Source organism: Rana temporaria, chromosome 12 (genome assembly GCF_905171775.1).
Source record: "Rana temporaria chromosome 12, aRanTem1.1, whole genome shotgun sequence".
In the NCBI taxonomy this organism is placed as follows: domain Eukaryota; kingdom Metazoa; phylum Chordata; class Amphibia; order Anura; family Ranidae; genus Rana; species Rana temporaria.
In genome coordinates, this window is record NC_053500.1 from 109,016,342 (window position 1) to 109,160,520 (window position 144,179).

The window sequence follows — 144,179 nt, forward strand, 5'->3', positions numbered from 1 at the left end:
GTAGACAGCCATGCAGGGAAAGGCACCCAGCAAGACACCACATCTGCATGTGTAGGAGCGCTGTCTCCTATGGCAACAGTCTTAGAACAGTTCCTAACACAAATTGTAACAAACTCCTTTACTTTTATACAATCACTTCTTGTAGAGTCTAAGCCCGCTGAGCTCCCAGTCTCTCTCACTAGACTTGCTGATTCACTGCCAGTGAATTCTCCATTCCAATTCTCCTAACCTTGGTACTTTAGTATCTTTCTCAAGCTTCGCTTTCCTGCTGGGTCCCTGGCTTGGCACTCCAGATACTCCTCAAGCGTCACCCCACTGACTGGGTCCCTGGCTTGGCACTCCAGATACTCCTCAAGCGTCACCCCACTGACTGGGTCCCTGGCTTGGCACTCCAGATACTCCTCAAGCGTCACCCCACTGATTAGGTCCCTGGCTTGGCACTCCAGATACTCCTCAAGCGTCACCCCACTGATTAGGTCCCTGGCTTGGCACTCCAGATACTCCTCAAGCGTCACCCTACTGACTGGGTCCCTGGCTTGGCACCTGCTAAAGTTTCCCGATTCATAACCGTCCCCGAATGGGGAGAATACTGCTCTGGTACTCAGGGCTGGTGCAGGGATTTTTGACACCCTAGGCGAAAACCTAATTTTGCTGCCCCCATTGGCTCCACCCCCTTTACCCTACCCATGTGACAGGAGGCAGCATCGGCTTCCTCTAGCGCTGGTTTCAGTTCTGCGATGCGCCTCTAATTGCACTACCGGTCGGACGGAGCAGCTGCCTGGGACTGAGTTGATTACATGCTGCAGCATGCAGAGGCGCAGGGAAACCAGTGTCCGGGCGCCCCTAGAAAGCAGTACGCCCTAGGCCAGTGATGGCGAACCTTGGCACTCCAGATGTTTTGGAACTACATTTCCCATCAAGCTCATGCACTCTGCAGGGTAGATGAGCATCATGGGAAATGTAGTTCCAAAACATCTGGGGTGCTAAGATTCGCCATCACTGCCCTAGGCGGCTGCCTAGTGGTAGCACCTGCCCTGTATATGATAAGTCCATGGTGCCCGCTGGCTGATTGGCTCCCACTGTGAGCAATCAAAGTGAAAACGAGTGGCTAGCAGCGCGCCCCCAACCAGGAAGTGCTACCAGGTACATGATCCAGTGCAGGAGAAGTGCCTTGCTGCTGTATATGATCATTTATATCCAATGCCAATTGACTGAGGACTTAATAAGCAGCCTGCCAGTGAACTAAATAAAAAAAGAACATAACTGTTTTCTAATAAAAAATAAAGAGGGAGTGGCCTGCTGAGCACCAGCCGCCTGCATGCCCACGATCTGGAAGTGCTACTAGGTACATGATCCAGCGCAGGAGAGCCACCTTGCTGATATATATATATATATATATATATATATATATATATATATATATATATATATATATATATATATGTGTGTGTGTGATAAGTCTGCAGTGGCCGCTGATCTACTGCCTGGGACTGGGTTAGTTACATGCTGCAGCCGCGGAGGGAAATCAGTGTCTGGGCGCCCCTAGACAGCAGTGCGCCCTAGGAGGCTGCCTAGTGGTAGCACCTGCCCTGCCGGTACTTACTTCAGCTACTCACTATGGTCCCTGGTAACAAGGTGGTTGGTCTCTTAGTGGCAGCAGCTTCCCCTTTACCTCCGAACACAGCAGGTTCTCCGGCCGGCAATCCCAACCCTGCCCTCTTACTTCTGGATAGGCTCTCAGACAGCCTAGCAGCCAGATGTGCCCGGGATAGGCCCAAACTCCAGCCCTGAAGCCCCGGGCAGTGCAACAGCCATCCAGGTGGCACAGAACCCAGATCACCTGACCTCACCCAAATATATAGGTTCTTCAGCAGGCCAAGGGATCCAAGAAAACCCCTGCCCATTGGCTGAGATACCCCATCTATTCCTAATTTGTCCTTGAAATGCCCTTGTCTTATCTAATGTCACCAGATGGCCAAGGCAATGATACCTGACAGGTACATTTAGGAGCAGCCATGCCTAAACATCAGGGTGCCACACTATTTAACTTTATTTGAAGAGTAACAGAGACAAGAGCAGCATTGCAATGTGAAGGAGTCAACCTAGCCTAGAGTTCCAGCTCCATCCATCCACAGACCACACCCCTAAGCAAGAATAAGGATGACAGCCCAGGATCATGCAGCTTCAAAAACACATCAGAGGTAGCATGACCCGTGCTGACAGCATCCACTGTCACCCAGTATTCATGTTTACACCTCGGCTCTGACGTCACTCCTGCTTAGTCACTTTGACGTCGCCCTTCACATTTCACTAGCTCCTCCCACTGGCTCGGTGCCCAGGTCATCACGTGATCCGGTCTTGGAATGCGGCGAGCAGCTGACAGAAGGGAGGCGTGGTGTACTGCTCATTGACGTCACGCCCCGGGCCGCTTGGCGCATGCGCAGCGCGGAGTCGTCGGCGGCGGCCGGTTACAGTGGGGGGAATTGGAGTCCGGGGAAGCGGACGGGGGAGACGGAGGAGAAGCTCAAGGTGAGAGGAATGCTGAGTGTGACCGTGTCCTCCGTCTGTGACCTGAGCTGTGTGTGTGTGTGAGGGGGTTATATAATGGAGGCTGTATATGGGGTGTATTGTGTACAGTGCCAGAGGGCTGTGCTTACACTGTGTACACACATAGGACTTCTGAGGGTTCTGTTCTGCCAGTCCTGGGATATTGGATTGTAAGCTCTTCTGAATAGGGACCTCTTAACCCTATTGTTATGTAACTGTACTGTCTCCCATTTATATAAATCCTGTATAATATAATTTACTGCTGGGTTTGGTGACCTGGCTTCTCTTTGCTATAGTTAGGCACTAAAGCTTGATCCAGCGGCGGCTGGTGCTCAGCTCCCCTACCCCCCCCCCCCCCACGCGGGAGACGGCCGTGATAGCGGCAATTGCCTCCCCCCCTCCCACGCGGGAGACGGCCGTGATAGCGGCAATTGCCTCCCCCCCTCCCACGTGGGAGACGGCCGTGATAGCGGCAATTGCCTCCCCCCCCCCCCCGCGGGAGACGGCCGTGATAGCGGCAATTGCCTCCCCCCCCCCCCCACGCGGGAGACGGACGTGATGGCGGCAATTGCCTCCCTCCCACGCGGGAGACGGACGTGATGGCGGCAATTGCCTCCCCCCCCCCACGCGGGAGACGGAGGTGATGGCGGCAATTGCCTCCCCCCCCCCCACGCGGGAGACGGAGGTGATGGCGGCAATTGCCTCCCCCCCCCCCCCCCGCGGGAGACGGAGGTGATGGCGGCAATTGCCTCCCCCCCCCCCCCCACGCGGGAGACGGAGGTGATGGCGGCAATTGCCTCCCCCCCCCCACGCGGGAGACGGAGGTGATGGCGGCAATTGCCTCCCCCCCCCCCCACGCGGGAGACGGAGGTGATGGCGGCAATTGCCTCCCCCCCCCCCCCCACGCGGGAGACGGAGGTGATGGCGGCAATTGCCTCCCCCCCCCCCACGCGGGAGACGGAGGTGATGGCGGCAATTGCCTCCCCCCCCCCCACGCGGGAGACGGAGGTGATGGCGGCAATTGCCTCCCCCCCCCCCCCCATGCGGGAGACGGAGGTGATGGCGGCAATTGCCTCCCCCCCCCCCCACGCGGGAGACGGAGGTGATGGCGGCAATTGCCTCCCCCCCCCCCCCCACGCGGGAGACGGACGTGATAGCGGCAATCGCCTCCCCCCCACGCGGGAGACGGAGGTGATGGCGGCAATTGCCTCCCCCCCCCCCACGCGGGAGACGGAGGTGATGGCGGCAATTGCCTCCCCCCCCCACGCGGGAGACGGAGGTGATGGCGGCAGTTGCCCCCCCCCCCCACGCGGGAGACGGAGGTGATGGCGGCAATTGCCTCCCCCCCCCCCCCACGCGGGAGACGGAGGTGATGGCGGCAATTGCCTCCCCCCCCCCCACGCGGGAGACGGAGGTGATGGCGGCAATTGCCTCCCCCCCCCCCCACGCGGGAGACGGAGGTGATGGCGGCAATTGCCTCCCCCCCCCCCCCACGCGGGAGACGGAGGTGATGGCGGCAATTGCCTCCCCCCCCCCACGCGGGAGACGGAGGTGATGGCGGCAATTGCCTCCCCCCCCCCCCCCACGCGGGAGACGGAGGTGATGGCGGCAATTGCCTCCCCCCCCCCCCCCCCACGCGGGAGACGGAGGTGATGGCGGCAATTGCCCCCCCCCCCCCCCACACGGGAGACGGAGGTGATGGCGGCAATTGCCTCCCCCCCACGCGGGAGACTGAGGTGATGGCGGCAATTGCCCCCCCCCCCCCCACGCGGGAGACGGAGGTGAGGGCGGCAATTGCCTCCCCCCCCCCCCCACGCGGGAGACGGAGGTGATGGCGGCAATTGCCTCCCCCCCCCCCCCCCACGCGGGAGACGGAGGTGATGGCGGCAATTGCCCCCCCCCCCCCCACACGGGAGACGGAGGTGATGGCGGCAATTGCCTCCCCCCCACGCGGGAGACTGAGGTGATGGCGGCAATTGCCTCCCCCCCCACGCGGGAGACGGACGTGATGGCGGCATGGTAGAGACGCCGGCACAGCCGAGGGAGGACATGGGAAGAACACGGCTGCAGTGCATACACCGCTGGATCACGGGACAGGTACTCTTCTTGTATTTGCTGACTTTTAATAAACAAATAACTAGAACGCCGCTTTAAAGTGTTACTAAACCAACAACAGTGAAATCAGTGTGTATATGCCGTAAAGCGTGCTTGTTATACTCACTGTGGAACCTAAGGGGTTAATACTCTGCATTGTGTAAAAAGGCTGTTTGATTTTGTATGCACAGATCTCCTTATCTTGCATTGCCCCCAAAACATGCCTGGATAAGATTTCTTTTTGTTTTTTTGGGGGGGTGGGGGGAAAGTGTATGTTGTTAGCACTGGGCCAATCAGCACTGTCCAGACAGAGTGTCAGGGGTCCTGCATTCTGATAGGTCAGCCGGTACAGTATGAAAAATCCTCCTACAAGCTTTAACCTGGCACTGATAGAAGGTACAAGACTGTTATATACTGCTGATGAGAAAAGGCATTTAGCAGTTTATATTTACTAAAATGATTGAATTTCTGTGTAGTGCGGGGGACCAGATATAGTGAATGCAGGGTCCTGGGTTTACTAAACTGTTAAGGCAGCACACTTATTTTGAATGGGTCGCCAAATTCCCAGAATGGCTAAGGGCCAGTCACACTGGGTGTATTGGCACTGTGCTGAACAGCCTTGCCCAATGCCATCCCTACTCAAAAATCCTTGTTCCCGCCACTGTTTCACAATGGTGTGCGCTGAAATACAGTGCAGCGTGCACTACTTTTTTTAGGGGTGCAAGGGATCAAAAAACTCACGGTTCGGGTGGTTCCTCAGATCAGAGTCACGGATCGGATCGCCACCATATATAGTCCCCACTATAATGTTCACATCTCCCCCCCCCCCCTTGTAATATATCCACATCTCCCCCCCTCCCTGTAATATATCCACATCTCCCCCCCCTGTAATATATCCACATCCCCCTCCCTGTAATATATCCACATCCCCCTCCCTGTAATATATCCACATCCCCCCCCTGTAATCTATCCACATCCCCCCCCTGTAATCTATCCACATCTCCCCCTCCCTGTAATCTATCCACATCCCCCCCCTGTAATCTATCCACATCCCCCCCCTGTAATATATCCACATCCCCCCCTGTAATCTATCCACATCCCCCCCCTGTAATCTATCCACATCTCCCCCCCCTGTAATCTATCCACATCTCCCCCCCCCCTGTAATCTATCCACATCCCCCCCCCCCCTGTAATCTATCCACATCCCCCCCCCCCTGTAATCTATCCACATCCCCCCCCCCTGTAATCTATCCACATCCCCCCCCCTGTAATCTATCCACATCCCCCCCCTGTAATCTATCCACATCCCCCCCCCTGTAATCTATCCACATCTCCCCCCCTGTAATATATCCACATATCCCCCCCCTCTCCTGTAATATATCCACATCTCCCCCCCTCCCCTGTAATATATCCCCCCCTCCCCTGTAATATATCCCCCCCTCCCCTGTAATATATCCACATCTCCCCCCCCCTGTAATATATCTCCCCCCCTGTAATATATCTCCCCCCCTGTAATATATCTCCCCCCCTGTAATATATCTCCCCCCCTGTAATATATCTCCCCCCCCTGTAATATATCTCCCCCCCCTGTAATATATCTCCCCCTCCCCTGTAATATATCTCCCCCCCCCCCTGTAATATATCTCCCCCCCCTGTAATATATCTCCCCCCCCCCTGTAATATATCTCCCCCTCCCCTGTAATATATCTCCCCCTCCCCTGTAATATATCTCCCCCTCCCCTGTAATATATCTCCCCCTCCCCTGTAATATATCTCCCCCTCCCCTGTAATATATCTCCCCCTCCCCTGTAATATATCTCCCCCTCCCCTGTAATATATCTCCCCCTCCCCTGTAATATATCTCCCCCTCCCCTGTAATATATCTCCCCCTCCCCTGTAATATATCTCCCCCTCCCCCCACTGTAATATATCTCCCCCTCCCCCCACTGTAATATATCTCCCCCTCCCCCCACTGTAATATATCTCCCCCTCCCCCCACTGTAATATATCTCCCCCTCCCCCCACTGTAATATATCTCCCCCTCCCCCCACTGTAATATATCTCCCCCTCCCCCCACTGTAATATATCTCCCCCTCCCCCCACTGTAATATATCTCCCCCTCCCCCCACTGTAATATATCTCCCCCTCCCCCCACTGTAATATATCTCCCCCTCCCCCCACTGTAATATATCTCCCCCTCCCCCCACTGTAATATATCTCCCCCTCCCCCCACTGTAATATATCTCCCCCTCCCCCCACTGTAATATATCTCCCCCTCCCCCCACTGTAATATATCTCCCCCTCCCCCCACTGTAATATATCTCCCCCTCCCCCCACTGTAATATATCTCCCCCTCCCCCCACTGTAATATATCTCCCCCTCCCCCCACTGTAATATATCTCCCCCTCCCCCCACTGTAATATATCTCCCCCTCCCCCCACTGTAATATATCTCCCCCTCCCCCCACTGTAATATATCTCCCCCTCCCCCCACTGTAATATATCTCCCCCTCCCCCCCACTGTAATATATCTCCCCCTCCCCCCACTGTAATATATCTCCCCCTCCCCCCACTGTAATATATCTCCCCCTCCCCCCACTGTAATATATCTCCCCCTCCCCCCACTGTAATATATCTCCCCCTCCCCCCACTGTAATATATCTCCCCCTCCCCCCACTGTAATATATCCACATCCCCCCCCCATTGTAATATATCCACATCGCCCCCCCCCCACTGTAATGATATTACGGTGGAGGAGATGTGGACCAACCCCCCCCCCCCCCCCCCCCCCCCCCCACACACACACACACACACACACACACACACACACACACACACACACACACACACACACACACACACACACACACACACACACACACACACACACACACACACACACACACACACACACACACACACACACACACACACACACTACTGTATATACGATTGTCTGCTTGCCTAGTCTTACCTAGGCCGCCGCTGGGTGTACCAAGATGGCCGCCGCTCCGGAGCTAGACTGAAGCTGTGGCCTTTTCTTATAGTGGAGCAATGGAGCTCAATTCACGGATCAGGGGGTGTGCCGATCCGAACATCGTGACCCGTTCGGATCACGGATCAATGACGATCCGTTGCACTACTCCTTTTTTTTTCGCAGACCAATGCATCACATCACGTTGCGCTGTGGCCAAAAGCACTTTGCGAATTGTCACTTGGTGACATTTCAAAAAAATGTAAACAATGCAATGTGTCGTCTGCAGTGCCCCCGCTGTCATCGCATTCTAACACAGCCGCAGGTGTGAACTGGCCCCGATACCGTACCCGGCCCTTTTTTAGGAGCGTGACTTTAGTGATTAGTGGTGTGCTGGTTTGCTGCAGTGCAATGTCAATGTCAATGGCAGCACTGCACCCCCCCCCTTGTGTTCCCCTTGCCTGACCCCCACCCATAATGAGTAATCAGCTAAACTATTGGGTGGTGTTTTCTAATTGGCCAGTTGTTGGGACTCGTTCACACCAGGAGGAGGTGCGGGAAACCCTTGTTCTGTGTGCGTTTCCTGCATAAGGGCTTAAAGTGCACTCCAAATGAAGGAAAACACCCCCCCTCTAAAGAGCGCACACACATAGAAAGTTTTATAAGAAAACAAAGTTCTGTTTCTCCTCCCGGGCGTTACATAGCTATTCACCTTCATTCACCTTCCACTGACTCTCAGGAAAAGCTCAGATAACAAGTTATTCTGGTTTAGGGAATCCATTGATTTGAATATTATCCGGCATGGCCTCTTTAGAACTTATAATTGTAAATGTGTTATATTTAGAAATCCAAACAGCCCCATCATTAGAAATAATAATTATTTAACCAATTGTGGAGACTGTGAGTACTATACACCCCCCCCCCGGCACGCACTGTACACATGCCAGCAATAGTACACTATACTATAATGTATTACTGCTGGGATCTGACGTCTTCCTCTATAGATGGCGTTATTCTGCATTGCGTTGTATATAATGTACTATTGCTGGGATTTGTAGTCCTCTATAGCTGGTGGTATTCTCCATTGCGCTGTATAATGATTATACTGCGCAATGCAGATTACCACTGACCAGTTATAGAGGAACTACAAATCCCAGCAATAGTAAATTATATACAATGCAATGCAGAATACCAGCAGTTAGAGGACTACAAATCCCAGCAATACATTATATAAAACGCAATGCGTTTTACCACTGACCAGTTATAGAGGAACTACAAATCCCAGCAATAATACATTATACAGCGCAATGGAGAATAGCAGCAGCTATAGAGGAACAAATAATCCCAGCAATACATTATATAAAACGCAATGCAGAATACCAGCAGTTGGAGGACTACAAATCCCAGCAGTGCAGTGTGCCCCTTTTTTTTTTTTTTCAAACAGGAAACTTTAAAACAGGTCGGTCCCCCTTACCTGTTTCTGAACAATCTGTGCACCTGGCGGCTCCCATCCCGAGTCCCTCAACAGGTCGCCGTCGTCTCCAGAATGACGCCGCAGGCTGCACTGCCTCCTGGTGCTGGTCCGGTCCATCTGTTGCTCTGCCTCCTGCAGCCCTCGCTCCTTCACATCATGCGGCTGAGTGTGCGACCAGGGGCGGGGCCACTTACGTCACTCACCGACGTAGGCGCCACCACGTAGCCAAGGACACACACACTGAGACTGAGTGACAGTCAGAGTGACTGCACAGGTCAGCGCCGCTGCGGGTACCAGGGGAGACAGGACTCGTCCTTCAGATGCCGCCGGCAGCCCAGACACACACTCTACTATCTTGATGATCTGGCGGGTGACTGGTCAATTTTCCGCCCTGTTCCCTGGCGCCATAAGGCAAGTTCCCTTGTTGCCTTGCGCTAGCACCGGCCCTGCTTATGGAGTATGCCCAGTCCGTCTGCCCTGCTACCCCCACATTTGCCCGGAAATTCCTGACTTTCAAAATGATCGCTGGGAGTTGCTGTGTAAATAAATCACCTGTAATAGCTGACGCTGTAAAAAAATAACACTTTCTGACGCAACATTTTATAAACACTGTGCCAGAAGAGATATAAAGTCAATCGGGAGACCAGCCAATGGGGTCTTAGGACCCGCTTCCTCATTGGGTGGGAGGGAAAACTGCAAGACATTAGGGCAATGCTGTATCCTGGCCTAGGCCAACAAGGCCCAGGCCAGCACTTTGCAGGGGGGCAGCACGGACAGTGTCCCCACCGGCTTGCGCTACACTGTTAGACAAATTAGTTTAGTGCCCCCATAAATCGGCCGCACTACTTTCAGTATGTGGGCAGTTGGCATTCTGCAACTGTGGGGGGGGGGGGGGGGGTCGCTTCAATTTTTTTTACCATCCCTGTCCCATTGCAGAGATTTCCCTTCACTTCATGTCCCATAGCCAAACAGGAAGTGAGAGGAAATCTATGCAAAATAAGGGAATCCATTGCCTCCCCCCCCCAGACCATCAGAACTAGTGTCTCCACTTGAAAATTTCAGGGTGGGTCTTAAACCGCAAGGGGTGTGGCCTTGACAGGAAGGGGTGTGTCATATTCAAATTAGGGGGTGCACGAGTTTAGTCAGGCCTAGGGCAGCACAAAAACGAAATACACCCCTGCGCCATTTTTAACGCTATAGCGCCTGCAATACGCTCCAGTGTGAAAGGGGTCTAAGACTTGGTTCACGCTGCAGCGACGCGGGAACCCTGCAAATCCACTGCGAGTTCCCGCATTGCATGTCTCCCGGCGGCAGTTCACACTGCCCTCTGCGAACTGCTGGAAGTGTCATTTAAAAGTGAATGGCCTCCCCAAATCTGTTTGCATATCGAAAAGCGATCTGCGAATTCGGACAGGAATCGGATTCTACCTATGCGATCAGATTCTGTTGCGGACCAAAAAAAGGGTTCTGTGCGAATTTGGTCCGAATTCGATGCAAATTCAGCCATTCAATCTATATACCTGAAATTGCATCGCACACATTGCATGTGATTTGCGCTGCGAATTACATCCGACCTCGGACAACTCTGCAGTGTGAACTGGCACTTAGAGGGGTAAATCTTCCGGAGGTCAAGTGAGTAAGCACTATTTAGAGGAATGATAGAGATGCAAAGTAACATTATTTATAAATCATATACAGTGCAACAATCAGGGTATATAACATTGTTACATTTGTATCTATTCTCTTTTATTCTTGGATGAGCTTGCATATGATAAAGCAGCCCCACAAAAAAAATATATAATTCCCATTGAACCCCATTATTAACCCTTAGTTTACCCTGTAGGCCCTAATGACTTCTGTCATCTACAACAGCTCCCCCTTACCATGTGTGTATTTTAGCTGTCTGCTTAGGCCCCATGCACACGAGAAGCAAATGCAAACACATGTAAACTCAAGTTTTCAAAGGCAAAAACTGGCGTTTAAAACGCCCGTTTTTGCCGTGAATTTCACGGCGTTTTGCCGCGTTTATCTGCGTTTTACCGCGTTTGCGCCTATCAGCATTTATAACAAAGACATTGTAGACCCTCCCAAAGCTTTGAAACGCAAAAACTTTTGCGTCTGGACCCAAAATTTTGCTTCTGAAAAACGAGCCTAAACCCAACTGCTTTAAAACGCAAAAAAAAACGTTTTGCATGGACACAAAGGATAACATTTAAATATGTTCAGGGGCAGTTGAAAAAAATGCCCAAATGCCTCTGAACTCGAGTTTACCAGCGTCTCGTGTGCATGGGGCCTTAGAGTTTAACTTTTAACCATTTCATCTCTCATCCCTGTACCAGAGCAATTTTTGCATTTCTACTATGGGCCTGAAAGGGTGAACAGTGTTTTTATGTAACACGGCATTTGTTTGATACACGTCACTCATTCAGGGTTTACATCTACTTTTCCAACCTCAAATCCTCGGGTAAATAATATCTCTTCACATGCATTCAAGATGATCTGTACCTATTACTCATAACACACACGTAAGTAATCGCTCGTGTACACGCACATGTATGGACATAAATCCTTGTCTCCTGTTAAGGGAAATACATCCAAAAACTCACATACAGCATATTGTTTAATCCATTTCCATGGGCAGAATCATGTTGCAGATGTGGCTCCCAGGTGCTGCAAATACAGGCGTATTTTATGATGTATGGCTATAGGCTGTACAGTATGCCCAGGTGCAAGAGCCCGAATACTACTAAAAGTTCTTCATCCTTCTCTGGCGTTCGCACTATCATGTCTTCCACAAAGGAGCCCGACAAGCAATGTTTGCTCATGTGACAAATTTGTGGATACAGCTGCCACCATTGATTTTTACAGAGGGATTTACGAGGTTAAATGTATGTCATTGTGATGTTGACTTCAAACAGACTGACTTTGAAGATGAAGTAAACCCTCTCGTCCAAAAAAATTAAAAAAGACAACCTGCAAGACAAAGGCATAATGAGCTAGTATGCTAGTAGCTCATTATGAATTACTTACCTGAGATCGAAGCCTCCGCAGCAGCACTTGTTCGCCTCCTCCGACGCCGCCATCATCCCTGGAGTGACTTCCGGGTATCGCTGCTCCGGCGCGGTGACTGGCCGGAGCAGCGATGACGTCACTCCCGCGCGGGAGCCGCCACTAACGGCGTTATGCCATTAGTAACGGCATGCTCAGTGCGCCTGCGCCCGTAGACATCGGTTTCCGCAATTTTTTGCAAATATCTCTTAAACCTTTTAGGTTTGGGAGATATTTCTTGCACCTACAGGTAAGCCTTAAAGGAGTTGTAAAGGAAAACATTTTTTTTCTATGAAATGACTGTTTACAGGGTATAGAGCAGGGGTACCCAACCTTTTCAGGAGCGAGGGCCACTTAAGAGACTTGGTAACTGGTCGTGGGCCACAATGAGCAGAGCAGGTGGAAGAGCGGATGACGGGTCCATGTCCACTCCGCATATGCAGAGTGGACATGGACACGACCCACTCTACTCTATGGACCCTCTGATCTGCTCAGATGGAAGGGGACGGATCCCCCCTTCTGTTTTTTTCTTTTTTATTGAATTTTGATTTTTGATTGAATTGGAGGTAGGTGGGTATATGGCCACAAGTCCATTTACATCTGTGGCCCCAAAGAGGTGACCAGGGGGTCTGATTGGGTTGGACTGATCATGTCCAAGAGGCCTAAGGCTGCTTTCACGCTGATGCACTGCAGTTTACCCACACCAAGGGTGCAGCGCAGTGCGCCTGCGGATTTTCTGTGGGTTAGCTGCACTTTGCCATAGACTTCTATTATATCCTGCAGGTATAGTGCATTTTCTGAAGTGCACCAAACAGAAGTCTATGGCAAAGTGCAGTTAACCCGCAGGTGTTCTGCAGTGCAACTACAGATCAGTATGAAAGCAGTCCAGTAACCACTGCAGAACAAATATGCCCATCTATACACTTTAAGTTTAGTAATAAACGCTACCTTTAATTACAGTCTTCAATTCAGGTATCGCCAGCTATTGCTGTACCCAGGCAGAATGCATTTGATATCACTCCACAAATGATAGGAGTTGGCGCTTTACAGGAAGTATCGGCTTATGCGGTACTGCTCTGCAGCCGCTTACTTCCCAACACAGATGCTCTGGGATGGTGGCTCGACATCCCACAATCTGGGCTTGCCAACCTGCGATCCCAGAGCAGGAGGCCGCGGGCCACATCAGAGGGCTACGCGGGCCACATGTGGCCCCCAGGCCACTGGTTGGGCACCCCTGGTATAGAGACATAATAGTTAACTGATTCCTTTTAAAAATTATTAAAAATAGATAAAAATCAATAATATAATGTACCTACAGTTTCAGTTTCGTTTTTGCATGCTGTTTCCTGCTTCTGTGATGAACAGAGACAAAGAGCCAATACAGGGCAGTGATGGTTTGGAAAATGAAACTGATTGGTTTTGAGGGGTTTTAGACGCACAGTAATTACACCTCCTTGATTAGTGCCACAGAGAGAAGGCTCCCATGACTTTTTTCATCAGGAAACAGACTGTTCAGAACAGAGGATTACAGCAACATCAGAGCAAAAACGAACAATGAGGACATGAAACCAGGACTGCAGTAAGGTAAAGGAAGCTATTTAGCTAAAAAAAAAATCCTTTAGTGACACTTTAATCTAGGCTTACCTGTAGGTTAAAGTGGTTGTAAATGGTTTACAACCTCTTTAAGGAAGGCTATACATTACATTTTCATTCATTTAGCAGGTTAAATGGAAAAAAAATATGTGCAGATTTTACTCATTTACATATTCAAGGTGGATGGGGGAATTCCTCCATCTTCACCCGGTCTTCCAGGTTTGTGGGCTCCAGCTCTGATCGCCCCCCATCACAGAGCACTGAAGGTACTGCACGGGTATGCCGTCCCTCCAGAGCGCAGGCACTGGTGATGTCACTGACTGAATCCTGTGTGAATATCTCCTAAATTGTGCAGGTTTAGGAGATATTCACTATACCTATAGGTAAGCTTATTTTGTAGGCTTGCCTGTAGGTACTAGTTAAAAAGTAGACTTCCACTTTTTAAGTTTTTGTTTTTGTTAAAGCGGCTGTTTTTTTTTTTATGGTTCTCTTCTGCTTTTTTGAGTTACAGCAATAAAATTAGACCAGCGTCTAGAAATGTTTCTATTGTAAAAAAAATGGGAAGTTTTGAGTAAGCGGCAAGTCTGTGGTTACTTATGTTGTTACTGAAAGCTGTTTCTGTTTCGGTAAGTTTGTATCAGCATTTTGAAAAGGTGAGCGTCAGGCGTCAGATGGGCGATTCTGCTGCTAGAGACAAATAGCCAGCAATAGGATCAGCAGGAAGCTACTTCTATATCCCTATAAAATCGCTCCTTCTGTAGCCAGATGCAGTGGGAGGCCGCTCTGCCGCTGGCGAGAATCTGGCTAAGATCCCATACACACTATTCGATTCTTTGCAGATTTACCAAAACCATGTAGTGCAGGGGCTGCCTGATTGCATACACATTGAAACTCTTAAAGGGGTTGTAAACCCTCATGTTTTTTCACCTTCATGCATCCTATGCATGAAGGCTAAAAAACTTCTGGCAGTCACCAGCCCCTTCCCCACCCCCCCCCCCCCCCCGTTTTACTTACCTGAGCCATGGAATGCACTCAGCGGTGACGCGATGTCCCTCTCTCCACGGTGTCCCGGCTCTTGATTGGATAGAGCGATAGCAGCGCAGACACTGGCTCCCACTGCTGTCAATCAAATCCAATGACGTGGGTGCCAGGGCGAGGCAAACATTCAATGGCTGACTTGGGAGCGCGCCTGCAAAAAAAAAAAAAACGCTTCTCCTAGGGCAGTGATGGCGAACCTTGGCACCCCAGATGTTTTGGAACTATCTTTCCCATGATGCTCAACTATACTGCAGAGTGAGCATCGTGGGAAATGTAGTTCCAAAACATCTGGGGTGCCAAGGTTCGCCATCACTGTCCTAGGGTGTTATCTGAAGTGGGGAGGAGCCCCGAGAGCCGCAGAGGGACCCCAGAAGTCGCGGATCGGGGCTAACTCTGCAAAACAAGCAGCACATTGGAGGTAAGTATGACATGTTTGTGTCCCCTTAAATTGGTGCTTGGCATAGGGGGTGTCCCCTTAAATTGGTGCTTGGCATAGGGGGTGTCCCCTTAAATTGGTGCTTGGCATAGGGGGTGTCCCCTTAAATTGGTGCTCGGCATAGGGGGTGTCCCCTTAAATTGGTGCTTGGCATAGGGGGGTCCCCTTAAATTGGTGCTTGGCATAGGGGGTGTCCCCTTAAATTGGTGCTTGGCATAGGGGGTGTCCCCTTAAATTGGTGCTCGGCATTGGGGTGTCCCCTTAAATTGGTGCTCGGCATAGGGGGTATCCCCTTAAATTGGTGCTCGGCATAGGGGTGGCTCCTTAAATTGGTGCTCGGCATTGGGGTGGCCCCTTAAATTGGTGCTCGGCATAGGGGTGGCCCCTTAAATTGGTGCTCGGCATAGGGGGTGTCCTCTTAAATTGGTGCTCGGCATAGGGGTGGCCCCTTAAATTGGTGCTTGGCATAGGGGGTGTCCCCTTAAATTGGTGCTTGGCATAGGGGGTGTCCCCTTAAATTGGTGCTTGGCATAGGGGGTGTCCCCTTAAATTGGTGCTTGGCATAGGGGGTGTCCCCTTAAATTGGTGCTTGGCATAGGGGGTGTCCCCTTAAATTGGTGCTTGGCATAGGGGGTGTCCCCTTAAATTGGTGCTCGGCATAGGGGGTGTCCCCTTAAATTGGTGCTTGGCATGGGGGGTGTCCCCTTAAATTGGTGCTTGGCATGGGGGGTGTCCCCTTAAATTGGTGCTTGGCATGGGGGGTGTCCCCTTAAATTGGTGCTCGGCATAGGGGGTGTCCCCTTAAATTGGTGCTCGGCATAGGGGTGGCTCCTTAAATTGGTGCTCTGCATTGGGGTGGCCCCTTAAATTGGTGCTCGGCATAGGGGTGGCCCCTTAAATTGGTGCTCGGCATAGGGGTGGCCCCTTAAATTGGTGCTCGGCATAGGGGTGGCCCCTTAAATTGGTGCTCGGCATAGGGGTGGCCCCTTAAATTGGTGCTCGGCATAGGGGTGGCCCCTTAAATTGGTGCTCGGCATAGGGGTGGCCCCTTAAATTGGTGCTCGGCATAGGGGTGGTCCCTTAAATTGGTGCTTGGCATAGGGGGTGGTCCCTTAAATTGGTGCTTGGCATAGGGGGTGTCCCCTTAAATTGGTGCTTGGCATAGGGGGTGTCCCCTTAAATTGGTGCTCGGCATAGGGGGTGTCCCCTTAAATTGGTGCTTGGCATGGGGGGTGTCCCCTTAAATTGGTGCTCGGCATAGGGGGTGTCCCCTTAAATTGGTGCTTGGCATGGGGGGTGTCCCCTTAAATTGGTGCTTGGCATGGGGGGTGTCCCCTTAAATTGGTGCTTGGCATAGGGGGTGTCCCCTTAAATTGGTGCTCGGCATAGGGGGTGTCCCCTTAAATTGGTGCTCGGCATAGGGGTGGCTCCTTAAATTGGTGCTCGGCATAGGGGCGGCCCCTTAAATTGGTGCTCGGCATAGGGGCGGCCCCTTAAATTGGTGCTCGGCATAGGGGCGGCCCCTTAAATTGGTGCTCGGCATAGGGGCGGCCCCTTAAATTGGTGCTCGGCATAGGGGCGGCCCCTTAAATTGGTGCTCGGCATAGGGAGCAGCCCCTTAAATTGGTGCTCGCATAGGGGGCGGCCCCATAAATTGGTGCTCGGCATAGGGAGCAGCCCCTTAAATTGGTGCTCGGCATAGGGAGCAGCCCCTTAAATTGGTGCTCGCATAGGGGGCGGCCCCTCAGTTTGGACCCCGACGTGGAGGGCTGTCTCCTTACATAGTGGGTCAGAGTAGGCTGAAACCAAATCTGCTAGTGCAGAGTTTGGCAGTGGAAAGGGTAAGGGCTTACTGTCTTCTTTTACAGGGGAGTTTTGTTGAGTAGGTTTTGTATAAGGAACTGGATCACTTTAACACTTTTACATTGGTAATGTGCAGGCAGGGAGCTAATGCCCTAAAATATTTAGTTTGTTCTCCCCTCCTCTCTGTGACATAAGTTACACAGAGCCAAACAGGAGAAGTTTACATAATGGCCACTGGCTCAAATCTGCTGTTACATGGCGCAGCAGCTTTGTTTTTCTATGTTTGTGAAGTCACTCTATGAAAATATTACTTTAGGTTCTTGGTCTGTACATGACACAATCACTTTTCTTTTTCTGTAGAGTTTCCGTTAAAATGTGCAATCCTGTTTCCTTCCTATTGCACAGAAATAAAGGGAATTGTAACAATGAAACCTCATATTGGGGCCAACTGGTCACTCATGGGAGAGTTGGGTGTGCAGTGTGATTCTGCTGGTCTTTGGAAGATGGCTTATATAGTCGTCATCTACAGGGTGTCCCAAAAGTTTGCATCCAATGACAAGATAGTATTTGAATTCTTAATTTTTTTGTAAAAACGTTTCTCAAATTGACCTTTGCAACACCTTTGTGTATATGCTAAATACAAGAATGATGAACGTTTCTTAAAGTGGTTGTAAAGCCTTACATATACCCAGTAAAGGGACTATCCTCAGGTGATGCACAGAAATGAAACCAATCCTCCTACATAAGTTGTATCTGCAGTCTTCTCTACATCCGTTCAAGTGCTGAATTTATAAGCCTGTCTGAGGGTTCAGAAAAAGGGGGCGGAGAGCTGAAGTTAGACTCTGCAAAGTTCAGTGAGGTGAGCTGATTGGAAGGTAAAGGCAAGTTCAGATAGATTACTGACTTCAGAAAAGTGACTTGGACTTTAAGACTCGGTTAGTAAACAAGAGCAAGCGTACAAGCAATGAAGTGAGAACTCCTGACCTGCAAGATTGTTCCTGAGAAGTGACAAATGATTGATGCCATTGGATCACTTTGACAGCTACCTAACCATAGCCTGCATAATGCCTCAGCATAGGTGTATGAATAACCACTACAGTATATTAGAGCTGCACAATTGTTAAAAAATCGTGATCTCGATTCAACCCCCCTGACGATCTTTCATATAACAAGTGGAGAGACTTTATCTGCTCAGCTGTCAAAAGAAAAAGTCCTCTGCCAAGTTTAGATCCAAGGGATAAACTTCTGTGTGTAAACAAAAAGTCCAGGCAGTCTACCAAGTTTTTTTTAACATGAAACATTGTATCTAACTTCCTTCTTAGAGCAAACTTCTGTGTGTAAATGAAGGAAGTTTACTCCCATTTCTGACACTTGTTTCTTAAGTTAAAAATCAATATTTTTTGCTAGAAATTTACTTGGAACCCCCAAACATTATATATATATATATATATATATATATATATATATATATATATATATATCTATATATATATATATATATATATCTAGCAGAGACCCCAGGGAATAAGATGGCAATTGCCGCAATATTTTATGTCGCGCTGTATTTGCCTAGTGGTCTTTCAAATGCAATTTTTTGGGAAAACTTCAATAACTAATAATAATTAAAAAAAAAACAGTAAAGTTAGCCCAATTATTTTTTTTGGTTTTAATGTGAAAGATGTTACGCCACAAGAATCGTGCTCTATCTTCTAAGCAAAAAAATTGTGATTCTCATTTTAGCCAGAATCATGCAGCTCTACCGTATATACTCGAGTATAAGCCGAGGCCATAATTTTACCACAAAAAAATGGGAAAACGTATTGACTCGATTATAAGCCTAGGGTGAAAATGCAGCAGCTACTGTAAGCGGAAAAGAGGGTCAACAATGCCCATTTGCAGCTTCACTGTGTCCATTCTCACTGTGCCCATTGTAGCCTTACTGTGCCTATTCGCACTGTGCCCATTGTAGCCTCACTGTGCCTATTATCACTGTGCCCATTCTCACTATGCCCATTGCAACCTCAGTGTACCTGTATTCTTGACAGGCTGCGGTATCCATTTTTCAAAAGTCGCGGCTTCCTCCTGGTCCCATTCGTTCCGTGATACCTGTCGGGTCACGAGCGTCCATTTTTCAGAAGTCGCGGCTTCCTCCTGGTCCGTGATAGGCGTTTGACAAGGTGTTCGGCTACTGCCTATCGCTGAGATCCTCTCATCCTCGGACTCGGTTTCCCAGCAGACACTGTGTTCAGTGTTCCGCCAATCACGGACCTTCTTTCATCCTCGGACAAGAGGACGTCCATGATGGAAGGAACACTGAACACAGTGCTGGGAAAGTCCGAGGATGAAAGGACCTCCGTGATAGGCGGTAGTGGAACACGGTGTCAAACGCCTATCACGGACCAGGGGGAAGCCACGTCTTTTGAAAAATGGACGCTCGTGACCCGACAGGTACACTGACTCGAGTATAAGCTGAGGGGGCTATTTTCAGCCCTAAAAAAAGGGTTGAAAATCTCGGCTTATACTCGTGTGTATATATGATAACTTTTTTTTTTTTTTTGCGGGGGGTTTGGATGGTAGAACCCCTGGGAGTTTTTACTGCTATCCCAAGCGCCGTTAGAGATATCTATCTTCACTACTTCTGCTGACGTTTTACCAGACAGTGATGTTTATATACTATGCATTATTATTATTCATATTTCGTCTAAATATACTCTAGAAACACATATACCGCGATGTCATTAAAAGTCTCCACTACAGTTCTCAGATCAGCAGATGACCTTGATCAAGAGCATCCAAGTTGGCTGATCAGAACTCCCCCCAGCACTGCCACTCATCCTATTCCACCCACCTCCCCACCAAGGAGTAAGAGAAGAAATAAAAATAGAGAATACATGGAAGGGAGAGGAAAAGAGGGGGAGGAACAAAGAAAAAGGAAGAGAAAGAACAAGAAAAATGGCTAGAGAGGGATGGGGGAAGAAAAAAAAAATTAAGATGAGAGACATAAAAGTGAAAGAAAGAAGATCAAAGGGAAAGAGTTCTACATCCCAATATGTACCATAAGGGACTTTAATACTGTACGAGTGGAAGGGACTCAGGGAGCGCTAAATGTCCGTAGGTTAGGGGCGCAAATTACTTGTCTTGCCTTAGGTGCTGACAACCTACGCTACGAAAATAATTTTACTGTTGGGGGTCCCCACAACTTGGGAAATTTTATCAAGGGGTCACGGCACAAGAAGGTTGAGAACCACTGCTTTAGGGAAAGTATGCCGTTTCTGGCTTTCTGTAGGAACATCAACATGTGTCTGCATCACCTAGTAACCCTGGTTCGGTTTGGCACTTTGTTACTGCTCACTAAGTAGTATGTGGAATTTTGGCTGCTTCTCAGGCATTCCTCTTTAGTAGAATATTATTTCCAGCAGGTCTGTGTGTGTAATGGGGGTGGGAAAGAGCAGCTGTGTGTATAATCTGGGTGGGACGAATGTAAGTAGTTAGACTGCAGTATATAAGATCTAGACATGCCCCTACCTGATTGCTTGTATATGAAAGTGTAGCTTGTGTGAACTCTGTATTCCAAACAAACGTTTATAAGATTGAACCTTGTTATTCTTGCCGTTGTGACTTTACTAATCCTTTCCCTAATCTGCCTTCTCTGTAGATGTGTTACATTGAACCTTGTATTTCAAGAGCACTGCCAATTGCCTCTATATAGCCCAGGACTCAACTTTATTTTTTCCAATTTAGGTAAAGTATATTGTACAAAATTAAATCTTTTGAGACATGACTTCACTGGGTCGCTAAAATGTATAGTGTATACCAGGGGTGCCCAACCTTTTGAAGAGCAAGGGCCACTTAAGTGACTTGGTAACCGGTCGCGGGGCACAATGTGCGGAGTGGGTGGATGGCATGTCCATGTCTGCTCTGCGTATGCAGAGCCGGACAAGGACACAGCCCACAATATTTTATGCGCATCGTATTGGAGGTAGGACACAAGTCGGTTTATGTCTGCCACTACTTAGAGGTGAATGGTGGGTCCAATTGTTCGGACTGACACTGAAAGCTGCCTAAGGCTGCTTTCACGCTGATGCGCTGTGGTTTTCCCGCATCACGGGTGCAATGCAGTGTACCTTTTGGCTTTCCTGCATTTTTGCAATAGACTTCTATTATATTCTGCAGGTTTAGTGCACTTTTAGAAAGCTCACCAAACCAAACTCACCAAACAAGGTAATAACAGAAGTCGATCGCTCAGTGCAGGTAACCTGCTCTGCACCTGCAGATCAGTTTGAAAGCAGCCCAGTAACCAATGCAGAACAGATGCCCAAATATACACTGTGATTTTAGTAATAAACTGACCTTTACTAACAGTATTCTATTCTATTTAATCCTAGAGCAGGAGGTCGCTGGCCACATCAGAGGGCTCCGCGGGCCACATGTGGCTCTTGGGCCACTGGTTGGGCACCCCTGGTGTATACAGAAGGTGGTGGTTAGTCTATAGACCGGGTTGTAAATGGTTGTTGCTGTCATCTGCTTTTGCCGGGTACTGCATCATGTACAATTGAGACACTCCTACAACAGCCTTTCTAACCTGGAGGAGCCCTTGAAATAACTTTTCGGTCTTTGGGGACCCCTGCTAATAATTACTATATCTGTGGCTCACAGTACATTAGCATGGTGTTCACTTCATTGATGTTCAGTAGAAAGAATTACCCTTAACGTGGGTGTTCACCTGAATTTTTTTATTTTTTTTTAAAAGCCAGCAGCTACACATACTGCAGCTGCTGACTTAAAAAAAACGGACACTTACCTGTACAGGTCACCCGCGACGTTGGCAGCCGAGGGCGAGCAGCCATCCACGGTGAGGGAATTAGGAGGTGAAGCACTGCGGCTTCACTGCCTGGTTCCCTATTGCGCATGCGCGAGTCGCGATGCGCCGTCCTCACTGGTCCCCGCTGTGTTCTGGGAGCCGTGTGTTTCCCAGAACACAAAGGGGGGGTGGGCTGACGCCAAGGGGCGGGACTCCCGCAGAGTCTATCCCTGTAAGTGGTGCAAATACCTGTATTATACAGGTATCTGCTCCCCCCTGAAAGGTGCCAAATGTGACACCGGAGGGTTCCGAAAAGCGGAGGTTCACTTTTGGGTGAACCTCCACTTTAATGATAGTTAAAAGGTCACTGGTGTCAGTGGGAACTTATCTGAGAGACAGCAATTGCTCAAGGAACCCCTTACAACCTTTGGAGGAACCCCCGGGGTTGCATTGAATGCTGGTTGATAAAGGATGCTGTAGAATAATTATAAAATTTCTGTTTGACAATTTTGGGATGTGTAACTTATTTCTCCTCAGTAAGCTTGCCCCCGTGTTCTGGCTGGGGGTTAGTCTGCCAGAACAGCTTACTGAGGAGAAACAGGAAGTGAGAAATTCAGACAAAGATAAAAAAACATTTAGAAGGGAAATCGAAGGAAAAGGTACGTTAACCAACAATGCACTAGCTTAAAGGAACCTACTTAGAAAATAAAAAACAAACCTTTACAACCCCTTATCTTGGTGGTTGTTGTAATGGGGAGGTATTGGAACATCTGTCAGGTTTTTATTGCTGTCTCTGTCCCCGTTAGAGAGATTCATCCTCTCTATTCGTCCTGTTTACTGATATTTATTATTATTTATCACAGGCACTTATATAGTGCTGTCAATTTACACAGCGCTTTACATATATATATTGCACATTCACATCATTCTCTGTCCTCAAGAAGCTTACAATCTAAGGTTCCTAACTCCCATTTAGCCCAGGTTCACACTGCTGCTGGATTGAACTTGCACGATTTTATACCCGTATGTCAGTCCAACTTCAGGAGGGGGTTTCAAAAACATCTGCACAGGAACCCGCAGGACAATTTGGATTGTCCACAGAACAGGAATAGAGATGAAATCTTCCAATTGAGACATTGATTCCGGTGAATCCCTCACGTTGGAGGAATTTCCTCTAACTTCCTGTTTTGGCTCTGGGAGAAGAAATGAGGGTAAATCTCCCCAGTGGGACACTGCAAAAAAGAAACAGACTATATCTATAATGAAATACATTTTTTATTTTTTTTTGCCTTTTTAGTTTTTCGTTAAAGGTTCCGCTCCAGACAAAAGAACTTGTGTAAGAATCCAGCAGCCTGCAAGTGGCCGCTTTAGTGCATGTGATCCACTCCTACCTAAATTGTCAGTAAAACAGAGCACAGTAACCAGTTCTTACTTACAGTAGGAGAGAGACTAGCTAAAATGTAGTACAGGGTTGCCTTTATTTGTTCTGTGACCAATCCCTCCAGGTTATTGTATGGTCAGTATAGCTTTCATGGTTTCCTGGTTCGTGGTTTTCCCTCGCCACCATGCTGGGAGCGGATAGAACTTCAAATTTTGACAGATTTTTGGCAGTTACACAACAATCATGCTTTGCTTTTATAAAAGGGAAGGTTCGTTTTTCTAATATTACATTGTGTTGATAATGCACCATCAGTTTAGTAATAAGAAGTGCTTAAAGCGGATGTCCGCCTAAAACAAAAAATTAAAAGTCAGCAGCTGCAAATACTGCAGCTGCTGACCTTTAACAGGACACTTACCTGTCCAGGGCGCCGGAAAAGTCCTCACCTGAAACCGACTCGTCCCCTCTGCACCAGGTGGAGGTTCGGGAATTGCTAGTAAGGAATCAGGAAGTGAAGCCTTGGGGCGTCACATCCTGGTTCCCTACTGCACATGTGCAAAGTCATGCTGCGCGTTCTGAGTGGTCCCTGCTGTCTTCTGTGACATGTGTGTCTCCCAGAAGACAGAAGGGGGGGCGGACATGGCGTAGATCGCCCGGAAGTGGAAGAAAATACCTGTATTAGACAGGTATCTGCTCCCCCCTGAAAGGTGCCAAATGTGACACCCGAGGGTGGTAGGAATCCGGACAACGGAAGTTCAATTTTTGGGTGGAACTCCGCTTTAATAATGTGTGTTTTTTTAATAACCTTAGTATTGCATTGGACACAGTGGGTATAAAAAGGTCTACACACCCCTGTTAGAATGTCAGGTTTCTGTGATGTAGAAAAATGAGATGAAGATGAATAATTTCAGGACTTTTTCCACCTTTTTAATGTGACCTACACTCGGGTCCATAAATATTGGGACATCGACACAATTCTGATCTTTTTGGCTCTATACATTCTATGCTTTAACTGCAGACTTTCAGCTTTAATTTGAGGGTATTTACATCCAAATCGGGTAAACGGTGTAGGAATTACAACAGTTTGTATATGTGCCTCATCTCATCTGTCCATAGGATGATGTTCCAGAACTGTGAAGGCCTTTTTAGATGTTGTTTGGCAAACTCTAATCTGGCCTTCCTGTTTCTGATCCTCACCAATGGTTTACATCTTGTGGTGAACCCTCTGTATTCACTCTGGTGAAGTCTTCTCTTGATTGTTGACTTTGACACACATACCTACCTCCTGGAGAGTGTTCTGGATCTGGCCAACTGTTGTGAAGCGTGTTTTCTTCACCAGGGGGAGAATTATTCAGTCATCCACCCCATTTTTTTTCCCGTGGTCTTTTGGGTCTTTTGGTGTTGCTGAGCTCACCGGTGCATTCTTTCTTTTTAAGGATGTTCCAAACAGTTGATTTGGCCACACCTAATGTTTTTGCTATCTCTCTGATGGGTTTGTTTTGTTTTTTCAGCATAATGATGGCTTGCTTCACTGATAGTGACAGCTCTTTGGATCTCATTGAGAGTTGACAGCAACAGATTCCAAATGCAAATAGCACACTTGAAATTAACTCTTGACCTTTTATCTGCTACTTGTAAATGGGATAATGAGGGAATAACACACCTGGCCATGGAACAACTGAGCAGCCAATTGTCCCATTACTTTTGGTCTCTTTAAAAGTGGGAGGCACATATACAAACTGTTGTAATTCCTACACCGTTCACCTGATTGGATGTAAATGCCCTCAAATTAAAGCTGAAAGTCTGCAGTTAAAGAACATGTTGTTAGTTTTATTTTAAATCCATTGTGGTGGTGTATAGAGCCCAAAAGACTAGAATTGTGTCCATGTCCCAATATTTACAGCCCTGACTGTATAAACTGTACAAATCAATTGAACAACAAACTGAAATCTTTTAGGTGGAGGGAATTAAAAATAAAATATGGTTCCATAAGTGTGCACACCCTTAAACTAATACTTGGTTGAAGCACCTTTTGATTTTATTACAGCACTTAGTCTTTTTGGGTATGAGTCTATCAGCATGGCAGATCCTGACTTGACAATATTTGCCCACTCTTCTTTGCAAAAACCCTCCAAATCTGTCAGATTGCGAGGACATCTCATGTGCGCAGCCCTCTTCAGATCACCCCACAGATTTTCAATCAGATTCAGGTCTGGGCTCTGGTTGGGCCATTCCAAAACTGTAATCTTCTTCTTGTGAATCCATTCCTTTGATTTGGATGTATGCTTTGGGTCATTGTCATGCTGAAAGATGAAATTCCTCTTTATGTTCAGCTTTCTAGCCGAAGTCTGAAGGTTTTGTGCCAATATTGTCTGGTATTTTAAACTGTTCCCTTTACCTTAAAAGGCCCCTGTTCCAGCTGAAGGAAAAAAGGCCCCAAAGTATGATGCTGCCACCACCATGCTTCACTGTGGGTATGGTGTTGTTTTGGTGATGGACAATGTTGTTTTTGCGCCAAACATATCTTTTGGAATTATGGCCAAAAAGTTCAACCTTGGTTTCATCAGACCACAACATGCTTCCCCACATGCTTTTGGGAGACTTCAAAATTTAGCCAGGCTTGGTGTTTTTCTTTTGTAAGAAAAGGCTTCCGTCTTGCCATTCTACCTCTTAGCCCAGACAGATAAGGAATACAGGAGATGGTCACATGTACCACACAGCCAGTACTTACTTGCCAGATATTCCTGCAGCTCCTTTAATGGTGCTATAGGCCTCTTGGCAGCTTCCCTGACCAGTTTTCTTCTCATCTTTTCATACATATTGGGGCAACGTCCAGGTCTTGATAATGTCACCATTGTGCCATATTTTCTTCACTGTGTTCCATGGTATAGCTAATGCCTTGGGAATTATTTTGTACCCTCCACCTGACTGAACCCTTTTAACAATGAGATCCATCTGATACTTTTGGAAGCTGTCTGCGGAACATGGCTTTTGCTGTAGGATGCAACTAAGAAAATGTCAGGAAAGACCTACTAGAACAGCTGAACGTTATTTGGGGTTAATCAGAGGCACTTTAAATCAGGGTTTGACAAATTTGCTTAGAATCTAGGAGCCAGCTAAATAAGCTAAGAGACAGAAATGCGCCCCGTATCGCCGAGGTCGCGCGCAGAAGCAAACGCATACTTGAGTAGCGACCGCATATGAAAGCGGTGTTAAAACCACACGTGAGGTATCACCACTATTGGTAGAGTGAGAGAAATAATTCTAGCCCTAGACCTCTGTAACTCAAAACATGCAACCTGTAGAATTTTTTAAACGTCGCCTATGGAGATTTTAAAGGGTAAAAGTTTGTCGCCATTCCATGAGCAGATGCAATTTTGAAGCGTGACATGTTGGGTATCAATTTACTTGGCGTAACATTATCTTTCACAATTTAAAAAAAAATGAGGCTAGCTTTACTGTTGCGTTTGTAAGACCGCTGCGCAAATACGGTGTGACAAAGTATTGCAACGACCGCCATTTTATTCTCTAGGGTGTTTGAATAAAAATATATATATATATATATATATATATATATATATACATATATATATATATATATTATAATGTTTGGGGGTTCTATATAGAGGGAAGGAGATGGCAGTGAAAACACAGGGGAAGCTCCATTAGCATTGCTGGTTGTCTTGTCTGTCATACCAATGGCCACCACAAGATGGCGCCAGATCACAGAAGAAAGCATAGGCCTGCAGAAAGCCGCTGCCTCAATTACTGGCCGGCGCGGCCCGAATCGATCACTCGGCGGAGGAGGTGGGGGGTGCACAGAGACACAGGATGGGGTATCCTGTGTCTTCGTGCGCCCCCACCTCCCCCGCTGTGCCGGCCGGTAATTGAGGCCGCGGCCTTCTGCAGGCCTATGCTTCCTTCCCCAGGCGCCAGGTTGCTGATTCTAGTCGCAATTGCGACCTGGCGCCCGGATTTCGACGAACCCTGCTTTAAAGGATGGAAGGTGTGTACTGACTTCTACTTAACATGAGTGAATGTAATTGCTTAATTCTGAACACAGCTACATCCCCAGTAATAAGAGGGTATGCACACTTATGCAACCATGTTATTTTTGTTTTTATTCCAGATTTCCGTTTTTTATTTCCAACTGAGTTGTACAGTTTATAGGTCACATTAAAGGTGGAAAAAGTTCTGAAATGATTTATCTTTGTCTATTTTTTTTACACCACAGAACCCTGACATTTTATATCCACTGTATATTCTTTTATTAGTATTGTGGTGCTTTTAGGCATTTCAGAATATGACATATACTTGCCTGGCTGTCAGTTGTGTACCCTCCTCTCCCTGACCACTCGCATGTTCTACTTGGACAACCTGAGAATCATTCTAAATAGTAAAGCACAGCTGTCATTCGCTTATTCCTGAGGCATCTGGTGGCTGATGCATGGTCAGCTATGAATCTACAATGTTTGTTCACAAGTAGCAATGTATCATTGGCTCTCTGTAAGGAAAAAAAAAATCCTGTAAGTGTAGCTGTCAAACGATGCCCTGCAGATTCATAGCTGGCCATTATGCATCAGCTGCGAGATGCCTCAGGAATGAATGAATGACAGCTGTGTTTTATTATTTGGAAAGATCCTTAGGTTGTCCAAGTAAAAAATGTGAATGTCTAGGGAAGAGGTGTACACAATTGACAGCCAGACACTTGCTCATCTTCCCTAGGTACATTCATGTCATAGTATAAAAAGGCGGCTCCATGCCTAAAACCCTGGAATACTAATAAAAACACATAATATCTAATGCAGTAAAATGTACTGCAGGTTATAAAAAGAAAAGCTCCATTAACTACTTACCACCCAGGCCAATTCTGACACTTCTCTCCTACATGTAAAAATCATAATTTGTTTTGCTCGAAAATTACTCAGAACCCTCAAACATTATAAATATATTTTTTAGCAGAGACCCTAGGAATACAATGACAGTTGTTGAATTTTTTTTTATGTCACATGGTATTTGCACAGCAATTTTTCAAAGGTGTGTGTGTTTTATTTTTAGGAGAAAAAAAAACCACTGTCGTGATTTAAAGCAAAAAAATATTTACCCCAATTATTTTGTATAATGTGAAAGATGAGGTTTTACGGCAAGTAAATGGACCCCCAACATGTCGTGCTTTAAAATGATCACTGCGATACCTCACCTGTGTGGTTTGAATGCCGTTTACATATGCTAGTGTGACCGTCGTATGTGTTTTACTTCCGCATGTGAGCAGGAGGGGACAGAGGCGAAAAAAAAAAAAAATATATATATATATATATATATATATATATATATATATATATATATATATATATATAAAAAAAAATTACACTCCCCCCCCCCCCCCCTTTTTTTTTATCGCTGTAATCAATGTGAACCTTCCTTGTAATAGGAATAGGGCATGACAAAAAAATCTATCTCGGGCTTCCCAGCAAAAAAAACAGCAGTGTTTACATCTGTCTGTGCCGAAAGTAATGTCATGACTTCACTTCCGGCCTTTGAGGGTCATAGAGATGGCCAACTCTATGGTAAACTGCCTCCAGGGGATTTAATCCCAGATTGCAGGGGCAGCCCCAGAGAAAAACACCAGATGGTGGCGGGAAGGGGGGATGTCCCCTCCTGTAGCCTGCAAAAACAATCAATCGGCTAAACAGCTGATGGATTTTACATTACAGGGAATCGGCTGCTGAAAAAAGATAGCTGCAGGCATCATCCAGATATTGCCACTTCAAATCCCTGACGTTAGGACGTCAACCCGGTTAGTGTGGTAGTGAATCGCCAAACAGTTGGGCCCCTGCATGATAATAGCATGATGTGCTAGTATGCATCGCATACTAGTACATTATTAACTGCTTGCGGACCAGCCGCCGCATTTATACGGCAGCAGGTCGGCTCAGCTGGGCGAGAGCACGTAGCTATACGTCACCTCGCCCAGCAGCCAATAGGGCCGCGCGCCCCCGACTCCCGTGCGCGTGCCCGGCAGGCGCGATCGCCGCCGGGCACACGCAATCACTCGTTACAGAGCGAGGATCGGGAGCTGTGTGTGTAAACACACAGCTCACGGTCCTGTCAGGGAGAGAAATGCTGATCTTCTGTTCATACAATGTATGAACGGAAGATCTGTCATTTCCCCATGTCGGTCCACCCCCCCCCTACAGTTAGAACACACCCAGGGAACATACTTGGCCCCTTCCCCGCCCCCTAGTGTTAACCCCTTCATTGCCAGTGGCATTTTTATAGTAATCCAATGCATTTTTATAGCACTGATCGATATAAAAATGCCAATGGTCCCAAAAATGTGTCTGAAGTGTCCGCCATAATGTCACAGTACCGAAAAAAAAATCGCTGATCGCCGCCATTACTAGTACAAAAAAAAATTAATAAAAATACCCCCTATTTGGTAAACGCTATAACTTTTGCGCAAACCAATCAAACGCTTATTGCAATTTTTTTTTTTTAACAAAAAATATGTAGAAGAATACGTATCGGCCTTAACTGAGGAATAACTTTTTTTTTTATATATTTTTGGGGGATATTTATTATAGCAAAAAGTAAAAAATATTCATTTTCTTTCAAAATTGTCGCTCTATTTTTGTTTATAGCGCAAAAACTAAAAACCGCAGAGGTGACTGATCCTTTAAAGCAGATTAAACAGTGCTTGTGTTGTGTAATCTGACCCTCTCTAAACTGTAAAAAACCTGGTTGAACCTGCCACTCCCTGTATTCCCCTCTGCGCTGACCTCGAAAATCAGGGCTGCTGAGCCCTGGCCTCCGTGGTCATCGTACGTCCCTTCATCATTCACAGCCCAGCTCTCCTCTCTCCCTCTACTCCCTGCCTGTCAGCCAGCTCCATGTCTGTTTTTCTGTCTCCCCATTCCCGTCGCTATTAGTACATTAAAAGTTCACAAAATGTCACTGCCAGAACCTCTAATATGTAGCACTCTGTATAAGTATTTTATAAAAACGAGCGTTGCAAATACAGTTTTAGCACGATCTTCAGACCAGTCACGTGACTCGCAGCCGGTCTCCAGGGATACTGCAGGAGGGACTGAGTGGCCATGTGATCTCCCTGGCTGACGTCAGAGGGAGATCTAGGGCCCTCCTGCAGAAGCCATATATCGGATGTGTACGGCGGCCGCGAGTCATGTGACCGGCCTGAAGATCGCCCTAAATAGGTATTTACAATGCTCATTTTTATAAAAGATTTAGTGTGCTATGCCAGGCTCTAATAGAGGGGCTGGCATTAATTTGCACATGTGGGTTAACAAACCCTTTAAATACAAACACCCTCCTCGCTTCCCCTGGTCCCTGCTGCACTTAGCTGCTGTAAATGCCATCTTCAGACACCCACACCAGCCAGTATAATGGACCACACAATTAAAAACGTCACCATGCAGCCCCGAAGGCTGGTTACAATGACCATCAATCAATTGGTAGCTTTGCCACATGACCATGCTGACCAATGATAACCTTGTCTTACTCCTGGGATGCCCTTCTGGGAAAAAGGCTTTGGCAGCCAATACATCAGTCATTTATTTTACCGTTCGACCAGAAGGTTGAATGAAATTTTTTTTTTTCATCCAATTCCGCCATCCACACTCTGTGTGGATGGGGGAATCCTCCTTCCTGACCCTTTGTATACTAAAGGCGGGGAGACTTCCCCACCATCAGAATACTCTGGTCAGTGTCGCTGGCTATAGCTGGCAACACTGATCGATTGGGAAAAACCTGACAGGGTGTTTGTACAGAAGTCGATCGACAGCTGCTTACCTTTTTATTTGCCTAAGTTTTGGTATATGAATGGAAATGTATAACAGATAAAGTAAATGTTCTCCCAGTTTTGCTGCAAAAGTGTAAATACAATTTAAACCCTCACACATGCACTCCACCCTTCCTGACGGTGCCTGCTTTTATTTCCTCCGCTCAGGGTTTATCACACCTACTTTGATGAAACAGACACATTCATAGCAGCAGCTTAGTGCTGTAGAGAATCAACACTGCTCATCAGACGTACGTTGTTTGGTGATCTGCATTAATGGGCCTAATCTTCCTACATGTTACATAGAGATCTAGTGAAAATGTCTCATAAGCCTTAGTGGCCCCCCATTTACAGTGATGTAGAGTCTCCCCCACAAATGTCATGGTTCATGAGCCTCTGACTCCCCTTCCATTGACAACTCGGAACAAAGCACTGAGGCAGCTATCAAATGGTTTCCTGTATATTTACAGAGAAACTTGAAGGGTCTGATTCTTGGCTTCTGAAGTTACTCATGTAGTTATGTTTTGACTAGTGACATTCGCTATTACTGGGGAGACACAGTACAAAAACACTTTAAGTACACCAACCTTTACAAATGACACATTATATTGATCAATAGGGCATATGTCACTATAACCAAATCAGTTTTTCGATTTGAAAGAACTAAAATGTCAGTTTTTATTTTTTTTGCTGCTTGTAACCCAGTTGGGGACATTTTCCCCATATTTTTTTCCTATTTCTGTGACACCGGTACAAGAAGGGAGGGTTGTGGTAGTCACCAGGAAAGGAACAATAAAAAACTGTTGGTTCTAACTAGGGTTGTCCCGATACCAAGCATTTCCCCGAGTACTTGTACTCGGGGAAAATGCTCCGATACCTGACTCTCCTTCCATGCTCCTGTGTCCCCCCCTCTGTGCCGCTGCCGTTCTGCTCTCCCCTTCCGTGCCGCTGCCGTCCTCTTTTCCCCCCCTCCGTGCCGCAGCTGTCCTCTTTTCCCCCCCTCCGTGCCGCAGCTGTGCTCTTTTCCCCCCCTCCATGCCGCAGCTGTCCTCTTTTCCCCCCCCTCCGTGCCGCAGCTATCCTCTTTTCCCCCCCCTTCAGTGCCGCAGCTGTCCTCTTTCCCCCCCCTCTGTGACGCTGCCGTCCTCTGTTCCCCCCTGTCGCTGCCGTCCTTTGTTCCCCCCGTCCGTGCCGCCGTCCTTTGTTCCCCCCCCTCCGTGCCACTGCCGTCCTTTGTTCCCCCCCTCCGTGCCGCTGCCGTCCTTTGTTCCCCCCCTCCGTGCCGCTGCCGTCCCTTGTTCCCCCCCTCCGTGCCGCTGCCGTCCTTTGTCCCCCCCTCCGTGCCGCTGCCGTCCTTTGTTTCCCCCCCCCCTCCGTGCCGCTGCCGTCCTTTGTTACCCCCCATCCATGCCGCTGCCGTCCTTTGTTCCCCCCCATCCATGCCGCTGCCGTCCTTTGTTCCCCCCCATCCATGCCACTGCCGTCCTTTGTTCCCCCCCCCTCCGTGCCGCTGCCGTCCTTTGTTCCCCCCCATCCATGCCGCTGCCGTCCTTTGTTCCCCCCCATCCATGCCGCTGCCGTCCTTTGTTCCCCCCCATCCATGCCACTGCCGTCCTTTGTTCCCCCCCCCTCCGTGCCGCTGCCGTCCTCTGTTTTTCTTCCCCCCTCCGTGATCTGTGTCCCCCCTTCATGATCTATGTCCCCCCTCCATGTCCTCCTCCGCCCCCTCTGTCAGGATGGAGAGCGGCGGTAGGAGCCGCTAATCCCAGCTCCTACCTTTTCTGTATGAACAGAGTCAGTGATCCATTCATTTCCAGTGCAGCTGGGGAATATGTGTCCCTAGTTCCTTTCTCTGTCTTAAAGGGGAGATGTCAGAGGTCTGTTAAGACCCCTGATATCTCACCAAAGCCCCCCAACAGGGCTAATTAAAAAAATAAAATGTAAATAATAATAGAAAAAAAAACACACTGACAATCCACTACACCCCCCCCCCCTAAAAAAGAATAAAAAAAAAATCACTGTAAAAAAAAAAAAGTTAAAAAAAAATTGTGTAAAAAAAGAAAAAAAAATACTGTCAAATGACATTAAAAAAAAGTATCGGTATTCGGTATCAGCGAGTACTTGAAAAAAAGTATCGGTACTTTTACTCGGTCTCAAAAAAGTGGTATCGGGACAACCCTAGTTCTAACCCCTCCCCTCTCCAAATGTGGTTTTCTTTGCATTGTTAATAGTTGCTCTGCGCTTCATTATGTCACTTAAGGTGCATTCACAATCCTCCCCTTGCAGGGATACCTGTGATAAACTGTAAGGCCCCTTTCACTCGGGGGCTATACCATCGGAATAGCTGCGGGATGCGGCCGCTAGTATTAACCACCGCTAGCGTCCGAAAAAGGGTTAATACCGCCCGCAAAGCGACTCTGCAGAGGCGCATCGCGGGTGGTATTGTTTTAAATGGGAAGGAGCGGTATACACAGCGCTCCTCTCACCGCTCCAAAGATGCTGCTTGCAGTAGATTTTTTTTTCTCTCCTGCCAGCGCATCGCCTCAGTTTCCCATGTGGAAGGAATAGGACAGTAACCTGTGAGAGAGACTATTGAGAGACCCTGGGCAGGGTTAACAGCCACAAGCGAATGTGATCTCTGTAACAAGAGATCCATGGAAGTCGGTAAGAAGATTTACAATAAGAGGTGGAGGAATTACATCTATAGCTCTTGGCACTTTCTTCTTGGGTGTTAATTCGTCTTGAAGTCACGGATACTCCACTTTAAATGGACTTTATTTAAGTTTGTTGGAATATTATTTATTATTCATTTAATGATATTTTTACACAGCACAAGTGATTTTGCCTACTAGTCACATTATTGGCACATTTTGGTGTTGCATATTGTATTAACACAGTGACACATCCGTTCACAGTCGATTGTTTTTACAATCTCTTTTTCACGTTTAAATATTATTGATTGGTCACTAATACGAGTTGTCGTAGTGCAGCGCAGCTTTAAATTTTTGTTAATTGTTGTCACTCGCATGTGATCTCTCATGCAGGAGTCACATGCAAGTGATCGGGCCTGGACGCAGGTAGTCAGTTTTCAGGGCAGACTCTCGTATATGATTGCTGCATGGGTGATTGCATGCAAGTGGTCCCGATTCATTGCAAGACCGCATCCTATTGCTTTCAATGATACTGCCTTTCGCAGCTGATTTCAGGAACTCCCCCTGCGGTTCTCACGTTGGAGGCATAGTGCATTTCCAGGTGTGAATGCTCGCTAAAAGTTCAGCTTGGGTAAAAAAAAAAAAAAATAGTCCATAGCTTTGTTGCTGCTGGATTTAAATTGAGTTGGTCTGAATGTATTTCAGGCCGGCCATTCACGGAGCAAATTTCTTTCCTGCAACAATGGGTTTCAGGAAAGAAATTTGCTTAATTTTCCACATCAGACGGTGTTGATGTGGGAATCCCTCCCGCTGGGCCATTGTCTTCTCCCGGCGGGGGAGGCCGTCCTCCCCATGAGAACACAGTGATTATTGCTAGCAATAATCACAGGTAAAACCTGGCGTGCTGATTGTACTCAAGTTGATCGATTAACTTGGTACATTCAGCCTGCCCATACAGTTCGAATCTGGGCCAGTTCAGTTCAGGAATTTGAACTGTGTGGCCTACCTAAGCCATGCAGAAGAAGTCTTGTATTTTTATCACTGTATACACGGCTTGGCCCAAACAAATGGTAGAGCTGGAATTACACTTTACATAACACCAGTCTCACTTCCAGGTGCATTTCGGGTGTTAGACATTGTTAGAGAGCTATTGTTTTCACTCAATAAGCCTCATCTTTACAGCATAAGCAAATATGGCTGTTCTATGTACAAATGTTTAATTACATTACCAACTTTACATAAAAAAACACAGGAATATTTACACACATTGTCCTTTTTTTCACATCTTAAAAAAGACATTCAAAAGACAATAGGTCCTGTTTAAACTTTCATTCCTTGTTCAGCAAAGACTATGGACTCACAGTACAGTCATGGTGTACATTGATGGAAAACACTTTATGGTTCTATGCAGATCTGTTTTTCTTCCTAAGCCTGCAGTATGACATAATGCATAGGCTTAAAGCGGTGGTTCACCCTAATGAAACATTTTTTTTTTTAATAGCATTAAATTAGGCATAGTAGCGCGAGCTACTTGATTTTTTTAGCCCGGTACTCACTGTGCAATCCTCTATAGAAGATTCCGACTCCCCGCGGGGAATGGGCGTTCCTATCAAGAGGGAGGATGATTGACGGCCGGCTATGGCACGTCGCGCTTCTCCGGAAATAGCCGAAATAGGACTTGGCGCTTCAAGGCGCCTGCGCATTGTCTGTGCGCAGGCGCCGTATAGCGCCGTGAAGAGCCGAGACCTGTTTCGGCTATCTTCGGGGAGCGTGACGTGCCATAGCCGGCCATCAATCATCCTCCCTCTTGATAGGAACGCCCATTCCCCGCGGGGAGTCGGAATCTTCTATAGAGGATTGCACAGTGAGTACGGGGATAAAAAAATCAATACAGGCATACTGTAGCTCGCGCTACTATGCCTAATGTAATGCTCAAATGTTGTTAGTGTGGGTGAACCACCGCTTTAAGCCGGGTACACACTACAGTTTTTTTTTTTTGTGTTGCACGAAAAGTGTCCGCTCTGTTCAGAGCCGCTGTACTAACCATGCAAGGTTAGTCCAGCGATCGCCTCACTGAGCTCTTGTGTTTTGACTGGATGACACCCCCGCTAGAACACTCCGATCAGCGCTCTCAGCCAATGGCAGCCGCTCAGCTGCTGGTTTTCCAGCATACATTTCATACAGATCGGCATACACACAGGCAGAATGTCAGCTGTTTTTTATTTTGAACCAGCAAATGTCTCCCAACATTCTGCCCCTGTGTACGGTGGGCTTTACTGTTCCCAACAGACATTTTAACATTTCCCCTTTATTCAGAACAAAATCTTAATATAATAAAAAAAGTTTTGGGCAGGATATATACTTCAAGGGACTGTAAAAAAAAAAAAAAAATATATATATATATATATATATATATATATATATATATATATATATTTTTTTTTTAAATAACAAACATGTCATACTTGCCTCCACTGTGCAGCTCGTTTTGCACTGTGGCCCCGAACCTGGTCTTCTGGGGTCCCTCTGCGGCTGTCTTGGCTCCTCCCCGCAGGAACTAACCACCTTCATGTGAGCGAGCTTGCATGGTGGTTAGTTTTTGTGGGTGCTCCCATGATACAGCCGGTGGCTACAGCCGCTCACTGTAACACTCGGCCCCACCCCCTGGTGCACCATGTCAATGGCTGCGCTGCTTTCAATCAACCAATAAATGAGCCGACAAGCCTGCCCGAGAAGCCAGCGCGTTCACGGCGCGGGACTTTTGAGGGGTCAGGTAAGTAAACGGGGGGGCAGGGGGGCCGCTAATCCGCAGATGTTTTTTCACCTTAATGCATAGAATGCATTAAGGTGAAAAAACATGTACCGTTACAACCCCTTTAAGCAGGGAAGTGTGGAGAGATTAAGTCAAATACAGAGCTCCCTAATTTAGAAATCTCTATATTTAATATGAAAATACTGTATGGAAGAATACACTTTAAAATGTGGAGGTTGCATAACAAGCCACTAAAGCTACATCATATATCAGTCTTTCTCAACCAGAGTTCCTCTAGAGGTTGTTAGGGTTTCCTTGTGCAATGAGCAACTTCTACCTCTCAGATGATATCAGTGCCCTTTTTAGATCTCTGTAAGGGTTTTATTCCTAATGAACATGAATGCCTAGTCTTTCATTTCTGTCTTTGTGACTGTTGCAGGTTTTTCTGACTTTCTGTCTGGTAAAACCGTTGTCACTGTGACGGTAAGTTAAGGGAAATCTGCCAACTGTCCACTGTCAGATAAAAGTGATCCAGCGGCACTTCCACACATCTCATTAAACAATCTGCACTGCATTAGATTCATTGGAGAAAAGGGGTCCAAAAGATCCCTGATGTCTCATTATAGATGAGAATGCATCCTCTTGGGTTTGATTCATATTGGCACACCTGGATTTTGTGTAAAAGCATGAGAAGGTATCTGGGAAGTGTTAACAATGTGTGTTTAGATGTTACTGCTTTAAACTGGGTGTAGATGTGTTTACATGTACTTAGAGATTCTAATCTTCCTGGGCGCAAAATATTCTCTAAGCGCCGCTAAACTGAACACACCCAAACGCAGTGTGTATGGTACATTTAAATATTTAGATTCAAATTATCCTGAACACCAATGACCCTGGGGACCCTATTTAGAAAGTAAAAAACGAACCTTTACAACCCCTTTAAGGGGAAATGTTCAATGGGGAGACTTGTTCCAGTGACAACTGTCTACAGAGATTTCCCCCACATTGGAATCATATCCTCTTCCTGTTGAGTCTACAGGATAGGAAGTATGGGCAAATCTAATGAGACAGAGATGGCAAACAACTGAAACTGACAGTGTTTTAAAATCTCTTAATGGGTTTGTAAGGCCTCTTTCACACGGAGCGGACCGTTTTTGTGTCCGCTCCGTGTGTGTCCGTCGGCTCAGCGGGGATCCCCGCTGAGCTGTCGGCGGACAGGGCGGTCCCCGCACACAGTGCAGAGACCGCCCTGTCTCTCCTCCGCTCTCCCCTATGGGGAATCGGATGAAGACGGACCGTCTGTCCGTCTTCATCCGATCCGTTCCGCCGGACGCAGATGGTTGCGGACGTTAGCGGATGCTCCATCCGCTAGCGGACGTTAGCGGATGCTCCATCCGCTAGCGGACGTTAGCGGATGCTCCATCCGCTAGCGGACGCAATCCCATAGGGATGCATTACAAGTCCGTAAACGGACGAACGGTCCGTCAATGTGAAAGGGGCCTAAAGGAATTTTTGAATGCAGTGCTGTTTTCATGTCCTCATTGTTCATTTTTGCTCTGATGTTGCTGTAATTCTTCTCTGATCTCCACACTTCCTGGTTGTCTGTTTCCTGATGACCACAGTACTGGGAGATTTCTCTCTGTGGTCACTAATCAAGGAGGTGTGATTACTGTGTGTCTAAAACCCCACAGCACCAATCCGTTTCGTTTTCCAAACCATCACTGCCCTGTATTGGCTCTGTTTCTCTGTACATCACAGAGGCAGGAAACAACATGCAAAAACGAAACTAGAAACTACAGGTACATTATATGATTGATTGATTTTTATCTATTTTTAATTGTTTTTAAAAGGAATCAGTTAACTATTATGTCTCTCTACCCTGTAAACAGTCATTTCAGCATAAACATTTTTATTTACAACTCCTTTAATCTATTCAAAACAGGAAAAAAGTTTTGGCATGCATTCAGATTCACTCAATATCCAACATATACTTATGTATTTTTATGATAATATGAATATATATTTTTGTGTGGATTCATCCCTGATTTTTTTTTTTTTTAGGTTTTGAAAGTGCCAAGTAACCAGTCACCATGGTGCAGAAATACCAGTCACCCGTCCGGGTGTATAAATACAGCTTTGAAATGATTATGGCTGTAAGTATTTGAAAAATGTTTGTTTCTTTTATGTCTTTTCTTTTATTAAAAGGGGTTGTCTACTGATCAGTACAGTACCCTGTAGAAGCTCTTGGCACTCACAAATATATTTGCCGTGCACTATAAAGGTTTTCAAGCTGACTCCCCTAATGATTAAAGTGTGTGTACACCCCAATAAACTTCAGAGCCAAGCATTGCAACCTCCTTTTAGATCTTGGAGTTTAACAGCACAAAAACTTGTTGTGTTATCTCACACACCGCAACAATAATTCTAAATTGTTGGATTGTAGAGGAATTATACATTTAGAAAGGATCATACTAAGAAGAGGGTGGCATCAAGGTCTTTGGCATTTAATTAATCTACACATGGTACAGTGCCATCACATTAAAGGAGGAGTATAGCCAATGCTCGTTTTGGCTGGGCTTCTCCTACAGATCACAGGAATGCAATTCGTTTTGCACTCCTGTGAACCGTTTTCAGCAGAGAGCAAGCCGAAGTCCACTCTCTGCTGACGTCACAGATTTCACTCCAGGCACCGTGTCATCCCAACAATGAAAGTCTGGATCCGCCAGGTGCCTGGATTGATGCAAGGGGTGTCAAATGTAATCGCAGATTCGACCGCGTGCGATTCGGCATTGATGCTGCTACAGCTAAAAATCGATTATTTGGGAATGATCTCATCTATCTGAGCGCCGCGCTATGCCCTGCTCCGCTACTCTAACCGGAGCTGAAAGAGCTGAGCCGTGAGCCCTGCCTTAGTCTCCACACTGAGCCGTGGGCGGTAGCCGCGCCCTCTTTTCCTCCCCAGCCAGTGTTCACAGGAGCCTGTGTGAGGGTGTGACGCGGCTGGTCAGGTGACCGAAGCTCCTGCAAAGCGGAAGTCGAGCCGCAAGAGGTTTCCTCGGCTCTCCCTGGCCAACTGCAGCGGTGTCGCGGTACAGCTTAAACTGCCCGCTGCTCTACACTCGCTCGTGTCAATGGGGACTGAAGCCACCGATGCCTCCACCTCCTCCCTGTTTACATCCAGTGAGGAGGAGGTTCCTGAGGGGGACACGCTGTTCTGAGGTCTGTACCATAAACTTTATGTAGATGGAAGTATGGGAGAGGGGTGCCTATGCTGATTGGGGTCTGCACCAAGTGAGATGGGAGGTGTCTATATGGCGGGGGGGGGTGTATAATGCGGGGGTCTGGACTAAGGGGGGTGTCTATACTTATGGGGGTTTGCACCAAGTGGGATAGGGAGTGTCTATACTGCAGTGGTCTGCACTAAATTGGGGGGGGTGTCTACACTGTGGTGGTCTTCACTAAAATGGGGGGTGTGTATACTGCGGGGGTGTGTATAATGCCGGGGCCTCTCCTGTATCATGTCCGTAGGCTCTGGCCCTCTCTTGTGTCATGTCTGCAGCCTCTGACCCTCTCCTGTATCATGTCTGCAGTCCTGTTGGGGGGTCAGGAGGTAAGAATTGTTCTAGGAGGGGAAATTTGAGGTGTGCTAGGAGTGGTGATTTGCCGGCAATTTGTGTTGAGAGAAGGGAAGAGGATTTGTGCAAGGAGTGATTAGGGGGTTTGTGCTAGAAAAGGGAATACCAGTACAGAACATTTTGCTGACACATAATGCTCATACATCTTGGGGGGGGGGGGGGGGGTTCACCAGTCATCGCATGCTTTTTGATGGACAATTTTACTGCAACTTAAAGGTCTCCTGCCCCGTCAGACAGGGCTGTTTGGTGTGGCAGAGCTGTGTTAGTCTCAGAACTGGATGGAGAAATACAAATCCTTTTTGCAGGAATAATGGCTCCTATTTACAGTATATGATTCAAGCTTTATATTTAGCTTTTTGCTTGGATTTTAGCTTTAATGCTTTTTGTATTGTTTTGAATACCAGGTGAAATTTCCCATAATTCAATGCTTATGTGATGAACTTTGCTAGCTGTGAATGTTCCTAGATTCTAGCTGCTCTTTTCACATGGAAATGTGATTGTTAAAGGACTATGCCTAAGCGTGTCTATTAATATAAACTCTTGTGTGGGCATGCCTAATTCCTACTGTTCTTTTCTGCGATGAGGATTTTCGTAACTCCTATAGCCGAGTTATTTCCGTCCTCGCTGAAAATATTAGAGGCCTTTAGGGTCTTCGCGCTTTGATGTCATATAAATCCTTGATGCAGCCAGGAAAGTAGATTTACAAAGATTTTCAGTTGGTTTTCAGGCTGCAAAGCTTTTTTCTGTAATGATTTGCCATGTAATCTCTTCAGCTGTGGCGATGCATATTTCGTTTATGTTCAGTTTTTGGATGTCTGAGTAGTTTTTTAGCCTTATTTATGGAAAGTGATGTAGTTTTTCTGGATGTTCAAGTACATTATCGTTTAATTCTCACGTTTTCTATGACCTACAAATTTATGTAGCTAAAAAAAAATGTCTCGCCATCCAGGGTAGATATGATTTAAAATAAAGTCGATTTAAATCACTAGTAAAAAGGAATGATTTAAATCAACTCCTCTGACCCGCTGTTGATTCACCTACAGTCCCGTTCACTTTAATGGGATGGCTGGTGATGTGGCAGTGACAAAACAAGGTGAGGGACATGGCAACAGCAGGTGAGTGGATGTCCGCTAACGGGCGCTGCCATGATGGATCTGAAATGACAGGTGCTCTTTAAATCTAAGGACTCATTCTTGCTTGTAGTTAGAATCTTTAATATTTGCAAACAAAATTAAGGTTTCCTATTTAGAATAATAAGCTGTCAGGTTAGGAAAACAGTGATATCCGAACCGATTTAATCATACAGTTTGTAGTGTACATAATAGGAATATTCCTGAACTTTGTTTTATCTCATGGTTACTGGGAAATTGTGTGAATGCATCAATACAGTGCATGTTATTCATTCGTTGTTTGTTTTTTGTTTTATATATATATATATATATATATATATATATATATATATATATATATATATAGAGAGAGAGAGAGAGAGAGAGAGAGAGAGAGAGAGAGAGAGAGAGAGAGAGAGAGAGAGAGAGAGAGAGAGAGAGAGAGAGAGAGAGAGAGAGAGAGAGAGAGAGAGAGAGAGAGAGAGAGAGAGAGAGAGAGAGAGAGAGAGAGAGAGAGAGAGAGAGAGAGAGAGAGATATAGAGAGAGAGATATAGAGAGAGAGATATAGAGAGAGAGATATAGAGAGAGAGATATAGAGAGAGAGAGAGATATAGAGAGAGAGAGAGATATAGAGAGAGAGAGAGATATAGAGAGAGAGATAGATAGAGAGAGAGAGATAGATAGAGAGAGAGAGATATATAGAGAGAGATATAGAGAGAGATATAGATATAGAGAGAGAGATAGATATAGAGAGAGAGAGAGATATAGAGAGAGAGATAGATATAGAGAGAGAGAGAGATATAGAGAGAGAGAGAGATATAGAGAGAGAGATATAGAGATAGATATAGAGAGAGAGATATAGAGATAGATATAGAGAGAGAGATATAGATATAGATATAGAGAGAGAGATATAGATATAGATATAGAGAGAGAGATATAGATATAGATATAGAGAGAGAGATATAGATATAGATATAGAGAGAGAGATATAGATATAGATATAGAGAGAGAGATATAGATATAGATATAGAGAGAGAGATATAGATATAGATATAGAGAGAGAGAGAGATATAGATATAGATATAGAGAGAGAGATATAGATATAGAGAGAGAGAGATATAGATATAGATATAGAGAGAGATATAGATATAGATATAGAGAGAGAGATATAGATATAGATATAGAGAGAGAGATATAGATATAGATATAGAGAGAGAGATATAGATATAGATATAGAGAGAGAGATATAGATATAGATATAGAGAGAGAGATATATAAAATCTCTATCTCTAATCTCTTTTCTAAAAAAAAAAAAAATCCCATACAAAAAAAAAATATACCCGTATATGCCGGTGTATATAAGACAACCCCCTTTTTTTCCCAGTGAAAACATAGGTTTTGGGCTATACTGGCAGTATAAGACTACCCCCCCCCCCCCCCCCTTCTGAGGCAACACCATTTAAAAATAACAAACCGAAACATTAAAAAACACAAAGCAAAAATGCCAGCTACTCATCCAACATGCTGTGATATGTCATACAGTAAATCAAACATTGATAAAACAGACCGAGATCTCTTGAATGCCACACCTCTGGAAATTAGAATTTTCACTAACCAAACCTATACCACTTTTAGGTTACATTCTATGGAAATTGTCCACCAAAATGCATTTAATAAATGTATTAAAATTCACTAGTAATACAACCACCCTCCTGTCCTATGTCCCAGATTCACCTGTTCCTCTTGGGTGCCTGGGACCTAAAAGGCAAACAGCAGGATGTATAGTAGTGGGAGGTGAAGTGTGGTGAGCGATGTATTCTTTTAATGAATACAAAGCCCTCTTGGATTGGCGGAGTCTCTCTCTCTTCTCTTCTCTTCTTTCTCTTCTCTCTCTCTCTCTTCTCTTCTTTCTCTTCTCTTCTCTTCTCTCTCTACTTTCTCTTCTCTTCTCTCTCTTCTCTTCTCTCTCTTCTCTCTCTCTTCTCTCTCTCTTCTCTCTCTCTTCTCTCTCTTCTCTCTCTTCTCTCTCTTCTCTCTCTTCTCTCTCTTCTCTCTCTCTCTTCTCCCTCTTCTCTCTCTCTCTCTCTCTCCCTCTCTCTCTCTCTCTCTCTCTCTCTCTCTCTCTCTCTCTCTCTCTCCCTCCCTCCTTCTCTCCTCTCTCTCTCTCCTCTCTCTCTTCTCTCCCTCCTTCTCTCCTCTCTCTCTTCTCTCTCTCTCTCTCTCTCTCTCCCCCCCCCCTCTCTCTCTCTCTCTCTCTCTCTCTCTCCCCCCCCCTCTCTCTCTCTCTCTCCCCCCTCTCTCTCTCCCCCTCTCTCTCTCTCTCTCTCTCTCTCTCTCTCCCCTCTCCCCCCTCTCTCTCTCTCTCTCCCCCTCTCTCTCTCCCTCCCCCTCTCTCTCTCCCTCCCCCTCTCTCTCTCCCTCCCCCTCTCTCTCTCCCTCCCCCTCTCTCTCTCCCTCCCCCTCTCTCTCTCCCTCCCCCTCTCTCTCTCCCTCCCTCTCTCCCTCTCCCCCTCTCCCCCCTCTCTCCCCCCCCTCTCTCTCCCCCCCCCTCTCTCTCCCCCCCTCTCTCTCTCCCCCCTCTCTCTCCCTCTCTCTTCTCTCCCTCTCCCCCCCTTGAGGGTTTGATGGGGAAATCTTGTATAACTTATATGGTGTATAGTAGCTCCTGTGTGCTACTTTTTAAATGGTATTTATCTCAGTGATACTAGTATCTTAAATGGGAACCTCCATATCTCCCCCCAGTTCTCTTCTACTATATTTGTGACATCTCTTGTCCAACATTCGCATAATTTGCTTATGTCTGACAATGTAGTCCTTAACCAGTTCTTTACCGAGCCATAGTCAAATGACGTCGGCAGGAACCTTCTCTCTCTCTCCGGGTGGACGTCATATGACGTCCTGGGCTTCCCGGCTGTCTAGGGGGCGTGCGCACTTGGGACCCGGTGCGCTTGCCCGTCGTCCGCCGGGCACCCACGATTGCCCGTGATTACAGTAGGACCGTGGATCTGTGTGTGTAAACACACAGATTCATGTCTTGTCAGAGGAGAGGAGACTGATGTGTGTTCCCAGTACAGAGGAGCACACATCGGTCTCCTCCCCTTGTGAGTCCCCGCCCCCTTCAGTTGGAACACACTTTAGGAAACATATTTAACCCCTAGATCACCCCCTAGTGTTAACCCCTTCCCTGCCAGTCATCGGTGCAGTTTTATAGCACTAATCGCTGTATAAATGTGAATAGTCCCAAAAAAACGTGTCACAATAAAAATCGAAGATCGCTGACGTTACTAGTAAAAAAAAAAAAAAAAAAATGCCATAAAACTATCCCCTATTTTGTAGACGCTATAACTTTTGCTCAAACCAATCAATATACTCTTATTGCGATTTTTTTTTTTTTTACCAAAAATGTAGAAGAATACGTATCGGTATAAACAGAGAAATTTTTTTTTGGGATATTATAACAAAAAGTAAAAAAATATTGTGTTTTCTAAATTTTCTGTCTTTTTTTTTTTTGTTTAAAGCGCAAAAAATAAAAACCGCAGAGTTGATCAAATACCACAAAAAGAAAGCTCTATTTGTGGGAAAAAAATTATAAAAATATAATTTGGGTACAGTGTTGTATGACCGCGCAATTTTCATTCAAAATGCGTCAGCGCTGAAAGCTGAAAATTGGTCTGGGCAGGAAGGGGGTTTAAGTGCCCAGTAAAGAAGTGGTAATGCAATGCCGTATCACAAAAAATGGCTTGGTCAGGAAGGGGCTAAAACCTTCCGGAGCTGAAGTGGTTAATCTCAGCCCGGCCATTCAAGCAGCTGGAAAGAGGAAACCCGGAGGCAAGACCAGGTGAAGATAGAAGTGCCCAGGATCAGCGCAGCGCTGAAGGGCTTTGTTTTGACGGGCAAGTACCATAATGCGATAACATCCACTGCATGCTGGCGCATTGTGGCATAAACCTCCTGGGGGCCCCATTAAAAAAAAAAAATATGTGTGTGTGTGTGTGTGTGTGTGTGTGTGTGTGTATATATATGTATATATATATATATATATATATATATATATATATATATATATATATATATATATATATATATATATATATATATATATATATATATATATATATATATATATATATATATATATATATATATATAGACTATGGTTGGAAAAATAACCAGCAACAGAAATAAGTTCTACAGAAAGATGAGTAGCCCAGCCTGGGCCACATTTTGCATTCGAATTAGCAGCAGTTTCATTGTAAAGCAAGATCTTTGTTCCTGCTCTCAGGAAGCACACAAGTGTTTTCGGAACATGCTGTTCAGCACAGTCTTGCAAAGATAAAGCTGGCCTCCCACATTCCTCTTCCGGAACCACCCACAAGCGTTTCCAGGCTGCAAATACTTTCCCGTCACCACTGCACGCATTTGCATGCCATGTCCAATTAGAATCATTTAGGAATGCAGTTTTAAAGGAATTCCTACAGCTAGCACGCAAGATCATTTGTCACAACTGTACAGCTGGTCATGCTGCACACTGGTCTAGCAATGACAATTCATTCACAGTACTGTACATATTTCTTAAAGCTCCACTCCAGGCACACAAGTTCATCCATTTTCTTTACAGATATCCTGGAATATATTGTGGATAATAATATAATAATCCCATCTCAGGTAGTCCAAGATATCATTCTTCAGTCATCCTATTCCCCTAGTGGACATAGGATGATTTTACACATAAGAGGGTCCGGGGATGTCCCGGGTGAGTCTGTCACAATTATTATTATTATTATATATCCACTTGAGCCCCACGCTATTGACAAAAGACGTCAACAGCGTGGTTCTCAGGTGCCAAGTGGACGTCTTTGGACGTGTTCTGTAAACACAGAGCTCCACGTGCTGTTAGAGGAGAGGAGACCGATATGTGTCTCTTGTACATAGACACACAGCATCGGTCACCTCCCCCAGTCACCCCCCTCCCCCCACACAGTTAGAACACACCCAGGCTACACAGTTAACCCCTTCCCTGCCAGTCACATTTATACATGCATTTTTATAGCACCGATCGCTGTATAAATGTGAATGGTCCCAAATTTGTGTCGAAAGTGTCCGATACGTCCGTCGCAATATTGCAGTCCCAATAAAAATCGCAGATCGCCGCCATTACTAGTAAAAAAAAAATAATGAAAAAAAATCATAATTCTGTTCCCCATTTTGTAGGCGCTATAACTTTTGCACAAACCAGTTGCTTATTGCGATTTTTTTTTTTTTACAAAAATACGTCGAAAAATACGTATCGCCCTTAACTGAGAATTTTTTTTTTTTTTTTTTTTTAAATGGGAGATTTATTATAGCAACAAGTAAAAAAAATATCTATTTTTTTTAAATTGTCGCTCTTTTTTTGTTTATAGCGCAAAAAATAAAAACCGCAGAGGTGATCAAATACCACCAAAATAAAGCTCTATTTGTGGGGGAAAAAGGACGTCAATTTTGTTTGGGAGCCACGTCGCACGACCGCGCAAATGCCAGTTAAAGCGACGCAGTGCCGGAAGCTGAAATTTCGCATGGGAACAAAGGGGGTTTATGTGCCCAGTAAGCAAGTAGTTAAATATATTTTTTTCTGTCACATTGTAGAGTAATAGATTTCCTATCATCTGTGCCCAGTCTTGCCACAGAGTTAATCCAGCTCTGAGCAATCCTCTTTTCTTTTTTCAGTGAGATAAACAGACAAGCAGGAGAAAACTTTTGTCCGTCCTTCCCCCTTGCTGTGAGTGACAGGTTATTTACATATCTCATGCACTAGCTGGAGACAGGCATTATTTTTTAATTGCCATCCCCACTCCTTTTCTGAAGTCATGTGGTTACTTTTCTGGATTTTGACTGGATGTTAGTGATCATAGCAGAATTTAGTGTAAGGAATACACAGGAGAAAATGCATGTTGACAAGGGGAGTGTAGAGGTGGGCGGAGAGTCTACTGACATCACAACTCCACCCACCGAGCTCCAGACAACAGATCCACCCACAGAATCTGTAGTTTTTCCAGTTCTTATAACAGACAGAGGGGAGACATTTGACAGGTAAGGATACATGCAGGAGGCATCTATATCCTTACAGATCAGCACTATGGCAGTAGCTTAGAAAGGATGAAAGTGGGTTTACATCCACTTTAAAGCCCCCCCCCCATTTTTAGAGTGCTGGAATACTTTTTATCCAGCGAAGTCTGCTGTGGCTGCTGACATCACATTCAAGATGGTGCCAATCAGCAGTCTTAGGGCTGTAATGTCATCTCTGTGCCTCTCTATTCACTGCAGACAGATCATGACTGGCAGCAGGGTGCGGTATTTGGTTTCCTGTTATGACAGCACCCTGCCATAGTACTCCTCAAGAGCCCTCAGTCCTGATGGACGCAGTCGGCTGGCTATTTGAGTTATGCAAATATAAAAATTCCTCAACGGGTGGATGTCCATCTAGAGGGGGCGGGGGTATCCTAGGCAAGCTCTCTTTACATGCAAACTGCCCTAGAAAATGTGGGCCAAGACCAGTAGGGTTGGGGAGAGAATAGCTAGATGACGCTGGATGTCCTCCAGCCTGGAAATGAGGCAGGCTCTATCTGACTTGCTGCAGCCTCCAATGCATACTATGAGCAGGGCTCAAAATTTCAAGTCCTGAGCCACTAGCCAGGCCTCAAGAGTTACTCGCCACCAGTTGCCCCACCTAATTCATACACTGCCCTGCGCCTAATTGCACCCGTAAACACGCCCTCGTAGATTATCTCATGGAATGACAATGTTTTATGCAGAATCAAGTTACAAAATTTAATATTACCAAACAACAACTTTAACAAAATGGGACAGGGCACTGGGGGCAGACCAGAGGGACAGGGCACTAGAACTGGGTCTCTTCCCCATTCTCTTGCTGTCTCCTCTGCAACTCCCATCCATCCTCTCTCTCTCCCATTCATCTCATCATCAGGAGCCTGTGTGTGCGGCTCCACGCTTGCATGTCCCCACTTCCCCTTTTTATTCAGGCTGGCAGTGAGGAGAGAAGCTGCAGCACAGCGGGAGGGAGTACAATCCAGCGCTGAGATCCACACAACTGCACAGCCATTGACACCATAGCACAGCGCACACTGACGGCGCACAGCACACATTGAGACCAGTCTGCTCACAGTACTCAGGCTAAACTTACATAGAGCACAAGGAGAAGAAAACTGCACAAACTAGAAGGCTGCCGCTGTCATGTCAGGGCAACTTTCAGTGAGTGCTGCACCGGAGTGGTAATTTTTGCAATCCTCCACCTCACTCATTACTTTCTGCTCTCCAGCTACATTGGTCGGGGCCCGGGGGAGGGGGGCAGGCTCAGAGAGGTCATACTGTTGGGTCCCATGGCTTAATGAGAATTGTAAGGAGAGCACCTGTGTACTGCTCTGCCTGTGTGCGGCTCACCAGACTACTTTTCCCGAGCATGCACCTTTCCTCTTCGGCTGCCAATCTCATCGGGACTCTAAGTGTAGGCACAGATTGGAGGGAGATTGGTCATGCAGCCCTGTCATCACTCGCCCCCAGCTTAAATCCACTCGCCAAATGCTAGTAGGCGAGTGGAAATTTTGAGGGCTGCTATGAGACACTCAATGTGCAGTGAAATCGCAGTAAGCAATTTCCATACATGAGTAGCCTGTATAACTGTACAAGACAGAAGGTGAAGCTGGCTGGAATTTAGCGTAACTGGAATGGTAATGTATTAGAATCCGATGGTTTTTATTTTTATTACTGTCTGCGTTTCCGAAGATAAAAAAATTGAAAATTAGAGGAGTAATCGTAAACAACACCATTTACTGTGATGTGGTCCTCATTGCTTCTGTTTATGATTTTCAGTTTATACTGAACTTTCTTCCCCTGCCAAGGCGGCACAACTGCGTTCTTTAATGTGACCCCATTCAGTCAAGGAGAATAAGTGCCCAGAGTGACGTGCAGCATAGCCAAGTGAGCAGTGGAAGGGAGAAAATAAGCTGCATGGGTAATAGAGCTCCAAATAACAGCTTCTGAACGATACACCAGTCTGTACCGAGCATGATGCCAGGAGGGCCAGTGACAGCTCTGTGTGGATGGCAGAAAAAAACAGCACAGCTTTAGCCAACTCTTAATTTAGCTGGAATAAAAGTAATGAAATGCTTGCATTGCCTGTGCCAGTAGAGCACACTTCGTTTAATGTGGCTGCAGGCTTTCTATTGACACCAAAGGCTTTCTTTTGTGTCGGACTTTCTCTGGTGTGGTTATAGGGCATCGTCATATGAGAATTCAGGCCGCAATCTCTTCCCAGGGCCACATTTGTGTACAAAACCGCTCCTGGAAGGGATGATGGTTCAGGGCAAAACGAGCATTTTTTCGTATCTCGCATACCAGCACTGGAGTGGGCATTGCTACCTCCAGCATTGGTTTGGAGCCCACATAACTGTTTCCTTTAGGCCATCCTTTTCAAAATAGAAAAGACGATTTTTCTCAAAGTGGATGTACCGTATTCCCGGCGTATAAGACAACCCCCTAATTTTCCAGCTAAAAGGTTGGTTTTGGGATATACTCGCCTTATAAGTCTGCCCCCTTTCGACTCGCCTCACTGTGCCCATTGCCCACCTCACGGTGCCCACCTCACGGTGCCCACCTCACTGTGTCCACCTCACTGTGCCGATCTCCATATCTTATTCCTGTATGCAGAGTCAGACTGCGGGCGTCCATTGTTCAAAAGCCACGCCTCCTCCTGTTCTGTAATAGGCAGAACACTCAGTTTCCCAGCAGAGCCTGTGTTCAGTGTTGTGACGAGAGGACGTCCGTGATAGGCGGAACACTGAACACAGGCTCTGCTGGGAAACTGAGTGTTCTGCCTATCACGGAACAGGACGAGGAGGCGGCGCGACTTTTGAACAATGGACGCCCGTAGTCTGACTCTGCATACAGGTACCGGCGTATAAGACCACCCCCGATTTTTTGGGGGGATATATTTAAGTACCAAAGGTCATCTTATATGCCGGAAAATACGGAAAACCCTCCATCCACCCAGTGAAGTGAACAGCCTCAGATGATACACAGGGATGAACCAAATCTCCCTACATAAGTTTTACATCCATATCCGCTGTCTTCACATTTATATACCGTTTAGAAAGTTCAGATTGTGTTAGGAAATTTTCTGTTTAACACAGAGTGTGATGTCTGGGCATACAGCCAAGATGGCTAACATTGCTGATTGGAGGAATGACCCACACCCCCTCTCATCATAGGCAGAGACTCTCAGAGGTCTTTTGTAACAGGGCCAGCTCCCTGATAATCTAATTATAGCAACCTCCCTGGACAGAAAAGTCGGGCTGATTTTATCTGATGTGTCCAAGAATTTGTCAGGAGTTATTAGGATTTTAAAAGAGAAACGGGTCAAGAGAGAGCTGTGGGACATCTCTTTGAAGAGAGATAAAACACTGCAGATATATGTGCCCAGCTCAAATTTCATACATCCACTTTAAATAAGCCTTTGAAAATATTAAAGCTAAAGTGGATCTAGGTGTCCAATTGACGGATAGATGGGATACCCTTTACGCAGCCAACTTCCCCCCCTTGTTAGCCACAGTGAAAAATGACCTGGCCACTTGGACTAAGACGGCCTTTACCTGGCTGGGGAGGTTGGCTGTAGTGAAGATGAATATCCTACCGCGCATCCTGTTTTATATGCAGATGCTGCCCATGTCCCTTCCTAAGGTTTTTTTCACTCAGGTGTCCAGCCTGATTTCTAAATTTATTTGGAATGACCGGAAGCCGAGAATTGCGTTTCGGTTGCTTACACGCCCGAGGGAGGTGGGGGGCCTAGGTCTCCCTGATATTCAGAGATACCACAGGGCGATTACTCTACAGCGAATACTCAATTGGCGTTTTCACGCTGCCACCAAGGTTTGGGTTCCCATGGAAAAGTGCATGGCGGGTAGGAACCTCTCTTATGCCCCTTGGCTGTCCCGGGGGGATAGGGGATTGTCGGACGCGGTCTCCCCACTGACGATCCAGACTTTGAGGATCTGGGACCGGCTCAATGCTAGGTTGGCGTTGGCCCCTCCCGTGTCCTCTCTGGCCCCATTGGGCGGTTTCCTGTGGTTCCCACCGGGGGAGCAGGCGGGTTTCTTCGGGTCATGGGTGGACGACAGTAATGCTAGCTGTGGTACATTGTTACGAGACGGCAAGCTTCTGCCCCTGGAGACACTTAGGGGGCGGCATGGGTCCTTTCCCATGGACTTCTGGCGCTACAGACAGCTTCACCACTTTTTTGAGACCCACGGGGACTTGATCAGGGACACCTCTACACTCACAGCTTTTGAACGCCTCTTATTGAAGAGGAGCCGATTCCCCACATGATCTCTGAGCTTTACCGCCTGCTTAGCTTTGCGACCCCCGCGCGGAAGCCCGCTTTTGTTCGGACCTGGGAACGAGACTTGGACACGACTTTTACCCCCGGCCAGCTGACGCAACTATACCAATTCACCCGATCTAGCTCCATTGACTCCAAGACCCAAGAAACAAACTATAAATTGCTGTCGCGTTGGTACCGGGTGCCTGCGGACTTGGCTAGGATTTACCCTTCGGTGTCTGACAGGTGCTGGAGGGGCTGCGGCCATAGGGGTACGCTCTTACACATCTGGTGGGACTGCCCAGTGATAAGGCCTTTCTGGTTGGATGTACAGTCCCAGATTAAGGACATACTGGATCTGGACGTCCCTTTCTCCCCGACTCACTTTCTGTTGCACATTCCTCCCATGCCGGCGAGCCAGTATAAACGCAGTTTGCTGCCTCATCTTTTGAACGCAGCAAAACGGCTGCTTCCAATATATTGGAAGCGCCCACAGGTTCCCAGCAGGGAGGAGTGGGTTCACAAGGTTGATGAGATACGGGAGGCGGAGGACTGGATTGCCACATGTAGGAAAACCCGGGAGCGCTACTCTAGCACCTGGTCAGCCTGGACGACGTATTTCTTGGACTCGAGACTTGTCTCCTCCAGTTTGGATGTGGCATTGTTGGAGTTAGCAGACCCCTCCCTTAAGCAAAGACCTCGGGCCCCATAACCTGCAGCCCTGCCTTTGGTTGGGCTGCTTTGCACTTCTTGAGTGTCGTTTATTTTTTTAGTTGTCATCATTACGTGGAGGAGGTGGCTAGTGGCGCGGGGGAGGAGCTGGATTTCTGGTCTCAGGTACGTTCCTTCTAACTCTGCCTCCTCCCTGGGCCGCCGGGGAACCCCCCCTCTTGTATTATCTGGGTAGATGATTGTGTGCCACCTCTATATTCTAAGCCGAAAACTTATGGGTACAGTATAGGGGAGGTGGCCCTCGTCTTGGGACCGCTACCTGGTTCCCCAGTTGGTTAGTGATAATGGTAAAGCTACCAAGTCCTGGGGAGACTATGTGCCCCCCCTGTTTTTCCTTTTTTTTATTTTTTTTTCTGTTTGTTTCTTGTTTCTTTCTGCATTTCTGTTTTGTTGGTAAATATGAAAAACAGATGGCCTATTGTCTGCTGTGAGATGCTTATGACAACACATGTTGTGATGTAATATCATGCCGTCCACAAATAAAGATTTTACAAAAAAAAAAGCTAAAGTGGAACTCAAGGCTGAATCGACCCCTTTGCGATGGCAATACAGTTAAAGTCTAACACTGGCGACTAAAAATTATCCTTTGCAGTGGATCTGTGCCCACACTGCAAGGGTTAATTGCTCATTTTTGTCTGGGGGGGGGGGATAATGGATTAAAGGGGTTGTAAAAGCAGAATCTTTTTTTTCTTAATGCATTCTATGCATTAAGATACACCTCCTGTGTAGCAGTCTCCCCTGTACCCCCTAATTACTTATCTGAGCCCCACCTCTCTCCAGCAATGTCCACGATGCCTTAGCCGTTTGGTACTCTCCTCCTGATTGGCTGAGACACAGCAGTGGTGCCATTGGCTCCCGCAGCTGTCAGTCAGTAAGCCAATCAGAAGAGAGAGGGGGCAGGGCCGGGTCTGGGCTCCGTGTCTGTCTGGCTACAGGGAGCTGCGACTGGGCTTGGGTGCCCCTATAGCAAGCTGCTTGCTGTGGAGGCACTTGACAGGAAGGAGGGGCCAGGAGCAGTGAAGAGGGACTCAAGAAGAGGAGGATCCAGGCTGCTCTGTGCAAAACCACTACACAGAGCATGTTTTTTTTTTTTTTTTTTTAAACAAGATTTTTTTTTTTTAAAACAAGATTTTTACAATCACTTTAAATATAAGTAGCATCCATATTCTTGAATAGCGAGCCAATTATGTTTTCCTTAGAGATCTGTGCACCATACCAGCATGAAGACCAGTTACTGCTGCTCTCCTCTTGTGCAGGGTGACTGGTCTTGTATCGCCCACTTGCTGCCAGTAGTGGGATGACTTGTTGGGTCCCTCCCACAGCCCTGCTGTCTATAAAGGGTGTGTACAGCGCAGGGATGATGTCCCGCTACTATATTATCATCGGGGTTTTTTCAAAGACATTTCACGCTCACAAATATCCTTAGGGTCCATTCAGGAATACATTTAAAAGAAGCAGCATGGGATTAATAAAAAAAATTTCACACATGCTCACCTCTATGCTGCAGCATCTTTCCCACGTCGGCTGTGGGACCAAGAACTGAGTGATCTCATGGCCGCTGATTGCTCAGTTCTCGGATGATAGTTCCTGCTCTCCACTCTGCCTCTCCAGCACTCACTGGAGCACTGGGTTGGGAAAGGGGGGAGGGAGCGGCTGGCTCCATCCAACTCTCAGCCATGTGCTGAAAGGTGGAGCAAGCTGTCAACTAGGCAGTGGGGTTGATCGGGATACTTCCAGAGCCTGGAGCGGCTCCAACCTGTCGGCTGATAACAAGCAATAGCACACATCCCAGCTGACTGTGGGTCATAGAAGGACAAAAGTAGTTGTACTCTTGTGACCTACAAGAGAAGTATGGCCAAAAAAGCTTTGGCTGTACTTCCTTTTAAAGTCGCACTGTCCAGTCAGCAGTTTTTTAATAGATGGCATATTATTGTAACACAATCACTTTGATTTTCTACTGGCCTTATTCTTTTGCCTTATGTGTCCTAAAATAAAGCAAACTTGTGGAATGCAGTTTCAAATCTCTATCAGCCAGTTGTTGGCAGATATATGCAATTCTTAAAGTGGATGTAAACCCCCTCTCATCCTTTCTAAACTACTGCCATAGTGCTGATCTATAAGGATATAGATGTATCCTTACCTGTCAAATGTCTCCCCTCTGTCTGTTATAAGAACTGAAAAACTGCAGATTCTGGGGGTGGATCTGTTGTCTGGAGCTCGGTGGGTGGAGTCGTGATGTCAGTAGACTCCCCGCCCTCCTCTGCACTCCCCTTGTCAACATGCATTTTCTCCTGTGTATTCCTTTCACTAAATTCTGCTATGATCACTAACATCCAGTCAAAATCCAGAAAAGTAACCACATGACTTCAGAAAAGGAGTGGGGGTGGGAATTAAAAAAATAATGCCTGTCTCCAGGCTAGTGCATGAGATATGTAAATAACCTGTCACTCACACCATGGGGGATGAACGAACAAAAGTTTTCTCCTGTTTGTCTATTTTATTTCACTGAAAAAAGAAGAGAGGATTACTCAGAGCTGGATTAACTCTTTGTGGCAAGACTAGGCACAGATGATAGGAAATCTTTTACTCTACATTGTGACAGCAAGGGAAAAAAATTTGGGTTTACATTCACTTTAACCACTTAAGGACAGCCTCCTGCACATATACATCGGCAGAATGGCACGGCTGGGCACAAGCACGTACCTGTACGTCCTTGTGCCCAGCCGTGGGTCGCGGGCGGGTTGCGCGACCGCGACCGAAGCTCCGCGGACCCGATCGCCGCTGGAGTCCCGCGATCGGTCCCCGGAGCTGAAGAACGGGGAGAGCTGTATGTAAACACAGCTTCCCCGTTCTTCACTGTGGCGGCATCGATCGTGTGATCCCTTTTATAGGGATTCACAATCGATGATTTAACACCTACAGCCACACCCCCCTACAGTTGTAAACACACATGAGGTCACACATAACCCCTTCAGCGCCCCTGTGGTTAACTCCCAAACTGCAACTTTTTTTTACAGTAAACAATGCATTTTAAATGCATTTTTTGCTGTGAAAATGACAATGGTCCCAAAAATGTGTCAAAATTGTCAGAAGTGTTTGCCATAATGTCGCAGTCACGAAAAAAAATCGCTGATCGCCGCCATTAGTAGTTAAAAAGAATAATTAATAAAAATGCAATAAAACTATCCCCTATTTTGTAAACGCTATAAATTTTGCGCAAACCAACCGAAAAAAACGCTTATTGCGATTTTCTTTTTTTTTTTTAACCAAAAATAGGTAGAATACGTGTCGGCCTAAACTGAGGAAAAAAATGTTTTTTATATATATTTGGGGGATATTTATTATAGCAAAAAGTAAAAAATATAGAATTTTTTTCAAAATTGTCGCTCTATTTTTGTTTATAGCGCAAAAAATAAAAACTGCAAAGGTGACCAAATACCACCAAAAGAAAGCTCTATTTGTGGGAAAAAAGGACGCCAATTTTGTTTAGGAGCCACGTTGCACGACTGCGCAATTGTCTATTAAAGCGACGCTGTGCCGAATTGCAAAACCTGGCCTGGACCTTTAGCTGCCTAAAGGTCCGGGTCTTAAGTGGTTAAAGCAACTATCCGTGAGAAGCCTATGATCTGAGCTGTGCAGCCAGAGGAGCTAAAACTCGATCCGTTGTCAGATCTCTGCTTTCCTCTGAGAAGATCTGATGAAAATGGGCCGCATGTCCGTTTTTTATCCGATCCGCCAGACGGATGGAAATGGGGTTTGGATTTAGCAGAGTGGATGGGGGATGTCAGCGGACATGTCACCACTGACATTCGTCGCTCCATAGAGATACATGGAGCACGTTCAGGTCCGCCTGAACGGTCCGCATGTGTGAAAGAGCCCTTAGCCCCTTTCATACGAGCAATCTGATCGGGTGCTCCTGGAAAGCTCCCATGTTGGTCTATGGGCTTCCATCTGTTTCCATCATTTTATGTGTGAGGTCTTATGGGTCAGTGTACTTGCTGTATGCGCTGCTAAAGTTAGTTAAAGGTGAAGTTACATGTTAAAGGATTACAAGTCTGACCAGAGCACTGTTAGCCAGCTGAAACTTGATTTGTGTTGTATTCTAAAACATACTGGGCTGTACTCCCAGGTTCTGCTCAGTCCAGGATTACAAGGCGTTTACTATGTTGCAATATGTGCCAGTGCTGACCTACTGAGAATGCTGCCTTTCATGCTAATGTATTTGCTTCAGTGTGCAAATTGGAAGTTTTGAACTGTGCTCTGTTCTATGCTTGTCCAGTATTTCTCAGAGGTCACAGATTGAAGTGCCACTAGACCATTCATTTCAACAAAAATCTTTCCTTAACGTGTTTACTAGACATACATTATTTTTTTTAACTTTTTTTAAATGGGTTGTAAAGGTGTTTGTTATTTGGGCCCCAATCCTCCTCTTTTGGGGTCCCTCAGTTGGTGCTCCTGGCTCCTCCTCTTTTCGAGTGCCCCCACTGAGGGCCATGTTCCATGGGGGCACTCATGCGAGCGCGCTCCTGAGTCCTGCTGTTGCGTCCATTGACACAGACAGCATGACTTGTTCCCGCCCCCGACTCCCGTGTCACTGGATTTGATAGAAGCGGGAAACAATGGCTCCTGCTACTATTAATCTATCCAATGAGGAATTGAGACAGCGGCTGGAGCTGATGTGCTCGCCTCGTCACTGGAACGGTCGGGTTAAAGGGTCACTAAAGGAAAAAATATTTTTTGCTGAAATGACTGTTTACAGGGTATATAGACATAAAAGTTAACTGATTCCTTTTAAAAATGATTAAAAATAGATAAAATTCAATCATATAATGTGCCTCTAGTTTCACTTTCATTTTTAAACTGGTTTCATGTTTCTGTGAAGTAAAGAGACCCACAGAACAAAAACAAACAAATCCAGGGCAGTGTTTTGTTTTTAAAATGAATCTGATTGGTTCTGAGGAGTTTTAGACACACAGTAATGACAGCTTACACCACCGTGAAAAGCTCCCAGTACTGTGGTTATAAGGAGCCAGACAAGCAGGAATTGTGGAGAACAGAGAAGAATTACAGCAACTTCAAAGCAAAAACGAACAATAAGGACATGAAACCAGTACTGCAGTAAGGTAAAGGAAGCTATTTAGCTAAAAAAAATAATTCCTTTAGTGATCCTTTAAGGCAAGTAAAAGGGGGGCTCTGGGGGGCTGCTACATAGAATGCTTTAAGGTGAAAAACCTTGAGGGTTTACAACCCCATTAATGCATTACTTGCATTACGGTAAAAAAAAAAATGTATTTCAGTTTCTCTGTGCCCCCCTCCCCTTGTGTGAAGGGGAAAAGAGAGAAGAGATTGGCGCTGTTCAAGGCTAAATCTTTTTTCCCCAAAAAGGACAAAACACGTAAGGTAGAGAAAAAATGCTGCTCACCCCCGGATAAGGCGACAGAGAAATTTTCCCCAGTGGGGTTTTTAGGCAGCTCAATATAATAAATTAAGATGCAATGTGTAAAAGGTTTTATTGGGAATGACACATACAAGACAAAGGGGAATGGGGAGTGTCGTTAAGATATGAGTTGCGGTATTACAAAAGGCATTTAAAATTCCATAACTTAATACAGTTCACAACAGATTAGTATACAGCTGGATATAGTAATCATAGCATATATAAAAAATCCAAACGCGTTTTTGACCCGAACAGTCTTCTTCAGAGGTTTTGGTTGTGACTGAAAAGAAATGTACAAAAGTTATTTAGATAATTATGCGTAATTTGTCAGGAGACCCCCGCATCTTTTTTTCCCCTTCCTCTTTACAATGCATTGGAGCAGGAGCCATTGGCTCTTGTGGCTGTCAATCAGAGGAACTGGGATGGGCCTAAGTCTTCCTGTTTAAGTCTATGGAGCATGGCTCCATAGAGACACAGCTCAGAAGCGTGGGGACTACCTCTACCCATAGCCAAGATCGCTGCTGGGGACCCCAGAAAGGGAGGATCGGAGCAATACCATTGCACAGAGCAGGCAACTATAACATGTTTGTTATTTAAAAAAAAACTTTAGTAACACTTTAAGACTGTTTGCATTTCACATAAAAGCCTCCCTCGTGTAGACAACCCAAAGCCCAGAGACTGCTGCTGGGTGGCACCATCTTGGATGTGATGTCAGCAGGCTCAGAGCCCACACAAGTGAAACTGTATACCATTCCCCTTCGCTCCTTACCTAGTTGTTAGACAAAAATGTTATGTAGCCAATAGGGGTGCAACGGATCAAAAAACTCACAGATCGGATCGATCCTCGGATTCAGGAGTCACGGATCGGATCATTTTCGGATCAGTAAAAAAAAAAAACACAAGACAAACACAAGTTTTGTCTTTTTACATTTTTATTAATATATATATATTTTTTTTTTACTACTAATGGCGGCGATCAGCGTTTTTTTTTTTTTCGTGACCGCGACATTATGGCGGACACATCAGACAATTTTGACACATTTTTGGGACCATTACAGTGTTACTGTTTTACTAGTGTGGGGGCAATGTTGGCTATGACTATTATTACAGTGGCAAAAATGGTAATTAGTGTTACTGTTTTACTAGACTTGGCTAATGGCTATTAAGCCATTAGCCAACTCACTGTACTGATGTACTCGGTCCGTCTCACTGTACTCAGGTTGCATGCAGAGTCAGCTGCGCAGCGCGCTCTTGCAAAATAAAAAGAATCCACGAGCAGAGGGAGGGGTGACGACGTCAGCGTGCACCGCCGCCGAGTGTACCAAGATGGCCGACCGCTCCGGAGCTAGGCCGAAGCCGCGGTCTGTCCTAAGGATCCGGGGATCGCTTACTGTGCCGATCCGAACAGGTCGACCCGTTCGGATCGGGCACGATCCGTTGCACCCCTAGTAGCCAAGTCGGGGGACGGGTGGAGGAGCTTGGTCAGCACAGACAGTAATAAGACACTCACAGAAGAGGAGAGGGCTATGGACGGAAGGCACAAGGACTATGTGGGGGTACTAGACTATTCCTGGAGTAAGAGGGGTATCAACCCTTCCCTACTCTTTCCAAAAACAAAAAAGGTTTGACTATCCATACACTGCTGCCTCACGCTGTGCTTATCTGGAATGTCGAAGCACCGAGGACACCCTGGAAAGACTTTTAGTTCTTATAGCATAATGCGATTTATATTTTAGACACATATAACGCTTACTAGAGTTCTTGGATGGAAAAATAATGGATGTGAAAATTGCTGGAAGGGCAAACCTCATCTAACATAATTCTTACATGATCAGCAATCGCACTGCACTGCATCTGATTATTCTGCATGCCAAAGTAGCACAGCTGTTTTCTCTGTTTTGACCCCATTTAGTCAAGGAGAATAAGAGCCCGGAGTGACATGCAGCATAGCCAAGGAAGGAAAAAGCTGCATGGGTAAAAGTCCCCCCAGAATAACGTCTGCTGACTGATACACCAGCAAGTCTGTACTGAACACAATGCCAGAGGGGCCAGTGACAGCATTGGATGGCAGAAATAACAGCACAGCTTTAGCTCAGATAAAATCATGAACAGCTTACGTTGCTTGTTTGCATAGATATACCAGTAGAGCTCACTGAATTGAATGCATTTATATCCTGTAATAAATAAAATAATACCTTTTTGTTAGCCAACACCTGCAATAGTCTTATCTGGGGTGGTTATAGGGCGTCTCACACGCTCTTATGAAAATGCTGGCCACAGCCTTGGGCTAGGTCAGTGTTTCTCAATTCCAGTCCTCAGGCCCCCCCAACAGGTCAGGTTTTCAGGATTTCCCTCAGATGAAAAGGCTGTGGTGATTACTAAGGCAGTGAAACTGATCAAATCACCTGTGCAAAATAATGGAAATCCTGAAAACCTGACCTGTTGGGGGGGCCTGAGGACTGGAATTGAGAAACACTGGGCTAGGTTCACATACATTGCATTGTGTTTTCGGGTTCACATGGTGCAAAAGCAAAATGCCATTTTCTCTGCGGTTGTGATTTGGAAAATGTGCATAGACCTTCTTCCTGTGTTTTCTCGCAGGTACAGCAGTCCATTCAAAAGAATGGGCCGCTGCTCCGGTGCAAACGCAGCACAGCAAACTACCAGGAGACATTGCAAGACCCTGACAATCACAGGCATGACTCCTAGAGGCAGAGGCATGATGGGATTTGTAGTTTCAATACATCTGAAGTGCTGAGGTTGCCTACCCCTGGTCTATGCAATGATCAATTTGGTACTGCAGACCCATGGGAAGCTCTTCTCCAGAGACCAATAAAAAATGTCTCACGGTTGAGCCAAATCTGTATTTCACATCTTCACAGCCACCACGCAATTGTACTTGTATGGAAGACCCCGTCTATTTTTGAGGAGGTTAAATCCGAGGGTTCGGGGCACATTTGGTAATGAAAAATTGACCACTGTCTTTGGAGGACTTCCATGACAACTCTTTTGATTTGGTAGTCCTCGCTTCGCTGGACTAGTTTCCCTATTCATGACAGACCTCGCACTCGGTTCAACTTTGACAACTAAGGAAGGCTAGGAGGCTATGCTCTGCACGCAAATTTATACATATTTATTGGGCAACATGAAGCGATAATAATTGCCTAAATTGTATATGTTCACCTATGTGTAGATTTTAGGCTGTGTCTTGCTTACACTTTGAGTTTACACCAAGTATGCAAAATGTCACCTTTGATAGGGCTTGCTAGCTATGTAAAGTTATATCGTTATGCCTATGAAGAACATTGTGCTTGTTATGTATATTACACTTTTTTCTATTATCGATAAATCTTTGTTTGGTACTTGGCGGCTATGCAACGCTTACATTCCGAGAGCAGCATTTGACTACGTGTTTACGCCATAAGCAATGATTGCAGGCAAGTGCAGATATCTAGTTTATAGCCTTTTTTATACAGTTGTATGTACACAAGTAATACTCATACCCCTGAGGAAGGCAACGATTTGCTGAAACATGTCGGGATTATGTAACAACTCATGTCAATCTTAGTCGATCGTTACTGTTTTTATTTTCTATTTTTCTACTACAAATAAAATATTTATACTTATAATTTTGTTTTGACTTTTCTGTATGACTTGTTTAAATGGCACCGCTATAATCCCTCTCATTCTTCATAATCCTATACCACAATTTTATAGAGATGAGGTGCCGGATCTAAAAGAGGACACGCCAATCCCTTTCATTCACAAACCATGTACACAAGTAATGATTATGGCTTGGAGCAGGGATTAAATAGTCTCTGAATATGTGTCATGTGCTAATCATTGGTATGGATAGCTCTCCACATTCTTCCAAAAACAATTTTGTGAAGGATTAGAACAATTTTCGCACAATTTTCTCAGTAAATAAAGTAATGTAATGTTGCTTCTCTTTCTCAGGCCTATGAGCGTCGTTTCCCCACGTGTCATCTCATCCCCATGTTTGTGGGCAGTGATATTATGAATGAGTTCCTCAGCGAGGATGGAGCTGTGAGTGTAGTGGAGAGACGGTGCAAACTGGATGTAGATGCTCCCCGGCTGCTTAAAAAGGTGAGGCTTCCCTTCTAAAATCATGAATGTTGGCTGTAGTAAACCCGATTCGATTTGAAACTTAAAGTGGATGTAAAGCCACTATCATCCTTTCTAAACTACTGCCATAGTGCTGATCTATAAGGATATAGATGCCTCCTGCATGTATCCTTACCTGTCAAATGTCTCCCCTCTGTCTGTTTATAAGAACTGAAAAACTGCAGATTCTGTGGGTGGATCTGTTGTCTGGAGCTCGGTGGGTGGAGTCATGATGTCAGTAGACTCCCCGCCCTCCTCTACACTCCCCTTGTCAACATGCATTTTTTCCTATGTATTCCATACACTAAATTCAGCTATGATCACTAACATCCAATCAAAATCCAGAAAAGTAACCACATGACTTCAAAAAAGGAGTGGGGGTGGGAATTAAAAATGATTCCTGTCTCCAGGCTAGTGCATGAGATATGTAAATAACCTGTCATTCACAGCAAGGGGCCGGAACGGACTAAAGTTTTTTTTTCTCAAAGTCTGTTTTATTTCACTGAACAATAAGAGGATTGCTCAGAGCTGGATTAACTCTGTAGCAAGACTGGGCACAGATGATAGGACATCTTATACTGTACATTGTGACATCAAAAAAAATTCAGGTTTACATCCACTTTTTTAAAGGGGTTGTAAAGGTAATTTTTTTCCCCTAAATGGCTTCCTTTACCTTAGTGCAGTCCTTCACTTACCTCATCCTTCGATTTTTGCTTTTAAATGTCCTTATGTCCTGTTGTTCTGTCTGTAACTACACACCGTAATGCGAGGCTTTCTCCCTGGTGTGGAGAAAGCCTCTTGAGGGAGAAGGGGGCGAGCAGGAGTGTCAGGACGCCCACTAACACACAGCTCTTTTCTCTATCTGCAAAGTAGAGAGTGTCCTGACACTCCTTACCCCCTCAAGAGGCTTTCTCCACACCAGGGAGAAAGCCTTGCATTACTGTGTGGAGTTACAGACAGAAGAACAGGAAGTGAGGATTTCTCAGAAGAAATAAGGACATTTAAAAGCAAAATGGAAGGATGAGGTAAATGAAGGAGGACTTTACTAAGGTAAAGGAAGCCATTCAGGGATTTTTTTTTTACCTTTACAACCCCTTTTAAGGCTGGTACACACAGGCCAAAAATCGGCTGGTGTCGGCCCAGTTTAACAAAAAAGGGCTGACATTTGGCCAAGTGTATACAGCAGCCTGTCTTCTGTGTGGCTTGCTGGAAAACCAATGGTTGCAAGCGATGACTGGTGTGTTCTACTGGATGGGGTGGGGGCAGTGAAATCGCTGTACTAAGATTGCTTAGTTGGTGCAGCGAGCTTCTCAGTTTTTCTTTGTTTTTTACAAAAAAAAAATACCTGTGTACCAAGCTTTAATGATCATTAGCACTGTCACATGGGAGGGGGGGAGTTAACCACTTGCCCACTGGGCACCGTGACCTAAACCTCCTTCCTAATCTGACCAATTTTCAGCTTTCAGTGTTCACGTTTTGAATGACAATTAGTCGTACAACATTGTACCCATAAGACATTTTTGGAGTATTTTTTTGGTGGTATTTGATCACCACTGGGTTTTTTACTTTTTGCGCTATAAATGGAAGAAATACAGAATTTCTTTGTTTCGGTTATAAAATTTTGTAAATTTTAGTAATTTTTCTTCATAAATCTTGGCCAAAATGTATACTGCTACATATCTTTGGTAAAAATAACCAAAATAAGTGTATATTATTTGGTCTTTGTGAAAGTTAGTCTAAAAACTATGGTGCCAATCTCTGAAAATTGATCACAGCTGATGTACTGAGACACTAACAAGCCAGGAAAGCACAAATACCCCCCAAATGACCCCTTTTTAGAAGGTAGACCTTGCAATGTGTTTAGTATGAGGCATGGTGAGTTTTTTGATGTTGTTGTAATTTTTTTTCACAAAATTGTCATAAGTTATTTCTCACACATATCATATGCATACCACAAATTACACCCTAAAATACATTCTACTACTCCTCCCTGAGTATGGCCCAACATGCAGAGAGCACCATCAGGCTAGGGACATAAATTACACATGTTATTTCTTAAATACCTCTTACACTTTTGAAGGCCCTGGAGCACCAGGACAACAGAAACGCCCAGAAAATTACCCCATTTTGTAAAGTAAACATCCCAATGTATATTCTATGAGACATAATTAGTCTTTTAAACATGTAATTTCTTTTCCATACAATTTTGGAAAATGTGGAAAGAAAATGAAAACGCATTTCTCTTCCGTTCATGGATGGACACAGCAGCATCTGACCTTATGGTATTATCCTCCTTTCTAGGAGATTGACTAGGCAGAAAAACAGCATGTTAAGTGTTAAACACTCCACACAATACCTCCCAGGGGGCAGTTCCCCCGGGTACATCCCCCACTCTCTGCATTTGTTTGCAATTTTCTTGCTTTTCTTTTTTGTTTCCTGCATTTTTGGATCCTGAGAGCTTCATTCAACTGCCGACTGGGTGACAGGCTGGATCCTCGATCCTTGTAGTCCCCCCAAGTTCGGCCATCAAGCGTGTGCCGGCCTTTAGCTACGTGCTGGGCCGTTCACGACATGCCCCTTTGCTCCAGGGGTGGCCGGTGAGCTATACGCTCCAGGGCACACATATGACCGGGCTCTATGTCCGTGTCACAGTGTGCCGGGCCGACAGCCATGCCGTAACTGCGCGGACGTTGGTTCTGTCCGGGATGCCTTCAGCCGGTGGTCGCAGGACGGTTAAGTAGCAGTCCCCTTGCTTTGACAGGGTGGTGCGGCTGGGCAATCCTGGGGAGGTCGATTGGGGGGCTGCCCTGCTTTCCTCTCTTCCTTCCTCTCCCTCCTTTCCCACGTTCTGGGTGTCGGGGTCGGCCGTGAGGTGGGGGTCCGCCTGGGGGGCTCCATCCAGTGGCTGGGGGGCTGTGTCTGCTCCCGGGGGTGCTGTTTGGCTGCCGTGTGTGTGTGTGGGGGGGGGGGGCTGCCTGGGGGTCCCGGGTGTTTTGCTGCTGTGTGGTGTTTTTTCTTACTACAATCGCATCTGCCATTTTGGCGGCGCCGGGCGCATTTATTGGAGTTCGGCGGCCATTTTCTTGTAGCCCACATGTGCTCTGTTTGCTTGTCGGCGGCCATTTTGGAATGTGTTTTTGCCTCTAGTGGCTAAAATAACGGCGTGAACGGCTCCAGCACACTTCCTGAGGGACGGGACAGCACGGAGCAGCGCTCTGGGGAGACAGCAGCAGTACAGGCCTGGTCGGGTGGTGAGTCCTCTGGGGGGTCCCCTGTTCTCTGCTGCGGCCGGGAGGGTGGCCTGTGGGTCTTGCCTTGCTTTCAAGGGTGGCAAAAGTGTGGGTCAGCATGGCATCCGAACCGGATGCTTCTCCCCCAGCCATGCCAGAGTTAACCCTTAGTGCCCCTGTACCTGCGGCCTCTGGATGCTATGACGGCACTCCTAGAGGCGTTGCCAGGATTGAAGCGGCGCGTGGCCAGAGGGGGGTAAAAAGCGCCCCCTCCCCCGCCTTCCTCTGGGGATGCCTCTGACACGGAATCGGGCCCAGCTACTGCTCCCGACCCTGGTTCCGAGGTGTGAGAGGATGCAGGCCTAGTCCAGACGGACAGTGAGGATGACTCTGAATCAGGGTCAGCGCATGATAGGGCGCTAGTGGGAGCTCTTATCACTGCGGTGCGTGATACTCAGAAAATTGAGGATTCGGCGGAGACATCAGAGATGTCGGTCCCTTTTTGGGTTCCGCAAACCGGCCCGCACTGCGAAAGTGTTTCCTTGCGTTCCTTATCTGGAAAAGTTTTTGTACAAGGAATGGGATTGGCCGTAAAAGTTTTCTGTTCCAAAATGCTTTGCGGTCCGTTATCCTTTTGAGGAGGACTTCCTGAAAAAGTGGACCGCTCCTCCGTCAGTGGGCCCCCCCTGTGTCCAGACTGAACAAAGCTACCACGTTACCTGTGGAGGGGGCTCCCGCTTTCAAGGACCCCGCAGATAGGAGAGCTGAGGCCCGCTCCATGTTCACGTTGGTGGGGTCGGCGGTGAGACTGGTCTTGGCCGTGGCTCTAGTGTCAGACACTTACTGAACGGGCAAAGTTGTTGCTTCAGGAGTTGGAAGAGAATCAAGCCCCTCCGGACTGTGTGGCGCTGGCCGACCAGTTGGTGCAGGGCCTAAAATTTGTCTGTGAGTCAGCCCTGGATACGCTTCCCTTGCTCTCCAGGGCCACGGCCTACGCGGTGGTGTTGCGCTGCCTTGTCTGCCTGAAGTGTTGGTCTGCGGACCAGTCTTCTAAGAAGGCCTTGGTGGACTTGCCCTTTAAGGGTGAAAGGCTTTTTGGGGCTTCTCTAGATGACATCATAAAAGATGCCACGGTAGGTAAGGGCACTATGCTCCCACAATCTCGTAAAGGTAAGGAGCCTCGCCGTAGGCAGGGGCCCTCCTTTACCGACCCCAAGTGTTTTTTTTTGTCCGGTGCGGCAGGTAAACGCTCCCAGGGCGCTAAGGCGCCCGCTGAAGGGCAGTAGCGCCCCTGCTTCCACAAGCCCAACATGCCTCCGGAGAAACCTGCTTCCGCATGAAGGTCTGTCCCCGCCCGTCTCTCGGGTGGGGGGCCGGCTTTGCGAATTCGTGGCTCGGTGGATGTCTCTTCTTTCCGACCGGTAGGTTTGCGAAGTAGTTTCCTCGGGGTACAAGATGGTTTCTCTCTTGTCCACCAAACAGATTTTTTTCTTCCAACCTCCAGCTTCCTCCACGTCATCGGGAGGCCCTGTTTGGGGCTGTTCAGGATTTGCTGGTCAGGGGGGTGATCGTGCCGGTTCCTTTACTGGAACGGTTTCAGGGGTTTTACTCCAATCTGTTTGTAGTCCCCAAGAAGGAAGGGGTCCGTCTAATCCTGGATCTCAAGGCCCTCAACTGTTTTGTCAGTGCAAAAAATCAGGATGGAGTCAGTTCGCTCTGTAATAGCAGCGCTCCATCAAGGGGACTTCCTGGCGTCCTTGGATATCAAGGACGCATACTTGCATATCCCCATATGCGCAAAGCACCAGAGATTTCTGCACTTTGCGGTCGGGGAGGGCCACTTTTCAATTTGTGGCCCTCCCTTTCGGCCTGGCTTCGGCGCCAAGGGTTTTCACCAAGGTGCTCACTCCGATTCTGGCCCTGCTGAGGCAGCGTGGGATCGCTATTGTAGGATACCTGGACGATCTCCTTCTGCAAGCTTCTTCAAGCTCAGAGTTAGAGGTGGATGTGTCTATCGCCTGCCAGACCCTCCGGGAATTCGGTTGGCTGCTAAATGTTCAGAAGTCGGTGTTGGTACCGTCTCAGCGTCTGGAATACCTGGGGTTGGTCCTGGATTCCTCGGGGGCGAGAGTTTTTCTTCCCACGGAGAAACTACAGACACTGCAAACTTCGGTGAGGTGGTTCATTGCTTTGTTTTTGCATGCGAGTTCTGGATCTGATGGTGGCCTCCTTTTGAGGTGGTTCCATATGCTCAGTATCACACTTGCGTTGGGACAAGCTCCCTTCGTCTCTGGATTACCAAGTCCGGGTGAGTCGCCTGGTCAGGTCCTCCCTAGTGTGGTGGCTGACGTCTCCGGTGCTTCAGCCCGGGAAGTCGTTCCTGCCGTGCCATTGGACGGTGGTTACGACAGATGCCAGTCTCTGCAGCTGGGGGGGGGAGTCTGGGGTGATCAGTCAGCCCAGGGGCGCTGGACTTGGGAAGAGTCCCGCCTGCCAATCAATGTCCTGGAACTCTGGGCGATCAGGCTGTACCTCTCTAAGTGGTCTCTAAGACTGCAGGGCCGCCCGGTCAGGATTCAGTCGGACAACGCCACAGCTGTGGCGTATGTCAATCATCAAGGGGGCACACGGAGCTTGGCTGCAGCGGCGGAAGTCGCTCACATTCTCCGGTGGGCCGAAAAGAACGTTCCGGCTCTTTTGGCAGTTTTCATACCGGGCGTAAAGAACTGGCAGGCGGACTACCCAAGTCGCCAAACGCTAGACCAAGGAGAATGGTCGCTACACCCGGATGTGTTTCAGAGTCTGTGTCTGAAATGGGGCACTCCAGACGTGGATCTACTGGCGTCCCGACTCAATCGGAAGGTGTCACGGTTCGTGGCTAGGTCAAAAGACCCGTGGGCGGACGCGTCCCGACTCAATCGGAAGGTGTCACGGTTCGTGGCTAGGTCAAAAGACCCGTGGGCGGACGCGTCAGACGCGTTGGTGGCACCGTGGGGTCTCTTTCGCCTAATCTACGCCCTTCCTCCTCTGAAGCTTCTTCCTCGTCTGCTACGCAGAGTGGAAGCCGAGGGGATACCAACAATCCTAATTGCTCCGGATTGGCCTTGCAGTCCCTGGTACGCAGATCTGGTGCGTCTGGTGGCAGATGTTCCGTGGCGATTGCCACTGCGAGAGAATCTTCTGTCGCAGGGTCCTATCTTTCATTCTGCTTTACAGTCGTTGGCTTTAACAGCGTGACTATTGAAAGCCAGGTGCTGAGGGACCGAGGTCTGTCGGATTCGGTAATCTCTAGCATGCTGCTGGTGCGAAAGTCTAGTTCCTGGTAGATTTACCATCGTACGTGGAAGGCTTGCATCTCTGTGTGAGGAGATGAATTGGCACCCCCGTGCATACGTGATGTCCCGGATTCTGCTGTTTTTACAGCGTGGAGTGGATCAGGCTCTCGCCTTAAGTACGATTAAGGGTCAGATTTTCTCCCTGGCTGTTATCTTTCAGCGACCCTTGGCGGCACACTCTCTGGTGCGTACATTTGTGCAGGAGGTTTGGCATGTGGCCCCTCCTGTGCGTCCTCCACTGCCTCCGTGAGACTTGAATCTAGTCCTCTCGGTGCTTCAAAAGCCTCCGTTCGAAGGCATTAGGAAGATCCGTTATAGTGGTTTTTCTGGTGGCAATTACATCGGCCAGACGGGTGTCTGAATTGACGTCCTTGTCTTGCGAGGCTTCTTACTTGGTCATCCACTGGGATAAGGTGGTGCTGCGGCCGCAGCCGTTGTTCCTTCCTAAGGTTGTTTCGGCCTTTCACATTAATGAGGATATTGTTCTTCCATCCTTGTGTCCTCGGCCGGTGAACCCAAAAGATGCTGCGTTGCATTCCTTGGACGTGGTTCGAGCCCTACGGGTGTACTTGTCTGCTACGGCTCCGTTTCGGAGGTCGGATTCACTGTTCGTGTCGGTGACTGGTCCTAAGAAGGGTCTGGCGGTCTCGTCGGCCACCATTTCTAGGTGGATCAGGCAGGTTGTGCTTCAGGCCTATGCCCTAAAGGGGCGGGCGCCCCCCTTCCCGGTTACAGGGCATTCGACCAGGGCAATTGGTGCCTCTTGGGCTTTCCACCATCAAGCGTCTGTTTTACAGGTGTGTTAGGCAGCGACCTGGTCGTCAGTCCACACCTTCTCAAAGTTTTACAAGGTGGATGTGAGTGCATCTTCCGAAGCCTCCTTCGGCCGCAAGGTTTTGCAGGCGGCTGTTTAAGGTTGAAGTTCCTCCACTGAGGAGCTCTGTTTTGTTTTTGGTGAAGTTGGTTTGCTGTGTTTTTCCTACCCCTCGATTTTTTGACACTGCTTGGGGACGTCCCTAAGGTCAGATGCTGCTGTGTCCGTCCATTAACGGAAGAGAAAATAGGATTTTTGTACTCGCCGTAAAATCCATTTCTCTGAGTTCATGGATGGACACAGCACCCACCCCTCCTTTGTTTGTATGGCTTGTTACGAACTGGGGCTGCAGAGCAGAGTGTGGGGGATGTACCCGGGGGAACCGCCCCCTGGGAGGTACGGTACTGTGTGGAGTGTTTAACACTTAACATGCTGTTTTTCTGCCTAGTCAATCTCCTAGAAAGGCAGATAATACCCTAAAGTCAGATGCTGCTGTGTCCGTCCATGAACTCAGAGAAATGGATTTTACGGTGAGTACAAAAATCCTATTTTTACAAGTTGCCATGTATAAGATATTTCTAACACATGGCATGTACATAGCAAAAATTACACCCTAAAATACCTTCCGCTACTTCTCCCGAGTATGGCGATACCACATGTATGAGACTTTTACACAGCCAGCCACATACAGAGGACCAACATGCAGGGAGCACCATCAGGTGTTCTAGGAGCATAAATTATACTTTTGTGAGACACTGATGATCACTGTAGTGGCACGGATGAGCCATGGATGGGCAGAGATCAGTGCTGTGGTCTCCTTCCTCTCCTCGCACACTGTATGATCAGTGCAAGGAGAGGGGAGGAGCTGAACCGGACATGCTGCGGTTTGTTGACAACTGATCACTCCGTCACTGGATGATAACTAAATTTTCAAACATGTTCTAATTACCTGCTCTATGCAGTGGTTTTGCACGGAGCAGCCCTGATTCTCTCTCCTTTTCTGTGGTCCTACACTGGCACTCCTGGCCCATCCTCTGTGGCGAGTTCCTTTCCATTAGATTGGCAATGGCTGCTGCTATCAATCTGCCCAGTGAGAAGGGAGACAGCGGCGATTGGGCTCAGGTAAGAATGAGGAGTGGGGGGCTGGGGGCTCCTGCAGCACAGTTTTTTTTTACCTTCATGCATAAAATGCATAAAGGTGGCTGTTAAGCCACTGATATAAAATTCTCCCATTGTATTATAACAATAAGTTCCACTGTGCCTTTGTTATATAATAAATATGCTTATCTGTACCGATAACACATCAGCTCCCTGTGCTCAGGTGCTGCCTCCTTCTCTCTCCTCTGCCTGGCTGACAGTTCCAGTGGGCTGGGCAGAGGAGAGGGAGAGCTGAGGAGTCACGTGATCGCAGGGAGCTGATGTGTTCTCGGTACAGATAAGCATATTCATTATATAACACAGACACAGGGGAACTTATTGTTACAATACAGAGTGGATGGGAGCATTTTAGGTTTAATTTGAGAGCAGCAGGAGCGGAGGGGGTGGGCACTGACACGAGCAGGGAGGGGGAGAGGACACAGGACTGTGGTTGACAGTCACATAATCTGATCACGGTGTCAGGGCTCAGCAGCCATGATATACCGTGGTCAGTTTACAGAGGGGAAGGTATAGCCAGGCAGAATTTGTCAGGTTTTTTACATTACATGGGTCCAAATGACACGCACTGTGCAGTATAACATACTTTAAGGGAACAGGATCTGCTTGTTTTTTGGGGTAAAAAACTTTGAGGATTTAAATACTTTTTATTCTGCTACAGATAGCCTTTGTAGTTTTAACCCCCTGCTATTCAGTATAATACATATATTAATACCGTATATGTATGTGTGTGTATATACAGGCATACCCCGCTTTAAGTACACTCACTTTACATACACTCGCGAGTAAGGACATACCCGCGAGTGTATGTAAAGTGCCTTACAAGTACTGTACAGACATTTTGCAGCCACAGTAGAAGGAGCTAAAGCTCCGAGAGCGCAGCCCGTCCTGTTCCAGTGTGCCCCTGACACCCCCAATACAGACCCTGAGACCTCAACTACAGCTCCTGACACCCCCACTACAGCCCCTGACCCCCTACTACACCCTAGAAGTGAAAAAATATATTGTTTCACTTTAAGTACATTTTCGTTTTACATACATGCTCTGGTCCCATTGTGTAATTAAAAGTGGGGTATCCCTGTATATATTAGGGGTGTAATGGATCAAAAAACTCACGGATCGGATCGATCCTCGGATCAGGAGTCACGGATCGGATCATTTTCGGAACAGCAAAAAAAAAAAGGGTCCGTTTTTTCATTGGTCCAAAAAAATAAAAAAAAATAAAATATATATATATATATATATATATATATATATATATATATATATATATATATATATATATATATATATATATATATATATATATATATATATATATATATATATATATATATATAATAAAATAATATTTTTTTTTTTTTGGACCAATTAAAAAAAGGAACCTTTTTTTTGCTGATCCGAAAAAAGAGCACAATAGCAATTCACAGGGGTGGATTAAAGAGGAAGCAGGTGAGGCTGTTTGGGACTTAAAGTACAATCTTGATGTTTTTACAGCTATATATATATATATTTTTTTTTTTTTTTTGCTGTAAAAACATCAAGATTGTACTTTAAGTCCCAAACAGCCTCACCTGCTTCCTCTTTAATCCACCCCTGTGAATTGCTATCGTGCTCTTTTTTCCCCCTTTCCCCCCCCTCCTCTCACGCCAGTGCTTCACTGCTAACTTTCCCATTCAGCTTGCTAGAGCCCAGTGCACAGCGTGACACGCCTCCGCGGGGAGGCGTGTCACGCTGGGCTCTGGCAAGCAGACTGGCCGCCGCTCCGGAGCTAGGCCGAAGCCGGGGACTTTCCTAGGCCTAGGCTCCGGAGCGCTCCCCGCGGATCGCGGGGTGTGCCGATCCGAACGGGGTGGCCCGTTCGGATCACGGATCGGTGACGATCCGTTACACCCCTAGTATATATATATATATATATATATATATGTGTGTGTGTGTGTGTGTGTGTGTGTATATATATAATATATATGGGTTTCTAGTTTGGGGTGTCAACAAACACGCAGGTATTTCTGGACTTTATTATGTTTTTAAATAAAGTAATAAAAACGTATAAATGATTATTTTAAAACCAATAAAAAATGGAAACACAATTTACCAAAAGCTTTTCTAATTTCCCTGAATGAAAATCTTTAAAATGGTAAGTAGGAAGAGGCAATTCATAAGAACAAACTTGTCTACTTCCTCCATCTGCTTTTCCTTGGAAGTTAAGGAAATGCATCATTCCTTTCTTATATGCCACAAGTGTTTGAGTTTTTGCCCAGCGGGATTACAGAATGTGTTTTTTTTTATTTTTTTTGTAGATGGTTTGTCTATGCCTACATTCCTGGGAAAAAGTTTAACCCCCCCCCCCCCCCCCCCCCCGTTTTTATATTGATTTTTTCACAAATGGCCAGTAAAATACAGCCTGATCTTTGTGAGTTATAAGAATAAACCACGTGAATTAAACACTTATACAGCATTTTATATAATATCTTTCTTGATTTAGTGAATGCGACCAGTCAGTCGTTGATGAGAAAAGTATGTGAACCTATTTACTGTATTTATTGGCGTATAACACTCACTTTTTTACCCTGAAAATAGAGGGTGAACTGTGCCTGTGTGTTATGCGCAGGGGGCTGTGGAAATTTTTTTTCATGAGACTTTCCTCTTAAAGCGGGAGTTCACCCATTTAAAAAAAAAAAAAAAATCTCCCCTTAGCTTCCTGCTCGTTCGGTCTAGGGGAATCGGCTATTTATATTAAAATATGAGCAGTACTTACCCGTTTTCGAGCTGCATCTTCTTCCGTCGCTTCCGGGTATGGGTCTTCGGGAGCGGGCGTTCCTTCTTGATTGACATTCTTCCGAGAGGCTTCCGACGGTCGCATCCATCGCGTCACTCGTAGCCGAAAGAAGCCGAACGTCGGTGCGGCTCTATACTGCGCCTGCGCACCGACGTTCGGCTTCTTTCGGAAAATCGTGACGCGATGGATGCGACCGTCGGAAGCCTCTCGGAAGCCTGTCAATCAAGAAGGAACGCCCATTCCCGAAGCCCATACCCGGAAGCGACGGAGAGGATGCGTCTCGTAAACGGGTAAGTACTGCACATATTTTAAAATAAATAGCCGATTCCCCTAGTAATAACGAGCAGGAATCTAAGGGGAAAAAGTGCCCTCTAAGGGTGAACCCCCGCTTTAAAGTTAGGGTGCGTGTTATATGCCTGTGCGTGTTATACGCCGATAAATACGGTAAAAGGTTTTGAAACTGCCTCTGGTGGCAGGTATTTCAATTAAATACTTTTAGTAGCTGGAGGTTAACATGTGCAGTGATTTGGAATTAAATCTAGTTCCTATCCATAAGGACAGGACTCCTAATTGTGGGGATTTTTTTTTTTTTAACACAATAACAAATTTTTTGTTACTACACTCCAGAATGAAAGGACCCTAACTTCAGATATAAAAATCCCACAGCAGCCAGCTGAGGGTTTCCCTCCTGATTCATCCAAAGTAAAGAATATGTAATCTATCTACAACACTATAAATAATGTGCAAAAGCACTTTTCTTTTAGCTATTCTGTTGGCCGCCTTCTTTCCTTTTGACCGATGTCATGGTGTATAAACAACTTCTTCATGTGTTTGATCATCGACCCTGACATTTTGCTATAGGACTTTATAATACAACTTAACATGATTGGTGCCACTAAGACAGGGGTCTCCAAACTTTCTGAACAAAGGACCAGTTTACACTCCTTCAAACTTTAGGAGTGCTGGACTGTAGCCAGCGGGCGTAGAACATATCTTGGTGTTAGTGGGAGTAGTGTTCCCCTCTTTTATATTGAAGGCACGAATAGTGTACCACCGTTGGTATCAGTGGGAGGCATAGTTCCCCATTGTTGGTGTCAGTTGGAGGCATAGTTCCCCATTGTTGGTGTCAGTTGGAGGCATAGTGCCCCATTGTGGGAAGGATAAAAGCAAGCAAAGGGTTGTATCCGGCCCGCAGGGGGCCACAGTTTGGAGACCCCTGCTTTGGCGCTCTACACATTTACATCAGCTATTTGTAAAACCGCTTATGGGTAAACTAATTGGGATGTTTTTTGTGTAGTGTGTTTTTTTCCGAGTTTCTCAGTATCACAGCAGAAAAATGCTGGTTGTAAGTTACTTTACCAGAAAATGTAGAAGTCTATATGGTGCATCTGTATATGATGGCATTTGTATTCTTTGTTTTTCTAGATCGCAGGCGTAGACTATGTCTACTTCATCCAGAAAAATTCCATGAACAGGCGAGAACGGACTCTGCAAATAGAAGCTCATAATGAAACTTTTGCCAGTCGTATTGTGGTCCATGAGTATTGCTGTTACACTGTAAGTTTTCAGTTTTCATCCTATTCAGTTGATAATTCAGGATGCACCAAAGCAGTGTTCACATATAAACCTATTTAAGTGATGATATTGCAGTTTAGTTTTGCTGTCTTTCCTGACTGATAGGAGGATATATTGCTCATAATAGCTGAATTTTTTTTTTCAGGTGCAGTTTTGCAAAATATGAAGTAAATTCTTCTTGATTGCTGTGAGCAATGCAGCTACTTTATGGTTGAACATAACGTTTTTGATTTGGCTTGGTTTTAGCATAGATGCCAGGAGTAAAAACACTGTGCAGAAGACTTTCACACTTAAAGGGGTTGTAAAGGATTTTTTTTTTCCCCTAAATAGCTTCCTTTACCTTAGTGCAGTCCTCCTTCACTTACATCCTTCGATTTTGTTTTTTATGTCCTTATTTCTTCTGAGAAATCCTCACTTCCTGTTCTTCTGTCTGTAACTCCACACAGTAATGCAAGGCTTTCTCCCTGGTGTGGAGTGTCGTGCTCGCCCCCTACTTTGGACTACAGGAGAGTCTGGACGCTCTCTACGTTGCAGATAGAGAAAGGAGCTGTGTTAGTGGGCGTCCTGACTCTCCCGTAGTCCAAGGGAGGGGGCGAGCACGACACTCCACACCAGGAAGAAAGCCTCGCAATTACTGTTTGGAGTTACAGACAGAAGAACAGGAAGTGAGGATTTTTCTGGAAGAAATTATAAGGACATTTAAAAGCAAAATGGAAGGATGAGGTAAGTGAAGGAGGACTGCACTAAGTTTTTTTGTCATCTGTGTCCCTTTGGGGAGATTTACCTTTTTACTTCCTGTCCCATAGCTAAACAAGTGAGAGATAATCCCCGCAATTAAAGGGAATTCCTCAAGGACCCCAGGTGTCCCCATTGGAAAATGTCCTTTCTATTACTTCTCTGGGGACAACCCAAAATTTTGGATTTTATTTTCACTTTCAATTATTATTATTATTATTATTATTATTATTATACACGATATATGTGTGTGTATATGTATGTGTGTATATATATATATATATATATATATATATATATATATATATATATATATATATATATATATATATATATATATATATATATATATATATATATATATATATATATATATATATACAGTGCCAACAGTTTATGCAGCGCTTTCCAATGTATAGGGGGGACAACACAAGTACAGTACAGTTTAGTACAGGAGGACCCTGCTCATAGAGCTTACATTCTAAAGGGAGAGGGTGGTGGTACAAAAGGTAATGGCTGCAGAGAATGTTTTGATAGGGGTATGATCATATTAAACAGGACAACTAGAGAGGGTGAATCTCCCTAGCGAGGGCACAGGCAGCAATAATGGCCTAATAGGTTTTCTAATCCATCTCCACTCTATCCAAACACCCCAAAAAAAAGTTATACCAAAACAAAAAAAAAAAACCCTTTCAGTTATACTTTAGGAGATGCAGGTACATTCTCTTTTTAACACTGTACTTCTCACTGGTTGAGTGGAGGGACCTTTTGGTACCTTTTTAGCCGACTTGTCTGGTTATATATTGCTTAAAGCGGAGGTTCACCCTAAAACAATTATATACCATTACATCCAGCATACTTCCGACATCTACAGCATGCGGGTTTTGGGCAGGAGTGGGCGTTCCTATTCAGAGGTTAGATGATTAACGTCTGGTGAAAAACGTCACCTGACGCATAAGGCGTGTCACCAGTTTTCCGTAAGTAGCCGACCTGCGATTCGGCTCTATACGGAGCCTGCGCCCGCCGCGTAGAGCTAACTGCGCAGGCGCCATATAGAGCCGACTACTTACGGAAAACTTGTGACGCGCCTTATGCGCCAGGGGAAGTTTTTCACCAGACGTCCATCATCTAACCTCTTAATAGGAACGCCCACTCCCGCGGGAGCCAGAACCCGGAAGCCGGGGGGAAAATAACAATAAAACGGTATGTACGGCAAAAAAAAAAAAAATCCCAGCATACTGTAGATGTCGGAAGTATGCTGGATGTAATGGTATATAGATGTTTTTTAGGGTGAACCTCCGCTTTAATATTTGATCTCCCTTTCCAAAATTACTTATCTGGCTGTTTTGCTGACCTTCTTGCTTCAGTTCTTCACTTTGTTGCTGTGCAAATCCGACTGAAGAATTTTCACATATAATACACTTTTTAAGGTGTTTTTGATGCCTGGGTCGCCCTTCTCAATCTGGTTCCTCCTTCCAGACCCTATGTCACTACAGGACACAGCTAAGTAGAGACCGTAAGGAGGAACCTTGATGTACAGCACTGGTGTGTTGGATTTAAATATCCTTTAGGCTGCTTTGGATGGCAACAGAGCAAAGACTCTGTGAACAAGCTTTAGGACAGATAGATGCAAGGTGTCAGTTATAGTAGCTTTTTTGTTTTTTTCAGTGACAGATTTGATTTAACACGTCAGAAATTTGCAGCTTGCCTGGTTTTAGTTGAAAAGTGGAAGTATAAAACATTGGTGGTAAAAATAAATAAAATGACTTTTTATTCCAGGTACACCCCGATAATGAAGAATGGACATGCTTTGAGCAATCGGCAAGCTTAGACATCAAGTCGTTCTTTGGATTTGAAAGCACAGTGGAAAAGATTGCCATGAAGCAGTATACCAGCAATATAAAGAAGGTATATATTCCCATTTTCCCAGTAAAAATGCTCTGAAGATATTTTTCATTCTGTCATTTAATTTTAAATTTTTTTCCAGGGTAAGGAAATAATTGAGTATTACTTGAAGCAAATGGAGGAGGAGGGCATAACATGCATGCCTCGATGGACTCCTGCCACCAAGCAGCAGGAGTGTCTAACCTCTACCTCTACCTCAAGCCATTCCACGTCTCCTGCTCTGAACATACCAATTGTGAATTCTACTGATGGGCACAATAGCAGGGATTGTCACCCCGCTTCATCCAGTCCTCCTGAGCCTCTCAGCAGCACTCCTGACGGTATGTCCCTGATATCGCAAATTACAAGTGTAGTACTGGGAACGATTTTTATTTTATTTTTTCCTCAAACAAAAAGTAAATTCCAAAGCTCTATTTGTCATTAACGACTTTAAAGTTCAACTCTAGAATAAGCAGACCTTGTCTAAATACAAAAGGGATGTATATTCTTAAAGCGGAGGTTCACCCAAAAATCAACTTTCTGCCATTAGATCCAGCATACTGCTGACATCTGCAGTATGCTGGGGTTTTTTTTTTTTGTACTTATTTTATCAGCCGTTGTTATCCGGCTCCGAGCGGGGAATAGGCGTTCCTAAGCCAAGCGGATTTGATTGACGGGCTGCTAAAGCGCGTCACGCCTTCCGAAAATACCCGAGATGACACTCGGGTGTTTACGGCGCCTGCCGTGTAGAGCTGACTGCGCAGGCGCGGTAAACACTCGAGTGTCACTTCGGGTATTTTCGGAAGGCGTGACGCGCTTTAGCAGCCCGTCAATCAACTCCGCTTGGCTTAGGAACGCCTATACCCGGAAGGAATCCCCACTCGGAGCCGGATAACAACAGCTGATAAAACGATAAGTACAAAAAAAAACACAGCATACTGCAGATGTCAGCAGTATGCTGGATCTAATGGCAGAAAGTTGATTTTTGGGTGAACCCCCGCTTTAAGTCTTCGGGTATTTCAAATCTGTGCTGTAAGCCAATGTGAACCTTTGCATCTGTGCTGTAAGCCAATGTGAACCTTTGCATCTGTGCTGTAAGCCAATGTGAACCTTTGCATCTGTGCTGTAAGCCAATGTGAACCTTTGCATCTGTGCTGTAAGCCAATGTGAACCTTTGCATCTGTGCAGGATATTCCTGTAATAAAGACCCGTCACCGCTGCTCTTTCCTTGTTTAGGGTGACTGGTCTTGTATCCTCCTCCTCCTCCCTTATTTTCTGGCAGGCAGCCTGTAGTGGGTGTGGACTGCTAGGTCTCTCCCGCAGCTCTGCTCTCTGCACAGACTATGTGCAGCATAATTATGATGTCACTACTATTTTTATGGGATAATATCTGGGTTTGATGCACACAGTGGTTTTATGTTTGTGGCTTTTGAAGAATGTTTGTACGAAAGTTTTTCGTACACAGGATTCAGCTTTTAAAGCAAATATTTCGTTTTTTTTTTTTTATATTGTCTTTATTATATTTTGTGACTAAGACACAGCATCCTATAACTCCAAGCAGGATGGAGGCAATGCTGTGTGTGATGTTCACCCGACACCCACAGACATGCCTACCTGCTATAGGGAAAAGTGAGGAATGGAGGCTGCGTGATTATGTGACTGCCATGTAAAGCATTTAATTAAGGTATTGTGTTTTTTTAATAAATATAGTTTATTAATTGATTTCTAATGTGTAAAAGTTGCCTATGATAGTGAGGTGCTCACAAATACTTTCTAGATTACCACAGTAAAAAAAATCAAACAATAATACCTGGTTTTCTCTAATGGAAAGTCCAACATGCTTTGCAAACCATGTGATGAATAGATTCCATTTATGGCCAGCATTAGGGATTTAATCCTTATTAACAGAGTTGAAGGCTTCTAGTGAGACAGACAACACTATCTGAGCCGGTCAGTCTCTCAGCATTTTTTGGTTACATTTATTTTTGTTTTACAGACAAGCTGGAAGCAGATTATATTAAACGTTACCTGGGAGACCTCACACCTTTGCAGGAGAGCTGCCTTATCCGCCTGCGACAATGGCTGCAGGAAACCCACAAAGGAAAAGTAAGTTCTCTCTGTTCCTAAGATCTATCAATCTTTTGGGTTCTTGGGTGGTGTTTGTTGATAAGGGACCAAATGTCCAGATTATACCGCATTCTCTCGTTTGTAAAGAATATCTGTGTAATTTGCTGGCACGTTTTGACCGTCAGAATTTTTTTTTGGTGTTTTTCTTGTAAAATTATGTTTTCTGTAACACTGTGTCACATTTAAAAGGTGGCAGATTTTGATATTCTCTGATGAAAAGATTTGCCCATTTTTTTATTTTTTATTATGATGTACCAGCAACTCTACTGGTTTTCTTTAGAGCCGCTCTGTTACAAGCATCTCCATGCCATGCAATTATGCTTGGATTGAGCAGCTGTAAACCTTGCAACTGCCAGACATCCGAGACATTTTTCTAACATACACTATTAGCATTAGGGTTGTCCCGATACCACTTTTTTAAGACCGAGTACAAGTACCGATACTTTTTTTCAAGTACTCGCCGATACCGATTACCGATACTTTTTTTTTATGTCGTGTCAGTATTTACGATGCTCAGTCATATGAATGGACAGAGTCAGTGATCACTGACTCTGTTCATTCGGAAAAGGTAGGAGCCGGGTTTAGCGGCTCCTACCGCCGCTCTCCATCCTGACAGAGGGGGCGGAGGAGGACATGGAGGGGGACGCAGAGCACGGAGGGGGGAAGCAGCAGCTCGGAGGTGGGGTATGGAGGGGGAGCAGAACGAAGGACAGCAGCAGAACGGCAGCGGCACGGAGGGGGGGGACACAGGAGCATGGAGGGAGAGAGCAGAACGCATGGGGGAACTGGAAGAGGATACAGGGAAAGTCAGGTATCGGTAAAGAATCTGAGCATTTTCCCCGAGTACAAGTACTCAGGGAAATACTTGGTATCGGTCCCGATACCGATACTAGTATCGGTATCGGGACAACCCTAATTGGCATGTTCTCTGTAAAAAATGTTTACTTTTTGTCTAGTTTTTATTTTACATAACTTTTATTGAAGCTTCCAAATACAAAGAAAGCATCATTGGGCAACGCAGGTAAAGTTGTCCCCCAGGGCATGACAATCGGTAGTCGGACAATAAAATATGGAGGAGAACATCTATTATTGAGCAAGTAATGATTTAGAATAGAGCCGCAGCTTGAAGTATAGTGCTAAAGGCATCCTGACAACACACCGAGGGTGGGCCACCCCTGAAAGTATTCTCTATTCAGGAGTATACTTTTATAATATTGAAAGCAGCCTGATACGGTTGTGGGGAGGAGATTGAGGGTATATCTGAGGAGTTAAGTCAGAAACTTCAACCATGAAGGGTAATTTCGTGTTTCATCCCCCCTTCAACTTTTTTTTTTTCTTCTAGAGTGGGTACCTGGTTTTGACAGGTACCCGCTCACCCTCCTGCCTGGATCTCCTCTCTGCCCGCAGCCTCTTGGGACACCTCGCAATTTCCAAAAGACTGTGGGGACCATTCACAAGGTGCAGTTCCAGTGGGGAGTCGCAGCTGGCTTCACACAGTTAGCATGGCGGTACCAGGGCACCCGAAGAAAGATGAAGAATCAGCTTGGGGGACTGAAGAGCCTATTTAAGGAGAAAATGTAGGAAGGGAGCAGTAGAAAGGGGAAAAAATGCGGGGAAAAAAAGTTTGGCGAGAGGCCTCCACCCAGGGAAACCCTGTCAATGCCAAGTTTGAGTTCAAGGGTTAAAGGGATACATGTTTGCTGTCAAAGGTGGTAGCATAGGTTTATTCAATCCAGGGTTTCCAGATATTCAAGATGTTTTCATGTTGATTTGAGATGATGGCAGTCATTTTCTCATCTAGAAATATCAATGGTCTTGACTTTGCTGAAATGGATGGGCATATCCCTGGGGTGAAAAAAAGAAGCTGGCGGGCATTCTATGTTACAGGACAACTGCTTGTCTTCCTGCAGGAACACATACACAATTGATTGTTACCTCTACAATTGGAGTTGGTAGTTAGTTTTCACCCTATGACCATGCTTACACCACTGTGCCTGAGCAGTTGAATAGGGAGTGGAAAAAGTGGAAATAAACCCTCCTCTTATACAGCCATAGAAGCTGCCATCTCAGCCTTTGCTTGGTTTGTAGTTGCCATGTTGATGGCACTACAAACATGTGATCAGTTATGACACCAGCCATTTAAAGACTTGACAGTTTGTTTGACCGCACAAGCAAATGTAACTGTTCTCATTCCTGGTTTGCCTTGGATGTAACTGGTTTGGGAAACCGTTAAATAATGGGGTTTAGTTCAGGTTTTAAGATTTACCTTTTGGGTTTATATACAGTTTTTGTGTTTTATATACAGTTTTTTTAACCTACCATTGCTGAGAGACACACAACTATTTTCTGGATTAGCATTTGAATGTAATCTGTTTCTAGATCCCCAAAGATGAACACATCCTGAGATTCTTGCGTGCCCGAGACTTTAACATTGACAAAGCCAGGGAAATCCTTTGTCAGTCTCTCACCTGGCGTAAGCAGCACCAAGTTGACTACCTGCTGAGCACCTGGAACCCCCCACAAGTTCTGCAGGATTTTTATGCTGGAGGCTGGCACCATCACGACAAAGGTTACTGTGTTCTTTATTTATGGATTATACTTTGTATTCACTCCAGCAGGACATTTTCATTTTTACAGATGTATTGTGCAGTGGCTGAAGCCAATTTTCTGTTTTGTCTGTAAACATGTAATAAGATACAGTGACTTTTGAGGTTGTTGACCAATTAGGCTGTGGTAAAAAAAGTGACTGGTGAGATTATGATTTCCAATATGATTCTTTTTTTTTTTTTTTTTTATCCAAGGCTGGGAATCCTGTTCAACTGAATAACTAATATTTGTATCACCTTGTAGATGGCCGACCTCTATATATGCTTAGGCTTGGACAGATGGACACTAAAGGACTGGTCAGAGCTCTAGGTGAAGAGTCTCTCCTGAGGCATGTAAGTTGTCTTCCTTTTTGATAAATTTAGTGTAGTTACAGAAATGGATATACAGTCAGATATTGTTCGAACGCCCCTATTTCATTAGTCTTCATTCCACTTTCCTTTTATGGCAATTGTGCAGGAACTCTACATATGACTGTGCAGTCCAGTAGGCACCAGAGGTTGAGTCTGTATTGATGGGCTTTTTGTTTGCAATATAGGAATGTTGACCTGCATAAAGCGCGTCAAATGGAGGTCAATGAATTCAGAAGCATCTCAAACTGATGCCATTATCTCAAGCCCAAAGCTTATCGGCACAGGTCCTTTCGACATGCTGAAGGATTAGAGACACTCTTTCCTTCCCCCCGCTATACAAGTGTGGTGTCAACAGAAAAAAGTCAAAGGGTACATTGATAAGTATGTTAGAACCCTCAGTCAAGCTTTTATTGTCTGTCACTATTTGGTAGACGTCCCCTTCACATACCACCATCACTCAGGAACTAAGGGGAAATCTATTTAAATAAAATATCTTGGCTAGAATTCTACTTAAAACGATATACTGTACATGTCTAGGGCTGGGCCCAAGGGTTAGACATAAGAGGCTCCTGGGTGGTTCAGCAGGAGGGGGCACAAAGGTCAGCAGCTTCATTCTATACTTTTAAAGTAGTTTATAGCTGATGGTGGGGGGCACATTTTGATCTTTATTTTAACTCTCGATCCCTTGACAGGTGCTCTCCATTAATGAGGAAGGACTAAGACGCTGTGAAGAAAATACCAAAATATTTGGACGACCGATCAGGTAAGGGTTGTTCAGTGGCTTACAGACTGAGGACTATATTCTATTTCACGAATTTTGGTGTTTTCAAAGCTGCAGCTGTGATGTTTTATAGAGTTAGTTCACCTTTATTGCCTTTTGCCAAAACACCCCCAATCATTACAGCATCATTGGTACATTTAACAGCAAAGGTCCATTTTGTAAAAATGCTTACTATCTTAATTGTACAGTTCTCAACACAGTACTTCATAGACTATGGGTTTATGCAGGCTACCTTCAAGTGATTGGACACTGGTAACAATTTTGTTGAGGCCACCCCAAGGGGCACACTCATATATACATCCTGCCCACTCAGTGAGACTCAAGGGTTTTCTAGTATCCTTAGGTGATGGACTTCACCTTTTAAGCCTCATACACATGATCGGATTATCCGACGGGAATTGTGTGATGACAGGCTGTTGTCGGAAAATCCGACCATTTGTATGCTCGATCGGACAATTGTCGGATTTTCCATGGACAAATGTGGGATATCATGCTTTAAAATTGTCCGCCATTTTCCGACCATGTGAACACAAGTCCGTCGGAGAAAACTCCAAAGTACAAACACGCATGCTCAGAAGCAATGCTCACCATAACACAGAATTGTCAGAAGTTGCCCAAAGGGTGGCGCTATAGAGCTGAAAACACACGTGGTTTGGTTTTTGTTGGCCAACAATTCTTTGCCATTTTGTTTGCAATACAAGTTCCTGGCCAACGCCCTTTGGGCCGAAAGTCCTACGCTTTGTCCAATGAGTATCCGATCGTGTGTACGAGGTTTTAGAGAAGTTTGTTTTTTAACCATTTCTTTTTTTCCAGACACTTGTGTAAAGATCTAACTGATTGCCTATGGATACCTAATGGTTTCCAGATTGGTATTATTCAGTGTCTACTTTGGGTACTGTATCTGGACCCCACTGTTTTCATTGCACTCCCCGCTCTGTCTTGCAGATGGTAGGACATACTGAGCATTTGATGTACAGGCACGAAAACTCATGAATAAACACTTAGCTTTGTTCCCTAACCATGCATCTGCAGCTCTTTTTTGCAGCTGAGCATTCTGCAAGAGTGAAATGGTGCACTATACATGCAAGGATAGGGAATGAAGCCAAGTGTTAAGTGTTATATGCAGGACGGAGAGCAAAAAAAATTGCATCTTAAAAGTAAGCATTCTTTTACTAAATAAAGCACTGCGTGTTAATGTATGGAGGACGCTGTAATGCTTTTTTGGCTGAAGACAGTAAATGTGAACTGGCCCTTTAATCCTTTAAAAGCCATGATGTGTGGTACATGTCATTGTCAGTACAAGTGTTAAAGTTACTCCAATAAAACCCCACGCTTGTATCTGAAATTGCCACCCCGATTGACTTGCCCAAATTAACTGGCTAAGGAAGTCCAAATTTGCCGTGAACATGACTGCTAGCAAACGTTCTGTACTTTTCTTCGCTTTTTTTTTTAATTTATTTTGGAAAAACAAGGGTTGTAATTTTTCTTAATAACATTACAGGCATGTTATATTCTTATGTTTTTTGCTCAATTGGATTAAGAATGACATGTCGGGTGTCCCAGCAGGATAATGACCTTGAAAATATTAACAGCACATTTTTTTTAGGAAGCACAGTGAATATTAAAGTCATTTTTGGCATATATATTTTCTCAAAGAATAATTTATTTGCCCACTTTGCATTACAGGCAAGTGCTTGGGTGGTAGACATGGTTGCTTTATTATTATTTATTATTATTATTATACAGGATTTATATATAGCGCCAATAGTTTGTGCAGCGTTTTACGTCGTTGGGGCAAACAGTACAGTTACAATACAATTCAATACAGGAGGAATCGGAGAGTCCTGATCGTTAGAGCTTACAATCTAAACTGAAGGGTCAAGTGATAAAAAAGGTAGTAACTGTGGGGGATGAGTACAGTTTGTTAGGTGGAGGTAGGATTGGCTTCTCTCAAGAGAAAAGATTTTGGGGATTGCCTAAATGTGGGTAGAGTAAGAGATAGTCGGACAGGTTGGAGTAGGAAATTTCAAAGGATGGGAGATGCTCGGGAGAAGTCCTGGAGGCGAGCATGGGAAGACATGGCAAGGGAGCTAGATGATAGCAGAAGGTCTAGGGAGGAACACAGGCCTGTAAGGGGTTTGAGAAGCCATTGGGTATAGAAAAGAGGGCGAAATCAAACAAGCACATTTCTTATGCTTTTTGGTTTTAGATTGCAAAAAGCAGTGTGCTCCCAGAAAAAATATATGTATTTGTTACCTTGGGTATCCTAAGTAATGCCAAAATGAATTCTCAATCAGTAGGCACATCACTGAAAAATGAAAATGATTGGTCAATAACAGGTGGAGGGGTTTAGATGGTCTTTTTCTGAATACAGCATTATTATTATGGATACTTGATTGGATGCCTGAAGGTGCAGTAAGGGTTAGATGTAAATCACTGTACTGGTAATCATCGGCTGATACCACTAGGTGGCTCATAAGCATCTGCAGCTGAAAGGAGTTTGTTTTATGGACTGGCCATAATTCAGATATTTGGAAGGGGAAAAAAAATGTATATAAAAGCTGATTGATTTACTGTTGCAAATGACAAATGTATATGTGGTTGTACAATGTGTACTTTGACCATGTTTACTTTCACTGCAGATTCGTTTTTTGACAGACTAAAGAATATTTATAGGAAGGTTTTTTATTTGCCTTTCACGTATCAAAAAACAGTCATTGTCATAACTGAATAAGTACATACCATAATTACACATCACAGGAAGTACATTACATTCAGGTCCCCAGAATGATGCTTAAAAGGTTAAGTCATACAGGAACACAAAACTACATTTCCAACATAATTGATGAAATAGAAAATGTAAATGCATGACCTACTCTTATGGCAACCTTATATATAAAGAGTATAGTGATCATGGAAAATTAACAGGAACATGTATGTGTAATATATATATATATATATATATATATATATATATATATATATATATATATATATATATATATATATATATATATATATATATATATATATATATATTTTTTTTTACATCTTAGTCAACAAAACAAAAAACATAAAAATGAAAAACTAAAGTATGGAGTGCATTCAATTTCTGGCAGGATGATCCCTGTGGTATAGAACCCCTGTCCAGCATATCCAGAAATTAGCTGAACCCAAATGACACCAAGATCTCCCCCGTGTTATTTCATCCAACATGTGTCTCGACCCCCCCCGCCCCTCTTTTTTCTCAATTGGTTTCCAGAGTATCCTGTGAATTTATCCATATAGACCAAATTTTATTACATTTTTGGGGTATAGGAGAAGACTTTAATCCATTAAATGTTGAACTTGTTTAAAATGTTTTCCACTCATATAAAGTGAATAAAAGCTCATAGTCCTAGACATGGTTGCCCATTAGACTGTATCCAGCTCCTCTTGGAGCCATGGTACTTTTGTACTGTAGAGTTCAGGCATGCAACTTGGTAAAAAGTGCATGCCACCTCCTGGCCTTATCTCTTTTCTTTACATCGGACACGTTTTTGTATGCCAGGTGGATACACTCAGGGGCTGTGCGAGGAGAGGCACACAGAGCAGCTATGCATACCCCTCCCCTCTGCTGCCCATTCACAAAAGCCTTTGTATTTTGTGAATGAGTTCACATAATACAAAGGCTTCTTTGATTGGGCAGGAGGCGAGAGGCGGGCATAGCAACTACATTAACTTTACACTTGAAGGAACTGAGACCAGAGCATCCAGTGTTGCAGAAAGGATCTTTATGGCGCACAGTTAAACATATTAGATGTAAATAACTCCAAACAGTGGAATGCACCTCATTGGACTTAACTCATAGTATGCCTACATTGTTGAATTCCTGGAGTTCAGCTTAACGGTGGAATTGGCACATCAGCTACCGGCCGTTTATATCGGGAGTGAGCATATTCAAGGGTGGCAGAACACGTAGCCTGTATTATGACCCTAGGAGAGGATGTACTGGCAGGTACAATTAACTAAAAAGCAAGACTATAGAATTTTTTGGGGGGGTTTATAGTCATATGTTATCATACAGATGGTTCTGTTGCATCCATTATAGCTGTAGAAGAGGGGTTTAGGTGCTAGATATCCAGTCGTTTGGCACGTGTATGGCTAAATTTGGTAGTGATCTCAGATGAATTATAAAAATGTCAACTTTCATAACTTCAAAAATTATTATTCAGTAGTTATGTTCACTCCAATTTTATTTTGCTGTAAATTGCAGCTCCTGGACCTGCCTTGTGGATTTGGAAGGACTCAATATGAGGCATTTGTGGAGGCCAGGGGTCAAGGCTTTATTGCGTATTATTGAAGTGGTGGAAGCGAACTATCCAGAGACTTTGGGGCGGCTGTTGATCTTGCGGGCTCCCAGAGTATTTCCTGTTCTGTGGACATTGGTATGTTTTTTTTGTTTTTTTTCCCTCAGAGCTTCATCATATACGGTACTCAGTAAAGTAATAAAATCAAATACCTTGTAAACCTAGTTACACCACTTGTACCTACAGGTAAGCCCATAATAAGGCTTGCCTATAGGTACGGTAAATATCTATATTTACTATCTATATTTACTATATATGCTTGCGCCAACATCGGCGCATGCACTGTGAAGAAACAGCCCTCCGTGACGTTTCTTCACTAGCGAGTGCCATGACTGATGTCTTCCGCGCACATGTGCGAAGTTAGGCGTTGCCAGACAGACAGTCACAGAGCTGGAGTCCGCGGCCCTGGAGGGAAGAGGGGCTAAGATGGATGTGGCCACCAGCGAGGATAATGTGGGCTTCGTTTGCAGGTAAGTGCCACATAATTGGCTAGTTTGTGATGCATACTAGCCCATTATACTTTTACTTGGCAGGGGGAAACAAGAGAAAGTAAAACTCATCAGGGTTTACTTCCTCTTTAATTGTGGTTGAATTACTATACAATTCACAAAGCTTGTGAGTAGTATTTTGACCCCTATCAAACCCAGATAGTATAAAAATAGTGGCGCTAAAATCACAATAGTACAGTGATAACTTTTGCGTATGAAATGATTTTAATTTATCACTGTACTATTGTGATTTTGGCACCACTATTTTTACACTATCTAGGGGTCAAAATACTACTCACATTTCTATAATTTAAAGTGGCAGCTTTATTGGTAATTATTCACCTATTCTAGGGGCGCAGTACTGGGACTTCAAGTGTGGGCGTGTGAGACTCGCTGACCATCAGTTTTAGAATTCACAAAGCTTGCTTACTGCAGATTATTGATCTTAATGTTTTCTCTGTCATGTTCCAGGTCAGTCCTTTTATTGATGAGAACACAAGGAAAAAGTTCCTTATCTATGCTGGTAATGACTATCAAGGCCCAGGAGGACTTGTGGATTACATTGACAAAGAAGTGATTCCAGATTTCCTTGGTGGGGAGTGCCTGGTAAGTAGCCTAAAAATGGCTGTGGTCAAAGCTGACGACTTGTATGAATGCCCTCTGCTTAACTGCCATAACCAGTATAGGGAAGAAATGGCCCATAAACCCTGCTAAGCAAATGTCTCAAGATGCCTGGAACTCCCAACAAGATTCTAGTGGTGCCCATGTAGAGAGCGAGAGAGAGAGAACAAACACTTAGTGATTCAAAAAGCAGAAGTTTTTTTTACCTTAGTGCATTCTCTGCTAAACCTTCTGCATGCAGCTCCCCCTTATACTTACATGAGCCTGATCTCAATCCAGTGATGTGCATAAGAGCAAAGGCTCTCTTTCCTCATTGGCTCAGAGACAGCAGTGAGGAGGGGGCAGGGCTGAGACGCACTCTGTGTGTCAATAGACACACAAAGTGGGGCTTGGGAGCTAGCATCCCCAAGAGTGCCCCCATAGCAAATGGCTTGCTGTGGGGGCACTCGGCAGGAGGAAGGAGCAAGGAGTACTAGTGGAGGAGAGGAGAATCGGGGCTGCTCTGTACAAAGCCACTGCACAGAGCAGGTAAGTGTGACATTTGTTATCGAATCACTTTAAGCTCACCACACACGTTCAATTCTAACTGTTCTATCCTCTTTAAATCTGACAAGAACTATCTAACGCAGAGCCCTGCCTGAGTGGCTGAGTTAATTGAATAGTTTAGGTATGTCCTTCGCTTTGAAATAATCTGAAGAAAGTTGTTTAAAGATTGAACAGATTGTAATCTGTATGGCAAGCTTCATGATCATCCCCTCAGAATTCATAGTGTTTGCCTGTAGGAGAGAAATCAAAGTGAAAGGATTAGCAAAAGATAGAAATACACAGGGCTGCTGTTGCTGGCCTCATTCTGAAAAAGATAATTTTTTTCTCTTTTTTTGGCTTCAGTTCTCCCCCTTTTTTTCATATTTGTTTGTGTTTAGAACCAGGGCGCAAGGAAACCTTTTCATTGGGGTTCACAGATAACACAGAAGGTCCATATCTTCCCCTATATCGAACAAGAAACAAATGTTTTAGATAGAGCTTTCATTTGGTGGAAAAAATTAATACAAATCTGTGGAAAAACTGTTTATCCTGCTTGAAGATATATTAATTGAAAATGCAAGGATAATAGAAATGCCCCCAAAATTAGCCCTTTTTGGAAAGTAGACACCACATTTTGCCACCATGTTTTGAAAAGGAAAACCTAAAATGCTGATATTGAGATGGTTAAAACTTGAACAATTTGTTTCAATGTTGTACAGGTCCTACATGGGGGGATGATGTGAAAGGGTTCATGTGCTGGATAAGGCTGGATTCACACCTATGCAGTTTTAGTGCTTTTTGCAGATTTGCACTACAGTCCATTTAACATGGTTTCCTATGGAAGGCGTTCTGCAGTGCTAATCTGCAAAATACAAAAATCACTAAAACTGCATAGGTGTGATTCCAGCCTAAGGGGGGTTAAGGTGTTAATATACAGGTCAGAGACAGCATGGGAGAAAGATGTACAGCTCACCCACAGAGTAAAGACATTAATTAAAACCCCCCACCTTGAATCTGCTGCCTGCGATCCCTTATTTCATTCATCGTATTTTTCTTCCTCCAATGTGAGGTCGCAGAGGGCTTTCAAATGGTAACAGTAGTACTGTTTACATTTGTGATTAGCCCATCTAAAAGGCCGAGATGCCCCCTGATTGGCTCAGCAATTTGCCAGTGATCTGATCTAGCGGACAGCTTGATCATCCCCACTGGTGCACGCACCTGGCGCATGCACAACTAATAAGCAGAACACTGCTTTAAGGCTGGGCTCAAAATGGGCCCTCGGTCTACCACGTCAGACTTCTTGACAGTAGTAAAGTGGTTAATGATGCTTTACCTTGTTGTAAACAAATAAATAGAAGCAGACATTGTAGAATTTGAAGGGTGAATTTAGTATTGACAAAATCACCTTGTAACATTGACACATGATTTGGTTGTGTAGTATAATAACCCATAAATAATTGAGAGAAAAAGTGTACACAGTATGTGGGTATGTATTTAATGCTAATATAATGTATGTATGTATTTAATGTAGTTAATGCTGTCTTTTGTCAAGTGTCTAATGAAAAAATATCTCTTTGAATACTGTCATTGCATGGCGCATTGCAGCATACTTACATGTATTGGTTTGTGTACTGTTTTTCAGTGCGAGGTTCCAGAGGGTGGGATGGTTCCCAAAGCTCTGTACCGGACTCCAGAGGAACTGGAAAGTGAGGATATCAAACTGTGGACTGAGACCATCTACCAGTCAGCCAGCGTGTTTAAGGGTGCCCCACATGAGGTATGATCAGTGAAAGCTTTCCACTAATATACTGTGCCTTGAAAAAAGTATTCATACCCCTTGAAATTGTCCACATTTCTGTCATGTTATAACCGTAAATGTATTTTATTAGGATTTTCTGTGATGGACCGATGCAAAGTGGCACATAATTGTGAAGTAGAAGGAATATGGTCTTCATTTTATTTTATTTTTTTACAAATATGTGAAAAGTGTGGTGTGTGTTTGTATTCAGCCCCCCTGATTCAATACTTTGTAGAACTGCCTTTCACTGCAATTACAGCTGCAAGTCTTTTTGGGGATGTCTCTACCAGCTTTTCACATCTAGAGAGGGACATTTTTACCCATTCTTCTTTGCACAATAGATCAAGCTCTGTCAGATTGGACAGAGTGAACAGCAATTTTCAAGTCTTGCCACAGATTCTAAATTGTATTTAGGTCTGGACTTTAACTGGGCGGCCATTCTAACACATGAATATGCTTCGATCTAATTCTAAACCATTCCATTGTATCTCTGGCTGTATGTTTGGGGTCGTTGTCCTGCTGGAAGGTCAACCTCTGCCCCAGTCTCAAGTCTTTTGCAGACTCTTAACAGGTTTTCTTTTAAGATTGACCTGTATTTTGCTCCATTCATCTTCCCGTCAACTCTGACAAGCTTCCATGTCCCTGCTGAAGAAAAGCATCCCCACAACATGATGCTGCCACCACCATGTTTCACAGTGGAGATGGTGTGTTCAGGGTGATGTGCAGTGTTAGTTTTCTGCCACACATAGCGTTTTACTTTTAGGCCAGAAAGTTCAATTTTGATCTCATCTGACCAGAGCACCTTTCCCCACATGGCTTCTTGCAAACTGCAAACGGGACTTCTTATGACTTTCTTTCAACAATGGCTTTCTTCTTGCCACTCTTCCATAAAAGCCAGATTTGTGAAGTGCATGACTAATGGCTGTCCTGTGGATTTCTAAAGCTCCTCCAGTTACCATGGGCATCTTGGCTGCTTCCCTGATTAATGCTCTCATTACCCGGCCTGTCAGTTTAGGTGGACGGCCATGTCTTGGTAGGTTTGCAGTTGTGCCATACTCTTTCCATTTTCGGATTATGGATTGAACAGTGCTCCATGAGATGTTCAAAGCTTGGGATATTTTTTCTCCACAACTTTTTCCCTGACCTGTCTGGTTCCTTGGCATTCATGATACTGTTTGTTCACTAAACAAATCTGACAGCTTCACAGAACAGAGTATTTATACTGAGATTAAATTACAAACAGGTGGACTCTATTTACTAGTTAGGTGACTTCTGAAGGCAATTGGTTCCACTAGATTTTATTTAGGGGTATCAGAGTAAAGGGGGCTGAATACAAATGCACGCCACACTTTTCAGATATTTATTTGTAAAAAAAAATTAAAACATTTATAATTTTCTTTCCACTTCACAATTTATGTGTCACTTTATGTTGATCTATCCCATAAAATCCCAGTAAAATATATTTAGGTTTTGGTTGTAACATAACAATGTGGAACATTTTTACTGCCATATGTAGAACCCCATATGGCTGCTGTTTAGGTTAAGAGGGGAGGTAAAACCACGGGTTAACCACCTATTTTACCACCTCACTTGCTGCATGTGTGAACAAGCCCTTAAACATTTTGGATACCTTGTGCCAGATCAACTTTTGAAAGACCAGACCTGCTGGTCACACTTTATTGTCCAAACAAGGCCAGCACCCTTGACTAGCTTCTTGGATCTCCACCTGCTCTTCTACACGTATGATGTCATTGAAGCTGGCTCCTCCCACGGTACGCCTTCCTTTTGGGTATTCTACTTTTGCATGATGTATAATTTTCCTCTGTGGCTACAACAGCGACCTTCTCTTTGTGCAGCTGAAAAGTAAACTGCTTCCATTGCAGAAACTTAAGAGGAATATTTCATCTTTTTTTTCAATATGGATGGCTGGCTGCTATTGGCCCACACATACATGATTTAACAGCTGATCTTGGGTGAGGTGTTTCATGTGGCTAGGCTCATGGGGAACCCCCCCCCCTATCCTTATTACAAACTCCTTTGTTGTCCCTTTCAATAAAATCTAAATAACAATTAAGAAATTAAATAAGTTCTAAATATTTTGTAATAGCACTGTGTATATTATCTTGAAAATTGGGTGATATTCTTTAAACCTTTTCCTTTTTTACCTTTGCAGATATTCATCCAAATAGTGGATGCCTCTTCTGTTATCACTTGGGACTTTGACGTTTGTAAAGGGGACATTGTTTTTAACATTTACCACTCAAAGAGGTCGCCCCAAGTGCCCAAACGAGAAACTCTTGGAGCTCACGGCATTACATCTCCTGTGTGCAACAATGTGCAGTTAATTGACAAGGCTTGGCAGCTGGGCCGAGATTACAGTATGGTGGAGTCTCCGCTGACCTGCAAGGAGGGAGAGAGCGTGCAGGTAACAGCCTTTATTAGGGGTAACTAAACCCAAGAACAAATACATTGCAGCTTACCAGTCCGAAGGTATGGCGTCTTCACTCTTTATTTATTGCCATTGACATAAATGCAGTGTTTTTGTCACTTCCTGTGAGATGAGCTGGAAGTCAAAACATTGTTATCCTCGTGTACTACAAATCCCCTTCCCCATCCTGTAATGGAGATGAGCAAAAAGCAGACATGTTTGAAGTCTGGCCCTGGTGACCACCATGGCTTCTTCTATAGATCTAGTGGAGGAGTGCGTCTAGCCGCCACAGGACAGGGAGCATATTATTCACAGGGTTACCAGGTGACAGTGAAATGATTGCAGACACCACATCTAAGGGATTGGTAAGCTGCAATATATTTTATTTCTGTTTTGGGGTTAGATACACTATAAACGTGGGTGTTGTTGCCACAGTTTCAAATGCATTTTTTTTTTCCCCACAGGGTTCTCACGTGACCCGCTGGCCGGGTTTCTACATCCTGCAATGGAAATTCCACAGCATGCCAGCTTGTGCCACCAGCAGCCTACCACGTGTGGATGATGTTCTTGCATCGTTACAAGTCTCCTCCCATAAATGCAAAGTAATGTACTACATGGAGATCATTGGCTCTGAGGATTTCAGGTACAGTTCAGGGGCTGCGTTTTGAAGCTTATTACTTTTTAAAGTACTCTGTATAATAAAAATATATACAGTATACATTTTTCAATTATTTGGGGTGTGCAGCCCTTTAGACTTTGATATGCATTTTTCTATTCTGTGTATAATAAACATTGCCTTTTTAGTATATGATAACCCAATTACTAAAATCACATATGCACTTTCACATTGATTAATTTTCAAGTAATGTTTTATATTTTGAAATCTGCAGCTTTCATTAAAATAACACCAGGGTTATCCTGTATGAAGGTCTTTGTTCACGCACTCCCTTGATTGGGAGACCGTGTTTTCACCCTTTGTTTCTTCTGCGTTGTACTTGGCGTGCTGAATGTAGAGAAAAACTTGGGTACTAACAAATTTGATGTTAGTGCTGCGATGCCTCCAATTGAGCTATTGTATTCTGACAGGGGGCTTCCCCACCACCACCACCAGATCGCACTGGCAGCAATTGGCCAGCGCTGATAGTATGCTGTTTTTTCAGCATGCCCATTTGACAGAAGCCGGACGTGAGACCAGCTTCTGTTGGACAGGCAACTATACACGCTGTCTGAATGTCAGCCAGTTCCTGCTGAACCAGTTGATATTCGGATTGTGTGTACCCAGGTTTACCCTGCCAATGGAGATTACAAACAGCTGGTAAAACACAGATTATGCAGGCCTGGTCCTCTTTTGTTAGTCAAAAAACAGTCCGAGACATGCCATGCAGCCATCCCTGGGGTGTATGTATGTAGACAGGAATGGCTGTAGGAGATCAGCAACACTGAGATGCAACAAACAATAAAAGTAGTTGAAAACATTTTATCAACAAAAAGACAACCGTTTAATACACCATGATTTAGAAATTGAGTTGTTTTACTTGTACAGTACTTTAGATAAACTAGTTTAAATCCCATCCTTGGTTGCATTACTGTAATACTGATCCCCCTTTCCTGCCACTTCCTGCCTGGCTTTTCTCGGAGGGGGGGGGGTTCTTAATAATAAAAGTGAAACATACAAGTGTAATGAGTTGTAAAATGGCTACTTGTAGCTTCCATTGAGAGAGTGTCTGACCGGGTGACAACACCAGAGAGAGGCACAGGAAGTGCCTGAACAAGGATCTTTATCGAAGGACCACCCACCTGGTATTAAATGCAAACTGCGGATTTAAAAACCTCAAAAATTTACTTTAATGCCACATGAATAAACAGCCATCTTTTTTTTGCTGAGTTTAATCTTTTCTTTATACTTGTCTTCTTTAGGGGTTCCATGACCAGCCTGGAATCAAGCCACAGTGGATTCTCCCAACTCAGTGCTGCCACCACATCCTCGAGCCAGTCTCATTCCAGTTCCATGGTGTCCAGGTAGCTGGTTCTTGAACTTTTATCTGCATCAGTACAGCTGACAAAGCAGATACTTCACCTTCCCCCAACTGATAGACTTAATCCCACTTGTGTATTCAATTCTAAATCATATACCATTTATTATTCTGCCTCCTTGATAAGTTTCAAGTATTCACCCTTTAACACTCTCTGAGACCATGTCCGATAGCATGTGCACAAAAAATTAAATTAGAGCTGTGCTCTCTCATAAGTTGCCTTCTTGATGACAAACGGTCTCCTTGAGTGATTATATATTAAGCATAGCCGCTTATCGGAAGTAAAGCTACAGTAAATTGGGTGTTCTTTTGAAAAATTTAATATTAAAAGCAGCCAGGACCTTATGTTCATTTTTAATCTTGTCAAATCAATGTCACCTGTGCTGCAGTGTATTTCTATGTTTATCTTGCTGCCATCCTTTATGATTTAGGGAACTAATACTCTCTTTATGTTCTCTTTCCAAACATCACTTATGCCTTCCATTTAACCACATCACAGTCCATCCTGTGTGTCTGTCCACGGTCATTTGAGTTCTTGCATTTCCATTTTTAAGCATTAATTTCCCATCTCCATTTTATCCCCTACTATTGAGAACCTGTATAACTTTTCATTTTTCTTTGTTCCCCCCTCCCATTTTTTTTTTCTTCCCTTTCGTTCCTTTTGGTTGTTACAGAGAACCCATCCCTCTGTCCGAGTCTGTGCTCCCCTCTTTCACTCACCCCCAAGACCTGAAGCCTAATCCAGATGGGCTCCTGCGACTCTCCCCATCTTTCTGGGGCCAGCACTTTTCCACACTCTACACTCTCAGACCCCCCGTCTTCCTGCGATGGCCCACATCATGGCGCCTCCCATTCATCCGGGAGGCTGTGGGAACAGCTGCCATTGAGACAGAGAGCACCGATTCCTCCTCCTGAGGACATGCATAAATCACTAGGGTGTTGATGGTTTGCGATAGATTACAGGTAGCGTTGGCATCCATGGCATTCTGCTCCCTGCCAGCTCAGACAACACCACGTTAAAGCACTTGGCCTTGGACATCTGTACTTGTGGGAGATTTGGCATGTGTCGTTCGCACAACTGTTTCAGTATACATTTCCAAGTGCAATAGGAACTGTGATATTCATACGCAATAGGCACGTGAAATCTTGCAACCACCTGCTGGAGAGGTTGGGTCAGCAACATGTTGTACATTGACTTGCCCATGAGAGTCTATTTTGATTAGATGTTGCAGAGTGGCTGCCTTTGTCATTTGGGGAGTGCTTTGCTTAACGTTATCTACAGGACTAGCCATATACGTCTCTTAGCCATGCCCTCCCACTGTTATCACTGTCAGAGATGGGACTAGAATTTAAAACATTTTTTTTTTTTACACAAGAAGCTGAATTTTTTTTATCCTGCAAACTGCATCATTTGGATTTATAGCTATTGTATATGAAATGATAAAAACAGACAATGGTGTTCTTTCACGATACAACTGCATGAGCTATTGGACTATATGCATTTAACTACATGCTGAAATCTCACAGTGACTTTGTGTGGTCTAATAAACAACCGCTTAAAGGACCACTCTACTGAAAATTCAAGTTACCTTATGAGAAAGAGCAAACACTCACAACTTTGCATGTAAGAATCCCCCGTGTCAGGGAGAGCTTTGATATTTATGGGACCCTGTGTATCCTATTGCTCTAAGCTAGCTATCATGTTAGACCAAAACAGACACCAAAATGGTAATTGACAGAAGTCATCTGTATATTTAAAATCATTTCTTCTTGCTCTAATACATGATGAAGGTTAAATAACTGACATTTTTAGAATCTCCAGCTACATATTCATCGGTTAAAGTCAATTACATCGGCTATAATAAAGCAATCCTCTTAAATTACTTTAGTTGAGGAAACTTAACGAGACCGTTGTCCCTTCTTAATTAGACCGGTTCTCTTGCTTGACTGGATAATGGGTCCCCATTTGCTTAGTGGAATATTAAGGCTCTAAATTCTGTGATTTAGAAATGGCACTAGATCAAGACAGGAATCAAAACAAAAATATGAATCCATTCAATGCCTGCAGGGACACGAGATACAGAAGAGAGAAAATGCTACACCATTAATTGGGAGTCTAAAATGTACTTTCTCCATACAAAGCAAATTTGGGCTGCATACATCTTCCTTCATCAGGCTGCAACAATCCGCAGCAGAAGCCTAGATCTCAATAGAATCAATTGCTTGTTCCTGATGAAGGGGGTGATTTTAAAACTCCTGAAACATGTTGGATTATCTTCTATGAGAACATAAACCCATTTTGGACCCTAAATCAGTGCTGTGGCACTTTGTCTTTTCTGTGCAGCTTGGATCCCAGCCGAAGCTCCCTATCTTTGGACGCGACAGTGCAAGGGAGCTCAAGCCACCTACAGACATTGCACGCTATATTATAGATCCAACTTTGTACAGAGAGACCTTCAGAATTGCAAGTAACACAGGACCTTGACTTCTATTTCACTGAATTGGACAACCACATAAATGTTTTTATGTTTTTAGAAGATATCTTGTACTAATTATTGCATATCAGGGGAGGAAATTGCTAAGTAAAAACTATTTTCAAACTCCATAACTTATCTACAGTGCTGGCATTTGGTTAGTAAATCTATTGTGGAGGCATGCGATGCCGAGGCTGGGAGGCGGGCCACTGGGCACCAGACACCCACCCACCTGGCAGCTTATAGTTTTGGCTATACGTGCAAGAAATTGTTACTTTAGCTGTTGGCTATAGCAACTCATCTGTCATTTTTATGGAGCAGATGTTAATACAATAGCTGATTGGATGCTATAGCCAACATATCCCCACCGTATAAAACGTTTAGGTGTGTGTAAGGAGCATTACAAGAGCAGGAAACCTAATTGTAGTGTGGTAGGATGCAAATCTGATACTTCAAATAACCTCCTGCCTGCTTTGCCAAAGTCTTTGCATGCACTGAGCTAGTTGCTGATGTTAACTACAGCCTTGCAGATAGGACAGGTCTGCACACCTATAGAGGTTAGATCTTAGAACGATATGCCATTTGCACCAAAGAGAACATTTACGCACATCTAGTATTTCATCTTTACATACAAGTGTATATCATACACTTTACATACAAGTGTATAAGTGATCCCTGTCCAGGTAAAGTTAGTAGTGTACACTGGCTACTATTTGTAATGAAAACTTCTACTTTGACAGAGGGGACACATTTGCACAGGACAAACGATTGGCAGTAGGGCCCTGGTCCTAAGAGACATAGATCTTATTTGTTATAAATGTGTTTTGTAAGTGTGGCAGAACTGATGGGACAGAAATGCACAATTCCATATTTTTATTCCAGATTATCACTGCACGTTCATTATTTTTAATTTCTTGGATTGTCATTGCGTGGTCTGTTATTTTGTATGCATGTAAATATGAATGAAAAACCCCTTCACCTGTCTTTTCTTTCCACTCCTTTTACAATTACGAGGCTTCCCTAATCTTCTAGAAATAAGGGCTGATTTCCCAGGTGGCAGGGCTGTGCCTTGTTACTTGGATACTGTGTAGACCCCCCCCCCCCCCCCCCCCATCCCCCACTTTTTCATACCACCAGGCATTAAGACTGGCATCTGTGTCATGGCACACATTGGTGATAGCTTCGCAGGCTAGCGTTAGACCTAGCATTCTTAGGACATGTCCTGCCTCAGTGCCAGAGGTAGCTCATCTTATAGGTCAAAACCTTGCAAAGTTCATTTGCACCCATTTTTCTCTGATATATCCCATTTGTGTGTTTCTCTATTGCACCAATATTCTGCATTGTCTTAATCATATCAGTTTTGAGTTTATACTTCTTGCAGGGGAGGGTTTGAATGTGTGTGATCATAGTATTTTGGAATGACATGACCTCAGAATATGTTCTAACAGTTAATTTAACATACATGTATGTAGCTTTTCAAAGCATTTTTTTTTAAATGTTAACTAAAATAAACATTGCAGTAAAACATCCATGTGTGGTGTCTTTTTTTATTTTACATTGCAAGCTCATGTGTGTGATGGAGGAAAACGTGTTCTAATTTATTAAATGACTTCTCGGTATTCTGCAGTTGTAGACATGCTAAAGCTTCAGTATGAATATTTTTGCATAATTACATGCAGCTTTGGACCAATGTTAAGAAATGAAGTAATGTACAGCCAATAAGTACACGCGTCACTTGGCAATACATTGCAACTCCCTCAACGATAACAGGGTTGTGTAATACCTAATAATTTAGAACAAACTATCAGAATATATGAAAAGCAATTACCGTATTTATCGGCGTATACCGCGCACTTTTTTCCCCTGAAAATAGGGGGGAAATCACGGGTGCACGCTATACGCCGATAGCATACCTCGGAGGGGAAGGAGGGGGACGAGCGCCCGCCGGAAATCACAGAGCCGTCATCTCCTCTCGGCTCTCACTCGGCTGTCACGTCACACACGCACAGTCCCGCCTCCAGCATTGGACCAGTGTTCTGTCTGTCACAGGAGATGGTCCAATGGCGGAGGCGGGACGGTGCGTGTGTCACGTGAGAGCCGAGTGGAGATGACGGCTCAGTGATTTCCGGTGGGCGCTCGTCCCCCTCCGAGGTATGCGTTAGGTACGCGCTACAGTCTCGGCCCACGCTGCCCGCGTTTAAGGGTTTCCTCACCCTCCCCTTCACCACAGACTGCTGAACATTATGTATAGAAGCCCCAAGCCGCGCTACAGTCCCGGTCAGCGCTGACTGCGTCAGAGTTCCAGCTCCCTCCCTTTCACCATCAAGTGCTGACAGCTAGAAGCCCTAAGGTACTGTTCTATTTTCAAATAGCAAAAAGTATATACATAGGAGCTGCTCTCTGAGTTGCTTGCTGTACATTGCTGCTTATCTTATTTTTAATTTTAACTGCATTTACTATTTGGACTAAAAAAAAATGTTTTTCCAGAAAATTCCCTCTTAAAATTGGGGTGTGCGTTATACGCCGATTAAATATGGTATATGTAAGGGGAGCTCTGTATGAGCCTTCAATGTGTTTTTTATGACTCCAGACAATCTGTATCTTATCGCCGCCAACACCCACTGTGATTGTACACAGCAGGAGTCTGTCGGCAAGTCCCGGCCAATGATTCATGGCTGGGACCTGCCGATTGGCTGTGCCCAATCATAGCCCAGAGCTCTGTACAGAGGGAACAATATGTTTCTTCTCCCTGATTTTTTGTAAAAAGAAGCATGTAACGGAACCCCAAATGTTACAGGGGTTAAAGCCGTTTAGGATATTCCATTCCCAAACCCAAGACAGCTATCGACACTCCACAATTCGGCGAACACGACCCATATGAATTCCCCCCCCCCCCACCATTAACGAGACACACAGCTCTGTTTGAGGTTCAAAACAGGGAATGAATCTTTATTGCAAGCACATGGTAACACATTTCTCTTCAAAATACATCCCTCCCACCCTTGGGAAACAGGGTGGGTTAAATTGTCCAATGACAATTGTGATACAGGTCAGGTGTGTTCAAACTTCTCCTTCAGTAAACAGTCTTAGCAGGGGGGGTGGTTTCTGGAGTGATCCCCCCCCTTTCCACACAGCAAGACACGTAAACATCCCATAATAGGCAGCCAATCTACCAAGCTCCAATCCACATCACCACAGTAGCAGACTTAATTACCACAATAGACAATAGAATGCAATCACACCCCACCCCATCACAGCAAGCTTATAATGCACAACAGCCAACACACAATATATACAATGTATACCAGGTTGCCAGTAAAACATATGGGCTTGGGGAGAGACTGTCACTGTGACTCGGGAGGGGACGTGTTATGTCGGTGAGGTCTCATCATCATCTATGCTGCTGCTCCCTGTGAGTTAATTTTATGTGTGCCGCCCTTTCTAATTTCTTGCCCTCCTGAGTCCTGTCCCTGAGATACTTAATATATCGAAAATAAAATAAGAAATATGTTTTTTGTCTTATCTACCTTAAATCATATTGCTAATTGAATATTGTATTTGTAGCCTAAATACTGTAATTTTGTAACTTTTGGAAATGCCAGTAAAAACTTGGCTGTGCCAGTAAATTTTGGGTGTTGTCAGTAAATTTCAATCTGGTAGGTTGGCAACACTGGTCCATCTAGTTAAAACAATAAAAGGGAAGAAAAAAAAACATACAATCCTATATACACAATCCTATACCAACAGTTGGCAAAAAAACAGCAAAGCATGAACCAATTTGCTCCAGCAGGGGAAAACAATTCCTTCCTGATCCCCGAGAGGCAATCAGATAATCCCTGGATCAACTTTACCTATAAATGTTCAAGTGTATGTAAAGGCAATTATTTTTTTGAATATTTTAGATAAAGTGAGGGGAAAGGTTAGACAAGGGGTCAGGAACCCCCAACACATGTACCAGGTACTTTTTACAAGTAGCAGTGACAGATGGAGCCCTCAGTACTAACCCCTGCAGTACTGGAAGATTACAGCTGCTGTGGGCAAGAGTGATAAAGATTTCAAGACACAGAGCAGCCAACTGTACTAATTCATTTCATCCCTGGTGCTGATTTATAAAGAAAATACATCATTCAATTTTAGCTTTGAGGTAGCAGCTTCCAATAAACAGAGCTATAGCATGACTGCAGAAAACAGATCCAGTAGTCCATCTTTGAGTTTGCCCCCCCTCCCCCCCTTTTTTTTTTTTTTTTTTAATTGTCTGAGTATAATTGTAGGACTGCTCTCCATCTCTTTGCGGTAGGCAACCATTCAGGTTACGGCCCCCCGGTAGTCCATTGGCAAGTGCTGATGCCCTTACATCATTGCTTCCTATAGTGCAGAGGTCTCTAACTTTCTAAACAAAGAGCCAGTTCACTGTCCACCAGACTTTTGGGGAGCTGGACAGTGACCAGCAGGACTAGAACACTTTTCTGGCATCAGTGGGAGTAAACAGTAGGGGGAGGAATAGTGCCCCATTGTTAGTGTCAAAGAGAAAAATGGACCCCCATTGTTGTCAGTGGCAGGAATTATTCCCCTTTGTTGGTGTCAATGGGCAGAATAGTGACCCAAGGGTTGCATCTGGCCCCACGAGCCACAGTTTGGAGACTCCTGCTATAGTGGGTTGGAGCATGGAATTGTAGTACTCACTCACCGCCCAGGAGATTGCCAATCACTTCAAACGGAAGATTGATACAATTCGCGACGAGATCTCTACTGTTCAGATACCCTCCATGCTTCACACTATTCCCACAGGTACAGTCATTACTTCCCTCTTTCAACCCCACCACTATAAACGAGGTCGCTAAATTACTTGCTAACGTCCATCTTACCACCTGCGCTCTAGATCCTGTTCCCTCACAAATGTTACGTTCATCCTCTGGCTCTATACTACACTCTCTAACCCACATCTTCAATCTCTCCGTCTCTTCTGGCATCTTCCTTAACTATTTGAAACATGCACTAGTCAGCCCCATACTTAAAAAGCCCTCACTGGACCCATCCAATCTGGACAACCTACGCCCCATCTCCTTGCTCCCCTTTTTATCCAAACTCCTTGAACGTCTAGTCTACAACCAGCTGAGCGTACACCTTGCTCATAATAACCTCCTTGCAGTGGCGTAGCGTGGGTTGTCAGCCCCCCGGGGCAAGGCAAGTCATTTGCGCCCCGGGGCAAGGCAAGTCATTTGCGCCCCCCTAACCTGTGGACATTTTTCGCACTCTGAGTCCCTTCCCTTCCTACAATAGTACTGACCTACCTGATTCCTATACTGATCACTACACTGACCTCTACACAGAACTACCTGATTCCTACAATCGACCACTAACTTACCTGATTCCTATACTGCCCACTATACTATACAATACACTGACCTATCTCATTCCTATACTGACATTTACACTAACCTACCTGATTCCTACATTGATCATTACACACTGACCTACCTAAATCCTATACTGACCACTACACTATACAATACACTGACCACTACACACCACACTGACCTATCTCATTCCTATACTGAACCTTACACTAACCTACCTGATTCCTACATCGTCCACTACACTATAGACTGACCTACCTGATTCCTATACTGACCATTACACTATACTATACATTACACTAACCTACCTGATTCCTATACTGACCACTAAACTACACAATACACGCTGACCGCTACACAATACTCTTCCCACAGACCAATACACACCACACCAAACAATACACTACACAAACTACACTATCCACTACACAATACCCTACCCACAGACCGCTACACACCACACTAACCTACCTGATTCCTATACTGACCACTACACAATACACACTACCCACAGACCGCTACACACCACACCACAATACACCACAATAACCCGATTCCTATACTGCCCACTACACAAACTACACAATACACTACCCACAGACTGCTACACAATACACACTGACCGCTACACAATACTCTACCCACAGACCGCTACACACACCACACTAACCTACCTGATTCCTATACTGACCACTACACGATACACTACCCACAGACCGCTACACAATACACACTGTCCGCTACACTAACCTACCTGACTCCTATACTGACCACTACACAATACACTACCCACAGACCGCTACACAACACACTACACAATACACCACACTAACCTACCTGATTCCTCTACGTAACTGACCACTACACAATACACTACCCACAGACCGCTACACAACACACTACACAATACACCACACTAACCTACCTGATTCCTCTACGTAACTGACCACTACACAATACACTACCCACAGACCGCTACACAATACACACTGACCGCTACACTACACAAACTACACAATACACTACCCACAGACCGACACTAACCTACCTAACTCCTATACTGACCACTACACAATACACTACCCACAGACCGCTACACAATACACACTAACGGCTACACTAACTGACTTGACTCCTATACTGACCACTACACAATACTCTACCCACTGACCAATACACACACTACACAATACAGTACACTACCCCCTACACTATTTCCATACACGCAGACTGCTACACAATACTCTATGCAGCCTGTAAATTATTAATCCTGCAGCAATAGGAGGGGCATAGTTCAATGACTGGCCAGCCCGCCGCAGCACGTGACCACATATGTCCAATCACAGGGCGCAAAATGGTGGCCGGGGTTGCCGGTGACACAGTTAATGGAATTTCACAGAAATTCGAAAAGTGACAAACAGGTTCGGGATTTTGCCCCCCCCCCCCCCCAATGTTGTGCCCGGGGACACGGCCCCCTTGGCGCCCCCCCCACGCTACGCCACTGCCTCCTTGATCCCCTTCAGTCTGGATTTTGTCCTCAACATTCCACAGAAACTGCTCTCCTAAAACTAACAAACGATATACTAACGGCCAAAACTAAGGGACACTATTCTGTGCTCCTACTCCTGGACCTCTCTGCCGCCTTTCATACGGTTGACCCACCCCCTCCTCCTCAAAAAACTCCACACCTTTGGTCTCCGTGACTGTACTCTTTTCTGGTTCTCTACCTACTTATCCAACTGCACCTTCAGCGTTACTTACAACTCTACTTTCCCCTCTCCTCTTCCATTCTCTGTTGGGGTCCCCCAAGGTTCTGTTATTGGACCTCTCCTATTTTCTATCTACACCTCCTCCCTGGGTCAGCTGATAGCTTCCCACGGCTTCCAATACCACCTTTACGCTGATGACACTCAAATCTATTTCTCTACCCCTTAACCCACTCCTTCATTCTCCTCATGTATCACTAATTTACTATCAGATATATCGGTTTGGATGTCGCACCACTTCCTCAAACTCAATCTATCCCAAACTGAACTTATCATTTCCCCTTCCCCTACGTGCCTCTTCCCCTGATCTCTGTCAAAATTAATGGCACAACTATCAGCCCATACCCACATGTCAAGGTCCTAGGAGTAGTCCTGAACTCTGAACTGTCCTTTAGCCTCACGTTCAATCACTGTCCAAATCTTGCCACCTCAACCTTCGCAACATCTCCAAAATACGCCCCTTTCTAACCAATGACACCACAAAACTCTTAATTCACTCACTCGTCATCTCTTGCCTCGATTACTGCAACTCCCTCCTTATTGGCTTACCTCTGCATACTCTAACCCCCCTTTAGTCCATTATGAATGCTGCTGCCAGACTCATCCACCTTACCAACCACTCTGTCTCTGCTACTCCCCTCTGTCAATCCCTCCACTGGCTTCCGCTCACCCAACTAAATAAATTCAAACAATTACCTACAAAGCCATCCACAACTCTGCCCCCAGCTACATCAATGACCTAGTTTCTAAATACCAACATAATCGTTCTCTTCGTTCTTCTCAAGACCTCCTACTCTCTAGCTCTCCTATCACCTGCTCCCATGCTTGTCTCCAGGACTTTTCTAGAGCCTCTCCAAGCCTATGGAACTCCTTACCCAAATCTATCCGCCTATCTCCTTCTCTATTAGCTTTTAGAGGATCCCTGAAAACCCTCCTCCTCAGAGAAGCCTACCCTTCCCACACCTAACTGAATTTAATTTGAGTCCATCTGATCATCCCCCACAGCTAACTACCCTTTGTTCCACTTGACCCTCATTTCTAGATTGTAAGCTATAACGAGCAGGGCCCTCTGATCCCTCCTGTATTGATTTGTATTGTGACTGTACTGTCTTCCCTGATGCAATGCGCTGCGCAAACTGTTGGCGCTATATAAATCCTGTATTATAATAATAATGGTACTTCAAAGCATGGCTACATCCATGGAGTAAGATGCTTCTTTCCAACCTCCAGTCAATATAGACCTAGAATCCGTAAAATATTGTGTAACCAGTCATAGAAATAAGATCTTTCAAAACACTTTTGTTTTTACTGTACATATGGAGGAGAGGTTAATAAGTGGGGACAGGGTTAGTCCTGGAGTTTTCAGGCTTTGGATTGGGTTTTACTGTCTATTTACTTTGTTATTCAAATTAATTTACAGGGGTCACCTTGGACATTTCATTTTAACCAGACATTTCTAAATCATTGGAAAAACTGACTCCATTAATGTTTTTGCAGCAAAAATCATTATAGCCAGTTCCTGGAATCTATAATGGCCTTCAAGTTTGTAAAATTAAAGTTATAGTGAACTATATTTCATGTGAAATTATTACATCTATGGTAAGTCTGTGCTTATTGGATGTTCTATTGTGGATGTCTAAAAAAGGTGAGAGTGGGGGGCGAGGGACCAGTAGCTGAAGTTGGACCCGGCGCCACCCATTCAATGGTTTGGGAGGGACTATCTCGGTACTGATGAAATTGCATAAAACATAATAATGTAAAAAAGTTTATTGATGTATAAAAATTGCAGAACAGATAAAAACACTTCAATGATTGGTCAAACGTCGACTAGTTTCGCGGGCTTGCCGCTTCGTCAGGACTGCCAATCTATAGAGCAATGCAATAAAAATTTGTAACAAACATCAGCTATACAATAAACAAATAATAAAAAACATTGATAATTGCTTACCAAATGAGTCAATTGATAATATGCGGAAACCAGGCGGCCCAGGGGGGTTCCCCCCGTGGCAGACAAGGGGATGGTTGGTTGTGGAGATCTGGGTGTAGATAAAAGTAATATGTATATACATATATGTATTGGGCCTCATCAAATAGGTGGACCTACCTGATTCCTACAATCGATCACTAACCTACCTGATTCCTATACTGCCCACTATACAATACACTGACCTATCTCATTCCTATACTGACACTTGCACTAACCTACCTGATTCCTACATCGATCACTACACTACACACTGACCTACCTGATTCCTATACTGACCACTACACTATACAATACACTGACCACTACACACCACACTGACCTATCTCATTCCTATACTGAACCTATTGTGGATGTCCTCAAAGTATTGAGTGTGAAAACTGTGCCTGGTGGGATGGCTAGCTTCCAAGTGTTCCCAGCCAAAAAACAAACACAGTTAAACTTTATCCTCACATTATGTTTTGTTCTCAGTCTACAACTTGCTTGGTCAGGACAGATTAGGATACTATTAGGATTATTATGTGTCATCTACAGTCAGGTCCATAAATATTGGTACATTGACACAATTCTAATCTTTTTGGCTCTATACATCACTACAATGGATTTGAAATGACATGAACAAGATGTGCTTTAACTGCAGACTTTCAACTTTAATTTGAGGATATTTACATCCAAATCAGGTGAACGGTGTAGGAATTACAACAGTTTGTATATGTGCCTCCCACTTTTTAAGAAACCAAAAGTAATGGGACAGATTAACAATCTTAAATCCAAACTTTCACTTTTTAATACTTGGTTGCAAATCCTTTGCAGTCAATTACAGCCTGAAGTCTGGAACGCATAGACATCACCAGACGCTGGGTTTCATCCCTGGTGATGCTCTGCCAGGCCTCTACTGCAACTGTCTTCAGTTCCTGCTTGTTCTTGGGGTATTTTCCCTTCAGTAAGTGAAATGCATGCTCAATTAGATTCAGGTCAGTTGATTGACTTGGCCATTGCATAACATTCCACTTCTTTCCCTTAAACTCTTTGGTTGCTTTCGCAGTATGCTTCGGGTCATTGTCCATACTAAATACCTTGGAATGTCTACTTTCCAACGGGGGCATTTGGGGGGTATTTGTACTTTCCTGGCTTGTTAGGGTCTCAAGAAATAGAGAGATAGGCCATCAAAAGAAGAGAAATCTGCTGCTCAAGGTGTGTGCAATACCTTTATTGGAACCAAGTAGGAGTGCTAGCCCCGGCCGCCTCCGTAAAAACGTGAGAAAGATAAGAAATGGCTGCACATCTAAAGTTTCCAAAAGTGCCTTTTATTGCAGACGGTCAAAATACTCCAGGGACACCAGGTGTTAGTCACGTATACGCGTTTCACACCTCTGATCTGTGCTTAATCATTCAGATGTGATCAATTTTCACAGATTGACACCATAGGTTGTAGACTATAACTTTCACAAACACCAAATATTATACACCAATTTGGGTTATTTTTACCAAAGATATGTAGCAGTATAAATTTTGGCCAATATTTTTGAAGAAAAAATACTAATTTCCAAAATGTTATAGTTGAAACAAAGAAAATGTGTATTTTTTACAAAATTTTCGGTCTTTTTTTTCTTTTCTGATTAACCACTTCAGCCCCGGACCATATCGCTAGTCAATGACCGGGCCCCTTTTTGCGATTCGGCACTGCGTCGATTTAACTGACAATTGCACGGTTGTGCGACGTGGCTCCCAAACAAAATTGGCGTCCTTTTTTTCACACAAATAGAGCTTTCTTTTGGTGGTATTTGATTACCTCTGCGGTTTTTATTTTTTGCTCTATAAACAAAAATAGAGCGACAATTTTGAAAAAAAAAATGAATATTTTTTACTTTTTGCTGTAATAAATATCCCCAAAAATATATAACTATTTTTTTTCCTCAGTTTGGGCCGATACGTATTCTTCTACCTATTTTTCTAAAAAAAAAAAATCGCAATAAGCGTTTGATTGGTTTGCGCAAAAGTTATAGCGTCTACAAAATAGGGGATAGTTTTATGGCATCTTTATGAATTTTTTTTTTTACTAGTAATGGCGGCGATCAGCGATTTTTATCGGTACTGTGGCCTTATGGACACTTTTGACACATTTTTGGGACCATTGGCATTTTTATAGCGATCAGTGCTATAAAAATGGATTGATTACTATAAAAATGCCACTGGCAGGGAAGGGGTTAATTATGTTCCCTTTGTGTGTTCTAACTGAAGGGGGGGGGGGGGTGGGACTGACTAGGGGAAATGACAGATCGCTGTTCATACATTGTATGAACAGACGATTCGTCATTACTCCCCCTGACAGGACCGGGAGCTGTGTGTTTTTACACACACAGCTCCCGGTTCTCGCTCTGTAATGAGCGATCGTGGGTGCCCGGCGGTGATCGCGAGATGACGTATAGCTACGTGATCTCGCCGAGCCGACTTGCTGCAAAAGGTCGGCTAGTGGTTGAATACCACCAAAATAAATCTCTATTTATGGGGGAAAAAAGGACGAATTTCATATAGGTAGAGTGTTGCATGACTGAGTAATTGTCATTCAAAATGTGAGAGCACTGAAAGCTGAAAATTGGTCTGGTTAGGAAGTGGTTAAAAATGAAAAAAATAAAATAAAAATTGTCTGGTATTCCTACTTGTTATTACTGAAATGAAGATATAATGCGTTACTATGGAAACTGCATTTACCTCTAGGCTGGACACAGCATTATGTGCAGGGATAGCTTAAGATACTATAAAGCACTGTGTAAAATGTTGATATGGTGATACTAATCAGGAAAATTATTATTTTAATGAGCTAATAATGGTTTTGTGTTGTCCCAGAGGACAGCACTCTGTATAGCACATACTCCCTGGAATTCATAAGGAATAAAAATACTCATTAGAAATCTGTCTCCAGTCTGTGCAACAAACGGCGCAACCTGCAACAATATGATGCATATGTTGGTAAGGTGTATAGGAATCTGTTGTAGAATTGTGCCAGATTAACCACTTCTCCACCGGGCCTATTCTGGCACTTCTCTCCTTCATGTAAAAATCAGACCCCCAAACATTATATATATATTTTTTTAGCAGACATCCTAGGGAATAAAATGGCAGTCATTGCAACTTTTTTTCTCGCACTGTATTTGCGCAATAATTTTTCAAATGCCTTTTTTGGGGGGAAAAAACGGTTTCATGAATTAAAAAATAACAAAACGGTAAAGTTAGCCCAATTTTTTTGTATAATGTGAAAGATGATGTTACGCCGAGTAAATGGATACCCAACATGTCACGCTTTAAAATTGCGCACACTCATGGAATGGTGCCAAACTTCGCTACTTAAAAATCTCCATAGGCGACGCTTACATTTTTTTTACAGGTTACTATTTTTGAGTTACAGAGGAGGTCTAGTGCTAGAATTGTTGCACATGTTCTAACGCACGCGGCAATACCTCACATGTGGGGTTTGAATGGCGTTTACATATGTGGTATGTACTTACATGCTTGTTCGCTTCTGAGCGCAAGCTATCGGGGACAGGGGCATTTAAAAAAAAATACATTAAATTAAAAAAAAAAAAAAAATACTGGGCCAGATCCTCAAAAGGGATACGCCGGCGTAACTGCTGTTACGCCGTCTTATCCCTGTTTCTAACTATGGAACTGATCCACAGAATCAGTTTTCCATAGTTAGGCAGAAAATCCGACATGTGTAAGGGACTTACACTGCCGGATCTTAGGATGCAGTACCGCATCCGCCGCTGGGGGCATTTTGTGCAAATTAGCACTTACGGAGATCCACAAAGCTTTTCAGCTTCGTTTTTTCTCCGTAAGTTTTAGTTTGCAAACGCAAAATTAGGGCTGCTTTTACAAAGTGTAAACTGTTTACACCATGTAAAAGCAGACCCTTCTGTCCAGCGACGCAATTTTTTTTTTGTTTTGAATTTTTTTTTTTTCGCCGTATCTTTTTTTTTCCCGACGCAACTTTATTGACCCGTCGCGATCCACAAAGCTCGGCGTAACGTAATTTCGCACTATGCACGTCAGGAAAATGACGTCACGAGCATGCGCAGTACGGCCGGGGGGCGGGAGCGCGCCTAATTTAAATGGGAATCGCCCCCATGAAAAGAGGAACGCCTTGCGCCGGCGGAATTTTAATTACACAGCCAAAAATTTCTAGGTAAGTGCTTTGTGGATCGGGCACTTAGGTAGAAATTTTAAGGCAGTGTAACTTAAATGGGAAAATTTACGTTACGCCGGATCTTTGTGGATTACCCCCATAACTTTTTTTTTTACACTTTTTAAAAATTTTTATTTTTTTGATCACTTTTATTCCTTGTACAAGGAATGTAAACATCCCTTGTAATAGGAATCGCTGTGACAGGTCCTCTTTATGGAGAGATGAGGGGTCAATAAGACCCCACATCTCTCCTCCAGGCTTGAAAGCATGAGATGGTGAATTCACCAATCTCATGCTGATTGCGACTTTGTTTACTTCCGCGTACCCGGGCGTGACGTCGTGCCCGGGCCTCCGACGGTCATAGAGATGACTGGTGACCATCTGGTCACTGGAAATCTCTATCGTCGTGAGCCGGCGCCGGCCGATTCGTTCTCTGGGCCCCCGATGGCACGGGAGAGCCCGGAGAATCACCGGATGGTGGCAGGAGGGGGGGACGTCCCCTCCCGCTGGCTATAAGAACGATGAAGCTGTGGAACTGCCACTATGATCGCTCTTATCGTGCACAGAATCGCCGGCAAAAGACGGTGATATCTGAATGATGCCTGTAGCTGCAGGCATCATTCAGATATCACCGCACAAAGTCGAGGGCGTCATATGACGTCCACCAGAGGACAAGTGGTTAAGTATTGTGTCCGAGACCAAATTTTCACATGCACCACAATTTTTACGCCAACATGGAAGAGGTCTTAATGTTTAAGAAATCCCACCATATTATTCTTAATTTGTTGCAGCCATAGCAGCAGAATGTAAAAGTGTCAATACCTGTAAGAACTACCTGAATTTTTCACACGTATTAGAAATGGCAAGAAAACTGTGGCATGGCTTTCATGAATTTGGTGCAGGACATTCTAATATGCCCATATAGCTACAAGTGTTGCAAATGCTTCATTAAATCGCCCCTACTGTATTTTTTTTCTGGATATGGACAAGGTAAGATTTATTGTCATTGTAGAAAACAAATTGACAATGCAATTACATTTCTACTCCACACATTCATACATCACAATTATCAACCATGCATTTACCACACAAGATTTAATCATACAAAAAAAAAAAAAAAAAATGATAGAGATATATATATATATATATATAAAATTGTCCCTGTATTATAAAAGTATAAAAAGTGTCCTCATATTAAAAAAACGAAACAAGACAATAAAATAAGACTGTTACCTCTTTCATTTCATTCTGCATTGGTAGCCTTATTAGCCCTGGGAAAGAAGCTCCCTTTAAATCTATGGCTGCTTTCACACTGAGGCGCTTTGCAGGCGCTATTGCACTAAAAATAGCGCTTGCAAAGCACCCTGAAAAAGCCGCTCCTTTATATCGAGTGTAAAAGCCTGAGGGCTTTTACACTGGAGAATTGCGCTGGCAGGACGATTCAAAAAGTCCTGCCAGCAGCATCTTTGAGGCGCTGTAGGAGCGGTGAATATACTGCCCCTACAGCACACCTGCCCATTAAAATCAATGGGGCAGCACCTCCAAACTGCATTTTTGTGGGCGTTTTTAATCCTTTTTTGCCCGATAGCGGCTGAAAATCGTGGCAAAAACAATGGTAAAGTACTGGGATTGCATCTGAGGCTTTTTTCAGGTGCTATTTTTTAGCGCCAAATCGCCTGAAAAAGCCTCCAGTGTGAAAAGGGGTCTTAGAGCATTTTTATCTGTCTGCGTACAACTAGGATACCAAACTAGAATACAATACCTTAATGCAGTGCTCCCCAACCTTTTTATCGCCGCGGACCGGTAAATGTTTGATCATTTTTCCTTGGCCCGCTTGTTTTGATTTAATAATTTAGTGTTTCCATCCATATTTCTCTCCCATGACCCAGTGCTCTCTCATGACCCAGAATCAGTCAACAGTGGGCTGAAGTCCGCTGTCAACTGACATCACAGAGCTGCTCCAGGGTCTGGAAGGATCCCAACCATTTTGTAAGGATCCACGCAGATGCCTGATTGATAGCTGGCTCCGGCTATCAGTGTGTGGCTGAGAGCCAAGGCCAGCTGCTCCTGCCTTCTCCCCAGTATGGTGCTCCAGTGTGTGGCGGAGGGGGGTGGGGGGGGGGAGGCAGAGAAGAGAGCGGTGACTGACAGTCACTGCTCCTTGCTGGGGGCTCACTGAGAACTGAATGATGTGTGGTCATGTGATCACTCGGGCTTAGAGCCAGCGGTGGATAGCTGAAGCATTGGACCGATGCTGCAGCATGGGTTGAGTATGCATGTTTGTTCTTTTGTGAGCCCCAAACTTCTCCTTTAATGCTGAGCATGTATTATACTTTGTGACATGACACATTACCCCCTAAGCACACAGGGAAGCCACCGTATTTCTTATTAGCAAGACCTAGCATAACGTGACCCCAGGCCGGGTGCCTGAGCAAACCCTGTACTATAGCAGGCTGTATGATGCAAGAACCACTAGGTAGGGGACATGAAATACACACTGTGATTTCCTTCACCCACCACTGTCACCCACTTCCTCTGTGCACTTACCTCACGGCAGCTTCTCTTCAGTCCCCACGTCTCGGACCTCGAGTCTTCAGTCCTCCCGCGGCGCCTCCTCCTCGGCCAATGGCGTGGAGTTTGCCTTTCGGCCAATCAGGAAGCGGGAGGACCCGCTCCCTGATTGGCCAAGGAGGAGGATCAGTGTAACAATAGCGAATTTTCATTCGCTATTGTCACACAATGGGCGGGCTCTGCTCGGCCGCCACAGTGAAATTATTTAAAGTTCCTCGGGCGGCCTGGTACCGTTTGATCCACGGACTGGTAGCGGTCCGCGGCTTGGGGGTTGGGAAACACTGCCTTAATGTACTCTCAATGGCAGAATGATCAAAGGTCTCTAGTACCTTCCTTCCCAAGCCATTCTTCCTAAGGAGTATTTCTGGTAAAGGTAAACTTACACTTTAAAGTGCACTATGCTGTACCATATGGATATAGCAGGGGCTCACTTTCAATTTAAACAGTGAAGTCCACAACCTCATTTAGAAGAAACTCCTTCCACCCCCCTGTAGCCAGCGATAGATCTGTCCCAAATTATTTTAGAGATGGGGACCAGCACCCCCTACTGCCATGGGTGAAAGCTCCATCATGTTCTTTTGGAGTACACATACTCAGTATGTACTTTCTTCTATCACCTATGAACTCATTTGGCTGCAATAGGAGAGAGAGTACACACTGCCCATGTGAGCCGAAAAGAATAGCACTCCCCTCTCATGGCACTAGGGGGCACTGGTTCCAATGGCTACTCCATCCCTACCATAACTCATGGTGGAGCCTCCACTGGCTGTAGAGGATTTGAAGAAGCTTCTATATTCAGTTGTGAACTTTTTTTTTTTGTTAAAAACAAAAAAAAGAGGCCCTATGTAAGCTATGAAATTTCCTCATCTCTATGGACTCTCTCCATGCAACACACTGGTGATGGGGTTGGCTCTGTTACATTGTATAGGTTACATGTTCCCAAAGTGCTGGGTATTTTCTATACTTTCAGCAGCTGTAACAAACTGCAAAGAATAAGATAAGTACAGTAAAACATTGGTTTGAGAATAACTTGGTTTGGGAGTGCTTTGCAAGACGAGCATTTTTTTTTTAATACATTTTGACTTGTTATACAAGCGATGTCTTGATATACAAGTAGTGTCACGTCACAACTAAGTATATAAGAGAAGAGAGGCGCCTGCACGTGTAGCAATATGATTACATTAAATGAAGGTACAACATTTAGCAACATATTGCTACACTTAGAGACGCCTCTCTTCTCTTTTACACTCTGGAGCTCCTGCTGGATTTTGCTTCTAATCCCCTTGTGGAGGCTTCCATTTGTGGATGGACATTTTATGGTTACACAACCTATCACATTGCTATAATCTTTTTATATGGACTAGAAACTGAAGGACCTATGAATGAATGGTTGTGGAACGAATCATTTGATTTTCCATTATTTCTTATGGGGAAATTTGCTTTGATATACAAGTACTTGGTTTAAAAGCATCTTTCTGGAACTAATTATGCTCGCAAACCAATGTTTTACTGTATATGCTGTTTAGAGTTAAAGGAAACCTGTTGCTTTGCTTTGTGTGGACAGCACAGGATTGCTTTAGGGCCAGCATCGAGGGCTTTAGGGCTTTTGTTCACATCAGAATGTTTTTCTATATGAATGCAAAAGTAGCTTGAAGCTTGTTGATGCAGGACAGAACGCGGTCAGCTACGGCGGAAATGTACCTGTCAATCAATTCTAAGTGGTCTCGGAAGTGTCTGAAACCCAGCTCAAGTTTGTACAGAATGCACCTGAGGCAAGCTTCCCGTCTACACAATAATCTCAACAAGCATACTTCCAGTTGTGCAATCAGAGAACACTTTGCATTTTCAAGGATAGAAACATTTCCAAGAAGGTATTGTTTATTAGTAAAATGATTTATGTATTTGTTTAGCTAGCTTCAACTTTTAGTCAGTGCGGTCTATTTATATTGTACGGCAACCCAACAGCTCTTGTAGATATGCACCAATTACACTGCAAACACATTTGCCAAAAATAATCATGTTACTATTTTTATACTACTGCTGAAGAGTGCTCCCTTGTCCTCTAATGACCTTAAAGCGAATAACTCGACACCAATTTCACTATATGGACCGCTTATATAGTTGTACATGTTGATCATATCCCCCCTTAATCTCCTCTTCTCAAGAGAGAATTCAGTTCCTCTAATATTTCCTCATAGCTGAGCTCCTCCATGCCTCTTTGCAATTTGTTTGCTCTTCTCTGCACTTCCTCCAGTTCCCCCATATCTTTTTTGAGAACTGGTGCCCAAAACTGAACTTCATATTCCAGATGAGGTCTTACTCGGGGCTTTTTTTCTCAGACAATAGGTGCAGGAACTCCCCCTTTCTAAGTCACCCTTTGTCTCCGCCCCTACTCACCTCCCAGCACCGCCCCTTTTAGACAATATAGAACCAAGTATAATTTTGTTGTGCCAAGTAATTTGTATGGAATTTGGTAAAAGAAAAACAGTATAATAGATCCCCTGCAGGCAGCAACAATAGATCCCCCTAACAACAATGGACCACCCACAACAAAATTCCTCCCCAGCAACAATAGACTCCTGGCAGCATTAACAGATCTCCGCACAGCCAGCAATAATAGTCTCTCTGGCTTCCATCAACAATAGACCCCTCTCCCAACAGTAGATCTCTTTCAGCAACAACTGACCCCCCCAGCAACATAAGACCCTCCCCAGCAACAATAGACGAACCCTGCAAAAATAGATCCCCAGCGTTGAGCATTAATACCCTGCAGCACACCCCAACACCCCTTCATACAGTCAGTCCAGGAGGTGCCGGAACTGCGTTCCACCGCGTTCCCACTGAAAAAAAGCCCTGGTCTTACGAATGATTTGAACAGGGGCAAAATGATATCTCGCTCTCTGGGTTCCATACCTTTCTTAATACAAGAAAACTGAAAATTGTATATTCACCTTTCCGTAATTTTTATTTCCTGTCGCATCTTCATGGCAGCATACACCTTTGGGTTGTGGCTCCGCCTCCACAACCTAATAGGACCGCATAGCTATTAAACCCAGAGAGGGCCCCCGCCCAGGTATTCTCAGTATATATATACACCTCACCTCAGATGGGTGGGCATCTGTATGCTGCCATGAAGATGGAAAATTACGGAAAGGTGAGTATACAATTTTCCGTTTTCCTGTCGCATCATGGCAGCATACACCTTTGGGGAATAACTCACAAACTGGGTGGGTCTGAGCATAAAGTCGTTTATTTACATGGAATAGAGGTGTTGGACTGAATAATTGCTCGTCCAAACTCTGCCGTGGACAGTTGGCCAGAGTCCACCTTGTAATGAGATATAAAAGGTGTTTCTAGATGACCAAGTCGCTGCTCGGCAAAAAGTTTCCGAGGACACCCTGCAGTAGGCCATCCAGGAGGTCGCCATTGCCCTTGTGGAATGTGCCTTCAAGCCCTCAGGTATTTGTGTTTGACTCAGTGAGTAAGCCTTTTTGATAGTCTTCACCAACCATGCTGCGATGGTGCGAGAGGTTGCTGCTTGCCCACTCCTAAAGCCGTGTGGGATAACCAGGTTTTCAGACTTCCTTAGGTCGTTGGTTGCCAAGAGGTACACCAGGATGTTGGTTCTCACATCAGCGGATGTGGTTTCTCTTGTTCTGTGTAGAGAGCAGGAAAGTTAATCTCCTGATTGAAGTGGAAGGAGGATGAAACCTTCGTAATGAAGCGATTAGGTATGGCTCCTTCACCAATAGAGCCTGCATCTCTGAGACTCTCTTGGCCGATGTTATCGCTATTAGGAAGGTGACCTTGAGCGTTGGGTCCCACAAGGAGATGTTTTCCAACGAAAAGAATGGTTCATGGGATAGAACTAGTACAACCAAAAGATCCCAGGTCGGGAAGGAAGGCTTTCTGGGGGCCTTATCTTTAGGCAGGCCCTCTGGAACTGAATGACGAGAGGCTCTTGCGCCCATTTGACTTCTGTCATGGCAGATAAGGCTGACACGTGGACTTTCAGGGTACTTGACCCAAGGCCTTTATCCAAGCCTAACTGGAGAAACTCAAGAATTTGATCAACTGTTGGAGATTACGGGTTCCAGGCTTGTTGCTGTGCGACTGAGAGAAACTTCTCCCAGATCCTTTTGTAGGTACTGTTGGTGGAGTACCTTCTTGCTTGAAGAGTCTCTACCACTTTTTGAGAGCAACCTTGATCTAGGAACCTAGCCCTTTCAATCTCCAGGCTGTCAGGTGCATTCTTTCCGGGGATGGATGAAGAAGTTGCCCCTGAGAGAGTAGATCTGCTGCTGGTGGAAGCGGTAATGGCCTTGGTGTATTCAGCTGAAGGAGAGTTGTGAACCATGGCCGCCTCGGCCAAAAAGGAAGGACTGCTATAATTGTAGATGCTGACCTCTTGAGCTTGAGAAGGAATCTTGGTATGAGAGGTGTTGGGGGAAAGATGTAACCCAGACGAAGGTTCCAGTCGTGCTGTAGGCAGTCCGTTCCCTCCACTAATGGGCAGGGGGTTCTTGTCAGATACCTATGGTGCTTTGCGTTGTCTGGGGGCCCTCTCTAAGTTTAATAGCTATGTGGTCCTATCAGGTTGTGGAGGCGGAGCCACAACCCAAAGGTGTATGCAGCCATGATGCGACAGGAAAGGACTTTGCATGCAATGCAAAGCTGCAGTTTCCAAAGCGAGCAATTTTTAAGCTTATGATCTACCAAAACACCCAGATCCTTCTCCACTATGGATCTCCCCCAGTTGTACTCCCCCTAGTATGTATGATGCATGCATATTCTTAGCCCCCAAGTGCATAACTTTTCATTTATCAACATTAAACCTCATCTGCCACTTAGTGATAAATGATGTCCTTCGCGTTACTGTGAGAAATAAGTGAATTTCTCAAATACAAAAAGTGAAAATGCAGCAAAAACTAGGAGTTTTTACAATACACCAAATAAGAATAAATAAATAAAAAGGTTCTCGTGCAAAAACTGTACACGCATCAATAATAGTGCAATGAAGTGAATCTAACAATGACAGTGATGTGTAGTAATAAAAAACACAAAATAGTCCATATATGTAAAAGGCAAGTGTACTGCCAAAGAGGAGAACAGAAAAAGGAAAAAGTATATTGATAGATTATATAAATGTCCATCAATCTTTGTGCACAGATAAATTAATGGATACGTGGCTTTATCCCCAGCATGTCTGGTCTCTCAGAACTCTCACCTCATATATGAATAAATACAGCAACATGGAAATCCATAACGAGCTTCACCTCCATAAACAAAATGGTATTCCCACTTTATACACGTCCACTGGTATCTTTCAGACTTCCTGCAGACTACATATGTAATGCCACAGCTTACTCCAAACAACTCCACGATCAATCCCTAATCTGGCTCCAATAGGGGACCAGGGGGGAGAGAAGACAGAAAAAGACCTCCAATGGTGTAGTATCAAAGATAAGGGGATGTTTATTTGGGTGTGTATGCTCTTACATCGACAATAAAACACGGGTGCAATGTTAAAACTTGAACAGCGGCGTCCTCTGCGCCTTCTTACGTCACTCCAGGTGCACGTCTGTCCACAGCCAATCCCTAAGCATTACGACGCGGTCACGTGTCTTCATCTGGGGAACTTGATTGGTAATGCCGTATAGCTTTATATATACTGAAAAACGGAAGTGTACTCGCGGCCATTTTGTTGGAGTCCGCCGCATCACTAATAGCCTGCCCATTTTATAGGTTATCAAGCATATCTCATATATCGTGGCCACTATCTTGAGGTTCAGCCTACGAAAGCTGCTTTAAACCTAATGGACATCCCTAACCTTATCAATCTGTGAAGCTGTGGCATTACATATGAAGTCTGCAGGAAGTCTGAAAGATACCAGTGGAAGTGTATAAAGTGGGAATACCGTTTTGTTTATGTAGGTGAAGCTCGTTATGGATTTCCTTGTTGCTGTATTTATTCATATATGAGGTGAGAGTTCTGAGAGACCAGACACGCTGGGGATCAGGCCACTTATCCATTCATTTATCTGTGCACAAAGATTGATGGACATTTATATTAGGGTTGTCCCGATACCGATACTAGTATCGGTATCGAGACCGATTCCGAGTATTTGCGGGAGTACTTGTACTCCCGCAAATACCCCCGATGCCAGATCCGATACCGCTGCCACCGCCGACTGGTTAATACGCGCAGGGAACATCACAGCTTTCATTTGAATAGCTGTAATGATTCGCGCCGTGCTGCGTATAGACACTCCCCCTTGCTCGGGTGAACTGTACAATCCCGAGCAAGGGGGAGTGTCTATACGCAGCGCGGCACGAATCATTCCAGCTATTCAAATGAAAGCTGTGATGTTCCCCGCGCGTATTAACCAGTCGGCAGCAGCGGGGATGCAGGTAAGGGGGACATGGCTGGATATGGGGGGAGACATGGCTGGATATGGGGGGAGACATGGCTGCAAATGGGGGACATGGCTGGGGGAGACATGGCTGCATATGGGGGGACATGGCTGATATGGGGGGGACATGGCTGATATGGGGGGGACGGGGACATGGCTGGATATGGGGGGAGACATGGCTGCATATGGGGGGACATGGCTGGATATGGGGGACACATGGCTGGATATGGGGGGGGAGACATGGCTGCATATGGGGGGGACATGGCTGGATATGGGGGAGACATGGCTGGATATGGGGGGGGACATGGCTGCATAGGGGGGGACATGGCTGCATATGGAGGGACATGGCTGGATATGGGGGGGACATGGCTGGATATGGGGGGGACATGGCTGGATATGGGGGGGACATGGCTGGATATGGGGGGGACATGGCTGCATATGGGGGGGGACATGGCTGCATATGGGGGGACATGGCTGCATATGGGGGGGGACATGGCTGCATATGGGGGGGACATGGCTGCATATGGGGGGGGACATGGCTGCATATGGGGGGGACATTTCTGCATATGGGGGGACATGGCTGCATATGGGGGGGACATGGCTGCATTTGTGGGGGGACATGGCTGCATCTGTGGGGGGACATGGCTGCATCTGTGGGGGGACATGGCTGCATTTGTGGGGGGACATGGCTGCATTTGGGGACACATTTAAAAAAAGTATCGGTATTCGGTATCGGCCAGTACTTGAAAAAAAGTATCGGTACTTGTACTCCGTCCTAAAAAAGTGGTATCGGGACAACCCTAATTTATATAATCTATCAATATACTTTTTCCTTTTTCTGTTCTCCTCTTTGGCAGTACAACTGCCTTTTACATATATGAACTATTTTGTGTTTTTTATTACTACACATCACTGTTATTGTTAGATTCACTTCATTGCACTATTATTGATGCAGGTACAGTTTTTTTTTATTTATTCATCTGCCACTTAGTTGCCCAATTAGACAGAGCATTGAGGTTGGCTTGTAAATTGTAGACATCCTGTTATTCCACTGCATAGCTTGGTGTCATCTGCAAAGACAGAAACTTTATTTTTAATCCGAGACCCTATATCATTTATAAAGATATTAAAAATTAAGGGTCTCAACACTGAACCTTGGGGTACACCACTAATAACCTTAGACCATTCAGAGTAAGAATCATTAACTACTCTCCGAATTCGTTTTTTTAGCCAATTTTCTATCCATTTACAAATTGATCTTTCCAAGTCTGTAGACTTTACCTTACACATGAGCCGTGTGTGGGGAACTGTATCAAGCGCTTTATAAAATCCAAGTATACCACGTCCACCGCCACCCCTCTGTCCAAGGTTTTACTTGCCTTCTCATAAAAAGAAATCAGATTTATTTGACAACTTCTGTCTTTCATGAATCTATGCTGTCTGTTGCTTAAAATATTTTTTTTCCAGCAAGAACTCATCTATCTGGTCTTTTATTAAGCTCTCCAGTATCTTCCCGACTATGGAAGTTAAACAAACAGGTCTAAAGTTACTTGGTAAAGTCAGCACTTCACCCCCAGAGACTATTCCTTTATATGAACTTTCATTTTAGAGACTTTGATTGCCCATGCTCTTTCCATCCGGCTACCAGTGCGCTAATGAGTGTTTTGTCTTTTTCTGATTTATCCACATGAAAGAGCCCCAGGATTCACACATAAATGTTCATTCATATATTATTTAAATTACATGGATCATTGAGAAAAACATTTTTTTGTTTCTGCATCATGCTTACCGATTTCTGTAAATCAGTGCAATATGATCGTATATTAATTAACAAGTTGACTTCTTCTTGGTGGCAGAATATCTATTATATAACGTACATGGTCGTAAATAGAACTGCTCCAGATACATTACTGCTGGTGCCTCAGTTTTGTACCTTGACACGCATAGAAGACAAGAAACAGACAGGGTCTTGCAAAACAAGAACTGTATTCAAAATACCCAGGAAAACCTCTACTATTCAGTTGCTATGGTAACAGCTTTACCAATTCCATTGCAAGAAGAGGTCCTTCACATATCTATTAACCCACTTACCATAAATGTCTCATGCATTTTTCTAGAAGGGAGATCTAAGTGATATATAAAAAATTTATTTTTTACATTTGGAATTTACTTATTTATGAAGTCACCTCTGGGCAACCAGAAACACATTATGTCCCAGGAGCCTGGAGCCGGCTCTAGGAACACGGAGAGTTAGTGCTCCCAGTTATACATTCAGAATTCCCTTTGATAATATTTCATGTAACAATAGTGTAGAACAGGAGTAGGCAACCTCGGCCCTCCAGCTGTTTTGAAACTACAAGTCCCATGAGACATTGCAAGACCCTGACAATCACAGGCATGACTCCTAGAGGCATGATGGGATTTGTAGTTTCACCACAGCTGGATGGCCGAGGTTGCCTACCCCCTGGTGTAGAAGTTCTTTGATGACATGAGAGCGGAAAAAAAAGTGCAAGAATTAAAAATCCACTGTGTTCTTGACAAATAACACATTTTCTGTATGTAATAAATTCACATGGTTAATTCGGTACTATCTAATCCTCCAGATTTGGAAGCATCAGCCCCTGATGAGTGCATAAGCACAAAACGCGTTCGGCAAATCAAGGATGCAAATTCATTCCATATCTGATCCACTAGCAATCATGATCTACAACTTTTCACCTCATGCCCTTTAATCGCACTGTGCCACTTTAAGGAAGTATGTGTGTCCTATCTTGCACTCATGGGAAGCTGTTTATTGTTTTTCATACTGTTTTGTATTAATTATTGATGGCATTGTACAGTGCCTTGCAAAAGTATTCGGCCCCCTTGAACTTTGCGACCTTTTGCCACATTTCAGGCTTCAAATATAAAACTGTAATTTTTTTTGAAGAATCAACAAGTGGGACACAATCATGAAGTGGAAAGAAATTTATTGGATATTTCAAACTTTCAAAAATTATTCAGCCCCCTTAAGTTAATACTTTGTAGCGCCACCTTTTTCTGCGTTTACAGCTGTAAGTCGCTTGGGGTATGTCTCTATCAGTTTTGCACATCGAGAGACTGACATTTTTGCCCATTCCTCCTTGCAAAACCACTCGAGCGCAGTGAGGTTGGATGGGGAGCGTTTGTGAACAGCAGTTTTCAGTTCTTTCCACAGATTCTTGATTGGATTCAGGTCTGGACTTTGACTTGGCCATTCTAAAACCTGGATATGTTTATTTGTGAACCATTCCATTGTAGATTTTGCTTTATGTTTTGGATCATTGTCTTGTTGGAAGACAAATCTCCGCCCCAGTCTCAGGTCTTTTGCAGACTCCATCAGGTTTTCTTCCAGAATGGTCCTGTATTTGGCGCCATCCATCTTCCCATCAATTTTAACCATCTTCCCTGTCCCTGCTGAAGAAAAGCAGGCCCAAACCATGATTCTGCCACCACCATGTTTGACAGTGGGGATGGTGTGTTCAGGGTGATGAGCTGTGTTGCTTTTAAGCCAAACATAACGTTTTGCATTGTTGCCAAAAGGTTTGATTTTGGTTTCATCTGACCAGAGCACCTTCTTCCACATGTTTGGTGTGTCTCCCAGGTGGCTTGTGACAAACTTTAAACGACACTTTTTATGGATATCTTTAAGAAATGGCTTTCTTCTTGCCACTCTTCCATAAAGGCCAGATTTGTGCAGTATACGACTGATTGTTGTCCTATGGACAGAGTCTCCCACCTCAGCTGTAGATCTCTGCAGTTCATCCAGAGTGATCATGGGCCTCTTGGCTGCATCTCTGATCAGTCTTCACCTTGTATGAGCTGAAAGTTTGGGACGGCCAGGTCTTCGTAGATTTGCAGTGGTCTGATACTCCTTCCATTTCAATATTATCGCTTGCACAGTGCTTCTTGGGATGTTTAAAGCTTGGGAAATCTTTTTGTATCCAAATCCGGCTTTAAACTTCTCCAACAGTATCTCGGACCTGCCTGGTGTGTTCCTTGTTCTTCATGATGCTCCCTGCGCTTTAAACGGACCTCTGAGACTATCACAGTGCAGGTGCATTTATACGGAGACTTGATTACACACAGGTGGATTCTATTTATCATCATTAGTCATTTAGGTCAACATTGGATCATTCAGGCCCCATACACACGAGAGGATTTTTATCCCCTGGGATGGATTTCCAGCGGATAAAAATTTAAGACATGCTTTAAAATCTATCCGCTTGAATCCATCCCAACGGATTGATCCGCTGGTCTGTACCGACTCACCGGATCAATCCGTCCGAATCAATCCCCCGCATGCGTCGTAATGATTCGACGCATGCGTGGAATTCCTTATATGAGAGCGTCGCGCACGTCGCCGCGTCATCATCGCGGCGACGGCGCGACACGTCATCGCGATGGGATTTCGGCGCGGATTTCGATCCGATGGTGAGTACACTCCATCGGATCAAAATCCTCGAGAGGATTTATCCGCGGAAACGGTCCGGTGGACCGTATCCGCGGATAAATCCTCTCGTGTGTATGGGGCCTCAGAGATCCTCACTGAACTTCTAGAGAGAGTTTGCTGCACTGAAAGTAAAGGGGCTGAATAATTTTGCACGCCCAATTTTTCAGTTTTTTATTTGTTAAAAAAGTTTGAAATATCCAATAAATTTCGTTCCACTTCATGATTGTGTCCCACTTGTTGATTCTTCCAAAAAAATTACAGTTTTATATCTTTATGTTTGAAGCCTGAAATGTGGCAAAAGGTTGCAAAGTTCAAGGGGGCCGAATACTTTCGCAAGGCACTGTATGTCCTTGATGTCCATGTTTCATATGTGAAGCCATATGTCATGAGTTCCCTAGTTGATATTAATATGTATCTCTAATGTCCATTATAGTCATGTTTCTATGCCCATTGATTCAGAGAGTGTATTACACATTATTTTTCATGTCAATAAACATGTTTTCCTTTTATATACTCCCACCAGTGGCAGTTCGTCCATAGAGGGCGCTGGAGCGCCGCCCCCTCTGGCTCTCACCGCCACTGAAATAACAGATTCATGCATTGCACAAATCTGTTATTATCGCCGCTGCCGCTGTTATTCAGATGGTCGGCGCTCATGTTCGGCCATCTGAATAACGCCAGCTGGTTGGCTGTACGGAAATGTCTATCAAAGCCAACAGCTCTGATAGGCTTTCCCAATACAGCCCTCGGGTCCCGGAAGCTTATTCTCGGAGCGCACAGACTGTACGCCCCTTGGATAAGATGACAGGCGTCTCAGCCAATCAGGTTGGCCGGTTCTGGCTACCGGTAACCTGATTGGCTGAGACGCCTGTCAGTCATCAAGGGCGGGAGAAGACATCGTGGGACATGGATGCCTGACTCCAGTAAAGGTAAGTGTCAGGCGGGGGGGGGGAAGCAATTTACAGGGCACAGTGGGGACAATTGGCACAGCGGCGACCATTGGCACAGCGGCGACCATTAAAGGGCACAGTGGTGACAATTGATGGCACAGTGGCTGCGTTTAATGGCATGGCACAGTGGCTGCGTTTAATGGCATGGCACAGTGGTGACAATGGATGGCACAGTGGCTGCGTTTAATGGCTTGGCACAGTGGTGACAATGGATGGCACAGTGGCTGCGTTTAATGGCATGGCACAGTGGTGACAATGGATGGCACAGTGGCTGCGTTTAATGGCATGGCACAGTGGCTGCGTTTAATGGCATGGCACAGTGGTGACAATGGATGGCACAGTGGCTGCGTTTAATGGCTTGGCACAGTGGTGACAATGGATGGCACAGTGGCTGCGTTTAATGGCATGGCACAGTGGTGACAATGGATGGCACAGTGACTGCGTTTAATGGCATGGCACAGTGGTGCGAATTGATGGCACAGTGACTGCATTTGATGGCATGGCACAGTGACTGCATTTAATGGCATGGCACAGTGGTGACAATGGATGGCACAGTGACTGCGTTTAATGGCATGGCAGATGCCTGACTCCAGTAAAGGTAAGTGCCGGGGCGGGGGGGGGGAAGCAATTTACAGGGCACAGTGGGGACAATTGGCACAGCGGTGACCATTGGCACAGCGGCGACCATTAAAGGGCACAGTGGTGACAATTGATGGCACAGTGGCTGCATTTAATGGCATGGCACAGTGGTGAAAATGGATGGCACAGTGGCTGCGTCTAATGGCTTGGCACAGTGGTAACAATGGATGGCACAGTGACTGCGTTTAATGGCATGGCACAGTGGTGCAAATTGATGGCACAGTGACTGCATTTGATGGCATGGCACAGTGGTGCAAATTGATGGCACAGTGGCTGCGTTTGATGGCATGGCACAGTGGTGCAAATTGATGGCACAGTGGCTGCGTTTGATGGCATGGAACAGTGGCTGCGTTTGGGCACAGTGAGACTGCAATTTTTTTTTCCTTTGCGCCCCCCCAAAAATTTTGAGCACCAGCCGCCACTGACTCCCACCGTGTCTTGAACCTCATTTAAAGTCCCAATCTCCTTGTTTTATATCTTTATATTTTATAAATGGTTAATTCAGGGCCGTCTTTAATATTGATCGGACCCTGGGCAAAAAAAATCTTGACACCCCCCCCCCCCCCCCATGCGATTATGCTCTCCACATGCTCTGAGACATACAATAAATATCAGCTAGACTTAAAAAAGTTTACTGTATCAGATCAGGCAGGGGTTGCGATTGGTTGCCAGAGGTTACAGCATATCGTCACTTACTGACTGGTTGCCAGAGGTTACAGCACACATTACGGCTCACTAATTAGATGCTAGAAGTTACAGCACATGATTTCTGCTTGTTAATTGGTTGCTAAATATTACTGTAAAGTAATACTGCTCACTGATTGGGTGCTAGAGGTTACAGCACATCATCTCCTCACTGCCAAGGGGCATGGTATTTACATGTAAACACAGGGTCTGCAGGTAGTTACATAGTTACATAGTTAGTCAGGTTGAAAAAAGACAAGTCCATCCAGTTCAACCACAAAAAAATAAACAAACAAAATAAAAAACACAATACAATCCCATACACCCAACTCCATACCCACAGTTGATCCAAAGGAAGGCAAAAAACCCCAGCAGAGCATGATCCAATTTGCTACAGCAGGGGAAAAAATTCCTTCCTGATCCCCCGAGAGGCAATCGGATTTACCCTGGATCAACTTTACCTACAAATCTTAGTACTCAGTTATTTTATGTACATTTAGGAAAGAATCCAGGCCTTTCTTAAAGCAATCTACTGAGCTGGCCAGAACCACCTCTGGAGGGAGTCTGTTCCACATTTTCACAGCTCTTACTGTGAAAAAACCTTTCCGTATTTGGAGGTGAAATCTCTTTTCCTCTAGACGTAAAGAGTGCCCCCTTGTCCTCAGTGTTGACCGTAAAGTGAATAACTCAACACCAAGTACACTGTATGGACCTCTTATATATTTGTACATGTTGATCATATCCCCCCTAATTCTCCTCTTCTCAAGAGTGAATAGATTTTGGTCTTCTAATCTTTCCTCATAGCTGAGCTCCTCCATGCCTCTTATCAGTTTGGTTGCTCTTCTCTGCACTTTCTCCAGTTCTCCGATATCCTTTTTGAGAACTGGTGCCCAAAACTGAACTGCATATTCCAGATGAGGTCTTACTAATGATTTGTACAGGGGCAAAATTATATCTCTGTCTCTGGAGTCCATACCTCTCTTAATACAAGAAAGGACTTTGCTCGCTTTGGAAACCGCAGCTTGGCATTGCATGCCATTATTGAGCTTATGATCAACTAAAACCCCCAGATCCTTCTCCACTACAGATCCCCCCAGTTGTACTCCCCCTAGTATGTATGATGCATGCATATTCTTAGCCCCCAAGTGCATAACTTTACATTTATCAACATTAAACCTCATCTGCCACTCAGTCGCCCAATTAGACAGAGCATTGAGGTCGGCTTGTAAATTGGAGACATCCTGCAAGGACGTTATCCCACTGCATAGCTTGGTGTCATCTGCAAAGACAGAAATGTTACTTTTGATCCCAGACCCAATATCATTTATAAATATATTGAAAAGTAAGGGTCCCAGCACTGAACCTTGGGGTACACCACTGATAACATTGGACCATTCAGAGTAAGAATCATTAACCACGACTCTCTGAATTCTGTCTTTCAGCCAGTTTTCTATCCATTTACAAACTGATATATCCAATCCTGTAGACCTTACCTTACACATGAGCCGTGTGTGCGGAACTGTATCGAACGCTTTTGCAAAATCCAAATATATCACGTCCACAGCCACGCCTCTGTCCAGGGTTTTACTTACCTCTTCATAAAAGGAAATCAGGTTTGTCTGACAACTTCTGTCTTTCATGAATCCATGTTGTCTGCTGCTTAAATAGTTTTTTTCCTGCAAGAACTCATCCATGTGGTCTTTTATTAAACGTTCCAGTATCTTCCCAACTATAGAAGTTAGACTAACAGGTCTATAGTTACTTGGTAAAGACTTTGTTCCCTTTTTAAATATAGGCACCACATTGGCTCTACGCCAATCCAGTGGTACTTTTCCTGTCATTAATGAGTCCCTAAATATTAGATACAGTGGCTTTGAAATGACAGAGCTCAACTCACCTAGGATCCGTGGGTGGATGCCATCTGGTCCAGGTGCTTTATCCACCTTTATTCTGTCTAAATATTTCTGGACCATATCACTTTTGAGCCATTGTGGATTTGGGGCTGTGTCACTCCCACCCCCATTTTGGACATGAGCTCCCCCATGCTCCATTGTATACACAGAGCTGAAGAAAGCATTTAATAAATTTGCCTTCTCTTTGTCCCCAGTCACCCACTCTAGATTATTTTGTAAGGGGCCTACATGCTCAGACTTCACCTTTTTACTATTAATATATTTAAAGAATTTTTTGGGGTTTGTCCTACTATCTTTTGCAATCTGTCGTTCATTTTGAATTTTTGCATCCTTGATTTCCTTTTTACATATCCTGTTATATTCTTTGTAACATTTAAACAACACTAGTGTTCCTTCAGGTGAGTCATCCGTAAACAACAATAGGGCAGAGCTGGGCAGCATAAGTAGCAGAACTTTACACTGAGATATCGGGACACAGCACAGAACTAAAACTTCAAGGGAAGTTTGATTCTATCCTAATTTCATGCTTCAAAGATTCCTTTCTTTACCCACCGTATGTGTTTACTGTTATAATGTGTAACTGTGTTTGCCTATCCTGTCAGTGTCTAGGTGTGTAGTGTCTTTCTCCCATTGTGTAATTTCTCCATTCGATACCTTCTAGGTGTGAATTCTCATTTCAGTTGAGTAACCTATTGTTTCTGTCTGTTTGCTAATCCTCCTGGAGATGTAATTAGTCTTGTGTCAACTTTACCTCGTTACATAGTAGGCAAGGTTGAAAAAAGACACAAGTTCATGAAGTCCAACCTATGTGTGTGATTTTATGTCAGTATTACATTGTATATCCCTGTATGTTGTGGTCGTTCAGGTGCTTATCTAAGAGTTTTTCAAAATTATCGATGCTTCCAACAAGTTCAGTGCTTGTAACCTTTCCTCATAACTAAGGTCCTCCAGTCCCTTTATTGGTTTTATTGCCCTTCGCTGGACTCTCTCCAGTTCCAGCACATCCTTACTGAGGACTGGTGCCAAGAACTGGACAGCATACTCCAGGTGCGGCCGGACCAGAGTCTTGTAGCGTGGGAGAATTATTGTTTTATCTCTGGAGTTAATCCCCTTTTTAATGCATGCCAATATTCTGTTTCCTTTACTTGCAGCAGCTGAGCCCATCATCTACTAGGGCCGACAGGTCCTTTTCCATCCTATATTAACCAGAGGTTCTCCCCCTAGTGAGTAGAATACATTCATATTTTTGCCACTCTAATGCATTAGTTTAAATTTTTCTACATTAAACCTCATTCGCCATGTAGTTGCCCACCCCATTAATTTGTTCAGATCTTCTTGCAAGGTTCCTACTTCCTGCGAAGTTATTGCCCTGCTTAGCCTAAAATTGTCCACAAATACATAGATTGAGCTGTTTATCCCATCCTCCAGGTCGTTTATGAATAAATAAAATAGAATTGGTCCCAGGACAGAACCCTGGAGGACCCCACTTTCCACCCCAGACCATTCCGAGTACTCCCCGTATATCACTACCCTCTGAACTCCCTGTAGCCAATTTTTAAACCCTGTACTCACCCTATGGTCCATGCCAACGGACCTTACTTCATACAGTAGACGTTTATGGGGAACTGTATCAAATGCTTTTGCAAAATCCAGATACACCACATCTATGGGCATTCCTTTATCTAGATGGCAGCTCACCTCCCAGCAAGAACGATTCTTCTTAAATCCATGCTGAATACTGCTAATGTTATCGTTGTTATCCCCTCCAAGAGCTTGTATACTATTGATGTTAGGCTAACTGGTCTGTAATTCCCAGGGATGTATTTTGGCCCTTTTTTAAATATTGGAGCTATATTGGCTTTTCTCCAATCAGCTAGTACCATTCCAGTTAGTAGACTGCCAGACCAATGTTCCTAATTTTTACTGACAATTACTTGATGGAGTTCCCCAAGTACCCTCGGGTACAAGCCATCTGGCCCCGGTTAGAGATGGCCTGGCGGTCGTTTCACGGCAAACTCTGCTCGTTTTCGGTCCGCCGAATAGGCGGACATCTGGCGATATTCGCGCCGGTCTGCCATTTTACATTGAGAAGAACTTTGACCCATGACACATCCATCAGGTGGTACAGGACAGCCAATTGAGACATTTCAGCACATTATTTTACCTTATAAATAGACCTGATTTGGTGGCCATTTTACATTCTGCTGTTTGTCAGTGTAGGGAGGGGTTGCTGTGCTGTGTGGAGCAGGGACAGGCTGTAGTACTAGTGACACAAATTGTTTGCTAACAGGTCCACAAAAGTCCTTTCAAGGACTGGTATAGGTGTACTATTTGCTGTGCAGTATATAGGGGTGTAATACACTTATATACTTTTTGTCAGTGTATGGACAGGTTGCTGTGTGCGGAGCAGGGACAGACTGTAGTGACACAAATCGTTACCTAACAGGTCCACAAAAGTCCTTTCAAGGACTGTTATAGGTGTACTACTTGGTGTGCAGTATATAGGGGTGTAATACACTTATATACTTTTTGTCAGTGTAGGGACAGGTTGCTGTGTTGCGGAGCAGTGACAGACTGTAGTGACACAAATCGTTACCTAACAGGTCCACAAAATTCCTTTCAAGGACTGGTATAGGTGTACTATTGTTTGGTATGCAGTATATAGGGGTGTAATACACTTCGAATATAGAAAGCATATTATAGTGGATTTGTATTGTGCAGCATTGTGACTGGTGGTGTATTTTGGTACTGCAGAATTTTTGCCACTTTCACTGCATTACCTCTGCTACACACATTCACAACATTTCCTGAAAAAAAAAGTTTCATAACTGGTGCGATAAACCAGTGGCCCCCCAAAACGACAGATTAAAGCGGGGTGTTCTATACCTTCTTCCACATATACTGTGCTTCTCAAGAGACTTTTGTCACAGGGTCATTTAAAAAATGACAGGCAGAGGGAGAAGCAGGCCCTTCCGCAGGGGTAGGGCAGGAGTACCAGGCCGGAGCCAAAGTGGAAAGTGGCACAATGTTTGTTCGATTACGTCAAAGGACGCACCAGACTTGGTTGAGTGGCTCACCACCAACACCACCACCACCACCATCATATACCCTCCGCTTGAGTCACAGGAATTATTTTCTGATCCATCAGAAGACATTTCAGATGCGCAACCATTCTTGCCATTGGATCAGGAAGAGGAGGTAGCAACAGCCGGCACGACAGTACCCAGATAAGCCCAAGGAGGTTGGTGCCCGCTGTTGCTGCCTACTCCGAGATCTCTACTGTTAGTGATGGGGAAGGTGACGTTGATGATGACGTGTCTACGTCACGTGGGTGCCCACAAGAGAGGAAGAGGAGGGGAGTTCAGAGGGAGAGATGGACCAGCAGATAGGGAGGAGAAGCAGGCCGAACTTACATTGCACAAGAGGGACAAACCAGACTCCTAATGTATCAGGAGCGAGCCATCAACCATGTAGGGTCACATCTGGCGCTCCCAGGACGCCGGCCCATGGCTCCGCAGTGTGGGCTTTTTTTAACGTGTCCGCTGCAGACAATAGTATTGCCATCTGCAGCCTTTGCAGTCAACGCATAAGTCGGGGTAAGCCCAACACTCACCTAGGGACGCCTGCCTTAAGAAGGCACCTGGCCTCCCATCACCAAGCCCAGTGGGAGCAACGCCATCAGAACCCACAAAGCCACACTCCAGGTTCTCACCCTCCAGCCTCTTCTCCTTCTCCCTCCCCTCTATGCTCACAATTGTCCTCCACTCCACCTTCCATAATGCCGTCCTCACGTTTTTCTGCAAAAAGGCAGGTTTCCGTGGCCCAAATGTTTGATCGTAAAAAAACGATGACGCCGGATAACCCTCTTGCCCAACGGTTGACCGCTGGCTTGTGGGAACTGATAGCCCGCAAACTACTGCCATATAAACTGGTGGAGTCGGAGGCCTTTCGAAAATTTGTGGCCATTGGAACACCACAATGGAAGGTCCCAGGAAGGAAATATTTTTCACAGAAGGGCATCCCAGAGCTATATGGCCTATGTTCAGCAGCAAGTGAATGTATCTCTGGCACACAGTGTCGGTGCCAAGATACATCTGACCACAGACACGTGGTCTAGCAAACACGGGCATGAAAGGTATATAACTTTCACTGCCCACTGGGTGAACCTTCTGAATGCCGTCAAGCATGTAACCCGTGGCACCCATGTAGATTTGGTTTTACCACCACGGATTGCATGCAGGCCTCCCTCTTCTTCTCCTCCTCCTCCTTCTCCATCCTCCCTCTCCTCCTCGGCTGACTCCTCCTTTTCCGATTCTACCGTCTCTTCCGCTGCGCTGCCAAAGATCCCCAGAACCTATTCGACATGCCAGTGACACGTTGCCATGCTGTGCTGTGTCTGTTGTGCCTGGAAGACAAGAGCCACACTGGTCCTGCACTCCTTTCAGCTTTGCGTTCACAGGCAGATCAGTGGCTAACACGGCTCAATTTGACAGTTGGTAAAGTGGTGTGCGACAACGGTGCCAATCTGCTGAGCACGCTGAAACAGGGCAAAATTACACACGTGCCATGCATGGCACACGTCCTGAACTTGGTTGTGCAGCAATTCGTTGCCAAATACCCTGGGGTCCAGGACGTCTTGCAGCAGGCCAGGAAAATCTCGCCCATTTCAGAAGATCTTACACGGCCATGGTTCGCCTTGCTGACATTCAGCGGCGACACAACCTGGCCGTCGGACGTATTATTTGTGAGCGCCCGACGCGATGGAACTCAACCTTGTATATGCTTGAAAACGTGCAATTAACAACTACCTGTACGAACTCTGCGGCAGGACAGGTTCTGGGGAGCTTTTTTTTTCACCGCGCCAGTGGCTGCTCATGCAGACTTCTGCGGCCATTTGATGAGATCACCAAACTGGTCAGTCGCAGCCAGAGTGCCATCAGTGACATCGTACCTTACGCCTTCTTTCTAGAGCGTGCATTGCGTTGTGTCATTGATCAAGCCGTCGAGGAGCAGGAGCAGGAAGATGAGGAAGTCGCAATGCTGGATGAGTTCCCAGGGGGGGCTACTCCACCTGAGACAAGTCAACAACGGGAGTCTGAAGAGGAGTCAGAGGAGAATGGTGCCGGGGCGGATGAGGAGGAGCAAGAAGAGCATGCTTTAAACCTTTCTGGGATCCCTGGTGTTGTCCGTGGATGGGGGGAGGAGAACGAGGACGACATTATCCTGGATGATGAGCAGGAGCCAGGCCACTACACCGCTTCCAGTTTAGTACAAATGGGGGCTTTCATGCTCCAGTGTTTTAAGAGGGACCCCCCTATAAAAAGCATAAAGGGCAAGGACCAGTACTGGGTGGCAAAATGCTAAACATAATGTTAAACAATCATGTGCATCTGCTTTGAAAGAATTGGCCAGATCTTGGTTGAATCTCCACCACTGTTCAGGTTCTGCAGCCATTGCACTAAATCTCCAGCATTGTGAATGACACAGAACCTTTAATTTATGCTTCTTCTCTATGTCTGCCTACACTTATTTTTCTGTAACATGCTGTATTTTTACAGTTTTCTCGCTATTCTATTTCATGTTTAACAAGCAGCCCTTCTGTGACCTTCTTCCATCTCATCATTACATCTTATTCTGTATCATCTCTCCAGATCAGAAATAGCTTGACAGTTCTCTTGCAGCTAATCCTACACCTAATCTAGTACAAAGTAATTCAGTGGATACATCTAGAGAAGCACTGGAAATCAGCAAGAGCAATCTATTCCCCCTCGTGGAGACGCATATTATCATTAGCGCTGCCTCAGCATTGGGTAGTAGATTATTACAGCTCATAGAGAATATATTGCCTTTTCCATTATATTCCCTATATACCTCACTCATGGGGTTATGCACACTCAGCAGGGGGAGCACAGGCATTGCACACAATCTGTTGGACATTTTCTTTGTTTGGCAGAAATGTGTGATTTTTACTGTGGTTTATGTACATAGTCATGTTTGTCCACCGAACAGAGGGATATGAAGGTTGTTTCCATAGCACTTCTATGATATACAAAATAAAACACATTGCTTAAACAAATACTTGCTACTACCATTTATTTAGATTTTCAGATGATTATTGAAAGTATATTAGCAGCAGATATATACAATCATTAATTAAAGGGGTTGTAAAGGTAAAAAAAAAATTCCCTAAATAGCTTCCTTTACCTTAGTGCAGTCCTCCTTCACTTACCTCATCCTTCCATTTTGCTTTTAAATGTCCTTATTTCTTCTGAGAATTCCTCACTTCCTGTTCTTCTGTCTGTAACTCCACACAGTAATGCAAGGCTTTCTCCCTGGTGTGGAGTGTCGTGCTCGCCCCCTCCCTTGAGGGGGCGAGCAGGAGAGTCGGGACGCCCACTTACACACAGCTCCTTTCTCTATCTGCAACGTAGAGAGCGTACTGACTCTCCTGCTTGCCCCTAAAGGGAGGGGGCGAGCACGACACCAGGGAGAAAGCCTTGCATTACTGTGTGTAGTTACAGACAGAAGACAGAAGCGATTCAGTTCACATGCGCCGCGCTTTATAAGTTTTTCATTCATTCAACAGAAAGTGAGGATTTCTCAGAAGAAATAAGGACATTTAAAAGCAAAATCAAAGGATGAGGTAAGTGAAAGAGGACTGCACTAAGGTAAAGGAAGCTTAGGGGAAACATTTTTTAACCTTTACAACCCCTTTAACTTAAATAGGAATAAAGGAAACGTTGAATGGCTCCATTATGGGAGTTAAAGTGGACCCATCTTTAAGTTTACAAAAAAACAACAACATTGCGCTCAGTAAATTGTGTAAAGGAAAGCAGCACTCAATCATCAGAATACTGAACAAATTGAATAAATAGTAAAAAGGTGTACTATCCCTTTTACAAATATCAATATTAAAGTAAGGATTACAACATAAATTAAGTGCAATCAATTATAAAAAATGTGCAATACAATCATGTAAATCGGGTGCAAATAAAGAGTCAAACAATTATTCTAAAGTAAATTAACAGATACTGGGTGCAAAGAAATAGTAAAATGTCCATAAAAAGTGCACACACTCCTTACCAACTTACCTAATTTTGGCAGCAAATTTCGATTTAGTTTTAGTCTTATGCCGCGTACACGCGGTCGTTTTTTGTGATGAAAAAAAAACGACATTTTTGAAAACGTCATTTAAAATGACCGTGTGTGGGGGGAAAAACGTTGTTTTATGTCTTCTGAAAAACGACAATAAAAAAATTTGAATATGCTTGAATTTTTTGTGTCGTTTTTCAAAACGTCGTTTTTTGTGTCATTTAAAATAATAGTGTGTGGGCAAAACGATGTTTAAAACTACATTTTTAAACCCGTGCATGCTCAGAAGCAAGTTATGAAGTGAGTTTGAATGGAACAGAGTGCCGTTGTACGTGCTGAACGTAACCACGCTTTGCTAGAGCTTTTGGAAAAAACGATGGTGTGTATGCTGCATCGTTTTTGAAAATTAAGTTTGAAAAACGTCGTTTTTTTTCTATCACAAAAAACGACCGTGTGTACGCGGCATTAGTCTAATGGCTCCGAATATCGTACGACAGATCGTACGACTTTTTCCGCTTAATAGTCGCAAGTAGAAATTGAATAGGGTACTAAAGTCACGAAAATTCACGTACGACAGAAAAAAAAAAATCGGAAGTGATGTCATGTATTGTATTTGTATTGTATTTTCGGACGACAACTATACCGACTAAACGAAAATCGTACCATCTGGTATCGTACAGGAGGTAAATGTTCGTGCTTGTCCGATCTAATAATATCAGATGAACTGTCGTGATCAGCTCTCGAAAGTAGTGTACACACGATTCGAAAATCGTACGATTCTTCCTCAGGCGACAGTTTTCGTCCGATATTCGGATCGTGTGTACGGGCCATTAGGACTAAAATGTCATTTTAGTTTTAGTCCCATTTTAGTTTTCTGCAATTGTTTTAAATTTAGTCATATTTATTCGACTAAAATCTCCAGTATATTTTCACTGGAGATTTTAGTAGAATAAATATGACTAAATTGAAAACGATTGCAGAAAACTAAAATGGGACTAAAACTAATTTTAGTTGTTTAAAATCTAATGGGTGTAATTAAATTGTAATGCATTCGTTAACATTTCTCTACAATTTCCAAACTCATTATATACTGCTACAGTGAAAAATTGTATTTATGGTATTGAGGTATGAACATGCACTACAGACCAGTGTTAATTTTGTCAAACTTCAATTTAGTTTAGTCTTATTACCTTGTACACAAGATCAGAATTTCCGATGGAAAAAGACGGATTTTTTTTCGGCGGATATTTCGACCGTGTGTGTGCCATCTGACTTTTTTCCATCGTAATTTGTTCTCTTTTTTTCCCGACGGAAAACATTTCTATCGGAAATTACGTTAGTCTGTACGGAACTCCGACGGAGAATAAAACACGCATTGAACTTAGCTTTTCTCAGCTTGTTGTAGTGTTGTACGTCACCGCATTCTTGACGGTCAGAATTTGGTGTGACAGTGTGTATGCAAGACAGCCTGAACGCAATTCCGTCTGAAAAATACATTGGAGTTTATCCCGACGGAAAATCCGATCGTGTGTACAAGGCAGGGCTGTGGAGTCGGAGTCGGTGTCGAGGAGTCGGAGTCGGGGGAAATTTTGGGTACCTGGAGTCGGAGTCGGCAAACAATGCACCGACTCCAACTCCTACTAAATTTAGATTGGAATAAAAAAAAAAAAAAAGCAAGTTTAAATGTCCCAATTCACAAAAAGTTATAATTAATGACTTCTCTACTGTAAGAATAAAGACCAATGCATGCAGTGCCTCACGTAACCGCAAAACGAACACGTTAAGTGACCGTGAAGAAGCATGCTTTTCATGTGCTTCACTATATGGCACGCACCGCACAATTAGGAGCTGCAATACTTATACTTTCCATAGTGTTGTGTTCTGCTTTTACAGGGAACGCATGTTAGAAAACCAGTAAGTGTCCAAATAAAAAAATTCCAACAGGAGTTTTATAAAGCACTAAAAGAAGTTGAAAAGTATGATCGCTCATCAAAACTTACTGTTGAAGAAGCCATCCTTGTTTATCCAGAGATCGTTAGTGATGTGGCCAGAATAGTTACTGCAATGCCACCCACCCAAGTCAGTGTCGAAAGATTATTTTCAGCCCTAAAAATAATAAAGTCTGACTTAAGAGCCTCTATGAAAGAGGATCTGGCAGAGGCAATTCTTTTCCTTAGAACTCTACATTGAATTGATTTGCATTTGCTAAGCCTATAACTACATTTCAAGATTAATATAAACCATTTCTAGGTTTTGCAGATTTTGTTTTTGGTTCATTATAGATAAGCTTTGTTTTTGTTCTAAAACAACCAAATAATGTGGTTTGTATTTTTGAACTGGTAAAGATCCTGTTCCTGATGTTTATGCCTGCTGCTACTATCCAGCCACTTGATTGTTTTCATTGTGTTTGTCTTTTGCTTAAACTGTGCAATACAGTAGACTGTTGGCTTCCCAGCCAGTAGTCCTGTGGTAGGTTGCGTTTCTTTCCCTCAAGGAATGTATAAAATACATTTGCATATTAATACAGAGGAGTCGGAGTCGGGGAGTCGGAGTCGGAAGTACATAAAACTGAGGAGTCGGAGTCGGAACATTTATCTACCGACTCCACAGCCCTGGTACAAGGCATTAGTCTTTTGACTAAAATGGCATTTTAGTTTTAGTCGTATTTAAGTCATCTCAATTGTTTAAGTTTTAGTTGTATTTTAGTCGACTAAAATAGTATTTAATTAGTCAACTAAAATTTTTTAGTCGATGAAATTAACACTGCTTACCGGAAAGGCTGACCTCATCAGTGCCCAATATTAAAAGGCAACCATCTATTTTCTTCAGCTGGCTAGGGTTGAGGCCCAGTTTTTATGGTAGTGCACAGAAGTACAGACCCAGTAAAGTCTGCATGCAGTTGGTAAAGCTGCTTTTTAGATGCATGCAGTTGGTAAGGTTGCTTTTTAAATGACCAATCCCTAAGTACTCCATCTCTGCTAGTAGTGGTAGAACTAGCATTAAGGACTGCTTACCCAAATAGCTTCCCTGCAGGAACTGTGCCTATTGTCCATAGTAGGAGGTACCTCTCTAGGAAGCCTTATACACTCACCGACCACTTTATTAGGTACATCTGTTCAATTGCACAAATTGCTAATCAGCCAATCACATGGCAGCAATTCAATGCATGTAGGCATCTAGATATGGTGAAGATGACTTGCTGAAGTTCATACTGGGCATCAGAATGGGGATGAAAGGGGATTTTGGTTACTTTGAGCATGGCATGTTTGTTGGTGCCAGACGGGAGTATTTCAAAAACTGCTCATATGCTGGAATTTTTTTCACATAATCATCTCTAGGGTTTACAGAGAATGGTCCGAAAAAGAGAAAACACATCGAACCTTGAAGCAGATGGGCTACAGCAGCAGAAGACCACATTAAGGGCCACTCCTGTCAACTAAGAACAGGAAACTAAAGTTAGAGCTCACACAGGCTCACCAAACTGGGACAATAGAAGATTGGAAAAACTTTGCCTGGCTGATGAGTCTTGATTTCAGCTGCAACATTCACATGGTATGGTAAAAATTTGGTGTAAACCACATGAAAGCATGGATCCAGCCTCGTAGCAATGGTTCAGGCTGGTGGTGTAATGGTGTGGGGGATATTTTCTTTAGTACCAATTGAGCATTGTTTAAATGCCACGGCCTACCTGAGTATTGTTGCTGACCATATACATCCCATGTACATCTTCTGATGGCTACTTCCAGCAGTATAATGCGGCATGTCACAAAACTCAAATCATCTCAAACTGGTTTCTTGAACCTGACAATGAGTTCACTGTACTCCAAGAGCTTCCACAGTCACCAGATCTCAATCCAATAGAGCACCTTTGGGATATGGTGGAATGGGAGATTTGCATCATGAATGTGCAGCCGACAAATCTGCAGCAACTGCGGGATGCTATCATGTCACTATGGACCAAAATCTCTGAGGAATGTTTCCAACACCTTGGTGAATCCATGCCACAAAGTATTAAAGTGGTTGTAAAGGTAAAATGTTTTTTTATCCTAATGCATTCTATGCATTAACCCTTTCATGACTAAGCCTATTTTTGACATTTGGTGTTTACAAGTTAAAATCCATATTTTTTGCTAGAAAATTACATAGACCCCCCAAACATTATATATATATATTTTTTCCCAGAGAATCTAGAGAATAAAATGGCGATTGTTTCAATATTATGCCACACAGTATTTGTGCAGTGGTGTTTTAAACGCAACTTTTTTGGAAAAAAGACACTTTCATGAATGAAAAAAAAAATGAAAAAGTAAAGTTACCCCAATTTTTTTGTATAGTGTGAAAGGTGATGTCACGCGGAGTAAATAGATACCAAACATGTCACGCTTTATAATTGCACGCACTCGTGGAATGGCGACAAACTATGGTACCTAGAAAACTCCATAGGCGACATTTTTTTTATGGTTACCAGGTTAGAGTTACAGAGGAGGTCTACAGCTAGAATTATTGCTCTCGCTCTGACGATCGTGTCGATACCTCACATGTGTGATTTGAACACCGTTTACATATGCGGGCGCAACTTCTGTATGCGTTTTCTTTGCTGCGCGAGCTCGCGGGGACGGGGGTGCCTTAAAATGTATTTTATTTTTTTCTTCTTTTTTTTATTTACAATTGTGTTTTTTTTTTGTATTTGATCTCCTTTATTGCTGTCACAAGGAATGTAAACATCCCTTGTGACAGTAATAGGTGGTGACAGGTACTCTTTATGGAGAGATCGGGGGTCTAAAAGACCCCCAATCCCTCCTTTGCGCTTCAAAGTATTCAGATCGCCAAAAACGGCGATTCTGAATACTGTGTTTATATTTTTAAAACCGACACCATTGGTAACAGAGTAACTCGGAAGTGACGTCATGACGTCGCTTCCGTGTTTACACTGAAAAAAAATAAATAAAAGCCGTTCGCGGCTTCGTTTCAGTCTCTCTCTGGGCACTGGAGGCGGCGGATCATGGATCGGGTCTCCCGTTGGGACGGAAGACCCGTTAAGAGCGGCGGAGGCGGCGGGAGGGGGGTGTCCCCTCCTGCTCCTCCGGGATAACAACCGAGCGGCTTTTAGCCACATCGGTTGTTATCTCTGGAAAGCCAATCACCGGCTCTAAAAAATTATACTGGGATGATGTCTGCAGCTGCGGGTATCATCCCGGTATAACCACCGAAAGCCGAGTACGAATAAGTGCGTACGCTCGGCGGCAAAGGGTTAAAATAAGAAAACTTCTGTGTGTAGCAGCCCCCCTAATACTTACCTGAACCCCATCTCTATTCAGTAATGTGCACGAGTTCCTCATTGGCTGAAACACAGCAGTGGCGCCATTGGCTCCTACTGCTGCCAAAGTAAGTTAGCCAATCAGGGAAGTGAGGTGGCAGGGCTGAACCGCGGCTCCATGTCTAAATGGACACACAGAGCTGTGGCTTGGCTTAAGTGCCCCCCATAGCAAGCTGCTTGCTGTGGGGGCACTCGACAGGAGGGAGGGGCCAGCAGTACCGAAGAGGAACCTGAGAAGTGGAGGATCTAGGCTGCTCTGTGCAACACCACTGCACAGAGCAGTCAAGTATAACATGTTTTTTTTTTAAAGAACAAAAAAACAATGCTTTAGTATCACTTTAAGGCAATTCTGATGGCAAAAGGGGGTCCAACCCGGTATTAGCAAGGTGTACCCAAAAAGTGTCCAGTGAGTGTATTTCACTGTAGTCATTCATATAGAGCAGGGGTCAGGAACCTTTTTGGCTGAGAGAACCACGAACGCCACATATTTTAAAATGTAATTCCGTGAGAGCCATACAATATGTTTAAAACTAAATACAAGTAAATGTGTGTATTTTATGCAAGACCAACACTTTTAAAGTACAATAAGTCTCTGGATTATTTTTAATAACATTGTTATGCTGTGGAGTCCTCCCCTGTCGCCCCATTTACACGCAAGAGCTCTTTTACTTCCAGCCAAATGTAAGTTTGATAGCTGTGAATAAACACGTATTTTTTCTTTTATACGGAGTTACGCTATGTGGCCACTTCTCTTTATTTTTCCCTATGCACCACTAACACACTGAGCCAATTGGTTTTGGGATACCAACATCAGTATAGCTTTCGGCTTACTCCTGGGGACCTATTCCATATAAGGACCTACCCACCAGTTGGACCTACACTTCCTGCCAAGGATCGCTGTTTGACAATTGTCATATAAAGCCTTGACTGACCTCTTTTGGCATATGCCACCAGTTCCGGTAAGCCTGCACTTTTTCCGGTGATGGGATTGTCACGATAAAGGAGTCACGCTTTTTCCATTTATTCACTGTTTCACTTGAATGATTTGTGGATGTTGATGAACTTTGCTATATACATCGGATCATCACACTTAGGAGTTTTGTTGGACTCTGCTTTTATGTTTGATACCACCTTAGGTGCATCAGTTCATGTGCCAGTCGGCACTGTTGTCACTCCTCGCCACAGAGGAATTTCACATGTTTCACAATTTGTGTCCAACATTTATTAATGTTATATGTGTTTTAAATTTTACTACACACATTTTTGGTATTTTGATATTCATTTATTAATTTTAGCGCTACACATACGTATTTCTTGGTTGTCTATATGTTCATTTGCAAAGTTCAAACGCTGATTTTTGTGGTGAGGACGTAGAAGAGGTTTTCTTCTGATGACTCTTCCATGAAGACCATATTTGTACAAGTATCTCTTTATAGTGAAATAGTGTACCACAACTCCACTGTCTGCCAGATCTTTCTGGAGGGATCGTCCAGTCAAACGTGGGTTTTGAATTGCTTTTCTCACAATCCTGCGAGCTGTTCTGTCTGATATTTTTCTTGGTCTTCCAGATCTTGCTTTAACTTCCACTGTTCCTGATGACTGCCATTTCTTAAAGCGGGAGTTCACCCATTTCTAAAAAAAAAATTTTTCTTCCCCTAGATTCCTGCTCGTTCAGTCTAGGGGAATCGGCTATTTGTATTAAAATATGAGCCGTACTTACCCGTTTTCGAGCTGCATCTTCTTCCGTCGCTTCCGGGTATGGGTCTTCGGGAGCGGGCGTTCCTTCTTGATTGACATTCTTCCGAGAGGCTTCCGACGGTCGCATCCATCGCGTCACTCGTAGCCGAAAGAAGCCGAACGTCGGTGCGGCTCTATACTGCGCCTGCGCACCGACGTTCGGCTTCTTTCGGAAAATCGTGACGCGATGGATGCGACCGTCGGAAGCCTCTCGGAAGAATGTCAATCAAGAAGGAACGCCCATTCCCGAAGCCCATACCCGGAAGCGACGGAAGAAGATGCAGCTCGAAAACGGGTAAGTACTGCACATATTTTAATACAAATAGCCGATTCCCCTAGAGAAAACGAGCAGGAATCTAAGGGGAAAAAGTGCCCTCTAAGGGTGAACCCCCACTTTAATTACATTCCGAACAGAGGATATTGACATCTGAAAACGCTTTGCTATCTTCTTATAGCCTTCTCCAGCTTTGTGAGTGTCAACTATTTTCAGTTTCAGTTTTCTAGACAACTGCTTAGAAGAACCCATGGTGCTGAATGTTGGGGCAAGGTCAGATGAGTCTGGGCATTTAAAACCTTTGAGATTGACATCACCTGGTCTTCCCAGACGATGATTGAGAACAATCCATGACACTGGCAGGTCTCAGCTTTGCAAAGGGGGCAGTGCATGTTATAAATTCTGCAGGGTGCCCAAACTTTTGCAGACGCCATTTTTTTGTTTTCTGTAATTTTGAAAGTGTAAATGATTTAAATAAAATCTAACTTTTTTTTACATATTATAAGAATGTCTAATCTGTAATTTGATGCCTTTTGGAGATTTTTCCATCTTTCCTTGGCTTCGTTATGCACATTAATACACATTTTTACCTGGGGTGCCCAAACTTTCGATCTCCACTGTAACCCTAATAGCAATCACACAGCACTCCTCAACAGCTATATGCCCAATACCAATTACACAGCACCCCTCAACAGCTACATCTCCAAGAACATGGGGACGGGGTGTTAGATCAACGTATTTGTTTGGAGGAACCACCCCTGACATAATAAACAAAACTCAAAATATATTGGAAATGGGACTCTAAATGTACCTCCAAAGGTGTTATATAAACAAGACAATTGGAAACAAGAATTTATATGTCAAAATAAAGTGGTATAAACAAGAAATTAAATTACATGCGCGGGAGTGACGTCATCGCTGCTCCAGCCAGTCACAGTGCCGGAGC

General features: G+C 44.6%; 1 protein-coding gene across 3 annotated transcripts; it reads left to right on the top strand.

Moving 5' to 3' along the window:
* Window positions 1-2,420: 2,420 nt before the first annotated feature.
* Window positions 2,421-99,409, top strand: SEC14L1 (SEC14 like lipid binding 1). 3 transcript variants are annotated; one of them, XM_040330128.1, is made up of 18 exons: window positions 2,421-2,529; window positions 20,662-20,747; window positions 38,448-38,539; window positions 61,627-61,776; window positions 74,533-74,664; window positions 77,197-77,325; window positions 77,405-77,642; window positions 79,298-79,407; window positions 81,808-81,997; window positions 82,279-82,367; window positions 83,078-83,148; window positions 87,422-87,593; window positions 88,475-88,609; window positions 90,792-90,926; window positions 93,121-93,372; window positions 93,840-94,018; window positions 95,293-95,394; window positions 96,083-97,011. In XM_040330128.1, the coding sequence occupies exons 3-18, from the start codon at window positions 38,477-38,479 to the stop codon at window positions 96,321-96,323; spliced, it is 2,388 nt and encodes a 795-aa protein (XP_040186062.1). In that variant the 5' UTR covers window positions 2,421-2,529; window positions 20,662-20,747; window positions 38,448-38,476; the 3' UTR covers window positions 96,324-97,011. The 3 variants fall into 3 exon arrangements, with proteins under 3 accessions (XP_040186062.1, XP_040186064.1, XP_040186063.1); XM_040330130.1 differs by having other exon boundaries at window positions 95,908-96,176; XM_040330129.1 differs by lacking the exon at window positions 96,083-97,011 and adding an exon at window positions 97,753-99,409 and having other exon boundaries at window positions 2,422-2,529.
* Window positions 99,410-144,179: the final 44,770 nt, after the last annotated feature.

Coding starts and splice junctions, on each gene's coding strand:
- SEC14L1 (XM_040330128.1), top strand. CDS start 38,477: ATGGTGCAGAAATACCAGTCACCCGTCCGGGTGTATAAATACAGCTTT. Junction 82,368..83,077: donor AAGAGTCTCTCCTGAGGCAT/GTAAGTTGTCTT, acceptor ATCCCTTGACAG/GTGCTCTCCATTAATGAGGA. Junction 93,373..93,839: donor AGGAGGGAGAGAGCGTGCAG/GTAACAGCCTTT, acceptor TTTTCCCCACAG/GGTTCTCACGTGACCCGCTG.